General features: G+C 39.3%; 1 protein-coding gene and 1 long non-coding RNA gene across 2 annotated transcripts; one reads left to right on the top strand and one right to left on the bottom strand.

Moving 5' to 3' along the window:
• Window positions 1-3,214: 3,214 nt before the first annotated feature.
• ccbe1 (collagen and calcium binding EGF domains 1) lies at window positions 3,215-78,478 on the bottom strand. Its single transcript, XM_053648381.1, has 11 exons — window positions 78,253-78,478; window positions 78,046-78,126; window positions 27,054-27,106; window positions 24,727-24,861; window positions 24,251-24,388; window positions 18,549-18,655; window positions 13,997-14,105; window positions 13,019-13,158; window positions 9,827-9,862; window positions 5,252-5,287; window positions 3,215-3,611 (listed from the first exon to the last, which is right to left on the bottom strand). The coding sequence occupies exons 1-11, from the start codon at window positions 78,357-78,359 to the stop codon at window positions 3,384-3,386; spliced, it is 1,170 nt and encodes a 389-aa protein (XP_053504356.1). The 5' UTR covers window positions 78,360-78,478; the 3' UTR covers window positions 3,215-3,383.
• LOC128622134 (uncharacterized) lies at window positions 54,082-60,498 on the top strand. The gene is made up of 3 exons (XR_008388354.1): window positions 54,082-54,638; window positions 54,721-56,849; window positions 56,959-60,498. It is a non-coding gene; the product is annotated as an uncharacterized LOC128622134 (long non-coding RNA).
• Window positions 78,479-110,914: the final 32,436 nt, after the last annotated feature.

The following is a 110,914-nucleotide window of genomic DNA, read 5'->3' as shown; positions in this document are numbered from 1 at the left end:
CGCACGTGCCTGTCCACATGATGTAAAAGAAAACATGACTCATCAGATCAGACCACCATCTTCCATTGCTCCATGGTCCAGTTCTGATGCTCATGTTCCCATTGTAGGAGGTTTCAGTGGTGTACAGGGAGTCAGCGTGGGCACTCTGACCGGTCTACAGTTACACAGCTCCATACGCAGCAAGCTGTGATGCTGTGTATTCTGACTCCTTTTTCAGCAGTTTGTGTTATAGCAGATCTTCTGTGGGATCGGACTGGACAAGCTAGCATTCGCTCCCCATGCACATCAATGAGTCTTGAGCGCCCATGACCCTGTCGCCGGGTCACCGGTTCTCCTTCCTTGGACCACTTTTGGTAGGTACTAACCGCTGCATACTGGGAACACCCCACAAGTCCTGCTGTTTTGGAGATGCTCTGACCCAGTCATCTAGACATCACAATTTGGTCCTTGCCAAAGTCGCTCAGATCCTTACACTTGGCCATTCCTGCTTCCACATCGAGAACTTCAAGAACTGACTGTTCACCTGCTGCCTAATAAATATATCCCACCCCTTTACAGGTGCCACTGTAACGAGATAATCAATGTTATTCACTTCACCTGTCAGTGGCTTTAATGTTATGGCTAATCGGTGTATCGCAATTTTATCATTAATGTTATTAATTATTATAATTAACGTTATAATATTATTATTATTAGTAGAAGTATTAGTATTAGTAGTAGAAGTAAAAATAGTAGTAGTAGTAGTAGTAGTAGCAGTAGTAGTATTAGTAGTAGCAGTAGTAGTAGTATTAGTAGTATTAGTAGCAGCAGTAGTAGTAGTAGTAGGAGTAGTTGTAGTATTAGTAGTATTAGTAGTAGTAGTTGTAGTAGTAGTAGTAGTAGTAGTAATAGCAGTAGATGTATTAGTAGTAGTAGTTGTAGTGTTAGTATTATTATTCGTAGTAGTAGTAGTATTAGTAATAGCAGTAGTAGTAGTATTAGTAGTAGTATTAGTAGTAGTAGTTGTATTATTATTATTAGTAGTAGTAGCAGTAGTAGTATTAGTAGTAGTAGTTGTAGTATTAGTATTATTATTATTAGTAGTAGTAGTATTAGTAGTAGCAGTAGTAGTAGTAGTAGTAGCAGTAGTAGTATTAGTAGGTGTAGTTGTATTATTATTATTGGTAGTAGTCGTAGTAGTGGTAGCAGTAGCAGTAGTAGTAGTAGTAGTAGTATTAGTAGTAGTAGTTGTATTATTATTATTAGTAGTAGTCGTAGTAGTGGTAGTAGTAGCAGTAGTAGTAGTATTAGTAGTAGTAGTAATAGTAGCAGTAGTAGTAGTAGTGGTAGTAGTAGTGGTAGTAGTAGTAATGGTAATAATATTAGTAGTAGTAGTGGTAGTAGTAGTAGTAATAGTAGTAATATTAGTAGTAAGATTAGTAGTAGTAGTGGTAGTAGTAGTAGTAATAGTAGTAATATTAGTAGTAGTAGTGGTAGTAGTAGTATTATTATTAGTAGTAGCAATAGTAATAGTAGCAGTAGTATTAGTTGTTGTAGTATTAGTAGTAGCAGTAGTAGTAGTAGTAATAGTAGTAATATTAGTAGTAGTAGTGGTAGTAGTAATATTAGTAGTAGTAGTAGTAATAGTAGTAATATTAGTAGTTGTAGTAGTAGTAGTAGTAGTAGTAGTAGCAGTAGTAGTATTAGTAGTAGTAGTAGTATTATTATTAGTAGTAGTAGTAGTAGTATTAGTAGTAGTATTAGTAGTAGTAGTTGTATTATTATTATTATTAGTAGTAGTAGTAATAGTAGCAGTAGTAGTATTAGTAGTAGTAGTTGTATTATTATTATTATTATTAGTAGTAGTAGTGGTAGTAGTAGTAGTACTAGCAGCAACAGTACTAGCAGCAACAGTAGTAGTAGTAATAGTAGTAGTAGTACTACTAGTAGTAGTAGTAATATTAGTAGTAGTAGTGGTAGTATTAGTATTATTAGTAGTAGTATTAGTATTATTATTAGTAGTAGCAGTAGTAGTAGTAGTAGTAGTAGTATTATTATTATTAGTAGTAGTAGTAGTAATAGTAGTAATATTAGTAGTAGTAGTGGTAGTAGTAATATTAGTAGTAGTAGTAGTGGTAGTAATAGTAGTAATATTAGTAGTAGTAGTGGTAGTAGTAGTAGTAGTATTAGTAGAGGAGTAGTAGTAGTATTAGTAGTAGTATAGGAAAGTGTTACTCTGATGCTCATGACTCTTCTCTTGTTTTTTTGGTGTGTATAATTTTCACACGTTTTGCATTTTTCGAAACTCATAAGTCATGTAGTGTAAACACTGAAGGTCAGCGTGGAACTGCAGCAGGTCAAACACATATCATAGCCTCAAGACGAACACACTGGATAGGAAAGTGAGAACAGTGCAGGTGATGAAAACAGCAAAAAAAATGTACAGGACCAGCGAGAGAATTATAGGACAGTGGGAATGTGTGTGTGTGATGGATGGAGAGAGAAGAAAGGTATATGAGACCACCATCACACTCTATACTCGGACCACTGGAATATTACGTCTTTCATATTATATTCAAAATCTGAAATAACTCTTAATTAAAGTGTCGTAGATTTAATGGTTCGTAGATGAATAGGTGTGAAAGTGTGTGTGTGATTGTGCCCTGCGATGGATCAGCACCCTGTCCAGGGTGTACCACGCCTTGTGCCCAATGCTCCCTGGGATAGGCTCCAGGTTTCCCATGACCCGTTAGGATAAGCGGTATAGAAAATGGATGGCTGAAGAATCTATCAAGAATTTTATTTAGGAATCGGAATGATGAAAAACGTTATTCACGTATTATTAAGGATTAGCACAAAAAGACAGTTGCTGCTGTCAGTTAAACTAACACCTTTTTTTACATAGGTAACGAGTAAATATCACCGCTGTGGGTGTGTAAATGAGCGAATCGTCCATAAACCACGATGAATCGTGAATCAAACACCAAGTGTTCACTTATTGTTATGTTATTTGTAGCCTAGCGAATGATTCATTCAGACTCTTAGCCATCTGTCGTGGCTAACAAACTGATGTAGATTTTAGAAATAACCGCCATGGGAATCATATTGATGAATCATGAATCGCATCCCAATTGTTCACCCTCAGAATCCCACAGAATTGTTCACGATGAATCATGAATCATTCACCATCCATTGTGCTATCCGTATTACAAAGGATTAATTCAGACTACGAGAATGATAAATATGTACATCTTTTATGTTAAAAAAATAGAATTTCATACAAAGAAATACATTCAGGGCTTCATTTAAAAGAGTATGTCGTTAAATAAAACATCATTTACACCGTTCTCTCTTCTTACGAATCAGTTTTTGACTTCTTTTTTTTTTTTTTTAATAAAAACTTATCAGATATTCCAGTCAGGATCAGCAGAAGCGCCGGGCGATTTCCGCTTCCTTCTTAAAGGTCCATTGGATTTGAGGTCCTCTCCGGAGCCGAGGTCCACGCCGTCCTTCCAAAAATCCTCGGCAGGGGACGGAATCTGCTTGCCGAACACTTTCTGCTGCAGCTCTGCGATGTCGTTACGGATGTCGGCCATGAGCAGTAAGAGGAAGTCGAAGGATCCTGGAGGTCCCTGAATAACACACCCGATACGACACGAGGTTACTGCAGTGCATCATGGGATTTAATCAGAGCAGTGAATATTCTCCATTTTGGAAAATCATGGAAGCGATATTAGCTGATATTAGCTAACATTAACCTAACTGTTCAGCTGTTAGTTTAGCTTTTTTTTTTTTAACAGAAATACACACATGCATCATATTTCTGCCAACAATAAACTTATGTGTTGTTCGTTCTTGCCAAAATCTAGCTAACTAAGTGACTTCTTATTTTGGTTTGTTAGCTGAGTGATGTCTGGGTCACATTCTAAGAGTGTCACGGATGGTGTCTTCTAGCTACTTAGTTCATGATTTACTTATATCCCAAACACTGTGCACGAATTTACCCACTCTGATGTCTCTAATGTCTAATCTGAGCTAGTTTGCTAGGAGTTAACAAGCCAGCTAGCAAAGTTAGTTAATAGTGATATTAATTAAGTGATTAGTGGTTCGTGACATTAAAGTAATAAAATGAAAAATGTCTAAAATATTAAAAAATGTACTATAAAGAACAATAAAACATTTTTTTTAACAAAATGTGTCTTCTAATTACTTAGGTTCTGATTAACTAATATCCCAAACAAAAGCTAATTTGTGTGAAAATTTGCAATTAAAATTATTTAATGCACTATTAACTTGCTCAGACTGTAAACATAAAGATTGTATAATGCTGAATCATTTCCAAAACTCCAAGATATCGCAAAATCCCATCTGTTCTCAATTCTTTATAATGAAATTATAATTAAATATGTTTCATGCAACAAAGGCTATATTTTATAAAGTCACCGTTAAAACCAGTGTAGTTGTATAAATGCTCCCTAAGCCATATTTCTTTGCGCTCTATAAAAAAAACGCTGTATAGTAGTCAGGGAAATGTCCATTGACCTTTGACCTCTTGAATGAACACTGTTAGAAATCATTTCCGCTTCTTACTTCTGCGCTGGTAACACATGACTCCATTCCGGGGGGGTATTGACTAATGTTCTAAAACAGCAGTTCTATAACTACCTGTTCAGTAGTGCAGGTTTATATTAATACGTTATCGTTTCTATAGTAACGACAACAGAGTAAATCCTGCGCTACGTACAGTGAAAGGATGTTCTCGACAGTCCACGGCCGTGCTTACTTCACGCGCTTTCGATGACATCATCGTGTCAGAATAACGTAACGGTAGCTGGTACTCAACGTCTACTTTTGTTGAGAAATTCACTTCAAAAACTGCCGTGATGTTTGGCAGCGTAGCTAACGACTGCTTGAGGAGTTCATCTAGAACTTTCCCTGGTGCTCAGTACAGCAGTAGCTCACAATCTAACGGCTCGTTGATGGAAGGTTTGAGCCTGACGACTCCCAGCAGAGCCTTTTACCCTCATCCTGACGGGGTCACACTGAGTCCTAACCTGCTCGGTTCCCACAATCCTTTTCAATCCACGTACAATCCTACAGTCAACATGAGGAAAAAGCACCAAATACGAAAACACGAGGGCTTGAATTTCGGAAACAGGAAGTAGGGATCTGACATGGTGTGTGTGTTCCAGAGGTCAAAGGTCAATGGTACTAGAGACGGATATATATCTATAACAAGGTGAGAAGAAGTGGCATAACGGGAGGTTCTTACCGGAGGTCCGGAAGGTCCAGGAGCCCCTTTCTCCCCCTGGAGGATCCAAAAAAAATATTTACGTTAGTAGGATTACAGTGAAGAAGTCGTACAGCATGGCTTGTTGTTAGACCAACACGCGGGAAATAAAAACAAGCTTTAAACCGGACACCTTAAATTCCCTCTGTATTTGCTTCCTCGGTATCGTGTTATATTTGTTTTTATCTCAATCACCAAACGCCGAGGACGAAGCCAACGAGTGTGTGTAAATGTGAGTAAACATGAGTAAATGTAATCCCAGAGCTGGTTACTTGCTCCATTTGGAGACGGGCTCTAGCTCGTTTGGGTAGAGGTATGATGACGTGAATGGTAGGAACGGTCGACCTCGGTGAAGGGATTAGCGAAGGTTGTGAGGTCACGCAGGGGCAGTCAGCACGGCCAGATGTTCTCTATTCAGCTCTGGGGAGCTGAAAAAGATAAAAGCAACCTTCTGCCTACAAACATCGTCTGAATAGTGAGTGTGTGTGCACCCACACTAACACACACACACACACACACACACACATTGCAAAGTTGACCTTGAAGTGCCGTTTGTCTTTTGGCATTCTTGGCAAAAGTCTAATTAGTGGTCAAAGAGCTTACGTCGTGCTGAAAATATGAGACATGAAATGCCTTTAAAAAGCAAATTTATTCAAAGAAATGTTGAAAAAATCCTAAGAAAAAGTTTTAAACAAAGCCAGGGTGCCAATAGTTTTGGAACTGACTCTAAATATATATATATATATATATATATATATATATATGTATTTATAGACATTTATGTATTTAGAGTCAGTGCAAAAACTATTGGCACCCTGGCATTGTTTAAAACTTTTTCTATGTATATATATATATATATATATATATATATATATATATATATATATATATATGTAGAGAGAGAGAGAGAAAGAGAGAGCTGTAACAATTAATCGATAAAATAGATAATAATCGATTATGAAAATCGTTGTCAACGACTCTCATTATGGATTAGTTGGTCTGCGCGCGGCACGGGGGAGATTTACTCATTACGTTACTTCTGTTCAGAAAACACACTTCGAATAGTAAATACTAAAGTGTGTCCCAAATGAAGTACTGTACACTTACACTATGCACTCTGCACTAAGGTCTAGTGTGTGAATTTTAGAAAGGTAATATCAACTCAAATATAACACTAGTGGGTTTTTTCTACTAACCAGAAGTACAAGCCACGACGGTGCATGACGTCATACGCATGCTAGCATTAGCAAACACCCAGAGTCACCGATAATGACTTTCTTCAGTTTACTTTCTGTCAGCGTTACCTTTTGTTCTAAACATGAGGAAGAAAGTGTGTAACCTCCAAGTCTTCTAAGGCAGAAGAGCATTTTAAACACCGTGGAAATCAAACTGATGCACGAGCACAAACTTATGATTATATCCAAAATGCTCCACTGTGTGTAAGGGGCAGGGGAAACTGGTGCGAGCTGCTTAAAAGGTTTAGATTAATTTAAGTTTATTGTCATTATATGTTGTATTTGCACGCTTGCAGTGTAAATTCTGTTGTTTATTATAACGGAAGTGATGTGTTAGTAACGAGGCCGCGTTGCTCCTCACACGCTGTGTAGACGGCTGATACACAGTGGGAGCGCAAGTAAAACACTATGCTCACAAGTAAAGTAATATGTCTAAAGGCAGCGAGTAACAGAAACAAGGTGCAGTGAAAGTAAGTTTTTTTATTAATTTAGAACTGTAGTTTAATTCAGTGCTTTTTGTGCAGCCATAAAAAATTTTTATTAGAAGTTTATTTTATAGTATTTATGCATTATTTTTTATGGATGCACAAAAAGCACCAACTTAAACTACGGTCCTAAATTAATAATATATATTCTGGTGTGTGTGTATTGGGTTCTTTTCTCTTTTGGACAAACAGATGTGTAAAGTTTTAGTCTTAAGTTTATATTTGTAACACTCAGTTTGTGGATTTTATTTTAAATAAACAAAAAAAATGGTACTGAGAGTTTGCCCCGCCCCATCCAATTAATTGGAAAAATAATCGGCCAACTAGTCGTTAGTTGCAGCATATATATATATATATATATATATATATATATATATGTGTGTGTGTGTGTGTGTGTGTGTGTGTGTGTGTATATATATATATATATATATATATATATATATATATATATATATATATATATAGATAGATAGACAGATATATAGATAGATAGATAGATAGATAGATATACAGTGCATCCGGAAAGTATTCACAGCGTTTCACTTTTTCCACATTTTGTTATGTTCCAGCCTTATTCCAAAACGGATTAAATTCATTATTTTCCTCAAAATTCTACAAACAATACCCCATAATGACAACGTGAAAGAAGTTTGTTTGAAAGCTTTGCAAATTTATTAAAAATAAAAAACAAAAAAGCACATGTACATAAGTATTCACAGTCTTTGCCATGACACTCAAAATTGAGCTCAGGTGCATCCTGTTTCCACTGATCATCCTTGAGATGTTTCTACAACTTGATTGGAGTCCACCTGTGGTAAATTCAGTTGATTGGACATGATTTTGAAAGGCACACACCTGTCTATATAAGGTCCCACAGTTAACAATGTATGTCAGAGCACAAACCAAGCCATGAAGTCCAAGGAATTGTCTGTAGATCTTAGAGACAGGATTGTATCGAGGCACAGATCTGGGGAAGGGTACAGAAACATTTCTGCAGCATTGAAGGCAATGAGCACAGTGGCCTCCATCATCCGTAAATGGAAGAAGTTTGGAATCAGCAGGACTCTTCCTAGAGCTGGCTGCCCGGCCAGACTGAGCGATCGGTGGAGAGGGGCCTTACTCAGGGAGGTGACCAAAAACCCGATGGTCCCTCTGACAGAGCTCCAGTGTGTCTCTGTGGAGAGAGGAGAAACTTCCAGAAGAACAATCATCTCTGCAGAACTCCACCAATCAGGCCTGTATGGTAGAGTGGCCAGACAGAAGCCACTGCTCAGTAAAAGGCACATGACAGCCCACCTGGAGTTTGCCAAAAGGCACCTAAAGGACTCTCAGACCATGAGAAACAAAATTCTCTGTTCTCATGGCCTGAATGGCAAGCATCATGTTTGGAGGAAACCAGGCACCAGTCATCACTTGGCCAATACCATCCCTACAGTGAAGCATGGTGGTGGAAGCATCATGCTGTGTGGATGTTTTTCAGCAGCAGGAACTGGAAGACTAGTCAGGATCGAGGGAAAAATGAATGCAGCAATGTACAGAGACATCCTGATGAAAACCTGCTCCAGAGAGCTCTGAACCTCAGACTGGAGTGAAGGTTCATCTTCCAACAGGACAACGACCCTAAGCACACAGCCAAGATAACAAAGGAGTGACTACAGGACAACTCTGTGAATGTCCTTGAGTGGCCCAGCCAGAGCCCAGACTTGAACCCGATTGAACATCTCTGGAGAGATCTGAAAATGGCTGTGCACTGACGCTCCCCATCCAACCTGATGGAGCTTGAGAGGTCCTGCAAAGAAGAAAGGGAGAAACTGCCCAAAAATAGGTGTGCCAAGCTTGTAGCATCATACTCAAAAAGACTTGAGGCTGTAATTGGTGCCAAAGGTGCTTCAACAAAGTATTGACACTTTTTTGTTGTATCAACAAAGTGCTTTTTTGTTTTTTATTTTTAATAAATTTGCAAAGATTTCAAACAAACTTCTTTGACGTTGTCATTATGGGGTATTGTTTGTAGAATTTTGAGGAAAATAATGAATTTAATCCATTTTGGAATAAGGCTGTAACATAACAAAATGTGGAAAAAGTGAAGCGCTGTGAGTACTTTCCGGATGCACTGTGTATATATATATATATATATATATATATATATATATATATATATATATATATATAGATACATATACACACACACACACACACACACACGAGTAAATTCAGGTTCCTTTCAGTAAAAAACCCACTGAAGAAAACTACTTATGGATCACTTATTAGCATAGTGAATAAAGCTGCAAGCAGTGATCTGTGGGGCCCAAGCACCCTTCTCAAAATTACAGATCATGAGAAACAGTTAAATGAATTTAAATGCATGCGTATTTCTCCATTTTGTCCTTGCAATCATGAAAAAAAAACAATGTAAAAACGGGCTTTTTAAATCATCGTGTGTGTGGAAAAATACTTGTCTTCTGAGATTTTGTGATATTGTGCATGTTGTGTTTGCAGGCTTCGTTGATTTTCTTGACACTTCTGAGTATTTTACAGCAGATTGTGAGTTGAGGTAATAAAATCTGCACTGCATTAGCATTGTTTAGTGTGTGAGCAGTGACTCATTCGAATAAAACTCGACAAATATTTGGCTTGCAAATGAAACAACGTTCTGTTTCAGCTGCTGGAATCTCACAGTTTAATCACACACACATACACACACACACACGCACACACACAGTATTTTTCTCTCATTGTGTGTGTAAGATTTTTTTCATTATTGATAGGACTCTAGGGGAGCACGCACACATGCACACACACACACACACACACACACACACACACATACATAGTACCTTCATGCCATCTCTGCCTGGAGCACCGGGAGGACCCTGCACACACACATACACACACACACACACACAACATTAAAACACACTTCTAAGAAACATCCAGTATACAATGACAGGAATAACATTACTACTGCTAATAGTAATAAATAATAAATGCTTGTTTTTAATGAGCACCGCCTGAGGGCCCGAAGATCACGGCACGCGATATTGATTTTCACACAGAGATTTCTCTGAATCTTTTGATGATATTATGTACAGTAGATGATGAGATATTCATAGTTTTTGAGATTTTATGCTGAGAAATATTATTCTGGAACTGTTCCACAAATTATAGACGTGGTTCTTCGCAGATCGTTGAACCTCTGCCCATCTTTACCTCTGAAAGGCTCCACCTCTCTAAGATCCTCTTTTTATACCCAATCATCTTACTGACCTGTTCCCAATTAACCTCCAGTTGTTTCTTTTTACTAATACTTACTTTTCCAGCTTTTTGTTGCCCCCATCCCAACTTTTTTGAGACGTGTTGCGGCCATCGAATTCAAAATGACCTTATTTTTTTCCCTTAAAACGGTACGCTTCCTCAGCTTAAACATTTGATATGTTTACTACGTTCTATTGTGAATAACGTACGGGTTTATGCGATTTGCAAATCGTTGCGTTCTGTTTTTATTTACAATTTACACAGCATCCCAACTTTTTTGAACTTGGGGTTGTAATAATAATAATAATAATAATAATAATAATAAGCAGAATCCATAGGAAAACAATACAATAGGTGCCTTGTACCGTTAGTGCTTGGCCCCTCATTATGTAGCTAGCTAGCTGTTCTGTTTGCTAATGCTTTGTTCTGGTGCTCTTGTGTTGCTACTTCCTGTGTGATTGTTTTCTGAAAGTTTGTCATGCTGTACGTTACTGCAATCATGATTTATCAGCTCTGTGCTGCTCAGCTATGATGGTTTTTATTATGCCATTTCACATTCACGACGAAATCCAGAACATTATGAGCTCGTATCGGATCAAAGGACCGAGGAGGGAAAGTGGTGGGTTGTGCTCGAGTTTTTCATCTGCAGCTGCAGTGGTTTTCCCCGCGGAGGCTCAGTGAAGGTCAGAGATCTAAACTCGACCTGATGGTGAGCTGGACACCTACAGCTCTCACAAACCCGGCTTCGGTTTCAGAACTCACAAAGACTCTTCAGTACTGCTGAGATAATAACTCCACTTGTGTCATTAGTGTTTACTGTGATGTCTCCAAATAAAAAGAGATATAAAACATTTCACACCACAGAGTTGTAGAATTCTTGATTCGGATTGGTTGATCACAGTCTTGTATGGCAGACCCTCACATAAACTAACACTAATAATAAACAGGTTAATAAAAGACTGACGTTTAACAAAGATAAACATATTTGTTGATACGGATGTAAGGAAACATCTTGGTTTTAGGTAAGGAGACATTTATAAACATTTATGGAAGGAGTCTCCAGTGTCAGAGCTTCATCGGAAGGTATTTGCGCTAAGATAAGGGACTGCTCCTAGTATGAAGTTGAAGTATAATGTTTTAAAGCTTATGACTCACATTTTGACTCCGACTTTAAAGATTTTGATTCAAAGCTTATGACTCACATTTTGACTCCGACTTTAAAGATTTTGATTCAAAGCTTATGACTCGCATTTTGACTCTGACTTTAAAGATTTTGATTCAAAGCTTATGACTCACATTTTGACTCCAACTTTAAAGATTTTGATTCAAAGCTTATGACTCGCATTTTGACTCCGACTTTAAAGATTTTGATTCAAAGCTTATAACTCACATTTTGACTCCTATGTTAAAGATTTTGATTCAAAGCTTATGACTCACATTTTGACTCCTACTTTAAAGATTTTGATTCAAAGCTTATTACTCGCATTTTGACTCCTACTTTAAAGATTTTGATTCAAAGCTTATGACTCACATTTTGACTCCTACGTTAAAAATTTTGATTCAAATCTTATGAATCGCATTTTGAATCCTACTTTAAAGATTTTGATTCAAAGCTTATGACTCGCATTTTGACTCCTACGTTAAAAATTTTGATTCAAATCTTATGAATTGCATTTTGAATCCTACTTTAAAGATTTTGATTCAAAGCTTATGACTCACATTTTGACTCCTACGTTAAAGATTTTGATTCAAATCTTATGACTCGCATTTTGACTCCGACTTTAAAGATTTTGATTCAAAGCTTATGACTCGCATTTTGACTCCAACTTTAAAGATTTTGATTCAAAGCTTATGACTCGCATTTTGACTCCAACTGTAAAGATTTTGATTAAAAGCTTATGACTCGCATTTTGACTCCTACTTTAAAGATTTTGGTTCAAAGCTTATGACTCACATTTTGACTCCTACGTTAAAAATTTTGATTCAAATCTTATGAATCGCATTTTGAATCCTACTTTAAAGATTTTTATTCAAAGATTATGACTGACATTTTGACTCCTACTTCAAAGATTTTGATTCAAATCTTATGACTCGCAACTCGACTCAGACTTTAAAGCTTCAGATTCGTTTGAATCTAGTTTGAATCGTACTTCCATGGTTTTGACTCACAACTCAACTTTGACTTCAAAACGTATGACTCACACTTTTACTTTAAAGCTTTTGAAGTTTAAGTCAAAAATGCGTCATACACTCTGAAGTGTTGGAGTTATGAATCAAGAGCTTTGAAGACTGAGTCAAGTCGTGGGCCACAAAATTCGAGGTTACGAAGTTATAATTCCACTTGAACTTTAATTAATACGTTTGATTCAAGGGTTATGACTCTTAAACTAACTCAAACTTCAAAACATATGACCTACATGGCTTATAAAGTGAATTTTAGCTTTATTTAATCATTTAATGTAATTTTTTTTACATGAAATATTTGTATATAATAACTATTTTATAATTAAATGTATTTTATTATTATTCGAATGTTATAATGATACTTTTGGACTACATTTTTCTTGAATCCAATGTATTAACTAATGATTATATTACTTCTTCTTATTCATCAGTGTTTCCCTGTTCAGTGCCGTTTGAAAGTATTTTCTATATCACATCTCTGAAAAGTATTTTAAAATTAAAACAACACATGACCAAACTGTATGACCAGGTCATGTGACGGTACATCGTGCAATCAGTTTTTGTGTACGTTGCGGTGCATAGAGTCTCACCACTGGTCCGCGTCGGCCCTGTTTGATGTGCGTGAGGTCCGGAGAAGGACCCATCGGCCCCATCGGGCCCCGAGGTCCAGGCAGACCTGGAGCACCAGCTCTCCCTGGGGGTCCAGGAGAACCTTTAGGACCAGGAACTCCTAAGAGAGAGAGAGAGAGTGTGTCAGAGAGTGAGCTATGGCATAACGAATATGACAAGTGAAACAAGTCCTCGAAATAACGCACTGTAAGATTATACAACTGGCATAACCGTAGCATTTACGCAAACCGAGCTGGAAAATCTGTAACGACATGAGCTAATAACATCGTTCAACATAATCTCAATGTCAAAACACGACGGACGTTTAATGGCGGCATAAATGGTAATAAAATCATTTCCAGAAGTTTGCGAGGTCAAGAACTACAGCCGTAATCGTTATGCCCTGAATTGTAATTCTTGGTTTCTATGAAATTATACACCGTTTTCGAGGTCTGACGTCTGCACACAGGACACAGATTCCGTGGATTTCCCTTCTTATAAGAGGAAACAGGAGAAAACATTGCTAAGGAGAAAGGCTCGAATCATCAGGTAACTAGAGAAGTGCAGTGTGCTACAGCGCTGATTTACAGTACATTAACATGAAACTTGCGAATTTGAGCTTTCGACAGGGGAAGGAGAACACACAATTTACTTGATGTACAAGCGGTTGAGCTCAGGAGAACTTTTATTTGGCAAACGGCTGATACGGATGCTCAAAAACTCCTTGTTCGTATTGTAAATGTAGCCAACAATGTGTTTAGCTAGCAATGTGAGCTAGCAACGTTTCCCTCATTTGTGTTGGTAAAACTAGCTTCCGTGTGTTCCACCATTTTGTATGTTCAACAAAGTTAATCTCATTAATTATCAATATCTCACGTTAGGATCAACGTAACCATACGTACGATGTAGAATAATAAAATGTAAAGACGTGTAGAGTGTATCAGCAGGCTAAAGCTCACCAGGAGGTCCAGGTTGTCCTGGAGGTCCAGGCAGGAAGGAATGTGCCGTCAACATCTTCTCACTGGTCATCTGCTTGTTGACCTCAGTGTTGCTCACCAGCATGGCCATCTACATAGACAACAGAGGGCTCATTCGTTTTAGATCCAAGTCTGGAGTCTCTAACGTGTCAAGGTAGAAACATTTGCCAGAATATACCATTATTTTGTCCTTTAGCTTGTCAGATCTTGAAAATGTGTGTATGTGCTATTTCATTTGAATTCATTTGCTGCCCCTTGAGGTGACTCATCACTACCGTTAGCCTAGCCTCAGCCTCACACGTTCTACCTGCGGCTCACGCAGTGTCCGGTATGCAGTGTAGCTACAAGTACCGACGCTACTAGCGTAACTACAGTTTAGTAGCGTCGCAGTAGCTGTTTTCAAAGCGTAGCTTTTCCGAAAAAACTAGCTAGCTATTTCAGTACTAGCCGAAATTACCGTCATTGCTGCAAACGAAAGTAACCTATCAAGTGATTGCCTATGAAAGAACTAGAAGTTTTATATCTTTTCAAATGCCCTCTGCAGAGGCACCAAAACAAAGACGTCGAAACAACCCCGAAGAGAGACGTCAAAAGTAAGGTAAAATCGACAAGGAAATCTAAAATGCTGCGATCTCACATGGCACAGTCCTGACAGGATGGCATGACTAATACAGTACAGCGAGCGTCACGGAGGGAAAGAAAGCAAGTCTGTGCTAACCTTTAGCATGTAATCAGATCCATAAGCTGTAACATGTGCGAGCACCGAGCCCCGAGTAAATGCACGTCCATGTCTACACGTCAGTACGCTCGTTTTACGAGCGGTGTGTTCCACTGAGCTGCACTTCAAAGCCTCACTCTCAGTGTGTGAGGGAAGTATCCGTTACCTGCTGAACCCCTGAGCCTCAGACAGCGCGACACACACGCACACACATGACCTCGAGAGCACGTCGGCTAGCGAATACACGGCACGCGTAGCCTCGGGCTTCACACATAAATCTGCGAGCGTCTGGATTCGTGAGCAATTTAAAAGCCATTTGGAATTTGCTTTGTTTTTTTTTTAAAACAGATTTGCAGAAATGAAGTCTGGTGAACGTATTTCAGTTCCTGTATTTCCCATGATTCGCGTGTCAAACATGCAACGTGTTATCTGTGCAAAAACGCTCACGACTAATGAAAAACACAAGACGAGGAGTTTCCCGTCAAGCTGAAGTAATCACACAGCGTGTCGACTTTACAGCAAATGCAGACAATCAACCCGGACATGTTTGTTGTGTAAAGCGTGCTTCTTTAGTTTCGCACTGATGCTATGAGGCTAATATACTGTTATGCTAACACATCAGGGAGGGGTGTGGCCTCCAGTTTCACCTCAAGCTACCTGCCTGATGATTTTCTTGGTGAAAACATGTTTTAAAAAAACAACAACAACAAAAAAACAACTCACAATCTTTGTCTTTCTGTCCCTCAGGCTGTTTTTACACTTCGACTGTTTGCTGAAGGCCACACCCCAGTTTCATCTTCTGTAATTTTATCTTCATTTAGTTCAGCAGTGTATACATGGTAATGATTTTCAATCTCTCTGTCTGTCTCTCAGTCTCTATCTCTCTCTCTATCTGTCTGTTTCTCTATCCATCTGTCTGTCTCCTCTCTGTCTCATTGTCTCTGTCTGTCTCTCTGCTTCTCTGTCTGTCTCTCTGCTTCTCTTTCTGTCTCTCTGCTTCTCTATTTCTCTGTCTGTCTCTCTATTTCTCTGCCTCTCTCTCTATCTGTCTGTTTCTCTCTACCTGTCTGTTTCTCTGTCCATCTGTCCGTCTCCTCTCTTTCTCATTGACTACTTGTACATGGACAGCAGTAATCTAATTATTGACCTTACTCTGAATAGCTGCGTTTACATGGACAACAATAATCCACTCTTAATCCGATTAAGACCATACTCTAATTAAGAAACTACCATGTAAACAGCAATTTTTACTTACCTTAATCTAATTAAGGTCATAATCGAAGTAAGCAATAATCTAATTAAGACAGGTGGAGTACTCCTGTTTTAGTCGCATTATGGACGTGTAGTAGTGACATGTAAACACCTTAATCACATTATGAACGTCGTGTGGGAGTTTTCATTGCATTTTGCGACAGGACACGTACACACACGGCAGTTTTACGTTTTACGGCGAACAAGAGAGTTCGGCTGTGTCCCAAATCGCATACTTTCCTACTATAGGCCTGTAGTGGGGAAAAATACATGTATCTCGGCTACTATATAGACGGTAACTACGCGATTTGGGACACACCCACCACTTCAAGCAGTTGTCTATTAGCACGTATAGCATGACAAATAATTAACTGCACTTAAAGCGTTCGTAAAAAATAAATAAATAAAAACACCCAAAACTGTATACGGTACCATAACGAAGACGAACTGTATGTTGATACGTGAAATTCTGGAGGGACGTCGGACGGCGGTGACGTAATGACGCGGGCTGTTAATCTAATTATGTTCTAAAACATGTAAAACGGGAACATGACAGGAGTATTCTAAAAGCGACTCATGTAAACACCTTAATCACATTATTATCTTAATCAGATTAAGGTCAATAATTAGATTACTGCTGTCCATGTGAACGTAGTCATTAAGATAATATTGTGATTAAGGTGTTTATAAGAGTCGCTTTTAGAATACTCCTGTCATGTTCCCGTTTTACATGTTTTAGAACATAATTAGATTAACAGCCCACATCATTACGTCACCGCGCCACGCCGTCCGACGTCCCTCCAGAATTTCACGTATCAACATACAGTTCGTCTTCGTTATGGTACCGTATACAGTTTTGTGTTTTTTTTTTTTTTTTTTTTTTTACGAACGCTTTAAGTGCAGTTAATTATTTGTCATGCGTACATGCTAATAGTCAACTGCTTGAAGCCGTGGGCTGCGTCTCAAACCAAGTAATTACCGTCTATATAGTAGCCGAGATACATGTATTTTTCCCCACTACAGGCCTATAGTAGGAAAGTATGCGATTTGGGACGCGGCCGAACTCTCTTGTTCGCCGTAAAACTGCCGTGTGTGATCGTGTCCTGTCGCAAAATGCGATGAAAACTCTCACACGACGTTCATAAAGTGATTAAGGTGTTTACATGTCTGTAATACATGTCCATAATGTGACTAAAACAGGAGTACTCCACCTGTCTTAATTCGATTAGAGCTCAGTTCGAGTATGACCTTAATTAGATTAAGGTAAGTTGCTGTTTACATGGTTGTTTCTTATCAAAGTATGGTCTTAATCAGATTAAAAGTGGATTATTGTTGTCCATGTAAATGCAGCTAGTGTCTCTGCCTGCTCCTCTGTCTGTCTCTCAGTCTCTCTATTTCTCTGTCTGTCTCTCTGCTTCCCTGTTTGTCTCTCTGCTTCTGTCTATATCTCTGCTTCTCTATTTCTTTGTCTGTCTCTCTATTTCTCTGTTTGTCTCTCTGCTTCTCTGTCTGTCTCTGTCTCTCTATCTGTCTCTCCATTTCTCGGTTCATACACATCTCTCTCATCTATTTCTTTCTGTCTCTCAGTCTCTCTATTTCTCTGTCTGTCTCCCTGCTTCTCTGTCTGTCTCTCAGTCTCTCAATTTCTCTTTCTGTCTCCCTGCGTCTCTGTCTGTCACTCTGCTTCTCTGTCTGTCTCTCAGTCTCTCTGTTTCTTGGTTCATACACATTTCTCTCATCTATGACTGTCTGTCTCTCAGACTATCCATTTCCCTTTCTTTCTGTCTCTCCGTTTCTCTAATTGTCTCATTGTCTTTCTGACTCTCTGTCTCAGTGTTTTGGTTCATATGTCTCTCGCTATCCGTCTCTCTGCCTTTCAACATCTCTGCTTCTTGGTCCTTCAGGTTCTCTGTTTCAGTCTCTCTCTTTTTTTAGTCTTTCAGTCTTTTGATTTTCTGTCTTAGTTTTGCTGTTTTTGTGTCTCTCCTCATCTTGCACTTTCTGATGGTCGTGCTCTTGGTCACCATCTCTCTCCTTTGATTTCTCTCTGTCTCCCCCACAGCATGTATCTCTCTCTCTCTCTCAGCAGAATCACATTAATAATCCATCCATCATGCTGCTGCCGTCTGAGAGCTGCTGAATGACGATGGAGTTGGCTGCTGCTGCTGCTGCTGACTGAGGAAAGGGCACGTAGAGGGCACGTAAAGGTCACGTGGAGGGCAGGGTGCACATATACAGGTCACTTCAATCATGTTTTATTAACCTATAAACTCACCGTTCCTCCCTGAGGTCCTGTACAGGGTCTATAACGTACCTGTTCACGAAACCCTATAACACCTTTACCGAGCTTTAAACAGCCACGTATTAATAACGTAAAACAAACCGCGGAGTTTCACTTAAACGTATAGAATTTAACACACAACAAAACTTGATCTCAACGTTTAAACCGTTTGTGCTGGGATTTCCCTCTTTTCTAAATACACAATGCACAGTACATTTACAAAAAAAATTCTCACCATGTGAGAAGATTGAGAACCGTACGGACGAGCGTGATGTATTAAATACCTTCTGTTTGAGCTGAAAAACGTTTATTTTGATCTGATGGAAGTCTTCACACGTGGCTGAGCAGGTTCCTGCCTTCATCACGTTATCAGACTTCTCGAAGAGAGGATCTGCCAAAAAAAAAAGAAAAACAGACAAAATACATTGGAAAAAATTAAATAAAATAATAGAGATTGTAAGAAAAATACGGGAAAAACAACAAACTATTAAACATGCTCATAAACACAAACAGTGAAATTCTGCGGCAAAGTTCCTGGTATTCAGAGTCAGGTTACACATACGCTAAAATCCATTTTCTGGACTCGTTGGTCAGATTATTCAAACATCGCAGAGATTTTTCTTGCATCGGAGACGAGGTTTTTCATTCCAGCCCTTCACCTTTAAACACACACACGCTCCTCTAAATCCGAGAAAAAATCAGGGATTGAAAATGTGAACTAAAACACGGAAACCGTTTATTTCTTTGCTCCCTTGCTATCAAATATAAAATTACGTAACATAAAAGCAAAAAACTATTGAAAAAATCGTTAGTATATGACTAGAATTATTCAGAGAATTGAACAACATGGCTTCCACACTCATTCAGCAGCGCATAGAATAGCACTTGATCCAGCATGCCCACATTGTTGTGCATTTGAATGTATTTTTATATCTCGCGTCCACTGTCGATTTTACGCGCCGCTTAACGAAGCCACAAGATTTTAATCGAGGTCGTTAAATTGTAACGTGTGTGCGGGATGTACTAATTTTATTACAAATTTAATGATTTCACGAATTACTAAAATAATCACAACTCTGTGTTTTCCATCATTCGATACGTTTTTTCATCAGGTCACGAGTAACGCTAACTACAAATTCCTAATTCGGCGCTTGGGACCGTAACTCCAAATCAACATGGCCGCTCAGAGAATCAACAGTAAACACTTCTTACCTTTAAAATGAATTTACATCACTCATCAGTTAGGTTGCTAGCTTGTTGGTAACAAAAGACACACATGGAGGCGTTCATGAGGTTTCCCCGGCCCCACTTAACGCACATAGGTCGAAATTGACATCATTTCCAGAACGTAAGACACACAAAGCAAAGAGTTTTTCCGGTATACCAACAACATTATTCTCCAGCAGTTATGGAAGTACTCTTACGGAGTTCTTCATACTGTATGTCGATACAAAATTTAAAAACATAACAAAGTAGCGACAATTAACATTAAAAGTATTAAAAGCTAAGGAAAACAAATAGGTTTTCAGAAGAGATTTAAAGACTGATAAAGTTGGTGCTACTCTAAGTCGCACTGGCAAGCTATTCCACAATCCAGGCCCCACCACCGAAAAAGCTCTAGGCTATCTCCTCGGCGTTTTAGCCTTGAACAAGGGACCGTCAGTACATTAAGGTTAGCAGATCTTAAACATCTGGGACGGTTGTAGGGACACAAAAGATCAAACGGGTAGTTAGGAGTAAGCTTATGTAAGCGTTTATACACAAATAGAAGAATTTTGAAGTCGATCCTAAATTGGATTGGAAGCCAATGGAGAGCTTGCAAAGTGGGTGTGGCTTGATCATATTTGCGACCATTCTTAAGAAATTTGTGGGACTTCGCAGAACAGAGAACTGCAGTAATCCAAACGGGAGGTTATAAAGGTTATGAATGGCTCTCTCAAGTGACTTTTCAGACAGAATTTTTTTTTATTTTAGATAATAAGCGAAGCTGGAAAAAAGCTAGAGGCGACAACAGAGGACACGTGTTTGTCATAAACAATTAGAATGAAAAACATATCAGTTTCCCAGAGCGCTATTATTAAATTCAAATTTGTCAGATGAACCAAAAACTATAACCTCCGTCTTGGAGCGGTTTAAAGTGAAAAAGTTACTGACTGACCAGCGTTTAAGAAAGTGAATTAAACTCCTCAGTGACTCGTTGTCAGTAAAGGAAAAAAAAACAAATTATAATTAGGAGCAAGTACATCCTCCATCCTCCCATCCATTCACAGGAAACATGACCAAGCTGATAACCCCCCAACCCCAACCCCAACCCACAGACACACATACACACACATCCGTTCACTCCCTGATAAACTTTGGAATGGTCCGGAATGTCATGTTGCACACATCTGGAATTCAAAAGCTAGCTGATGATGGCACTTGCACATCATCATCATCATCGTGTGTGTCCCTAACTGACCCAGAAAAGAGGAAGCGGCCGGATGGAGTAACACGAGAAGCTGGTTAATGTTCATGCTAATGCAGCACTGCTCTGAGTCATTAGCCCGAGTAATGGATCAGTGAGCGTCTCGAAAGGAAACAGGAAGCTCAAGACCACACGAGCTTTTCATTCATTTCAGTCATGATAAAAATTTTACAGAACCTTTTAGGCTCCATCCATCCTTCATATCCATTTAGATCGAATTTTATATAGAATAAAATTAAACCGGGTGCACTGTTATAGGAAAATTATTTGTTATATTTACTAACACTATTCTTTTTTTAATCCGTTTATAGTTACGTTAAAGTAAATGGCTACAAATGGTCATTCCTTTACCAGCCCTTACTTTCTTCTTCCTCTCTTTTGTAGAAACACGGCTAGTGGTGTTACCGGAAAAAAAAAAAAAAGCAAAGCGTAAACGCAAAGCGTAAATGCTTCTGTCCTGAAGATTTCAGAAAACTTTACCTCAGACTGTTACAAAGCACTGACACTGGAGACTCCTTCCATACACATTAAATGAACACAATCGATGTTCTTTTAATCTGTTTATTATTAGCGGAGCGTCCACTGTACACGTCCCGGTGAACGAGCTGTTGCTATAGAAATGATAGCGTGTTACTGTTGAACGAGCGCGTTAATGTAAACCTGCGATTCGCAGCTGCGCTATTGTCAGAGCTGCTGTTCTAGAAAACTAATCGATTCATTCTGACCAATCAGGATTGAGAATTCAACAGCATTATGTATAAATATAGTTCAAATGCACTGAAAGGAATGTAAATGAGTAAGATTCATCTTTGTTTACTATTATCCCCTAAAACAATTCCCCTAAAATAACACGCACGTATATTAATGTAGTAAAATCACTGAAATATTTTTTCTGTCTCTCTGTGTCTCTCTGCTTCTCTGTCTGTCTCTCTATTGCTTTGTCTGTCTATCTTCTTCTATGTCTCTCAGTCTCTCTGTGTCTCTGTCTGTCTCTCAGCTTCTCTGTCGGTCTCTCTGCTTCTCTGTCTGTCTCTCAGCTTCTCTGTCTGACTCAGTCTCTCTGCTTCTTTGTCTGTCTCTCAGTCTCTCTGCTTCTCTGTCTGTCTCTCTGCCTCTCTGTCTGTCTCTCAGTCTCTCTGCTTGTCTGTCTGTATCTCTGCTTCTCTGTCTGTCTCTCTTTTTCTCTGTCTGTCTCAGTGTCTCTATTTCTCTGTCTGTCTCTCTGCTTTTCTGTCTGTCTCTGTCCGTCTCTCTGCTTCTTTGTCTGTCTCTCTGCTTCTCTGTCTGTCTCTCTGCTTCTCTGTCTGTCTCTCAGTCTCTTCGTTAAAAGGAAATGAATGGTGTATGAACAGGACGTTCAGTTAGACTTCATCTTGTATGAAAGCCCTGAACCGCAAGTTTTAATAAAGACGATGAAGTGCTAAGTGATTATTTTCGACATAATATCTCATTATTTTGAAGTCATCTCGTTGGTTCATCTTCGTCATCGTATATTTTTTGTACTATTTCGACTTAATATTTAACATAAGACGTACATCTCGAATAAATTTCACTGAAGCAGCATCTGGATTATGTACTGTACTCACAGACGCAGAACGGCGTATGGAATAAAGACGACAATAATAAGAAGCTCGAATGAGAACTTAACACGCCTTAATAGCGTGACCTTGAGTTTTAAATAATGAATAATTCATCTTAACTGATGTAAAGATGAAAAATGTCATTCGCTTTTGATAGTTGATGAAATGTAGACGGTTTTCGGGAGTGGACATGCGGTGTCCTTAAAGACGCATTAAGGGGTCATTATGGAGATTCCTAAAGGATTGCATAAAAAAAGAATGATGTGCAAAACCATTTCCTTTAAAAAAAAAGAAGGAAAAAAGTGATTAATCATCTTCAGTCCCGTATCAGAGCGTGAAAGAGTTTCACTGCTCCCACAGAGACGCAGACCAGAGAGAAGAACAGATGATAAACTCCAGAGAGCGTTTCAGCAACTCACCGCTTCATTAAAAAGCCCAAACCTTGCTGTGTCTCGTGTATGTGTATGTGTGTGTGTGTGTGTGTGTGTGTGCGTGTGTGGGAATCAGACCGTACGGTAGAGGAAAGGGGGGTTTATTTAAACAGGCAGTGAAAGGAGAGGGTTAATGATTACCAGGTGACTCGACTCAGCACTTGATGCTCTATTAATGTGATGGTGTACACAGTGATGGCCGTGTTTGTGCACCAGTGGAAATGTAGCAGAAAACCAAGAGAGAGAGAAAAATGGAGCGAGAGCATGAGAAAAGAGAGAAAGAGAGGGGAAATGAATAGATGGATGGAGAGAGTGGTAAGGTTTCCCTACTCCACCTGTTTTCTGAGAAGGGGGGTGGGTGGATAGTGTGAAAAGAAATGATTTTTAAAATCATTATAAATTATATAAACTTGTACCACGGTGCTGCTGAATTCTCAATTCTGATTGGCTGACAGACATTTTGAGGTAAACTCACAGATAAAGTAGTTGCGGTCAGGCCTGGACCGCATTAAAGATGCATACACAACCATGATTTCGTGCAGCTAGGTTAGCATACATGTCCTGTGGATAAACATTTCCATTACCGTAAGATCTCCATATCGGACGTGATTGGTTAAAAGTAATTTAGTGATATTTGCTTGAATTCTCCCATTTGTAAGTCGCTTTGAATAAAAGCGCCTGCTAAATGAATAAATGTAAATAATATCACAAACCAAACTCCTTTGAAGCTCTGCCCCCCTATTCGGTTTCATACAAAAGTGCTGAGAAAGTCTTTTTAAAATTTTTATTTTTTAATTAGTATCACATGACTTTTACCTTAAAAAATCCTCCAGTTCAAAATGAGTTATATTTACTCTTTTACTCTTCACCGAACTATCCATCAGTGCATCACAGCACTAGGCCACGAGCGGTAGGTATGAAAAATCAAGCTGGCATACGACTCCGACACTCGCTTTAGTGCAGTAGCGTGTGGTTTGGGATGCAGCCCACGACCGTACATTTGGCTGCAGCACTTCAGAACGATGTCATCTTATTGTTCCTCTTAAAAATATTCAGCGGAAGAGCCGTTGATGAAAACACGCAGACAAAGTTTGATTGGGAATGTACCAACTGAGCTGGAACTGTCGGGGGACAACAGGTTTATAATAGTACAGATTAATTTGATGAATTTACAGATAAATATTAGCTAATGGAAACCTATAGAATCAAGTTTATTGGCTGTCAAGAAATTTGTTGCATAGTGAGTGGAAAATCCTTAACCCCGCCCCTAAGCGAAATGTAAACCTCTGGCGGTTTTTACGCAAACTGTTACGACTTTGCAGGAGTGCCTTCCTGGTTTTCTTTATGTTACTAAACAATAACACTAATAAAATGGAGGACCTCCTTTCTGTAAGTCATGGAAATCCCACTATTACAGACAGAGAGAGGTCAGGAAGTGTGTAAGTTGTGTGTGCGTATGTGTGTGTGTGTGTGTGTGTGTGTGTGTGTGTATATGTGTATAAGTGTACCTCTTTGGCCTTTGCTGCATGTCTTGCCGTCCTCCTCCAGGTAGAAACCTGTCTCACAGTCGCACCTGTAGCTGCCCGGAGTGTTGATGCAGATCTGAGAGCAAACCGTCTCATTTTTACTGTTGCACTCGTTGATGTCTGGAGGGAAGAAGAGAAGATGCAGAAGCACACAGGAAGGAATCATTTCTCACTTAGGTTTTTATTTGTTTATTTGAGACATTATTTATACTGCATAAAAACATAAAGACCTACATAGTTGTCAGTTTTATTTTAGCACTAATGCCTAAAACACCTTTCCGTAGCTCTACCGTAATTTTTGGATTACCGTAAATAAACTAAAACAAACACAACGCAACGATGTGATACGTATCTGGTGCTTTGCTAGATAAGTCGCAGCTCCTGCACCTGCACGAAGGCAAAAAAAGGAACTCGTACTCTAGAAAATACGGTAACGTACTTGTGTTTCCATGACTCACCTAAGCAGTAGGGTTTCTGCCGGTTTCTATGGCGATCTCGGTCGTATCGGTAACCGGGGTAACACGTGCAGACGACACGGCCAAAATGATCCGTGCACTGCTGCTCGCAGGGGGCATCGGCGCACACGTCGTAATCTGCGCGCACACACAAACAAACACATGAATACAAAATGCATGATAAAATAACGCTGCGAAAATGCTTGATTGTTTTCAATCAGACAGAATTGAATATTAATTTTAAAATTACTTATTAATATTAATATTAATAACATTCTACAGTACAGTATAGTACAGTATATAAATGCTTGATGGTGTTGCGGCTTTTTTAAAAATATGCGATGCAACTTTTTTGCGGAAAACTCGAATCGGCGAAATCGCAGTCGCACAAAATAGTTTTGCACGCTCTTTCCAAGCGATGTTTGTCGGTAAACGAGACCTTTTAGCTGTACAAACTTTTGAAGAGAGCTTTGGCTGAACGCGTGTCGTGTTGACGTCACGTGACCCGTCTCGGCCCGAATCTGCGGAAAATCTGCGCTAATTTTTAAAAAGAGTTTCCTTGATTTCGTGTTTATTTATGCGATCGCAAAAACCTTGGAGGGACCGGAATGATAAACTAGAACAACTCTTTCTCTGAAAACATGTTACGTTAGTTTTTAATTGCAATTTATCCCCTTTCATGCGCAAATTAGCGCTCGTTATTTGGGATTTTGAAGATTGTATGATTATTACGAGATGATCTCAATAAAATAAAATCTAGGTCGAATTCTATAACAGATGGCGTGATAACGTGCGTTCTACCATACGTGTCAATCATACCATGAAGATCCTCTAACAGTAGATCTATGATTAAAGAAAATTACTACTTTTTGTTTACGTCATCAATCGGCATGACAAAGCAGAAAACAGAGCTTGGATTAACAAAAAAAATCATAAAGTAATAAAGAGATTTTGGTTTTCTATCTATTTCTATCCATTCTATCTATTTATATCTATTCTACCTAGTTATATCTATTCTATCTATTTTGCCAATGCTACTACCAGATTTGTATTAGATCCTGTGAGTTCGCCGTCCTCCTACTGGTGGATTTTAGAAGAGAGTCGTAGCGGAGAGGTTTGTAGTCAGCCATCTTTGTCGTCTGTGGTTGCAATGAAAATAAATCGAGGGTCACGTTGCGCATTCTAATAAAGCTGATATCAACTAAAGAAATGAATATGCGCAGTTTGTTCCAAGACGGCAAATAAACCGCACAGCCTATTAAGACGGCTTTAGCCTGTTATCTGCTTTACCTTTTACTGCAGCTGACTTTAATACATCATGATTTAGACTCCTACAAGTCCTTGGAGGAACACTTCTTTAATATTTAATTGCTGTTCTGTGTGTATTTGTTTGACATATGAAACCGTGTATTAATGTGAATTTGTGTATGAGGTGTCAGGGCGAGTCAAATGAAAACCTTCACTTTAAAATTTATCTTGCATTGTTGTTGTTTTTTTGCAAATGATCTCCATTAATTATTTTTTTATTAATGGTTTGTAAATAATCTCATAATCTCATTTTATTCCGTGCTCCAGCACTTCGTGAATGAACTCAAATCAGATGTCACACTTATACTGTTTTCAATCTGGCCCATGTTGTTATATCAAAACACAGACAGCTGTTGGTAAAAAAAATTAAAAATAAAGAATACAATTACTTAAATGTTAAACAGATATCTATTTTCTTTTTCTTTTAATAAGCTGTGTTTTCAGTTACTGTGGAGATCTTTATTGATTTATTGCGCAAAGACAAAAAAGGGGAAAAGGGGAAAATTGAGACGTTTATATCCGATGAGACATTCCTGAAGTTCCTGTGTTTCTCATCAGGAAGAGCGGGTGAGGAAACATCATCTTGCCTTAATCCCATGGAAAATAACCGCTAAACTACCTCATACAGACGCATAAAACACACACACACACACACACACACATACACACATACACACACGGTAAAACTGTTCATCGTGCGGCTCGGCATCCCAGAAGACAAGGTTTTCCTCTGACATTTACAACTAAAATCCTGTTAGCGGTTTCAACCGCGAAAACCTCCGGACGGGATCTAGAAAGTTCCTCTGCATGTCCCGTCGTTTATAGACCTTTTATTACTGAACAAAACCTGACGTTAATTATACATAAAGAAAGAAAGAAAGAAAGAAATAGACAAGACAGAGAGGAAAAAAAGATGGAGAGACAGACAGAGAAAAAGGTTGAAGGAGGAAATAAACCTGAAGGAAAGCACAAGTGTGAGAGAGAGAGAGAAAGTGTGTGAGAGAGAGAGACAGAGCTCGTACCTTCAGGAATACACTGTCCCAGAACGAACTTAAATCCTCCGCAGCATTTCTTCCTACAACACATTAAAAAAATAAAGAAATAAAAATTCTGTTGTGTTCCACCAAATACAGCCGTAACATTTACTTTAATATCGTCTCTCCTCCTTATCTCTTTTGTCATGGCAAACAAAACCTACACCACTGCAAAGACCTGACTACAGGCAAGAGTGACAAGAAGGATGGAATAAAACATTCCATGTCCTGCCGTTATAGGAAAATAATCAACAGTGGCGTGGCGTGGTGTGACGAGGCCGAGCTGCTGATTAAGATTCATTCCTCTTATTCCACTGCAATTCCTTTGATCAACTTTTATCACTTTGTATTTATTTTATATCAGTGAGCTCAGTCTAATAATAATAATAATAATAATAATAATACGTTATCGTTTCTATAGCAACAGCTCGTGAAACGCATCGACGGATCCAAACGGGCGTGTGTAATTGCCAGTTGTGTGAGGAGGTGTTTGTTTAACGTTTACGGAAGGAGTCTCCAGTGTCAGAGGTTAAAACTGTGACTTTAAGTTGTCTGACATCTTCAGGACAGAGAGAAGTTTACGTTTCTTGGCGGTTTCTCTGTAATACGACAAGCTGTGATTATTTTTTTGTCTAATTAACTTTAAGAGAGAGAAAAAAGAGAGACTGGTGAAAGAACGACTGTTTATAGATTCTGTAACGTAAGTGAGAACAGGAACTCATTTGTTTCACGGACGTTCCAGAAGATTAATGTAACTATAAAGGGATAAAAATGATGATGTGTCCTTGTTTAATAAATATAGCATTATAAATGGGACGTGCTGCTATAGGAAAATAATCAGTAACAGTAACCCCCGTCGTTGATTATTTTCCTATCACAGCATGCCACGGAGTGTTTCATGCCTGACTTATAACACTTGTTACTCTCAGGCTGTTGAGCTGAACATCGTTTGTGTAATAGAAAGATCATTTTTAAACTCGAGTGTTCACATTTTAACCTGAAGTGAGCACAAGTATTCTTATGTTTCTTTCCCAAGCCACGTTAATGTGTGTGTGTGTCTGTCTTGGCCAGAGCCTGTACTGACTCACCTTTATACAATGCGACACTGATCCAACATTTTATAACACTCCACTGGGCTTTTAAAAAAAATTTCATAACAAAATTATCTCCTAAATTCAATCTGCTTAGAAAAACAATCATATACATGAACTATATTTGTTCTAGAATTATTATATAAGGAATAAAACACTCGGTGTCATGCTGTCGTGGTAAAATAATCAACAACAGAGTGGTGTGATGACTTTTCCCATAAGAGCATGTCCTGTAGTGGGTTCTTCCTCTTATACCACCAATTTATTTGATTAAAAAACAATACTTTGTACTATTTTTGTTTTATCTGTTTACGGTTACATTTAATGTAGTGGAATGTCCACAAAACATGTTCCTGTTCTCCCTGACATTAAAGCAGCTATAAACAGTCGTGAGCAGAATAAAACCTTATAGTAGTGGCCATTTTATTTCCCGTGCTTACTTACTGTAGTCTACTGAACGTGTGTATTTAATCTATGTTTTATATTATAGTATTTCATATGACTTCTAATACATTTCACACTAATCTGCATGGCGTAATGTTCATGTGTAGTAAATGTGATGTAAATATAATAACAGTAATATTTAAACAGATAAACAGTTCATGACTTCCTCTGAGTTTAAGGACGCAAATGTATTATATATAGGACATAGTACTGTGTGTGTATATATACATATATATATATATATATATATATATATATATATATAAATATATATATATATAGTCATGTATCAAGGAAGGAACTCTGGACTTCATTTCCCAGCAGCCACTGCACCGTACTACATCAGTGTCACATGACCACCTGCACCTGTATCACGGTTCTGTTAACGAGCACTCCTATATATAGCCACTGTTTGTACTGCTTCCTTGTCTCTTGTCATACTATGCTTTTGTCTACGCTGCCGTGTTTAGTTTTTGCCACAGTGTTTTGTATGTTTGTTGTAGAGTCTTTTGTATTTTGTTTATTTGTTATTAAATGTTTGAAAATCTGCGCTTGCATCCATACTCAACTTCGTCTTGTGACATATATAGGACACAGTAATGTGTAATATATACACACACATATATATACATAAAATACATTACTGCACAAATCTCTTTAAATATCACTTCTGCTATATAAAGAAATTCTTATATACATTGCACTGGAATACATTTCTGCTATTTGTTTATTTTTGTACACAACATATTTTTTGTATTAAGTTTATATTGTCCTCTGACCTATGACTATTTACAGTGGAGGTCATAAGTTTACATACGTTTACATACATTTTTCATAATTAAAAAAACTATAATAATACAAATAAGAGGGATCATAAAAATTGCATTTAGTTGTTTGTCCCGCCCTGAATAAGCGCTTTCGCATAACAGATGCTTACGTATAGTTCACAAGACACAATAGTAACTGAGTTTACACAAATGAACCAGTTCCAAAGTTTACACATGCTCAATGATTAATACCATGCGTCGTTACCTGGATGATCAACGACATGACGTGTTTATGTTTTGTGACAGTCGTTCATGAGTCCCTTGTTAATCCTGAACAGTTAAACTGCCCACTGTTCTTCAGAAAAATCCTCCAGGTCCTGCAAATTCTCTATTTTTCCAGCATCTTGTGCATATCTGACCCCCTTTCCAACAGTCGATATATGATGCTATGTGATGTTGAGATCCATCTTTTCGCTCTGAGGACAACTGAGGGACTCGTACACGACTATTACAAAAGTTGCAAATGTTCACTGATGCTCAATAAGGCAACACGATACATTAAGGTGTGTGTGTGTGTGTAAACTTTTGAACAGGTGTAAATTATTATTTTTTTGCCTTCTGGGAAACATGTAAATATCTTATGTAGCTTCTGAAGGGCAGTACTTAATGAAAAAATAAGATCTTTAAACAAAATAATAACCATTTATACAGATCATCCTGTTTAAAAGTTTACACCCCCCTGGTTCTTAATGTATCCACTATAACCCGGTCAGATATGCAGAAGATGATGGAAAAGTAAAGAATGTGTAGGACCTGGAGTTTATAGTTTAACACACAAAAATGTGTGTAACTGGGGAGGCAGGAGGCATGAGAGAATGGGCCCAAGAGCAGACTCAGCTTAAGGGGTTAGCAAAGTTCTCAACCAAACTCAGTAGGTTATGTTTTAATCAATCAACCAGTGAATATATTTTTAATCAGCTTCCTATTTCCACCTGCCTAAAGCAGGACTCAAAGACAAGATCTCAGCACTCATAACCTAACATGCTACCTACTGCACCACTAAAGCGCCGGAAGCACAAGAGGACAGAGAACTTGGTGAAACTGAAGACAATAAACTAGAAAAAAAGACAGAACAAAAGATGCTGAAGGGAAAGAATGAACTCAAAAGTAGAACGTTTCCTTTATTTTTGTTTCTCAAGAGAAGGAACTCTCTTGAGAAAACTTGAGAGCGTGACTAGGTTGACAAGGTGAGACCATCATGGCACAGAGGAAAGGCTAGAGTACCGTGCTAGCTTTAAAAATTAGCAATACCAACAAAGTCAGCTAAGGCTCTCAGAAATTGACCTCAAGTCTGAGCACTGAGTGAGTTATTCTTCCCTTAAATAGAGCCAGGGACAGGTGAGACTGATTGAGAGTAATTAGTTGACAGACTGCTCACGTCGCCTTCTTGTGGACAAAGTCGTCCTAGCAGGAAGCTGGCTTTGGTCATTACAAAATGAAAGAAATTTTTTTTTTTAAGCTAGTACAGTTAGTACAGTGTCTAGTTTTTTTAGCTTTGCTAATCTTCTAACAAAGCTAGTACAAAGCAGATCATGCAACATGTAAGTGTTATTTAATCTGTCTTGAACTAGTTGGCAACAGATTTTTGTTACTATCAGTACTAGCATGCAGCATGACAGTGCTAGCATGTCTAAACCGAGGGTAAAATCACCGACAGACTTCTGTAAACCGAACATAGTGTACAGTTGAGAGGATTCTCACGCTATAGCCTGAGGAATTCCCCCAAACCGTAATGATCATAACAGACTGGAATAAACAGTTCTGCCAATCTGGCCCGCTGTTTTATAATAAATCAACCTGGATAAATCTCCACTGTGCCGAAATCTGGGCTTCCCACGCAACTAGGATTAGAACAAAATGGGATTAAAAATAAACAAAGAGTCAGAGAAATGTAGATAAAAAACACATGGTTGTGTTCATCGATTGAGTTTTCAACTTTACAAAAACACTTAGATATTTGAAACTCATTTGATAGCTGAGGTTTTTTTTTCTTTTCTTCTATTTGACCAAAATCACGTGACCCGGAAACTCTGTTAAACCTCAGACTGTCTTCTCAGACAGCGTGTACCATAAACGCACTAACTAATAGGCATGTTAAAATAAATCTGACACAAAAATTTAAGCATGCCCATCGCTTTGCTTTCTATGGAAATAAATGAGGTCACTGCAGCTTTATTTCTCGCAACGACGAGTTCATATCGCGCAACTTTGACATTATTTCCTGCAATTACGAGTTTACGTCTCGCAGTTCAGACTTTTTCCCAGCAATTTAGACGTCCACTTGATATTTAGCGAGTTACAAAGAACGCACCGACTATATACAGTAAGTTATATACAGTAAGTTATATACAGTAAGAACAACACTCATCAGCTAGTCAGGACAAGGAAAACCAGACGCTAGCGTGCGCTTGTAACCTGAAGTTAGACACATTTCATTAGACGTTATGCAACTGTAACGCACGTGGGGGCGGAGTTTTGAATAAAGCACCAGGGGTTGGCGTGTCTCCGTTATTCTGACACATAAACAGGACTGAATTTTTATCCTTCAACCAGTGGGCTGTTTTCTTTAGCATTGAATTAACAAAAACATCTGAATTATAAGAACTGGTGTCTGTTATTATGTTTGTTTTGAGCTGAAGTCACATTTGTTCAGGAGAAATTTTTTGTGATCTCATGATTGTGAGAGTAATTAAAATGCATGTGACGTGTTGAAGTGTGCAGATTTTATAGTGTGTGTGATTATGTCTGTTATGTTTTTTTCATTGGTTACGATTGTACAAACCTTGTAGATTGAAGCCTGACTCAGATTCTTAAAAACAAACAAACAAACAAACAAAGCACTGAAAAATATCCCAGCGTGTATGTGTGTGTGTGCATGCGTGGATTCATTTCTAAAAGTGTATTATGAGATGATGTAAAGTGTAACTGCTTTGGTGGTCTGATACTTAGGGGGGAAATTATGGGACTGTTTTATGTGTCCTGACATTCCTACAAGTCAGAAAATCATAAATCACACAAAGGGTGTGTCACATGACGTTATAAATGTGTGTTTCACCTGATCCTCCTGTTCAGAAGCCTGTCAGACTGACAGTGTGAGAAATTAAAGTGTGTGTCATGCTGGTCTAACTTTAGCCGTCAGAGTGTGTGTGTGTGTGTGTGTGTGTGTGACCTTCGAACCTTCAACACATCCTCTGAGTCTTGTGGTGAAATAAATCAATCATGGTCATGTGACTAGTCACAGGATACCACACAGTGCACACACACACATACACACACACACTATAATGTACAACACCTGTGAGGTCTCATTAAATCTGGCAATAATCATATAAACTAAGGCTAATCATTAATATACAACTGTTTTATAATTATATATATAAAATTAGAAAATATAAATATTTCTGTAAAATAAAAACACGTAAACACCCGAGAACGCAGCAAACATGACCACACAGCGCGATTTTATTACTTTGCTACATTTTTTTTACTACGCATTTTTTGGTTAACATGTAGAGCAATAATAGTAATAGGGCATACAGACTGGGTCACAGACGTTCTCACACACACACACAGACACACACACACACACACACACACACACAGAAAAAACAGACTTGGGTTTAATAATCCAGAACAGAGCAGCTGGAGGAAATGAAAGCGCACTGATCATTACTTAATGATGTCGTTTTAAGGCCAAGCTTTTAATCTGAATCCATATAATAAATCAGTAAGCAGGTGGGACTCGCCTTTAATTACGCACATTGCACCTCTTTCACACTGAAGCATCTGTAAACGCTAATGAAGAACAAATGCATGTGTGCGTGCCTGTGTGTCTAAAAAAGAGGAAGGTTTTATTAAAATCCGCCATACGACATCACTGAAGCACGGGACTGACCCACCACTCGTCTACTTCCCTTCCTCATTAAACACAGCATACTGACAACGTACTGCGTTTTATTGCAGACATATGGAGATACATGACATCATAACGAAGGCTTTATGAGACACATCAGAGGAAAAACGGTTGTCGTTAGCAACCCTGAGTTGTATTGTTTCCTCACGGCTTTCCCCTGAAGTGTTTGTAAATTATTAACAGGAACAAAGAATGATATCTGAAACAATTTCCTTGTTCCCTTCACACACTGTATAGAGTTCTGTCAGCTAGCAAACCACCTAGCGTGCTAACTAGCTACCGTACCCACCAGCCAGCAGAAATCATGTTTTTGATAGTGCTGATTAACATATAGCAGAGCTCATTGAAGTTTGGTTTTACAGTCAATGCTAAGTGTAATCACAGTTTTTTTTAATCAAACTGACCCTTTTCTTATAGATTTACCAACATATCTGAGGGAAAAGTTGATATTCCTGACAGTTTTGTGTCATTTGTGCTGTCGTTCTGCATTTTTTTTGTCCACAATTAAGTATCTGCATGTTAGCTAGCTAGTAAGATGACGCGTTAGCCTCCATCATAGCCTAAACAAATCCAAGGCAAAAGTGCAGCAAGTCACTTTTGAACTGAGATTTTCTTAATTCTACACAAAGTGACAAATCCTAAACAAATGATTCCTCGGACCAATCCTACAGCATTTCTTTAGTTTCCCGCTCACAACTTTACTTCCTGTCTGCAATTAGTTCCTATTTATTATTATAATGCTGCATCTTATCCTGTCATATAAAATGTGTATAGTATAAAGACATTATGAAGAAAAGTAGAGCTTGGAGGGAGTAGCAGAGATTCATGACATGATGGCTCTGGTGAATATCCAGTATGTAATTAGCTAGTGAAATTACGGGATTACGTTAGGCTAATCTGAGAATGAAGCTAGTGCAAAGCTGAGCACATAACAAGTAAACCAAACATTTTTTTTTTTACTTTCACACGGCTTAGTTGTATCTTAATTTGTGTTTAAATAGCTAGGTTTAGAAGCTATACTGTATATATCTACTCAGGAGAACTAAAAACTAAAAACAGGCCACGCCCCCAAACGGCGATCATAGCACTTGCTATACATCCACAAGACAAAACTACAAGCGACAGTTCACAAAGGGTCTTTATTTGTGCATAATTGTAGCTGGGGTCAAAAACACCAGGGACACAGGTTCATCTGAGGTAAATCTGAGGTAAAATAAATAAATAAATAAATACAGAACACATGCGAAAGTCAAAACAAAGAAACAAAAAACAGCAAGACTAGAATTTCTCAGGTCCCATAAGAAAAACAAGCTTTTGTTTTGCTTAAAGAGCAGCGGTTGTCATTGTCAGCTCTTCTGCGACTGCTGAGACGTTCACTCCTACGTTTGTTTATTTCTTTCTTCCTGTCGCGTGCTTTTGCTGTCCAAATAATGACAAGCAGAATAAACCTCAGCCTAAGAAATGTGCTCTGGATAAAATGGAAACTACACCTTGATGTTCTGTAACTGCTAATCTGCATTAGCGCAACGCTGCTTAACGCTACCATACACTGAGCTGGATTTATATACTGATTTATAGCCGTAGTGTCCATCTTGTCTCTTCGTTATGGTGTGTATCTGCATTACGGAGCGATTGCATGAGTGTTTTTGATAAATAAACGTGTCACCAAGGGGCTGACTCATGTCTCCTGACACACATACACACACGCTACACACTCCTGCTGATCCAAAGCATCTCTGGAAATTGATCAAAGGCTGTTAATCACAATCACATCACATACACGCAGCGTCTGTGACACGTGTTTCTGTCTTTGTTTTAGCTACGAGATAAATGTGTGGTTATTGAGGCATTTACAAAAAAAAGACACAAAAAATGTTGCAAAGATGCGACAAACTAAGAAAAAATATATACGTTCTCTATCAAACACTACATTTAAATTTGTGTGTTTTTATCGTTATCTCCTGAGATAACATTAGCTAGCAGTAATCTACAGCTACATTTACTGACTTTTATCTTGCTAGCATTAACTAACAACAAACACTAGCCAGTGTTAGACTGAGTGAGATTTATTTCGAAATGTGTAACATTAGCTCGAAAAAGATCGCCATAAATCTAGCAGTAATCTCCTGAGGTAACTTTAGCTAAGTAGCAGTAAACTACTGAGGTGATTTTAGCTACGTTTACTGACTTTGATCTTGCTACTGATAACTAGTAACAAACAATGACTACCATTAACCTTGCTAGCAAGATTTAATCTTTCTGCCCGTTTCACTCACTGATTGATTTAAAAGTTTTAAAAACAATAAGAAAATCTATAATTGCTTTTCGACTAGCAAACTCCTACTGAAAAATAAAACAAAAAAACCCTCATAGAATGGTTTTAATAGAAACTTTAATGGTCCCTGTGGGCCTCTACTGGTCATTTGTTGCCTTCTGTTGGTGGCATGTTCTGTCTAGTGGATACAATTAAGGACCAATAGAACAACTTTGACATTTGGTACTGGTTTTAATGGTTAACTGATGGTTTGTATTTGTATTTGTAGTGGAAACCATTTCTGTGATGGATTCTACTGTTATTTTCAGCAGGGACCTAAGCACAGATTTTGTGTAACATTAGCTATCAAAAAAAAATAATTCTCCAAAAATCACCTAAAAGCTAGCAGTAACTTCCTAAGGTAAGATTAGCTATTTAGCAGTAACTTTTTTTTTGGTAAAAGTTAGCTAGCAGTAATCACCTGAGGAAGTTTTAGCTATTTGGGAGTAACTCTCTCCGTAACATTACCTAGCAATAACCTCCTGAGGTAACATTAGCTATTTAGCAATAAACAACTATAGTAACTTTAGCTATTTAGCAGTAGCTTTCTTTGGTAACATTACCTAGTAGCAATCTTCTGAAGAAGCTTTAGCTATTTAGGAATAAACCCCTGTGGTAATTTTAGCTAATACTAATTCCCAGAGGTGATTTTAGCTACATTTACTGACTTTTATCTTGCTAATGCAAACTAGCAACAAACACTAGCTAGTGTTAACCTTGCTAACAAGATTTCTGCCTGTTCTAGTAACATTCTAAACATATTTTAATACACATTTTCTCTTAGATTTTTATTGGATGTCTTCTCGTTCATTATTGCATAGTTAAAAAAAAGGCAGTTTTTCCATTTACGAATTTTCCAAAATAAATAAATAAATAAAAAGTCAGTAAAGAAAGTAACTACAAAATAGACCATTTTCCAGACAAAGAATATCTTAATTCATCCACATTGGCACTCTCTCTCATTTCACACAGTCTAATCTGGAGCCATTTTGTTTGTGTGAAAACACCTGCATTTTCCTCCTTTCACACTTTATTAGCCACGATGACAGGGATCAGGTTTCCCTAAGATTTAGCATGACCACAGTTATCCATGTTTGTCTTTGACTGCACCAGTTACACGCGAGCACACACACACACACACACACACACACATACACACACAAGTTGATGTAAACACACCGCAGTAAAAATAACACTCTAAACACAGATTTAGCAAGAGAATCAAGCAGGGATTTAAAAAAAAAAAATCCACAAATAATGCTAACTCTAGGTATATGTACCACAGGTTACTGCTATCAAACATGGCTAACAGCAGTCTCCTACTTACCATTTTACTTCTAAATTTAACACTAAATTTAAATCGTAGCAGAAAGACACCTATCTTGTTAGCAAGGGGAATGCTAGCCTGTTTTTGCATCTGTTTAACATTAGCAAGACTGAAGTCCATAAATGTAGCCACAAAGTTACCACAGTATAATACTGCTAGCTAGTTAGCTGAAGTTAGCACAGGATAATACTGCTAGCTAGTTAGCTGAAGTTACAATAAGATAATACTGCTAGCTAGCTAGCTAGCTGAAGTTACCATAAAATAATACTGCTAAAGCTCAAGTTAGCACAATAGGTAAATGCTAGCTTTTTTGTGATTTTTTCCCCCTAAATAAATCTGTGCTAGTAAAACAGATATTTAAAAAAGATTAATAAATTAGCCAATGAGTGATTACTAGCTTAAGCTTGTTAGCAAGATTAATGCTAGCTTGTTCTGCATGTATTTAATGTTAGCAAGATGAAAGTTAGCAAGAGCTAAAGTTAGCAAAGAAAATTATTGCTAGCTAGATACATTTACCACAGGAAATTACTGCCAGCTAAACTAAATTTAGCACATGACGTTACTGCAAGCATTTCTGCCATTTACTTATAAATAAATCTGTGCTAAACAAACAAACAAACAAAATTTTTTTTTTAAAAAAACAAAAGAAAACAATGAGTGTTTCATTCCTTACATATTTAACATTTATATGTTTCATCAAAAGCTGCGTAACTACTACCTGACTGGGACAAATAAAATACTTTTAGTAGTTAGCATTAGTTATGCTAATTAGTGTATTTACATTACGGTTCTGTGGTAAAATTAATGCTAACAAAGTGGTGACTGATTCAAAGCATCAAATTTGATTGACAGGTCATTGCAGTTTACCACAAAATGATAATTCTTGCTTGGGTTGTCGTATACATGTTACGCAAGTGTGCTATTTTGTTATTTTGAATGCAGCCCATGAAAAAAAAAAACAGAAAAGAAAAAATGACTCGGTTAGCCAGAAGGTTATTTCTCTTTGAGACACGTGACCTCAGCTAATCTGTTTCAGCAGTGTCAAGTCCCCAGAGAGTACAGTGTTCACATCTGGACCTCCTCCCTGCCTCTCAACACCACACACACACACACACACACACACACACACACACACACACCATTACGTATTACACTTTACATACACTGTCACATCAGCTGCTCCTGTTCATGTGCATACTGCTACTTTAATGAGGAGGTCTGTATCGTGCTACTGTTATTTTTTATTTTTTTTATTTTTGGGAAAGTGAATCAATAAGCATAGACATGAAAATGTGTGTGTGTGTGTGTGTGTGCGCATGTGTTTAGATGAGGCACCTATAATAAAAGGATGAATGAGGTGCTGATGAAATTCATGCTTCTCAGCAAACTTTGTGTAGTATTCTAGGTCTTGATAACCTCAGTGTGTGTGTGTGTGTGTGTAAATGGTGACGTTCTGTATTAACACACCATTTATCATGGCTATATGCAGTTTGGGAAGCAGGCACACCATACAATAACAACACTGTATACTGAACCATCATTATGCTGTCTCTGAGTGTGTGTGTGTGTGTTCACACACTGCTGTCAGACAGACGTTGGATGGCCAACAACCATGCATGAGCTAAACGCTACAGGACTCTCTCTCTCTCTCTCTGTGTTCAGGGCGGTCTTCAATAAAGCTCATTAGAGGCACGTCTGTTCTTTCTGTGCTTCTGAGGGAGGTTCTTGATAATGCATTTCAGATCAGAACACAAACACAAACACACACACACACACACACACACACATTACATTCCTGCATGCTGAGCACAGATGTATTCTCCCCCCGCATACACACACTCTTTCACTCTCTCTCTCTGTATCATAACACCCCTGAGCAGTCTTTTATGAGTGCTGTAAATGTGTGTGTGTGTGGGGGGGGTATGTGTGTGTGTGTGTGTGTGTGTGTGTGTGTGAGCTGACAGTCTCACCAGTTTCTCTGCCAAGGTAAAGACACACCTGTCAACACTTCCATATGCAGGTTATATTAAATACATAATTGGCTTCAAATGGATGTTTAATGTAGTGTAGAGCCTGAGGGTTCAGGTTCGATCTGACGCGGTCATAATATCGCTTTCAGAGAATTCAGACAAAAATGAAATACACACAACGTCCTCTTCCGACCATCCGACCGTTCTCTCCACCGAGGACGATCTTGTGCTCGTTTGGTCCTGTGTTATCTCGAGGTCGGAGTACTCCAGCTCCTTCTCCTTCCTGGCAGGTCTTCCCCTGCATGCCTTCAGACCCCCCCATCTGCTCGACTTGTTTTAAATCTCCCTATTGCTACGTTCCCTTCTCTCACTTCCTGTAACTGCTGCATCGCATTTAAAACCCTGACGTTTGCCTACAAAGCCAAAAACACTTCTCAAAACCCTCATCAATCCCCGCTCTACACCATGTTCCCGTCAAGCATCTAGTGCGACCCGCCCTTCATCAAAACACATGCGAGGCGCTCCACGTAAACGGATTGAAAACGTGTACAATCGCTGATATATGTAGTGAAGGAGACGTTTATTTAACGTTTATGGAAGGAGTCTCCAGAGTCAGTGCTTTGTAAATAGCAGAGGCAAAGCTGTAAATTTAAGATTTCTTAGTAACTTAAAAAAAGAGAAAAAAGAATGGCTGGTGAGGGAACGACAGTTTATAGCTGATTTTAATGTGCATTTCGTGGATGTTCCACAACAAAAAATGCACATAACTATAAACAGACGGAAAGTAAAACCTGGCATTCTTTAATAAATAAAAAAAATCATCCTTGACCAATCTATGTGGTATAAGAGGAATAAAACACTTCATGACATGCTGTTTTTAATTTAATACTTGCCCATCGGTCGTAGTGATTTACACAATACAACCGCAGGAGTGCAGCAAATCATTTCACGTTCTAAACGAACTGATTTCCATAAACCTCACCCCTTTAATTTGCATATACATTAAGGCAACCCCCAAAAAATGTGTTCTGTGCAGATGAAAGATGCAACCCTCCGAAGGACCGGTCAACAAATACAGCGCGCACGTTCATTTGCAGGTGTTTCATTTCTTTATCGGCTCCTTGATATGGATTTGTGTTTAAACGTCAGTTTGTGTGACAATCTACAGAACACGGGGTTGCGGGTCAGGGCTGCGGGGTCACCCGAGGAAAACTCATTAACGTCCTTCGCTCGGTTCTGATTGGCCGAGTTCCACCTAGTTTTCACTCCCTAAACATGAGCTTCTGCAGCTGGAAAATATAATACACACACACTCTCTCTCTCTCTCTCTCTAACTCACATACAATCATACTAAACAGTAAGCCAGGGTGGTGTAATCCGTAAGTGTGACCTTGGGGTCGGAGGGCAGCTTGGACTCATGACTCATCGGAGATTCAGAAAGCCTAACTGCTTTTATTTTGCATGTTTATTTTGCGTATTGTTTCATTCTCTGCGCTCTCTATTCCTGTAAACAATTAAAGATCCAAAAGCAATAAAAACAGCAGCAGGAGCAGCAGCAGCAGTCGAGCTGCGATCTTCAGTTCCACGTGGTAACCCGTCCCATCTGTAGTGTTTTTCTACAGCGCGAAGAGACAATGAATCGTGCAACATTCCTGTTTTTATTGGCTTAAAGATATAAACACAACCCCAAAAGAAAACAACTCGGGGAATAAAGAGGTGAAGCTCTATTCAGCGGTTAAAGATCAGTGCCTTCAACCTGAAGGTTGTGAGTTCAAATCCAAGAACCTGCTACAAACAAGATTCTCTTCACCCTAAATCATTCAAGACACGTTTGTGCGGCTAATATTAATTCTATTGATGTGGATTAGTATCGACCAAGCTATTTTTACCTCCCAACCAATCGCATTGCAGCGAAAGCGAGAAAAACTAAATGGAGGACAAAATCCCGGTTAAACTACTTGTCATGTTAGTGAGCGAATATGATGAGATTTACAAAAAATAGATATATATACATTACTGTTAATTGTTCAAGTTTCTGTCTCCAAAGCTATAGCGAAGACAAACGACCTCCTCATGGCCAGACTTAGCCCGAGCTGTAATTCATCAAAATAACAAATCTAATCTAGAGATCAGAGGGCTAGGCTGGTTAGTTCACCAATATTAGCTAGTCTGGTAAGGTACGCAACTTAAGATGCCGGTTTCCACTAAAATGTTCGATTTTTTTGCCCACTTAGCATCTCAGCAGAGGTATTTTTAGCCATGACGGAGAGTCTGTCCAAAAACAAACATAAAAAAAAGATTAGGAAGAAAAGGTATCCAAGCGTTCTATTGAGAAAACTCTCGGTCCATGATTTATGCCTTCCTCCAGCATTATTCCCAGAATGCTTTGTTTTTTGGAGACAGAGTGTTTCCTCTGCTGGCTTCTGGCCTGTTCTCTGACAGATTCCTGATCATCCTCACACACACACACACTCACACACACACGCACACACACACAAACACACACACACAAACACTCACACACACACATACACACATTAACACACACACACACACACACACACACACACAGGTCTTGACATGTAGCTGTCATGGTTTGGCTGTAAATTCTCTCAGTGAGAGGTTTGTTTAGATAAAGCAGGATTTACATGAACGTCTTCTTATCTCGTCTGTTAGATGGAGTGTGTTAGCAGTGTAAAGTGCGCGTGTCTTAAAATGCCCGGGAGAAATGGATTACGTCCAATGGATGGAGGTGGAGGTGGAGATGGAGTTGGAGATGGAGTTGGAGATGGAGGTGGAGATGGAGATCTAGGTAGAGGTGGAGTTGGAGGTGGAGTTGGAGGTGGAGATGGAGTTAGAGATGGAGTTGGAGATGGAGTTGGAGATGGAGGTGGAGATGGAGATCTAGGTAGAGGTGGGGTTGGAGGTGGAGATGGAGTTAGTGATGGAGGTGGAGATGGAGTTGGAGATCTAGGTAGAGGTGGAGTTGGAGGTGGAGGTGGGGATGGAGTTGGAGTTAGAGACGGAGGTGGAGATGGAGTTGGAGATGGAGGTGGAGATGGAGGTGGACATGGAGATGGAGTTGGAGATCTAGGTAGAGTTGGAGGTGGAGGTGGAGATGGAGTTAGAGACGGAGGTGGAGATGGAGTTGGAGATCTAGGTGGAGGTGGAGATGGAGGTGGAGTTGGAGGTGGAGATGGAGGTGGACATGGGGATGGAGTTGGAGATCTAGGTAGAGGTGGAGTTGGAGGTGGAGGTGGAGATGGAGATGGAGTTGGAGACGGAGGTGGAGATGGAGTTGGAGATCTAGGTGGAGGTGGAGATGGAGGTGGAGTTGGAGGTGGAGATGGAGGTGGACATGGAGATGGAGTTGGAGATCTAGGTAGAGGTGGAGTTGGAGGTGGAGTTGGAGGTGGAGATGGAGTTAGAGATGGAGTTGGAGATGGAGTTGGAGATGGAGGTGGAGATGGAGATCTAGGTAGAGGTGGGGTTGGAGGTGGAGATGGAGTTAGTGATGGAGGTGGAGATGGAGTTGGAGATCTAGGTAGAGGTGGAGTTGGAGGTGGAGGTGGGGATGGAGTTGGAGTTAGAGACGGAGGTGGAGATGGAGTTGGAGATGGAGGTGGAGATGGAGGTGGACATGGAGATGGAGTTGGAGATCTAGGTAGAGTTGGAGGTGGAGGTGGAGATGGAGTTAGAGACGGAGGTGGAGATGGAGTTGGAGATCTAGGTGGAGGTGGAGATGGAGGTGGAGTTGGAGGTGGAGATGGAGGTGGACATGGGGATGGAGTTGGAGATCTAGGTAGAGGTGGAGTTGGAGGTGGAGGTGGAGATGGAGATGGAGTTGGAGACGGAGGTGGAGATGGAGTTGGAGATCTAGGTGGAGGTGGAGATGGAGGTGGAGTTGGAGGTGGAGATGGAGGTGGACATGGAGATGGAGTTGGAGATCTAGGTAGAGGTGGAGTTGGAGGTGGAGATGGAGATGGAGTTAGAGACGGAGGTGGAGATGGAGTTGGAGATCTAGGTGGAGGTGGAGTTGGAGGTGGAGATGGAGGTGGATGTGGAGATGGAGTTGGAGATCTAGGTGGAGGTGGAGTTGGAGGTGGAGATGGAGGTGGACGTGGAGATGGAGTTGGAGATCTAGGTAGAGGTGGAGTTGGAGGTGGAGGTGGAGATGGAGATGGAGATAGAGACGGAGGTGGAGATGGAGTTGGAGATCTAGGTGGAGGTGAAGATGGAGTTGGAGATCTAGGTGGAGGTGGAGATGGAGGTGGACATGGAGATGGAGTTGGAGATCTAGGTAGAGGTGGAGGTGGAGGTAGAGTTGGAGGTGGAGGTGGAGATGGAGTTAGAGACGGAGGTGGAGATGGAGCGGGAATCGTATCACGCATGCATGAAAAAACAATAACTTTTTGCCAGAATTACGTTGAGTTCTGGTATAAATGTTTTCCTTACTGCTAGAAATGATTTGATTTGCTCGCATCTGTTGTGCATGAGGCTGGTTGAGAAATCGTCACAACCAGGATGAAGAGTTTTTCCTCAGCTCCTCGTTGTCAGTAAATATTTTGGTTTACAAGGCAGCCTAAGTTAACTGACGTTACATGATAACACACCATCAGTCCGACAGTTAATAATGCACTTATTATCATCGTGTTCATAGCGTGTTATTACCGAGTAACGCGACACAATACAAACACCGACGGAGCGCGTAGCCTAACCTGATTAGCTAACAATTCTCCTAGTGTTGTTACAAATCGTATAAATATGTCAACAAAAAAAGAGGTTTGCATTTTACAAAACGCTGATTATTCTTATGAACATTCACATTTATATATATATATTTATATCACAAAACAGTTCTCAAATCTGACCGGTCTGAAGGTGTGCACTTCCTCTTTATTGTTAGTCTTTTCTTTCTTTCTTCCTTTCTTTTTCTTTCTTTCTGTCTGCCTTTTCTTAGTCTCCTCTTTCTTTCTTCCTCTTTTTTGTTAGTCTTTTCTTTCTTTCTTACTTACTTTCTTTTTCTTTCTTTCTATCTGTCTTTTCTTAGTCTCTTCTTTCTTTCTTTTGTTAGTCTTTTCTTTCTTTCTTTCTTTGTCTTTTCTTAGTTCCCTCTTTCTTTCATTCTTTCTTCTTCTTTTTTGTTAGTATTTTCTTTATTTCTTTCTTTCTTTTTCTTTCTTTCTGTCTTTTCTTAGACTCCTCTTTCTTCCTCATTTTTGTTAGTCTTTATTTCCTTATTTTTTTCTTTCTTTCTTTCTGTCTGTCTTTTCTTAGTCTCCTCTTTCTTCCTTCCTTCCTATTTTTTGTTAGTCTTTTCTTTCTTTCTGTCTGTATTTTCTTAGTGTCCTCTTTCTTTCTTCCTCTTTTTTGTTAGTCTTTTCTTTCTTACTTACTTTCTTTTTTTCTTTCTGGCTGTCTTCTCTTAGTCTCTTCTTTCTTTCTTTCTTCCTCTTCTACTTACTTTTTATTTATTTATATAGCCCTGTCTCCGTATTCCCTCTGTGTGATTTTTGAGATTATGTCACTGTACATCTGAAAAACGAATGAAAAGATTTCACCAGGACATTTTCAGCCCTAAATTTTTTTGGTTCATTCAATGTATATGGTGTGTCAACCCCCCCAACCAATCAGCAAGTAAACCGAAAGCATCTAATTCTCTCTGATTCAGACGCAAAGATCGGACTAATACCGTGAAAGCTTTGTTTTTACAATTTGGAGCGATTTTTCAGTTTAATGACACTAAGAAGATTTGAGACCGTTACAGAGTGAAGCTGTAGCGTAAAAAAAAAGGTGTCTAGACCTAACACATGCGTCAGTCATTTGTCCTTTAGGTTACGCGACTAGATCCCTTTTTCCTCGAAGCCCTTTCCCAGTCAGGTCTCAAGTTTCCTCAGTAAAATTCAGCCTTGGTGTATTTTTCTTGCCAATTATAACCTAATTGCGCTCAAATGGTTTTTTTTGGACCAAACCCAGGACCATTTGTCTTGAAAGAGGACAATAAAGACTCACGGTCCACACCGTGAGCCGTTTCTGTATAGACGCTGAATATTCCATGTGAAAATGTGGAGCTGAGCTGTGTGATTATAAATCACCGAGGTGTAAATCGAATCGCACGTAACGGAATTACTCCGGGATGGAGACGTCACATTCCTGAGTCCTACACGTCACCCGAAAAAGCACCCAGAAACCATTCAGAGTCGTTTACAATCGCGTAAACCGAGCCTCGGCATAATTGTAAAATAAATACTTTTGAAGGGATTTAAAGTAATGAGGTTAGACTTTGAGTCTTATTAACACGTGAAGACATGAGCGTGTGTTATTAATATTTTCTCCAGCGTGATCCGGTTTCCGTGCCAACTGCATTAACGATGTATTTCCTACAGAACACAACAGTGTAAAAACAACACCTGTGCTAAACTATGATTGATTCTTTATTTCTTAATTGTTTGGATTTTTGGATTCTGGATTGTGATTGGTTAGGAGGTGTTGATTAGTTTTCTGTAAGAGCAGCTCTAAGAGTAGTGCAGCTGCACATCACAGGTTTATATTAATGCTCTCATTCTAATACATTATCGTTTCTATAGCAGCAGCTCGTTCACGGGTTTTAGTCTTTTCTTTCTTTTTCCTTTTCTTAGTCTCTTCTTTCTTTCTTTCTTTTTCTTTCTTGTTAGTCTTTTCTTTATTTCTTCCTTTTTTCTTTCTTTTATGTTAGTGTTTTCTTTCTTTCTTTCTTCCTTTCTCTTTCTTTTTTGTTAGTCATTTCTTTCTTTCTTCCTTTTGTTAGTCTTTTCTTTCTTTCTTTCTTTCTTCCTATTTTTCTTTCTTTTGTTAGTAGTTCTTTCTTTCTTCCTTCCTTTTTTCTTTCATGTTACTATTTTCTTTCTTTCTTTTTTGTTAGTCCTGTATTTGTTTCTTTTTTGTTATTCTTTTCTTTCTTTTTTCTTTTCTTAGTCTCTTCTTTCTTCTTTCCTTTTTCTTTCATTTGTTAGTCTTTTATTTGTTCTTTTTTGTCATTCTTTTCTTTCTTTTTTTACTCTCTTCTTTCTTCTTTCCTTTTTCTTTCTTTTCTGTCTTTTCTTTCATTCTGTCTGTCTATTCTTTTTCTCTTCTTTCTTCCTTTTGTTAGTCTTTTTTTCTTTATTTTGTCTGTCTTTTCTTAGTCCCCTCTTTCTTTCAGGCTTTCTTTTTCTTGCACTTTTGTGTTCTGAATGTTGTCGTGTCTTGGCCAGTTTTTTCATGTTTTTACATTTTATATGGGTGATCTGTCGGTGTAACATGTTTATATTAGTGAAAAATCAATACAAAAACATGTGTAAAATGTGTTTACAGGCCTAATAAATATGTAATAAGGCTGTAAAAATCTGTAATTAATCTGTAATTAATCACTTCATTCCTCACCTTTTGGATTTTTCTACAAGGTCTATGTGAAAAAAACAATCAAAATAAAACCGTGCTAATCAGCTCAGGAGTGTGGCATAACACTGCGTTAAAGCTAACACACACACACACACGTACAAGGACACCCAGAAATATCAAAGGACCACCCTGTGTTTCACGACTGAGTCTCACACATGCACGCACACAGACACACAGACACACACACACACACACACACACACACACACACACACACCAAATCAAAATGTTATTGCAACCAGAGAGTCTATGTTTCTGTGCTGTAACTAATGACTGTTATTTTTACATGGAAATAAAAATCTCACATGATTATTTTTTGGTCAGATTCGATCCAAATGCTGTGTTCTGGAGTCTGCCCCGACATCACAGTGAGAAAAAAAAAAAGAGGTGCCACGGCTGATGGGAAAGTGCTCGGCCCGTACGTAATTTTACCTTATACCTCGCTTTTGGCGAAAGCACTTATAATAAATTAGACCACTTGGGCTCCAGGACACGAGGGACTTTGAAAAAGCTCACTTCCACTGTCAGCTGTTTTTTATGTGAAATGAAAAAAAAAATTGTGAGTGATGTCCAGCTTTGGCTCCGTGACCTGTTCAACCAAACACCTCTGCGTTCTGACGGTGGAATAAAATTCCCCACGGTCCACACAGAGACCCGGTCCGGTCCAAATCAAACACACGGCTCAATCCAGGAAGAGAAATAGCACCCGAGCGCTCAGCTCTGGTTTAACACGGCATGTCCCTGTACGCTAGCTTCCAGTGCCTTTTATTGGATGTGAATTCTTCTCGGCCATAACGTTAAAAAAAATGTTAAAAAACAATACGACCTTGATCATCACGTGCTTCTCTCGGAATATCTCTGAAACATTAACTGCTTTTTGGCTCAGGAATATGAACGTGTTTCAGTGATTTCCTCGTCATTTCCAGACATTTATTAGCGGAGATTTGATTTGTGATGGAGTTTGATTGATCTGTGTGGAGGGTCAGCGTAGGATTTTCTTCCAGAAAAGTTCAACGCCGAGGCCGTGTCGTATCGGAAATGTTCTTGTTTTGATTCGGTAATAAAAGTAGTAATAACAATGACATTCCCATTTGTGTTTCATTTCGCTAAAGTTTACTCGGAGCCAGGTCCTTCCTGTTAGCTGAATTTCAAACGATTTTTTTTTCAAATTGTAAGTTTAAATCATAACGTGTTGATCTAAAAAGACCGCTTACTTACCTAGCTAAACTGCTAGCATGATAGACTAATCGATGCAAAAAATTTGATTCCCCCTTAATATAATGCCTATTTTTAAACGTTTAAATGTTTAAATGAGACTTTCGCTCAAAATTCTTATTACGTGGACAATTTCTTAAGTAAATTTAGCAAAAATATCAAAAACTTGCCTCGTTACATTAGAATTCTGTCAGTTATTGAACAAGTTGTGCAATATCCTAATGAATGCAAAATAGCATAGTTTAAATATTTAAACGATCCCCATACACCATTTGCATATTTAAATTGGCTGGCCCTTTTTTTACTGGACGTCCACAAACCTTTTAGACATCAGTTTGCACTGTTCACATATGATTACCGCACAGCAATGGTGCTGAATTCTGAATTGTGATTGGTCTGAAGGTGTTGATTATTTTTCTAGAACAGCGGCTCTGACAGCAGTGCAACTCAATGTGCTCGTACAAAGCGTGTTGTTATTTAACAAAGAAAAAACGCGTATTTGTTGATACGTCGAGGACGCTTTTCCATTACATTTATGGAAGGAGTCTCCAGTGTCAGAGGTAAAGCTGTAACTTTTAAGTTACACGATAACTGTTAGCTGTTTATAGCTGCTATAACGTCAGTTAGAACAGACTGTATGTATATAGTATGTAACTATAAACAGATAAAAAGCGTGACGTTAAATTAAAAATTGTTGTTGGCAAGATGCTGTCGTATAAGAGGAATAAAACATTTCAGAAAATGCTGTTTTTGTAACAGTAAGACTAAGGTGATGTTACTTTCCTATGACACCACAACACAGAGTGGTTTAGATCAAATGCTGTAGTTTTTTTGTAGTCAATTTGTAGTCAATATCGAAGGTTTGAATTAATCCAATCTGGCAACCCGGATCTCAGGAGGTACTTGTAATTTACACAGATTCAACTTGACGCTTTTTGATGTAAAACAGATGAGAGTGGTGTTATATAAAGCCACACCTATCGCACAATAGCTATTAGGAAAAACAGGGGGCGGAGCTTTAAGGGAGTCCATATGAACAGGACCCATCATGGAACCCATTTCAACCGATCTGAATGACGCTAGATCCTCAAAACAAAAATCAAAATGTATGATTGCAGTGAAGGTTCGGTGTCAGCCGAGCCAGAGAGTCCTGAAAGCTGAGATCCTGTGCGCTAATAAAAGACATATCATCACTTCTGACCTCTAACAAAACCCCAAATTCACATCGATACACCAAAAGTTTCTTACTTGATCAGTCACCTGAGCCCACAACCCTGACAAAAGCACACACAATGTGCTCTTGTTTTTCCCTCAACGCTCCAACCTCGGACCTGTGGGACAAACCATCATCTCTGGCCTTCAGTAAAAACCCTGAGAGCACATCGTCATCAGGAGAACATGCCAAAAAAACTTTTACTCGACTCATATTTGACAGCAGAGTGAGAATATCTATGAGCATGTGCTGTGTCTGGTTTTTTTTTTTTTTTTTAAATTTCTTCAAAGGTCCCAAATCCCAACCTGGGACACGTACAGAAATCTTCCTGCCATTATAACGCATCGAACTTTTGAATTTCGAGTTATATGCAGTTGCTCTAACGTCTAGAAGTTTCCATATCAATCCCGGATGAGCATCTGGTTGTGGTTTGGAGCAGCAAAAAAACAAATCCAATATCACTCTCTCTGTTTATCGGAGCATCTAAATACAGAGCGCTATCTCGTTTGAGGCTACATGTTAATTAGGCCAAATTCGGAAAAGATGTGTACGAAAAAATACAAGACCATGAAAGAGACAGAGATACAAACCGATAAGCCAGACGGTGCTCTGGCGATGTCTGGGTCCAATAAACAAGCACGAGGAGGAAGTTCAGGTCATCTGCAGATTACAACACGGATCGCACGAAGCCTGTCATCCTGACAAATCCCGGAAATTACACGCAACATGCCTGTCCATAAGTTGTTATATAGAAGCCGAGTGTTATTCTCCTCTCTGAGCCTAACTTGAACCACATTCCCGTCCGGCCTCGGGCCAAAAAAACCATGGCAGAATTACTACAAGCAGCCCTGACAAGCAGGAAACACGTTTGTTGATGTGGAATCTTTCCTGAAAGGCATAAAGAAAGCGACTTGTCGGCTATTTACAAACCGTTATGTTCATGTTTGGACAGATTATATATAGCGCATTATATCGATATTTCTTTATGGAAAGTGAGAGTTCTGAATCTGGATGAATGATGACTAGCTAAATCAGCATGGCTCCAGGATATCCCCTTTCCACCTTCTGAAGATATACACCGACCAGCCATGACATTAAAACCACTTGTCTAATATCGTGTAGGTCCTCCTCTCCTTGTGCCGCCAAAACAGCTTGGACCCGTCAAGGCATGGACTCCACAAGACCTCTGAAGGTGTGCTGTGGTATCTGGCACCAAGACGTTAGCAGCAGATCCATTAAGTCCTGTAAGTTGCGAGGCAAGGGCTCCATGGATCGGACTTGTTTGTCCCACAGACACTCGATCGGATTGAGATCTGGGGAATTCGGAGACCGAGTCAACACTTCGAGCTCTTCGTCATGCTCCTCAAACCGTTCCTGAACAGTTTTTGCAGTGTGTCAGGGAGCATTATCCTGCTGAAAGAGGCCACTGGCACTGGGAGCTTTGAGAGCCCGTGACCCTGTCGCCGGGCCACAGGTTCTAATTCCTTGGACCACTTTTAGCAGGTACTAACTGCTGCATACCAGGAACACCCCACAAATCCTGCTGTTTTGGAGATGCTCTGACCCAGTCCACTAGACGTCACAATTTGGTCCTTGTCAAAGATGCTCAGATCCTTACGCTTGCCCATTTTTCCTGCTTCCACATCGAGAACTGACTGTTTCAATTTTGCAAAGGACATGTGGTAATGATAAACTATTTCATTTCATAAATATTCATAAATATTCACCCCCTTGGGCCATACTTATGTGAACCAACTGTGGCAGCATAACAGCTTGTTGTCTCTTTATATAACTCTATTTAACCTGTCCAGGTAGTTGTGGATTAGCGATGAAGAAATCTGAAGAACTGCCACAGTTTCAAAAGGTTAGGACTCCGACTGGTTCAGTCAAGGACATCTATTTTCCGTTTCCCCTGCAGTGCTGCTTTAGCCGTGTTCTCAGGATAATTGTTCTGTTGAAAGGCAAACCTCTTTCCCAGTTTGAGATTTTTGGCAGAAGCTCACTGTTTTTTTTTTTTTGTATTTCTCTGTAATGTGTAGTGTTCGTTTTTCCCGTCATTCCTAAACAGTTTGCCAGTCCCTGGTGTTGAAAAGCATCCGTATAACTTGATACCTCTGATGACATACCTAATCCAGTCCAGTTAAGGAAGTTCAATCAAGAACCCAACAGCGGTTCTCCATCAGTTCTCCAGCACAGAAGCTTGACCACAAAATTTCCAATGTTCTCATGAAACATCTTTTCCTCAAGGAAACTTCCAAACCTTTTCTCCAAGACTTCTCTGGAAACTTTTGTTTGTTTTATTTTCTTCAAATTTTCTGCTAATTCTGATAATTAAGGTCATGAACCATGAAATGAAAAGAAAAAAACAAAACAATTATGGAATAATGTTTTAGTGCTGAAAATGGATTCAGAACGTTAGGATGTTTGTCCAAACCTACATAAGAACCCTGATATAATATAATCACTGGTTATATTGCGAATGGTAGGATCAGCTATCGTATCATTGAGGGTTAATGGTCTTGGAAAATGGGCCAGCAGTGGCATTCCAGAAAAATATGGGATTTAAACTCACACCGTTCCAGTCACTGGTGCATATATTATAAAATAAAGGCCCTGGAAATGTTCGCTTCATGTTTTATCATTCTGACTTGTTGCAAATGTTATTTATTATTCTTTTTGATCTGTTTTTTTGGAACGTTTTCACCAATCTGTTTCAACACAGCTGGAAATTTACTGAATTTACTGCAGTTAAATAAAATAAATGACGAGTCACCTAACCGATCTTTACCTGCTTGATCTGGTTATATGTCGTTCAATGTTGCATGAAAGGAGACAGCAAGTAAGAAAATTAAAAAGTACGAACATTAACACCGCCCCTTACCTATCTGGAGCTGTTATCGCATTAAAGACAATGCTGAATCCACAAATGTTCTGCTCTGGACATTTTATCACCAATTCCATTGGTTTATGCTTGATATAAAACCAATATCAGAACGGAAACCTCCAAATTTAGTAATTTAGCCAATTCCCAGCTAGTTACTGGCTATCTTTCTTGAATCTACAACATATACAGTAGAAGCCTCAGAGTGAGAAAGAACTGGAAGAATTATGCAAGTTTTGCAAATCCCACAACTGTTTATTTGTAGCTAAGGGCTGCTGCTGTAATCAGAAAGACTGTCCTGTCGATCATCTCAGGATTCTTATTCACAATCTGCTCGTGCTGAACATCCTATTTGTTAAAATCGCACTGTTCTTCACCCAGAAGAGGATGGGTTCCATTCTGAATATTGTTCCTCAAGAGGTGTGTTAAGTTTTTTCTCGGCCCTGTCGCCTCTGTCTTGTTCAGTAGGGATCTGAATCTACATCCGGATCTACATCCAGAAATAGAATTTAACTGAAAGATCTCTAGGAACCAGGAACCAATCAGTGAGTCAGAAGGTACTCCATTTTCCTGAGACATCAACAAAAACTGGGATGCGCTGACTTGGTACAAATCGGTAGGTTGTGAGGTCTAATCCCAGCACCATTAAGCTGCCACGGCTGGGTTCTTAACCATATTGAACTGGTTAGGTGTATCCCTTAACAGTGTCAGCTGTACATCACTTAATTGTCAATTAAGCAGAAACTCTATAAAATAATATAAAAATAATAATAATAAAGTGAGCAAAGTATCAGTATAAAAAAAAAAACAATTGCAGGTTGAAATCTAGTTCTGAAATTTCACACCACAAAACCGCAGGTGTGATGTCACACCCTGAACAAGCACGTCTATACAATGCTGCGCTCCGATGGTGGCGCGTCCTGCAGGGGCCGACCTTCTGACCTCCAGAAACACAACGCTACCCGAACACGAGAGTTTGTTGTTCTGGGTGAACTTATACAGTGGAGAGAAGAAGTTTCGTCAACATGTACAGTAAGAACGCATTTTCCCTTCGATTGTGATTCAGCTTGACTCAAAGCGACGGTTCCGACTAAGCGTGTTCAACAGGAGCTTATATTTTTCTACTACTATTCCCAGAAAGTTTACGACTCGCAGTGTGCCAGACTGCCAACTTTTTCCTGGCCATTTCTAGTGAAAACAAAATAAAACAATATGTAGGGGTCACTCCGAGATCAGGCCTTCGGGACAGATCAGCGCAGCAAGGTACGATTTTGCCAAACCAAATCTGACAGGCAAAAATATTCAAATTAAAAGAGAAAAAAAAGCGCCCGCAGGATCGCAGCTCTGGCTTTGTGTCAACCCCCCCCCGAAAACAGAACTCAAATCCAGAAGATCCGAAAGTAACCGAAGGCGTTTCGGTGGTGTAGACCTGTTTTTATGGTGAGGCAGAACATTTCCTCTGGCTGTAGTTTAGGGCCCTCAGGACTGATGAATTACCGAGCGTTTTCCTAATGGAGGAATAAATTAGCACTTAAAGTGAGCATGAAGTATGTAACACGGCGAGGTGAAAACAGATCTGGACTCGAGAGGTATATAATTATGTAAGAAATCACACACATTTTGGAGCTCTTTAGAAGTTTTGTGGTACAATATGGAAAATCAGATGTTCATACTGGTGATAGAAAATGTGGATCATGATATTTAGGTTTGCTCGACAAATCTGTAGCGCTTCTAAAAGCTTCCTAAATGAGACAACTGGCAGAATTTTTTTATGTGCAACTATTTAATTGTTTAATTCTGTAAAATAAAAAGGGAGAAAAAAGTTCCCTTGATAAAACTGCAATAATATCACAGAGTAAATGTTATTTATTTAATGTAATGTTAAACATTTAGGCTTAAACATCAGGCATAAAGGGTTAAAAACATGTCTATAGTGCTGCAGTGTTTACCAACAAATTACACATGACTTCATAATCCTATAAACATCAGTCAGTAAGAATTCTGAATCAAAAACCCAACGTTAAATTTAACGAGATGGAAATTTCAGCCATCTAAGAATAAAATAAATAAGAAAGAAAATTCATTGTGGTAATCAGTTTAACAACAAAGAAAGAAAGGAAAGAAAAAAAAATACTCTGGCAAATCTTTATCGTCGTATCTTTGGACCAAACGGCAAATTTGCGGTTTCCTTGGTAACAAGGAAGACAAGCTGCATTTTTGCTTCTTTTTGTTTTGTCTTAACAACATCAGGTGAAAAAAAGAGAGGCTGGTGAGGAAATAAAAGTTAATAGCTGCTAAGGCAAGTGAGAACACGCGTATACAAATGTAACCGTAAGCAGATAAAAAGTACAACATGCTATTCTTTAATAATAAAAAAAATCGTAATCGTTGACTGCTTGTTGTGGTACTGTACAAGAGGAATAAAACACGTGTGGAATGTGCTGTTTTAGGGAAATCATCGACTTTGTCATGGTAACAGTAACCATGGTAACCACTCTAACACAACATGATAAACGGTGTTTTATTCCTCTGATACTACAGCAATCTGCTAACGATTACAATCATTTTTATTTGTTTCTAGTTACATTCGATGTTGCGCAACGGCTGACGAAGACGCTCTAATCTTTTCTTCACCTTCATTGTCGATTAGGAATCCAGGAATAGATGGATTAAAAACAACACCACGGTACAAGGACTCGAAATCCGAACACACGTGCGCTGAACGCGGTCCAAATGGAAATAACTGAAAAGCAACATTTCGGTAATTTGCTCTTTGACTTTATGCCACTCTTCAGAATGCCAAAGACATGGAAAAAAAAAATCGACATGTGGAAACAGTGAAATGGCAACGCGACGACGGAGAACCGTTAAAAGCATTTTATGTTTGTCAGGCTTTTGTGCAGGGAAGCATGAAATCTGGAGCCGTCTCTGACAGAACTCCAGAAATCGGTGTTCTGGGGTCAGTTCAAAACCCTTCACACAAACTTAAAAAAAAAATTTCCCTTCGACCCCACTGTTCATCACTCACCCTTCTGTTACAGCTGTGTTATGACACACTGGACGTAGTGGACCCGGAGACACGGTGCATGAGACTCGTCTGCAACCTGCGTCGAGATTCAGACCCGGCCAAGGCAGCAACATCTGCTTCTCTTCAGCGAGGCCCAGATTCCTCGGACTGCCACTGGCAGCAACTCAGCGCGAGACGCTTCGCCGAAAACACGCTCCAGGCGCGAGTTAGAAATTGTTCTATTTACCAAAAGTTAAAAATAGGAGCACATGGGGAGTGGGCGACAAGCATGTTTTTCAGGCGAAAAAAGAAAACAACTGGAGTTTGGTCTCACCGTAATGACAAGAGCGTGTTATTATACAACTTAATCGCAGGAGCTCTTTATTGGTGTCATTATTTTTAATCAGACTTGTATTTATTCGAGACCCAGAATGCTAATTTGTTGCTTTTGGCTGTCGTGTATATTTCAGGTTGATTACACACCGCATGCTAACCCTGCGTTGACGCTAACAAGCGACGTGTCCCAACGTGTTTCACTTGTAGTTTGTCTCTCGTGGGCGTAGACCGAGCCGTACTCTTGTCTCTCGTGGGCATGGTGTGTCCATCCAGCATTTTTAGTTCCATGCAACAACGGTAGTAGCTAAAACTTACAAGCAACAGAACACAATATATTTATTACGCTGTACGATTCGATTCGTTTGTCATAAAAAAAGTACTTAAACTGAATTCTAGTATTTTAATGAAGTGAATGAAAAAAGTGTGAAAATTGGTTATTGTATGTATGTTACGTGCCAGGCCTTTTTTGTTTTAGCCTTGTTAGCAGATTAGCAGCATGAGCTAACTCCACTGGCTACATACAGGGGAGCCGCCACATACCATATACACCTATTCTATATAACTTACTATAACTAGTTGAACACAATTTAACTAACAAACTAATCAACGTGAAAACTGGCTGTTTCATTTACATGCTGTGTGCCAGGCTTTGTATTAACTATTAACAGATTAGCAGCAGAAGCTAAGAAGCTAACTGTACTGTCTACAAACACTCTCCAGAGACACCAATGATCTCTGCTACTTCCTGTACATATTTGGAATATATATATACACACACACACACACACGCACATATACACACACACACACACACACATATATATATATATATATATATATATATATATATATATATATATATTTATACATATGTACAGAAAAACACAAAACCACAGTTATTAAGTTTTCCTCCATTTTCTTGAGTCAAGCAGGAAATGGAAACGAACTGCAGGTAGGAGAGCGGAAATGAAAAGACATGGTACCACACCTGCCATACAATTGGTCTGATTGGTCCAAGCGTGGCTTTATCGCAACGGTCACCTGTTGCTTTGTCGCCCGCTAGTGTGAACACACCTGAAGATGTCCCGAATAGCCCTACTTTTACGTTTTTTTAAAGTTTTTTTTACTTTTACATTTTTTTCATTTGTAAAACCGTGTGTGTTTCTATTATGATTCGAGTCTTGTCTCCACTCCTGTCTTGTCATTGGTCCACTCCATATTGCGTCATGATTTGACTCACCTGTTTCCTGCCATTAATTTGCTCCTGATTTGTTTGTGTAGTTCCGCTGCAATGCGCTGTACTGGGACCTCTGGGATAAAAACCCGACCTCTGACACAGAAAAGGGAAAAGGCAGGATTTAATGCAAAGATTTCCCTTTGCATTAAATCCTGCCTGATAAAGTTGATTTTACTTTTAACAGCATTGTGTCGATTCATAACCTTCTGCTGATTTCAACCCAGTTTTTATGAGTATTATGAGTTGACCTACATTACACGTCATTTCCCTCTGTCAATCACACAGAAATAATTTACATACGTAAATACTTATTAATATGTTTATCAAATTCAGAGACTAGGCATACAAACATGAGCTTGCTTTGGGCATCGATTTATTTTTTTGGATGGAAAATCTACTCGGAACTTTCAGAATTTTCCGAAACCCGCCTGATGATTTCAGGTTTCTCGATCGTTTCCTGGTTTCCTGCCCGTGCTTCGATCATATGATGATGACGATTTCTGACTTTGTCCGCAGAGTTTACGCATTTTCCTCCCGTCTTTCCTCACTGCACGTTACAACAACAGGAACTAACTGCAAACAGATAAAAAGTACGACATGCTGGACTTTTAATGAATGAAAACTGTCGTCAAATTGTTGTTGTATAAGAAGAATGAAACACTTTTGGACATGCGCAGATGACACGTTTTTTCCCCCCAGGTACTCGTTGCAATGAGCGAGCGTGTTATTATACAACGAAAAACTCCTGATCATTTTCCATCTCATGTCTGGAAATGTCGTTGCTGGAGCTGTTCACTGGTCTCATTATTTCGAATCAGACTTTGAAACCCGGAAAGATTTAGCTGTCGAGTATTTTTAAGGTAAAAACACTCGATTACATGCCAAACCACCTTTCAGTTGAACAGGAATCGAATGGCTGTTATCTATACAGTGCACGAAAGGTCACTGAAAACATGAAACAGTGCACTAACAGCTTCTAATATCCTGCGTCACTGCCAAGCTGAATGAGCAGACGGTCCCCAACTGCACCCTGATCTCATGATTAGCAACAACCAGGAACTCATGTTGTTGATGCTCAGATTTAAAACAAAGTGGTGGATTACAGTGCTCGTTATCCACAGCTAGAGACGTGTTCGTTCGTATCCTGACCTGCTGCTTGAACGCTTGGATTAAAACCGCAGCTCCGGCAGCCAAGCTAACAGGCCTAAACAGCTAGCGCTCGGTCTGGCATGAAACGAAGCAAAGTGCTGCTGAAAATTAACTCCTTAAGTGTGCTACTGGAATAACCACACCAGGCTGAGCTTAATTTACACAAAACATGCTTTAATGCTGTGCTTATTGGCAAATAAATACCTAGCTATAGCTCTAATTAGCTTGTATTATGTACTGATCTATCGATATACACATTAGAGCACGAATGAGCACAGACATAAGCATAATATAATGGTGTACATTTAATAAATGTATAAATGTATTTGGTAACAGTAGTCGCTGGTTGTTTTCCTATAACAGCACGTCACAGAGTGTTTTATTTCTCATTTGTCCTAAAGTACTTATGTGCTAGTCCATATACAAATTGTGAACTTAGATGCGAAGGAATGCACACGGTATGCAGGACTAACGAGAATTTACCTCACTTCCTGCCATGGCTTTCCAAAAGGCGATTATTTCTTGATTCGATTCTTTAAAAAAAAAAAAGTTAACATATATTGTTAGTTAGTGTATATTTTTAAATGTCTATCTACAGATATTTTTTATTTGATTTGTTCATTCAGATTTTTTTTATATATAGTTTACTACAGTTCTCAGAATTTCTTTCTTTTTTTTAGAATATAAATATTGTACATGTCACACTTTCCTACATTTGTTTTATTTTGTGAATTTTATTTTTTTTACTGTTTATTGTATTCAAGTAATGCAATTTAACAGAAAATATTACATAGTTATGAATCTTTACTACAATAAGATCACTTTAAGACACCTTGCACATGTTTGCAGGACATGAATTGTTAATTATTTGTCTTTTTATAAATTTTTTTTAATGTCACTAAGAATATTTTCACTCCTATGATTTGTACCGTTCCTTGCATTTAAGTTTTGAAAAAATCGAAATGGATTTAACGTGCTTTCTGCTTTCGTATAACGGTTTTTCATGAAATATATCAGCTTTCTCTGAGTAATCACGAACCGCTTTACCAAATAAACATATTAAAGTCCCTTAAGTGACCGCACAGTAACCGGTTGCCAGGTATTCACATGTAATTAAGTTTAAAAAGTATAAACGTTTAAGGAATATAAATGAACCGGTTTAAAAACGGGTCACCGAGTTTACATATATAAAGCGGGTGCAATTCGATCATGTAAAAAAATTTTTTTAAAAATTATATATTTAAATATACAAAGCACTTCCACTTCCTATACACACATATTTATCATGTTTTATCACGTTGCTTATAGTCTGCCAACTTTCTCCTGGCAGGAAGACAAAAAACAAAACAAAATGAAAGACCTGCAGACGAACTCTGTAAAAACATATGAGTTGTGGAAAATAACAAAAAGGTTTCATGCTAGCAATGGTTACCAAAAACAGCACGTTTGTGTGCCGTTACGTTGTTGTGCAATACGTCAATACAACGTTTAAGCCGTCAGCCTCGCGTCTTTCCCACATCGATATGACATAGAGACTGTCACGAAGCCCGTACTCCCATAAATACCAGTAAACCACAGAGTTATAGGAAATATAAAAATGGCTACACACCAGCCGGGTCGAGGAACTGTAAAGAAACCGCACTCTGTAAAGCTGCTTCTAATCATGTCATCTTGCTGTCATGTTCATGTCGAATTGCTTTACTTGGGCAACAGATACTTTTTTTAAAAGTGTGGAATGTAGAGTTGTTTTCACTTCATGGCATCATCAAACGCTCAGGAGGATTTACAGTAAAACCCCAGAGTGATCTATGTGACTAGGCAGATATTTACACACTTCTGTTATGTTCATTCGCCAGATATGTGGTGTACCACGAGTTCTCCCGCTATGTCATTACTAAACCAGCAGTTCTCATTAATTATATTTTCAACCTGGAATCACACACACACACACACTCACTTATAATCCTTAAAACGTTCATTCATCTGATTAGTTATAAGATTGCCATCTTATACAGCTTCTACAGCTTCAATTCAATTTAGTTTTATTTGTATAGCGCTTTTAACAGTGGACATGGTCTCAACGCAGCTTTACAGAAACATATAAACAAAGGATAGAGATTTTAAATGTGTGAATTTATCCCTATTGAGCAAGCCAGTGGCGATGGTGGCGAGGAAAAACTCCCTAAGATGATATGAGGAAGAAACGTTGAGAGGAACCGGACTCAGTAGGGAACCCGTCCTCATCTGGGTAACAACAGATAGTGTGAAAGTAAAGGAAAGTTCATTATGGTTTTTATATGAAGTTTATTTTGTTGAAATAGTCCACTGTTCACTAAAGGAGACCTGAGTGCAAAATTGTATGTAGTAATTGCAGTCCTAAGGCCATCGCAGCAACCGTAGACCCAGCAACCACAGCGAGAATGTCCATGTGGAATTGAGGTCCAAAACCATTTCCATGGTACTCCAAGCGGCACCGTCCTCAGCGATCTCCAGGCTGCACCGCTTGGGGTCGTCCTCCAACTACAGGAATTATTGTTACCACACTGATGTTTATTATCTGTACTGTAACACCACGTCCTGAAGTGTTCTCACTTCAGTCTCTCTAAGTTAACACAGCTTGCTGTCTTTCGTTACCAAGAAACCTCTTTCCTGAAGATTTCAGGAAAACCTACAGCTTTACCTTGGACTGTTTGAGACTCCTTCCATAAATGTTAAATAAATGTCTCCTTACTTTACAAAAACTTCACCATATAAGTCCTTGTGAACAGAAACGATAACAATATCAGATCGAGTGCATTAATATAAACCTGTGATTTGCAGGGCCGCTGTTCTAGAAAATTAATCAAAACCTTCGGACCAATCAGACCGAATGAATCTTCGAAACTGACACCAATCTTGCACTCTATGGCCAAAAGTACAGTCGTGGGAAAAAGAAAGTACACCCTCCTTCAATTCATTATTCAATGTTATTAATCAGGGCCTAAATAATAATTGTGTGGTCCATCTATAAATGTCTATAAACAAAAAATAATAATCTCAAGTAACAACAACAACAACAAAAGCACAACAGATTTCACTATGTAGTCTGCACCCCACAAAAAAAAAAGTTAACCAACAAAATAAACACACCCTATGGAAGAGTGGAGCTTATTATAACTGCAAAGCAGTAATAAATCTGGAATGAAATGTTAAACCAGGACATATGGGTGTGATGGACAGGTGTATACAGGTGTACTTTCGGCCTTATAGTGTATCTTAGAGCAAAATGCAAACTTCAGGCAACATTCTTCCCTGAGAACTGAAAGTAAAACCCAAACGATAAGAAGCAGAGATTATAAATCATACATTTAGCCTTAAGATTTTACTCCTGGTTATCTATATCTAACACAACTCTAAATTACACTAAAGTACATTTGTGCAACTTTTCTAATCGTGGTTATTTATATATATAAAATAAAACCTTGAGCAATCTGCATTTGATCAAATGGAGAAACGCATTTGGGTTTTAGACTCTGCAAGTCATTTGTGTTTCTGGATAATAAACGTCTCATTTTCTCTCTTTTAAAAAAAAAAAATCAGGGCTGTAAATAATACTGAAATCTTGCTCTGCATTTTATTGGATAGCGTTCAGGCCATAATTTGTTCTGAAATGGAAAACCATTTCATTTCTGTCCCTTGTTACATAAAACCGTTCATCATTTCTCTTTGACCCACTTTTTGCTGCGCTCTGCAAAATGAAAAAAAGAGGAAATGATTAAACTCTGACTTCACCCATAGAAACATAATTTCATGGGGGTTTTTTTTCAAATATTAAATGGTCTTATCTACGATCATTTTGTTTTCATGAAGAATTTCTCTGTGCATCTGGAGCCTTATTATTTGATTATTCGGCGCTGGTCCTTTAGGGAGGTTGAAATCACGATGATGGATGTTAAATGGTAAACCTTTATTTACCAGCCCAGCACCCCTGGAGACATCACTCTGGTTTACGGTGGAGACCTGGCCGTGATGGAGCACACACGTTCCAGATCCAACACATAAAAATCCACATCACGGCAACAGACAGTGAAAAATTACAGTACAACAATAATGTGGTTACGGAAAATGTGGCTCTGTCTCAGAAAAAAGATGGTGTGGGTTTGTGTTCTTCTTTTGAAAGAACCTGAAATTGAAAAGGGGCTGGTGGTGATGGTGTTGGTTTTGTGATGGTGTTGGTTTAACTCATCTAAATACAGGATGGTGTTGATGATGGTGATGGAGATGATGGTATTGGTTTGTGTGATGGTGTTGGTTGAACTGGTCTGAGAAGAGGATTGTGTTGAAGATGGTGTTGGTTTAACTCATCTAAAATAATATAGAGGATGGTGTTGATGATGGTGATGGAGATGATGGTATTGGTTTGTGTGATGGTGTTGGTTGAACTGGTCTGAGAAGAGGATTGTATTGATGATGGTGTTGGTTTAACTTATCTAAATAGAGGATGGTGTTGATGATGGTGATGGAGATGATGGTGTTGGTTTTGCTGGTCTGAGAAGAGGATTGTGTTGAAGATGGTGTTGGTTTAACTCATCTAAATAGAGGATGGTGTGGATGATGGTGATGGAGATGATGGTGTTGGTTTGTGTGATGGTGTTGGTTTAACTCATTTAAATAGAGGATGGTGTTGATGATCGTGATGGAGATGATGGTGTTGGTTTGTGGTGATGGTGTTGGATGGTGTTAATGGTGACGGTTTAACTTATCTGATGGTGTTGATGGTGTTAATAGTGTTGATAATGAGGTTGGTTTTTGTGATGGTGTTGGCGTTAAGCATCCAAGTGTTGCTTTGTTAAAGTGTTGGAAGATGGTGTTGGAAGAACTCATCGGATGAAGAGGCTCAGTGTTGAAGATGGTGCTGGTTTGTGTTCACCTCGCAGACGATGGTGTTGATGGTGGTGTCGGCTGCACAGGTTTATAACTAGCAGCTAACTTTTCAATTATTCACTCACAACTAACTAACATGGTACGCATCCACCACTGCAGAATTTGGCTCGAAGAAAACAAGATAACAACACTCAGGAAGTGAAAGAAATTCAACTTCAGCCTACTGCGACTGCTTCTACAATAATAACAACAACAACAACAACAACAACAACAACAAAGAGATAACCAGTGTGCTTGGCCTTTCCGTCAGTGCACTGACTTCCTCAATGTCAAGCTTTGAGGAGTTCTCTTCGTGGAACAGAGAGCAGTTTACTGCTTATCAACACCAGCTAATGATGATGAAGAAACACAACACCAAACGAGGGTCTGACCTTCTGTCGAGTTTATCGAGAAAGAAAGTGACAATATACAGAGACGTGAATAATCTGGTCTAGGACTCTGGGATGTTTGTTTTGGAAAGGATTTTTCTCCACAACTTCCCATACTGTGCGCTCCATGAATTCACACAGGCCGTCGCGTACGAGTCCTCCAGTGCTGCAGGTGGCACTGTGCAAAATGCGTCCATGACTTTCATACAGGAGGAAGATTTCCCAACAGCATAAACTATGGCGAGATATCGGAAAGACACGAACAAGTGATAGAACATGAGGGAAAGGAAGAAATTCTTATTATGTTTTAAGAATCATGGTGGAACGTAAGACTTTTAAATACATCAAGGGACAAGGACCAATCAGAGGTCGAGTGCACGACACCACGAGCACATAGTACTGTAAATAAAAAAACTTCAATTATAAAGCACCTTTTATAACTTCAAATGCAGCTCAAAGTGTTTTACAAATGTAAAAAAGCAAAAAACATCAAAGAGAAAATACTAAATTCTAAGAAGACATTATTGTAAAAAATAAATAAATAAATAAATAATTCAAATAAATGAATAATAATACGGAATTAATATTTTGTCATTTTCATTATCATTTTCTGCCACTTCCCTTCTTTTTCTCTATAAAACACTTTGATTTTGCTGCATTTTAATGTATGATCAGTGCTATATAAACAGCGGAAATAAAAACATAAAAAATATAATTCCGAAAAGAAATTATTCAAGATAAATAACCATTAGTAACCATAAAAATATATAGTCAATATTTTTCATCTTTATCTTACTGTTACATATTAAATAGAATTATCATTATTATTTAACTCAATTTAGATTTTTGTTTGGGTTTTTTTTTGGGGGGGGGGGTGTTTTACATTTTTTAAATATTATTATTTATTTATTTATTTTACTGTTGCTGCTGTTATACTGGCAGTTTGTTAGCGAAGCTGTATACTGTGATACATATCATAAATCGCAGAAACATTCTTAAGTATCACAATATGATATTTTTGTCATATCGTCTGCCCGTAGTAGCGAAATTAAAATATCGTGTTAACTTTAGATAAAATCCAGTAACAGAAAGACACAAGAAGGTGTCCATTTTTTTAGCTTTTCAACTGGTCTTGCTTTACTATAAGATTAAATTCAGTCTTCCAAACTCTCATGCTCGCTGTCTTGTCACAGTGCTGCTGTTTTAAACCAAACAAAATACATTTTTTTAAAAACCATCAGGAGTTTATTAAGTGTAATTTAAGTGTAATATGTTGCAACGATCTGCTACAAATTAAAGAAAGCTGGGTTTGATTTTTTTCATTCCTGACCTTTACGCTTTTATGCTTCGTCCTTTTGTTTCCTAATAACTCACCACACAATACACTGCGGTTTCTGACTCCCTCTTCTGTCCTTAGGGTAAAAATAAAATAAAATAAAAAAACATTTATATAAATATATATATATCATGCTTTTTTTGTGTCTCGAAGCCAGGCTGTTTGTGTGTGTGTGTGTGTGTGTGTGTGTGTGTGTGTGATTTCATTGTAACTAAAGGCCGCTCAGTACAAGACTACTGAAGGATGTTCCACAACATCCGAGTAAATGTAAACGTATAAAAAAGCAATGTAATGTTAAAAAGAAAATCATAATTGTTGGTAAATTGCTGTGGTATAAAAGGAATAAAACACTTCAGAGTGCACAGTTATAGGAAAATAATCAACTTCAGGGTGGTAACAGTAAATCTGTTTCATCACACTCTGTTGCATCGTTGATTATTTTCCAACAACATGACACGTAGTGTTTTACCCCTTACATTTACTTTTTTTCTCCTTTACTGTATTTAAATAGATTTCAAAATGCCAGAACTTTGGCTTTCAGTTGAAAAAAATCTAAGAATTTTTAAAAAATTATTATTATTATTGTTATTATTATTATTTTAGAATTTCATTTACATCAGAATATCCCAATGTGAAGGATTTCCATCAGTCCTAAACACTCGGGAGTGCAGTGTGGTGTTTATCTGCGTCCAAACTGGAGCTAAACAGTAACACAGTGCTCTGAACTCTTTGAGCTGTTGACCTTTGACCTCTGAACAGTGCTGCGCAGGCAGGCATTAAAGCGAGGCTGAGAAAGAACAGACTGCTGTTTCCTGATCACACCAATTACTGTGTTCATTAACAGCTGTTCAGAGGGTTTTTTGGGGGAGAAAACAGACTTCCAGCACCGAGTGGTCAAGCCTTTACAGGGGCAAGGAGCTCAAGTGTGCTCAAACACCATGATGTCAGAGACTAATTTGCATATTCATTGATCTGAATTATCATTTGCATATTAAAACATGTTACATACTGCCTGTCTCTCTAGCCTGTCTGATAATTCTCTCTCTGTCTGTCTGTATGATAATTATCTTTGCCCGTCTTTTTGTATGAAAACTGTCTGTCTCTCTGTCTGTATGATAACTGTGTATCTCTCTGCCTGTCTCTCTGTATGATAACTGTCTATCTCTCTGCTTGTCTCTCTGTATGATAACTGTCTGTCTCTCTGTATGATAACTGCCTGTCTCTCTCTCTGTATGATAGCAGGCTGTCTCTCTGTATGATAACTGCCTGTCTCTCTCTCTCTGTATGATAACAGGCTGTCTCTCTGTATGATAACTGTCTATCTCTCTCTCTGTATGATAACTGCCTGTCTCTCTGCCTGCTCCCTGTATGATAACTGGCTGTCTCTCACTCTGTATGATAACAGGCTGTCTCTCTATATGATAACTGTCTATCTGTTTGCCTGTCTCTCTGTATAGTAACTGTCTATCTCTCTTCCTGTCTCTCTGTATAATAACTGTCTATCTCTCTGTCTTTCTCTCTGTATGAAAACTGTCTATCTCTCTGCCTGTCTCTCTGTATAATAACTGTCTATCTCACTGTCTGATAACTGTCTGTCTGTATGACAAGTGTCTCTGTCTGTCTTCACAGTTAACTGTCCTCCATCATGTTCTATAACTTTCTGTCTGTCTACCTGTCTGTCTGCTTATATTCCAGTCTTTCCCCACTATGACTTTTGACCGCTGTGCCCCAGAATTTCTTGGTGTCTTTCCTTCAGCTCTGTACAGAAAAGGGTTAAAAGTTTTTTTCAGCTCTCCGTGTCCCCACTGAGGCCCTGCAACTGCACTCCTCTCAGCAGCAGCTCGGAGTTCTAGCATATTCCTCTAGGAACGTTCTGACAGGAATGTGCTGAAACACAAGGTGTGTTTTATCACTGGCACCGTTTTCATCGTTTCTTATCAGCCGAGTCATCTGCACTCTCCATACGCACCATTTCAGCTCCACCAGAGGTTGTGAAATTATTTCAGAGTTTGCTCCATGCTTCTGATTCCTCTGAGATGGTTTCTTGCTCACATGGTCATTCACACTCTCTCTCTCTCTCTCTCTCTCTAACCCTGAGCGGAGGAGTGCAGGAGGGTTTTTTTGGTGGATATCTATAAACTCCGGGGTAAACAGAACGAAAAAGGGAGGCATTCGATTACGCAACGACGTAATAAATACCAGCAAGATGAGAAGACTCTAAACTCGACTCGGTGCTGCTGACTCAGAGACAACGAATGCATTAGCTTTAGCGTGAAATTCAGGAACATTTTTTTTTTTCCAACAGCTATGTGCCTGGATTTATCAAACAGGAAGTATAAACCTGGTGATCACCATACTTAAAAATTTAGACACTAACATGCTAGCAAAAAAGTCCAAGCAAAGTTTAATAACAAGAAAAGCAAGCAGATTATAATCTCACCCTGAAGTTGTGAGAACACTGTTGCTTGGCAACTTGGAAATGTGGACACTAGCTAATGCCTGAGTCTAACAATGTAGCTCATATTTTTCTGTTTTACAAAAAATGTACAGACACAATGATCGTGGAAACAAGACAGACTCGTCAGAAACATCAACATTTACCTCAGATGTGTTGGTTAATTACTAAAGAAAAGACACCATATGGCTATAATTATACTGTAATTACTATTAGCATTAAATCCTAACTGATTGTGGACTTAGCCGGATATGAGAACTGGTGAGCTTTTAGACAACAGTAAACAGACAGACAGTTGTCAGACACAAATTTACAGACAGTTATGAGATAGATAGAGTCAGACAGGTATCAGGGAGAGTCACACAGACAGATATCAGACGGGGAGACAGACCGTTATCAAGCAAATAGAGAGATATCAGACAGGGAAACACATCGACAGACAGACAGTTTTCAGACAGACAGTTATCAGACAGACAGGTATCAGACAGAGAAACACAGACAGTGATTAGTCAGATAAAGAGGCAGACAGTTATCAGAAAGACTTTCAGAGACAGTTATAAGACTCTCTGATAACTCTATATATCTCTCCATCTGTTTGTCTGATAAATGTCTGTTTCTCTATCTGTCTATTAACTGGTGAAAATATAGTCTGATACCTGTCTCTCTCTGATCATTATTATAGTCTGATAACTGTCTCTCTCTGATCATTATTATAATCTGATAATTGTCTCTCTCTGGTCAGATAATTATCAGACAGACAGAGAGACAGACAGTTATCAGACGAATAGAGACACAGATGGTTATCAGAGAGAGCGACAGGTATCAGACTATATTTTTCACCAGTTAATAGACAGATAGTGAAACAGACATTTATCGGACAGACAGTTATTAGAAAGAGAGATACACAGAGTTATCAGAGAGACAGAAAGGCAGTGATCATGCAGGGAGACAAGCAGACAGTTATCAAACAGACAGGCTTATACAGATACACATTTTTTACACAAGTAAAAAATAGACAGTTAAATAAATAGACAGAGAGACACACAGAGAGACAGACAGTTATCAGACAGAGATACAGGCTGACAGACAAAGAGACAGTTATGAGACAAAGAGACAAGCAGACAGTTATGAGAGAGACAGACTGGGAGTGATCATACAGGCAAACAGAAAGACAGACAGACAGTTGTTATACAGACACTTGTGAGAGACAGACAGACAGTTATTAGACAAAGACACAGACAGACAGACAGAGAGACACAAAAACAGTTATGAGAGATACAGACAGTTATGAGAGCGACAGACAGACAGACAGTTACGAGAGACAGATAGACAGTTATCAGACAGAAATGCAGACAGACAGACACAAACAGTTATGAGAGATACAGACAGTTATGAGAGACACAGACAGTTATAAGAGACAGACAGACAGACCTTTATCAGACAGAGACGGAGACAGACAGACACACAAACAGTTATGTGAGATACACACAGTAACAGACAGACAGACAGACAGTTACGGGACAGACAGATAGACAGTTATTAGACAGAGACACAGACAGACAGAGAGCCAGAGAGACACACATACAGTTATGACAGCAACGGACAAAGCTGCTTTGAGACAATGTCTATTGTAAAAAGCGCTATACAAATAAAATTGAATTGAATTGAATTGAACGGACAGACAGACAGACAAATACAAGAGACAAACAGTTATCAGACAGAGATGCAGACAGACTTAAGTGCTAATGTGAAGCTGTAGTGCAATAATAAATCCAGTCTCAGTAAACATGTCTAATCAAAGAGGAATCAAACTGTATAAACGTATGTATTTAATTTATTGTGTTCTCCGTGGAGAGGACAAGATAATCACGGACTGGAACTTGAGCTGCAGTTAAAGGACGCCTGTCTATTTCCACATCAGCGTATACCAGTCACGCCACGCTCCCCATTAGCATGATGACACAAATCCCAAACGGAATTCTTATAAACAAAACCAAACCCACAGCAACAACTGCACGGATGAAGAGCAGACGCGTCACGCATCTTCAAAAGCTCATACGGTGGCGTCCGATCGGCGAGCATTTCCTGTCGTGCACCGTGATGCAGCTGTGCAGACAACAGCTCCAACACTCAACTCTCGGCTTCTGCAGAATTCCACAGCAGTGTAGCAACAAACCCTTCGGTTAACAAAGAACACCTGGAACATCTGACTTAGGACTTAAGAATGTTAATCATTATTAAATTGTCTAATATTTCCGTGTGTCTATTGAAGAGTAATAAACTGAGTTCCCTCAGGACTGACGCGCAGTAAATATCACAACTCCTTAACCGAGCGATCTGCAACGCTCACTCCGATCCCGACCTTCCGAGCGTGGTTTGAGGAAAATAAACACTTTTCTGATCACAGCAGGAATATTTTTCTCAATTAGGTGATTGCATTGTGTCGAGTTTTTTTTCTATCATGCTGTTACAAATAGTCATTTACTCCACCGTTGCCTCTGAGACGTTACTGTACGTGACATGTGGTTCGCCGGTGGCTGCCCGTACTCTATGCATCCTTATTTAAACGTTCATCATCTCATGAAATAAATAATAAATCAATGAAATCGGGACTTGTTAAAAAAAAGAAAAACAAAACAAAACAAAAAAAAGCTACGTACGTTTACAATCTGTCTGCGTCACGTTCGCTGATTTTTCGTTTTGAAATGAAGAGTAACATTTTTTTTGGTTTTAAAATAATAAATATTACAAAAAAAGCTCTTCAACTGCTTACTCCTTTTCAGGGTCACAGGGGAACCTGGAGCCTATCCCAGGGAGCATCGGGCACAAGGCAGGGTACACCCTGGACAGGGTGCCAGTCCATCGCAGGGCACAATCACATACACATTCACACACCCATTCACACACCCATTCATACACTACGGACACTTTAGACACGCCAATCAGCCTATCATACATGTCTTTGGACTGGGGGTAGGAAACCAGAGCACCCAGAGGAAACCCCCGCAGCACAGGGAGAACATGCAAACTCCGCACACACAGAGCCGCGGGAATCAAACCCCGACCCTGGCGGTGTGAGGCGAACGTGCTAACCACTAAGCCACCGGACAAAATTAGCTAGTAAAAAGACAGAAGACAGTACAACACGTGTATTTTCTTGTAGTGTTTTATTCCTCTTATACCAAAACGATTTGCCAATGATTACAATTTTTTTTCATATATTAAAGAACGATACATCATACTTTTTATCCATTTATAGTCACGTTTAACGTTAAACAAGTTAGTTCCTGTTCTCACTTATAGCAGCAATAAACAGTCGCTCAACCACCAGCCTCTCTTTATCCGCTCTCTTAAATTTAAAGTGCACCTATTAGGCTTTTTCAAATATTACCTTTCACGTAGTGTGTCATAGAGCTGTTTGTGAATGTATGGGAGTTATTGACTCCCAAAAGAAGGAATCGATTCCAAACAGCTGAAACGAATCATTAGTAATTCCAGACTTATTCCTGTACAAACCTACGTACGTTCGTAACAAAAAGCCTCACCTCTGGTCTTCGTCAACCGCTCGTTGACTTAGACTGGGACGTCTGACCAATCAGAGCAGAGAATGCTCTCTGTAAGGAGGAGTTTAGAATGAATCCTTTAGAACGGATCATTTAACGAGTCGTTTGTGACACTGGGGGGAAAAAAGGTAATGCTACAGTTTCAATTATGAGCACGTTAAAGTGTTTTTTGACCTCGGATGCACGTAAATCTATTGTACAAGTCCTTTAAAACAAAATTAGGCACATATCAAATCTGTAATAGGTGCACTTTATTAAGAAAAAAACACACAAAATGAACACTCTATCATGAAGTCTCTGAGACTGGAGACTGCTTCCATAACTGTTAAAGAACATCTCACAGAATCAGAGATTGCATGCATTTTTAATCTGTTTGCATGCAGCATTTGTCATACAGGACCTGCCCTGTGAAGGAGCTGTTGCTACAGAAATGATAACGTATTACTGTAGAACGTATGCATTAATATAAACCTGTGAGTTGTACGATTGCGTGACCTGTTCACAGCATGATTAGACTGAGGAATGATGAAGCTTCTACATAGAAATCGGACTCTACAGGACAGAGGAGAACTTGGATAAAGTTTAAAGTCTGCGTGGATAACCAAACCTCTTCTCTGGGAGATAAATAAGTGGTCAGATGAAGTGCACATGCAGGTTCTTCTCTCCTCAGGGAGGATCCAGGGCAGAAATGTTGAAGATTCATGAAGCTGCTGTTGCTGCTGATGTCTCTCTGGGTGTTCTTGTCTTTCTGGTGGAATTCTTCAGCTCTAAGACAGCTCAATGTGTGTGTGTGTGTGTGTGTGTGCATGTGGGGAGCATAACATACTGCGAGAGGCCTTCAGAAATATTTGGAAATACAACAAAGCAACAACTGCATGTGCCACGTATCGATTACGACTGACTGATCCGGAACGCTGCTGACGGTCCTACAAGATTTCGACAAACGTTTTTGCGAATGTGATCACGTGACCACGTGTAGTCAATCAGCAAGGCTAATATTAGCTTTTAGCTGTCAGATTAGTATTATGCAAACTTGGGCACCTTGTACGAACTGTATCTAAATCGTCTGACGCTCACCTTGCGTCTCAAAAACATGTTCCACTAGCGCAATGCCACGAAACAACCGCTTTTATTCCCCTAAAGAACTTTAAAATGGATGGTTCCTCATCCGTTTTTACTTCCGTCTTCCATTTAATTGAAATTTTTATGGTTGAAACGACTCTTCAACTGCTTCTGGCACCAACAACAGTGTTGGTGTCATGATATTAGAGGAAAATAATCCGTTTTAGCGTGGTAAAAGTAACTTCACTTCATCACATGATTATTTTCCTATAACAGCATGTCCACAAGCATTTTATTCCTCTTATACCACAGCGATTTATCCATTTTTCTCTATCTTGAAGTTAATGAGAAAAAAAAAGAGTAGAGTAGCCGAGAAACCACGAAGAGGCGTAAACTCCTCCATCCTGAACGTGTCGGAAAACTTCAAATTACAGCTTTAACCTCTGACTGTTACAACGCACCGACACGGGAGACTCCTTCCGTACACATCAAATTTGTTTTTTAAAAATCTGTTTATGCGCAATCAAGTCCCTGTAAATGAGCTGTTGTTATAGAAACCATAACGTATTAGAAGGGACCCGTTAATAAAAACCTAAAGAGCACGACGGTTGTGAAATCAACCTTACAATTTTGTAAATATCCGATTACAGAGAAATGTAGTAACGTGTGAAAACAGTTGTAGAGTACAACGCAGATATTTGCATTTTAAAACGTAGGAAGTAATGTATTTTACTGAAAGCATTCAATAAAACTCAAATACTTAAAAAACAAGGTCATGCATCGGACGTTTGGTTTCACGGTCACGCTGTGAGTATGTCAATATGACATGATGATCGGATTGGTATCAGATCGTTATGGGGTACTGACTGATACTCAGCACTCTAAACGCTTTCTTCAAGGTTGCTTTCACACATGCAGGGTTTCCTTTCTTTGAAATAAACCATCGCACCTTTGTCTGTGAACCAAAACAATGGTTCTGGTCCAACTATTCCAGCGAGGTCCGTTTGCAGTGAGAACGTGATTCAGATCTGATCAACGAATAAAATAGTTTGGCGAGGACTGTTTCAGCCCTACACACCCTCAGCTGACTTTTTTGGGGTCAAATATATTACATGCAGTGAGAAAACAAATCAAATCAAATCGCGAATATAAAAAGTATTCAAGATCACGCTCTGATTCGGACTCGACAATCTGGACTGACGGGTGTGAAAGTGCCCCAAAGAAGATAAATAAATCCCTTTCCTGCATCACAACATCCTGAGCTCAGTGTTCATTCAGAGAAACTTCGTCCACTGATAAAAATAAAAAAACTCAGCACATGGTAATCTTTAGGTCTTACTACAATACACGAAACGTAAATGCTCTGAGCGCTGAAGAAGCCAAAATAGAGCCTCATAAATAACATACTTCAAGGAGAAAAGCTGGGAAAAGTGTTCCGTGCTCTCACACACACACTCACACACACACATGCCTGAGGCTTTTCTGAGGCAGACAGTCAGGGTCAGAGTCAGGCCGCGTTCTAGCCTGCTTTCTTACGGCTTTTAGCGAGAGTTATAACAGCACGTCTCAGAAATCCAGCTGTTTAAAAACTGCAGCGTGATGTAGTCCATCTGAACACAATATTACTTTATAATTCAGCTCGTCCTGTAGATTCCGCTCTTTCCATCTATCCAAAGCTCGCGTCTCATCCAAAGTATGACGCGGTATGAGAGTGTGATAACATCGAGACTCCTGTTGCTTAACTTTCCTGTAGTGTTTACCACTTAGCAACGTAGCACACTGCCTCTCTTCAATTTTATATACTCCAAATGCACTCCAGAGGGAAAAAACACGGGGCCGAGCAGAAACAAGTAAATACTGAAGCAACATGCAACATAAGTTAAGCACTAAGCTGTTTGGCGTACGCTCCACGACATTAAACGTAACTACGAATGGATGAGAAGTGTTTGTATTTTTATAGTCTGAAAGGTAAACAGTTAAATATGCTGTTAAACGTGTTGATAAATGGCTGTAAAGGATAATTACACAGAAGGACAATAAAATTACTATTATTATTGTTATTATTATGGTGACAGGACAGGCCCGGTTGTGTTATGAATTTGAAAGCGTCACAGTCTGTTGTTCGGTGAATCAAATCCTTTTACGGTCCAGAAAAGTGAAGGTTATGGGAGGTTAAGGATCTGTAATGATGGTGATAATATTGAAGAGCAGACGGCGACGACAGCTTCAGCGCCGGAGAGAGCTTATAAACAAGCATGTGTGTGCATGCAGGAGAGCGTTCAGCCCACACACTTGACCCGGGTTTATGACTGCACACTTTGTTGAGATTATCTCAACTTCCCCGTTATCACTCGGCATCCCGGAGACTCCACTGCTTTACATAGAGCAATCCTAGTAATAGTAGTAGTAGTAGTAGTAGTAGTAGTAGAGCAATCTACTACTACTGCTACTACTGCTACTACTACTACTGTTACTACTACTACCACTACTACTACTACTACTATTACTACTACTGCTACTACTACTGCTGCTATTACTACTACTACTACAATTACTGCTACTACTACTATTACTACTACTACTACTACTACTACTACTAGTACTACTACTGCTACTAATACTACTATTACTACTACTGCTACTACTACTACTAGTACTACTATTGCTACTACTACTACTGCTACTACTACTACTATTACTACTACTACTGCTACTACTGCTACTATTACTACTACTACTAGTAGTAGTACTGCTACTACTGCTACTACTACTACTATTACTACTACTACTGCTACTACTACTACTACTAGTACTACTACTGCTACCACTACTGCTACTACTACTACTACTAGTACTACTACTACTGCTACTACTACTACTACTACTAGTACTACTACTGCTCCTATTACTACTACTACTACTACTGCTACTACTACTACTACTAGTACTACTACTGTTACTACTACTACTACTACTGCTACTACTTCTACTATAATACGTCATAAAGTTTCAAAATTAACCTATTTTTTTAAATAACATTTTTAATTTCAATAAATAACATGACAACTACACCGCATAATGAAATATTTCATAGCTTCAATCTTGCAAATGTTTGCCTGAAGGAAATTTCCAGAAGCAAGATAGGAACACTGCTGAAAAAAGCAATAAAACAAACCCAAATAGACGCTAAATCTTTGGAAAACGTGTCTGAAGTCAAAAACTTGCGCACACTTGTAAATTAAGGAAATTCATTCAACGAAAAGCTGATAAAACAATGCTACGTTCACCGCTATAAAATATGCAGACATACAGAAAGTAAAAAAATAAAGTCGAAAGACGGCATTTATCATTCACATTTTTTAAAAAAAATCTATGTTAGTGAGATAACAAAGTGAATGAGGGTTGTAGATGTAAGGTGGTTAAAAGGACATCCACAGACTTAGAAAAAACATCATAATAGTTGTAGCGAACACTAAGAAGATTCTGGGCTAAGACAATCTCAAAAAAGAAGAAAGAAAAAAGATAAGGCAACACTACAGGAGACAATTTCCTTTTTTTTCTTCTTAGTTTTACCCCAGCTAACAAAAATATGCTCTAAGAACGTTTCGCTAACGTTCCCATTTTCGGTAACGTTCCCATTTTCGCTAACTTTTTTTTCTTGGTTATTTGTGGTTTTTTGTTGTTATTTGTTTTTTTTTCTTGGTTGTTTGTTTGTTTGGTTTGTTTGCTTGGTTGTTGTTTGTTCTTATGCATGTGTCTTGTGACTTCATGCTGTAAATTTGCTTATGACCGTAATGATCGTTTAAAAAACGTTAGAAGAACGTCCAACTAAAACATTCCAGAAAAAAAACATGCTCCACAAACGATGTATAGATAAAATTTTAGTGCTAACATTATGAGAATGCATTTAAAGACTAGATAACTTTGAATGAACGTTCTATTAATATTACTGTAAGAATGTCTGTTCACAACTTTGATAGAATTTTGTCAGGACTCTAGCCAAAGATCTGAGAACGTTCCCTGTTAGCTGGGACATAATTGACCGATAACTAAAGTCAGAAAACCGACATTAAAAGATCCTTGTTTCACCCAAAGATGATCCAGAAATTATGCTCGCTAATGAATCAGTCCCTCCAGCAGGATTTTGGGTTCGCAAAAATGAAAAGAAAACTCAAAATTTCTAAATTACCGATCCGGCAGATTTTCTGCAGATTTGGGCCAAGACGCATCATGTGACATCATCAGAACGCGCCGTGTGACGTCATCACGACAACATTAACACAACACCGCATTAAAAACAACAGTCCACATCTGTCTGGATCTCTGCAGAATTCAGACTTTGCTCTCTTTAAAAAGTCCAGATTACTTCAGACCGGCGCTAATCATTGAACCGTGTGTGTAACAATACATGCAGCTGTCGGAGGTGGCTTAACTTCCTGTGGCGTCTGGATGCGCTTTGTCCCTTAGATTACACTTTCAGGCCCTTAATCCTTAACCTTCAACGAGTCACATTTCTCCACCAATTTGTGGGGTTTAGTCACTTTCAGAGCTACAGCTGAGGTTTAAAAAAAGACCTGCTGAGAGAGTGCTTTGACTGACATTCGGTCATCAAGTTTTTTTTTTAACCACAGTTCATATCTCTATGGCAGATTATTCAGCAGGCTGTTTTTGACACCTCAAATGTTTAATATAGTAAATAATTTTTCTTCACGCTTGCGTTTTTTCCAGACTCTGGGACGTCTGTTCTGAGAGGTCGAAGCTATTTTAAAGGCCCAGAGCAATCCAGAGAACCAATCCCCGTTCCTGAAAATGGGAACATTGTGGTCTGGGGCTCACTTCCACCGAACCCTGGTGCGGTCCGCATCGTGTGTGGAAGCAAAACGATCTCGTTGCTGCCTGCCAAGTAACGTGATTGATCCATCTTGTCCAATTGCTTCCTGTTTCAAGTTTGGTGATGGTTTGGAAAGGGTTGTTACGGTCAGCAGAAGAGACGGAACGCCGTATCGATATATAAAACCAGACTTTCACAGAACTAGAGCGAAAAAAACGCGTGTCTCGAGAACATGGCTCTGTATCTGCATAGACTCTGACACTCTCTCTCTCTCTCACTCCTGATTGGCTGTCAGTCACCGTGTAGCTGGACCTCCTTCATGCCTGAAGTTGGAGTGTGATGACGTTTGATATTTCCAAGCAATTCTCAAGTAATAAAGAATCGCATTTTCTTTAGCTAGTTACATGTTTAAACAATGAAAATTTTTTTATAACATTATTAAATTCTAAAAAAAAAAAACACTTTAGTAAAATACTTTAGTAAAATGCCTGGTATTACTACTGAGTATTACGACTTTTTGTTTTAAACGAAGGTTTTTTTTGTGTGTGAATGTGTGCGTATTTATTATAGTATTAAGATACAATTAAGATGTTTTTACTACACGAATATTGGTAGTAATAATTTAACAATAACATGAAATAATAAAGTAATAATAAACATTGTACTTTTACATCATTTCATATACTTACACTTATAAACATATTCGTTTTTGTAGAGTGTGAATTATGCAAAGAAGCGATATATCTAATATATAATGTTCCAGATAAATAAACACCCATAAATAGGAAATTACACAATAATTTTTCGTCACAGAGTCCGACGTGAGTCACGGTGCGTTCCCCGAGGGTTCTGATGGATGTCGTGTTGATGCTGGCTGCCATGCTCCGCTAGTGACCGGTTAATCATTTGATCCCATATGTGTCTCGACACATTACAGCTTTTCAGAACAGAAACCACAAGAACCTTCTTTAACCCACACACACACACACACACACACACACACACACACACAGACACAAGCTGTTCAGCCACACAGGACCTGCCTTTCATCGCAAATTAATTTTACTGCATGATGCGTGTATGAACAAATGAGTCAGATCAACTTAAACCGGTTTTACCCCGTGGGATTTCAGCACTCTTGGGTTCTTCAGGCCAGACTATTGTATACGATGAAGATTCTCTAACGGTAGACCTGCGATTGAAGTAAATCACTACGTAATAATGTCTGGAAATCAGCTCGGGTAGCCTGTGCATAAAAACAAACACGCTTCAAAGTGAGTTTGCGGAAATAAGGAGAGTTTTTTTTCTTCTGTCTGTTAGAAAGTTTTGTTTATATTTCAGCTGCCCTGTCAGTTTGCCGTCGTCCTATCGATGGATTTTAGATGAGCGCCGTAGACGAGCGCTTGTACAACTCTGAGATTTTCATCAGAAATTTTGCGTCTTTTGGTCTACGGCCTCCGATCTCAAATCACAACCAAAGAGCAAAACTGGGACCAAAATCGTACAGAGTAAAGCTGGCTTTACTTCCTTAAGGAACTTTTGTACAAAATGACATCTACATCGTCTTAAATGCACTAACCCACAAATAAATACATACAAATTTCACAAACGCACATCTCAAACAAACAAACAAAAAACGTTTTTCTGTGACTTTCATTATATGTTAGCTAGATCTGCTGAAAATCCTACAGCGCAAACTGACCGATTTTAGAGACCTGGATGGGTTTTGTTTTGTATTTTTGGAATATCATGTCATAAAAAAGCTACACAGAAGTATGTATTTGTTTCCTTAATATATAAATAGATGTATACACAATGGCTATGTATCAGCAAAGTGGTCCTTAAGGTCCAATTATACACCTTATATGAGGTTAAAATGGACCTCCTAGTTCCTCTATGTAAAAGTGTAGGCTGGTGCATGAATGAACAGAGAAACACCTAGACGAATAATAATTAAAAAAAGATGTCTGCAATAGTTTCTGCATTTCAGACTGCATTAAAAACACGTTGGGATGATGAGATCATTCAAAAGAGAGCTGCGTTTGTGCGTAACTGAACGGTAAGACGCGCCTTTGCGCATGCGGGGGTCTGTTCCTCACCTGTAGCATGTGGTCACCTCTCCTGTGGACTTCACACAGGGATACTTGGTGGTGACGATGTTGTTCTCTGAGCACACTTCTCTGCCAGGAATAAAAATAAATAAATAAATAAAACAGGCTGGAGAGAAAACGCAACTGTGGTTTTGCGCAATTTCCAAATGGTCTTGTGGAGAGAAAAAAAAAAAGAAAAGCCCAAGGTTACTTTACCTGCTTGCATCTTCTTGCTCTTGGCGAAAAGTCCACTGAGATCCGTGTGAGATGAACCCAAACACCAGCAGCAGTGTGACGGCACCGAATCTGCTCGGGGGCATCATTTCTTTAAGCTCCGATACCGCTTTAATTTGCGTTAATAACGAGAGAAGTTCCGCTCGTGACCTCCCGCAAAGCGCCTCTCTGCTGATGCGCGACTCGTCTCGCGAATGACTCTTTTTAAACGACTCATCTTTGTGAGCCGAACAGCCGAATCGATTCGCGAGCAGCGGATCTGAAAAAAAATACACAAAATGCGCTATAAACACGTTAATGATAATAACCTAAAAGAAAACCCGCGATGATTTCTGTCGTGGTTAACTTGTAAGAGCTTAAATCAAAACAAATTTTTTTTTTTAAATCTTGTTTGTTCATATTTCCTGCTCATATTGCTCAAATTGATTCATTAGCGTCCATCGCTAAGACAGAATCATTTCCCCCCTAATCTTGTATTAATATTTTATGACTTTTGGTCATGTATAAATGTCACAATACAATGAAATAGTATTAAAGAATAATATAACGTCGTGTTTGACAGAAATCCTTCGCTTTAGGAGAGGTTTTGGTACATTTTAGCTATGTGTGTTCGACTCCTTCATTTTTTTTTCTTAGTTCTATGAAAGTGTGTCAGGAATTTGAGTCAACTTTCTGAGTAAATCACCATCAATAAACGTGTGAATACGAATAAATCAACAAAAGCATAATTTTGCTATAATATGTTTTTCAGTAGGCTATTTTATGTTATCTGGATTAGCACAACACAGGCTACTTTAATGGTTTTTCTTTCATTTTCTGAAATGTTTTAGTCCCTGGAAATGCTTCCAAGATCAATAAAATCTTTCTCAAAGCTACACTAATGTGTCATTATATTTGCAGAGGCTAATTCACACATATAGCACTCAGAATGCTAACCATGCTAATCTCTCTCTGGCTGAACAGAGGAAACAAAATCATGTTAATCCACTAAAACAGGTAGTGTCCAACAGGTGTAAAGGCTAATACTGACACCATTAAAAAAACAACAAACAAACAAAAAAACATGGCAGATAAGTAGTTTAAAACACACTTCTTTAAATGGTGAACACGTTTGAGACATTAAGTCTGCAGTTTGTTTTTTTTGCTGATGACACAAACACCAGGTTTATTTCTCAGTGGTTTAGCGGTTAATGACTTTCTCTGGGAATGAAAATTCTGGCCATGTTTACGTTCTTACGCTTTTAAAATTGTCAAGGATTTCCAAGTACGCAAATCGCTTTGCATCATACTTAATGCTCAGAATTGTTTGGAACACACTCAGCAATGGCAGCCATGATTTTACAATCTAAACACTCTAGTTTGCCTTGAAACAAAGCAGGAGCACCTGATACAACTCGTCAGTCATTTAAACACAATCAATTACACACACACACACACACACACACACACACACACAGACACACACACACAGACACACACACACACACACCCCTGTATTAATGAGTCAGCCGAATCCAAACTTGGCTTTGATTCATGTTTTGAGACATCTCAGACTGAGAGGAATTTGAGGATTGTTTGTTTGGTGACCTTAGGGATTCCTCAAGAGCTTTATTTTTCTAAAAGTACAGTAAAATTTCGAGACTTTGCAGTCCTTTACCATGCAAAAAAGGACAAATCATACAGGATTGTATTTATTTTAAGAAAAAGTAAACAAGCGCATACATCTAGACATTTTCTTCTTCTTCTTCCTCTTCTTCTTCTTCTTCTTTATGATGACGGATCCAAATGGCTCATAGTCATCTATTGACACATACTTTGTTTTTTATTACGTTATTAATATACTATCTAGTACTATTCAGCAAATAACTGAGTTCGATTTCTCTTTCTTATCTTTTTTTTTTTTTAGCTCACTCTTTCCTTTCTCTAATAATAAAAGCAATAAACCACCAAGATAATGTTCCCTAAGGACACTTGTCCCTGGCTTCAGACCTTGACCTCTGGCCATCATTTAAGTAGTTAAGCTTGTCCATTTGACCCCTGACCTTATAGGACAGAGGTGTAATCAAACTGACAGGTTTACTTAGCGTCCAGCCTCTTTACCTCTGATTTATTTTCTCTTCACATGTTTTTTTGGGAATACATGACATTCTGCTTTGGCTTGATGGAGATCCCAGAGCCGTTTACATTCCCATCGTCTCCGTTTTAATGCCATCAGGTGGCCAGAAATGAAATGGCAGTCTTTTATATATTTTTTTAAAGTCATGTGTATTAACATGTATTAAGGCCATAATAACAGACTGATTACCAAAAAGAAGAGTACCTCTGACATGTCTAATTTGCGTCCGTCTTTGTCATCATATTGTTTAGGCAAAAAGTAAAAAGTTTCTGCCAAAACCTCAGAGTGTAATCCTGTGTCTAATCCTGTACTTGGTCTCCTTTCGTATTTGTGTTAACCTTCTTTGGAATTTTAGACATCGTCCTGTTGCATTTTGGGGAAACAGCCAAGTCTATCATCAAGCTTTTTATGTTGTACAGATGTAGAATAAATTACACTCAGTATGTTTCTCTCTCTGTTCAAACTGTACAATATCAAAGCTTACTTTCAGGCGAATGATTTCCTCATGTCTTTATACGTGCATCAGGATCAGTTTGAGAAAAACTTCTGGAACCCATCAGTTTTCTTTTTTTCTGGAAGAAAAGTCACGTGGACACTGATGTTTCTGAAAATGTTGCCGTAACAGCGTGAACTTGCACATGCCCATTGTGCGTGTTTTGCGTGTGTTATAAATGTACTAGGACTCTGTTTATCACGGCTGCTGACCAGGTTGTTATTTCTGGTTTGATAACTTCTTAGTGGTTAGCCCATTCCTCCAGGGTCGGGGGTTCGATTCCTATTGTTGCCCTGTGTGTGTGGAGTTTGCATGTTCTCCCCGTGCTGCAGGGGTTTCCTCCGGGTTCTCCGGTTTCCTCCCCTAGTCCAAAGACATACATGGTAGGCCGGGTGTGTGAGTGTGTATGTGAGTGTGCCTGTGATGGATCAGCACCCTGTCCAGGGTGTACCCTGCCTTGTGCCCCATGCTCCCTGGGATAGACTCCAGGTTCCCCACAACCCAATAGGATACGCGGTATAGAAAATGGATGGATGGATGGATGATTGGCGTTGTCCTGCTCCTGAATCCACCGCTCCGGTGCTACAAACCGCTCTGTGAACTGAGATTTTGTTTCAGTTGGAATAATTTAGCTTTTTCTACCGCTTAATGTGCAGCTCTTAACGTCATTCTTGAGAGTTTTAGTTTATGATCCTAACCCTAACCCTACTACCACCGTCTACTGGGCTGGTGTGCTCATGCGAGCGTTTCCCCCCCCCTAATTGTTCTGTGTTTTTGAAAACAGAACGAGGTTTTCGAATATATCTCTATACACATAGACAGGATTAACTGCATTCATTCAATTTAATTTTATTTGTATATCATTTTTTACACTGCTGTACCTTGTCAGAAATACACTCCACAGAAAGGCGGATGTAGATTTATTGTAGATTTCTGAGGTGACATTGGTGAAGGAAGAAATCTTTAGCATGGACATGAGGTAAAAAGCAGGTGTGTGTTTGTTTAGATGTAAATGTGTGACCACTTCAGCCAGGACAAACATTTACTCCTGACTCAAATGGACCACAAGGCCCCAGTTTCATTACTACAGCTCATCATTAACGGGTTGAGATTATATACAACACAGTGTTGACCTGAGGTGGACCTCCGAGTGACTCGTGATCGCTCGAGTGTATCAGACTCGTGGTGTTTCTTTAGTTTAAATTCGTGAAGTACCAAGACTCTTGAAGCCTCATGAATTCAAATAATGATTCTCTGTGTATATTTTTGTATATCTCGGTCTGCTTTGTGCCAGAATTACTTTTTGTTAAACTTAAATGGAAGAAAGGTTTTGAGCTTGTCTCAAAGGACAGGTGTTGGAGTAACAAAAGTCATTGATTTTTTTCCTATAACAGCATGTCCTGAAGTGTTTTCTTCCACTTATATCACAACTATTTGCCCTCACTACCACTTATTATTTATTAAAGAACAACATGTCATATATTTATTCATTTATAGTTACATTTATCATTGCAGAGCGGCCGCCAAAACAAGGTATCTCCTGAGCTCTCTGATGTTAGACAGTCCCTCCTGGAGAAATGAACGCAAAATCAAGCAAATTTTCAAAATTCACGCAGATTTGGAGTGAGACGTGTCATGTGACATAATCACAACACGAGTTCAGATAAAGCCCTCTTCGAATCACAGCGCTGTGGTATAATAAAGCAATATATATCTTATATATATATATATATATATATATATATATATATATATATATATATATATATATCTTATGTATAAGTTATCGAGTCTGTATGTTCTTGGTGTATTGGCTTCTTTCTAAAAATAAATGCTAGAAATTAGCAAAAATAATAGAGTAATTTGAAAGCTTAAAATAAAAAAAATGGCTAAAAATAGGCTGAATCATCTTAATTTTGGTTTAAGGAAATCTTATAATGAGAAATTATAGCTACGTTTGGCTATATTTTAACTCTTTTCTGTATTATATATCTTTATTTTTTGTGAATGGAGCTCAGTGTTTAAATAAAATATATTATTTATTCATGATGGACAATTCAGCAGCAACTCTGATGCAGTGGTGTGTGTGTGTGTGTGTGTGTGTGTGTGTGTACTAGTGGATCAGCTGCAGCACCTCTATAAATATGTTCCACATTTTCTACATTCCATATTTTTTTCTATACAGCTCATTTTGTAAATGACTCCTGAGCCCCGGTGCACAAAAGAAAAAGACAGATATGATTAATTTGCTCCGTATAAATCCCTGCGAGTTGGAAAATAAACCCTTCGGTTGACTTGGCTGAGGAAACCCAAACTGTTGTAGTGGAAATGCAACGTGATCAAGTTTGGAACGCTTCACGTCGCTTAATTGAAGTATTTGGGTTTTTTTCTTTGTGAGAAATGTCTATTCGCTCAGGGACGGCTTGGAGGAACACACAGAGCTGAGCGTGCTGAAGATCTGACCTCTACTGAAGGAGAACTACACAGTTCCTGAATGAGTTCCTGTTCTGTGTTTCCAGCGCACTGCAGGAACCGGGAGCGTTTCTCCTTCAGGGTTCAACAGAACCATATCAGAACACAGAAAAGCAGTCGCTCAGGTAAAGGAACCAAAAATGTTCTTGCAGCTAACGAACAGGAACTAAACCGGGCCTCCAATTACATTCCTCTATCTGTCTGTCTGTCTATTCACACGTCTGTCTGTCTGTCTATTCACATGTCTGTCTGTCTGGCTGTCTGTCTATCACATGTCTGTCTGCCTCTGTCTGTCTATTTGTCTGACTGTACATCCAAATGTTTATCTTTCTATCTGTCTGTCTGTGTTTCTTTATCTGTCTATCTGTCTGCCAGCTTACATCTATATGTCTGTGTTTCTATTTGTCTACCATTCTATCTATCATCTTTTCTTATCTATCTATTTGTCTATTCATATGTCTGTCTATGCCTATGTATATGTCTGTCTCTCTGTATCTTTCTGTCTGTGCATGTTTATCTATATGTCTGTTTCTCTCTGTCTATCTGTCTCATATGTGACCTGAATCACAACATGAACTATTTGTAAGCAGCTGCAGCTCTGAATGTATTACAGCCCTGACTTTAAGGCCATGGCAAATAAAAATTAATTAATGATATGACCGCGCGCGCGTGTGTGTGTGCGCGTGTGTGTTTCACAGTCACGACTGCTTTAATGCCTGATGGCGTGTCACATTTCCTTTAATGTCACATTTTAATGTTACAGAGAAAGTGATTAGCCTCGGGGGCTACAAGATGTGGAGATCTCTCTCTCTCTCTCTCTCTGTGTGTGTGTGTGTGTGTGTGTGTGTGCGTAAAAGCTCACCAATCCAAATTAAAATGTCAGTCAGAGCTTGTTTGGTGATGATGGATTCTCTGTAATGACTAAGAGAAAAGACTGATGTAAAATTGTAAAAATTTTAGGAAAGTGACTTGTTTTTTTATTGCATTAAGAAACTAAAATGTAGAAATTCTGTCTGCTTGGAGAAATAATTCATATTCACACCGTTTTGTTGTGTAAATTACATGAAAGCAGCAGACTTTATGTTGCATGACTTGTTATGCACCTAAAACCTCAGTGCCCTTTACCCCCTCTACTGGTGCTGTGGTGCAGTTTCATTTTTGTATCATTAGTAATACTGTAGTTCGTTGATATAATATATTTGTAAATATGCTAACGTTCTAGTGTTTCATTTATGTTTATAAATATATAAATTCATGGCTGATCCTAGCTTTGACTACACTGAGGTCTGGTCCTCTGTAGTCTCAGAAGGTTTTGGACAGTATGCTTTTTTTGTGTTTGTGAATATACGGGGTTTTACGGTAACTGGCAGGAACTAATCTGTTTTTAGCTCAAGTGTAAATACTAGAATAGTTTCCATACCATACAAAATAATGAACACATAAATAGGTAAAATAAATGGTTTATTGAAGGTCGCTCTTTAATGTGACAACAATTCACTGACAGTTGCTAGGAAAAATAAAGAATACTAAGTAAACAAAATCAATGGTTTGTTCTTGAAAAGGATTATACTATGATTATACAATATGTACCTTTAAGAAATATGAACACATACATTTCAGAAAAAGTTGAAATGGATTGTTCTCCTCATAGTGCATTTCTAGAAGAAGAAAAAAACTTGCTATGCAATGTTCTTCCTGTCCACCAGAGGGCTCCCTAAGCCAAAATCTCTCTCTCTCTCTCTCTCTCTCTCTCTCTCTCTCTCTCTCTCTCTCTCTCTCTCTCTCTCACTCACACACACACACACACACACACACACACACACACCTGCAGCTCATCTTACCTGCTCTATTTAACAACACAATGAATCATCAGCAGAACCAGGCCCGGACTGGCCATTGGGAGCACCAGGAGAATTCCCGGTGGCCTGACAACTGATTTGGCCCGCTGCCCTGCTGTTTTGTTGTTGTTGTTGTTGTTGTTGTTGTTGTTGATTTTAGCGGGTGAAATAAGTATTGGAAGTGCCAACATTTTTTTCAGTAAATATATTTCCAATGAGGTTATTCACATGAAATTTTCACCAGACATCAGTATTACCCCAAGAAATCTGGAAATATAAAGAATTCACAACATTAACGTCCATAAATAAAGTTCTGTGTAATAAAGTGGAATGACACGGGAAAAAAAGTATTGAACACGCTAAGAAAAAGCAGTTCTCCAAGGCAAGGTAAGGCAAGGAACCAGCTGCAATCCGTAAGTAATTACACCCCCTATCTGTGCAAATTAATATCAGCTGGGTTAGTAAATTGATGGCCTATAAAAAGGCTTTTCCTTACCAAGGTGTCACACAAGACACATGTACAATGATGTAGGTCAGTTGTGTTGTTGTGCAAAGATACAACAAAAACTTGTTACCAAGGAAATAGTACTGTAAGTAAGTATCTGGAACTACTTTTAACTCTATTGTATGAATTTATTTGAGTTATTTGTAAGCTTATTTTACAGTTTTACGTTCAACAGTTGCCCGTAACTTCCATTATACGTGAATTATTTTTCCCTCGGTGCAGAGAAACCTGAGAAATTTTTTCGTTGGTGAGAATCACACATACACTAGATATATGCTAGATGGAGATTAGGTTTAAAACAAAACCTGGATTAGGTTTCATGTTATATTTACTTGCTCAAATCTATGAACTATATGTATATGATTTAACCAATTGCTGATTGATCTGAAGTAAATACTAGTATAAATGTAGTAGTATAAAGTAGTGAAGTGATGAGGTTACATGCTGAATTTGATGTCGCAAGCTGTAAATTAGATTATAGGAGACCTTCCTGATGTTCCGAGTAAATATTCCCAACCTTGTTTCTAGGTTTTTCTAGTTGGGAAGTGAAAAATTCGGAATTACAAGCTTTATTCGAATGCAGTTTTCTCATCGCGAGCTGCTCTGTTTATCTTTCGAGTTTAAAAAAACAAACAAAAACACGTCAAACATTTTGTTGCACTTTTTTCTAGTATTGTAGCTGGATCCTCGGATTTGCCGAGCTGTCAGGAACATTTTAAGTCAGTAAGTTTTCACACCGCTTTCTCTCAGTGTGGTTATTGCTTCGGGGTTAAAAGTCATTAAGAAACAGACATTTGTTTTTAAGTGCATGGGGCATGAGAGTGATTTCCGAGTGACGTGTCGAGAGGTTTGACACGTCACTCACCCATAAAACTCCACAACACCCACAGGTCTGAATTATTAACCACACCGTGAGAGCTGAACATGTCTTATTGATCCAAAGCCTGTACTGAGATGTTTAGCGCATCTTTAATTAATCATTCAAGTCATGGAACATCTACATCTGATCGATTATCTGTACCGTAAACACAGATGTAGAAAAAAAAAGCAGGGGATAAACATAACACATAACATAACAGAACACACATGAACATCCCAGCATGACCATCCATTATTATAATCTTTACTACACACACACACACACACACACACACACACACACACACACACACACTCTTGCTTTGCGTATTGGACACACTCCACACTTTCTCCATATTAACCATATAACATGGCTGCAAGTGTTTCTTGCTTATGCTCACTTCATTGCTGGCATAAATAATTACACACAACGTTAGCTAAGCTAGCACTGTGCAAATATTAGCCAGCTAACTATTGAATTATTTAACAATTTAAACTGTTTAACTATTTTATTCTCCAGCAGTTAAGTTGCTAGTTACTGTTACCAAATGGAATCCTTCATTAATCTGATATCAAGCCATTAGAGATTTTCTTGTTGGATTGTCTTATTTATTTATTTTTTTTAAAGCAGGGTTCATAAACTCCAGATGTTCAAAACTCCTTCATCTAATCATCTGTGATTAAATGAAAGTAGCCAAAACCCGACTGGATTTAATGTCGGCTTTACTGCATCTGAGCCAAACAGAAATAAATAAATAAATAAATAAATAAACTATCTCTTTTAAAATAATGATACTGAAATCCGGATTTATTTTTGCATTCTTAGTAATAATGAACATCTGGTCACTTCCAGCTGCCCTCCTGTGTGTGTTTGACCTGCGGATTATACATTTCATCCCAATTATCCTTCATATTAAACGTATCGTATTAAAGGTAGCGGTGTGCTTGGAGTGTTGTTTAATGTGGGAAGGTCAAACGCACTCACGTGTTTGTTTTAAGATCCTGTGAGGACTCTCACTGACGTCATTATTAACGATAACTAATTAACGCTGTGCTGCACCTAGAAGTCTGACCCCAAACCAGTAAAGGAAATTTGTTTAAATGAAATTTAAAAAATACTTCTTTATAAGATGCAGTATTTCTCCTGGAGTACTAATTAGAACCTTTACACATTTTGTGTAGCAGCTCCGCGTTTTAACATCGGAGTATGTTACACTTATGTTATAAATATGCCAAAAGCGCAGTCTTTTTCTATTTTCCCTTTAATAAAAATTCCAGATGAGCCAATCGATAGGTGACTCTAGAATGATTGACAGCTGTGTAGGTGTTTTGAACTCTCCAGTTATAAATGGACACTCTCGAAGCCCCGCCCACTTTCTCTATTTAACATTAGTAATATCTCGTTGGATGCAGAGTTCTCGATTTTTAAATGGAGTGTTAAATGGAGAACGTTTTGAGTTTGTTCACATGAAATCAAATCTATTAAGGAGTTATAAGAAGAAGTAAAGAATGAAAACAAGTCAACAAATGAAACGAATTAAACATCAAAAGCACACGTCCAAAGACGGAAATTACGAAGCTCGTCGTATTCATTTGGAAAGCAGCGGGTTAATCACCAGAGTTGGGTGTAATCTAATGACTTTTTCTGATAACGCAGTAATGTAACGTGTTACATTTTAAATTTATTGTAATTTGATTAGAGTTTCGGATGTCAGTAAAATGAATGTACTTGCGTACACTTGCGTACTTGCGAATAATTCTCCACTTTGAGCAGTTAGTCGCTACGTAACTGAATGTCACTAAAATAAGATGGCGGTGTTGTAATTTTATATCTTCAGTGAATGGAGGTGAGACCGATCAGACAGCGTTTACATGAAAATACACCCGTGGAAACACCCGTGTCTTATTGGCTGATGGCTCTCAATTCTGCCAAACGCTAGCTCATACAGTCAGTGTGAGGAAAAATTAATATATGCTGATTTATTTTTTAATGAGTAAATGGGTTGAAACTGAAACAGTAACATCATGTCATGCTGAGGTGTGTAAATGTCTGTATGAGTTCCAGTTTATGTGAACATGATATGAGCAGAGCAGAAGGAAAGATAATGTACTTTGCATGGCACTGTAGCAGGTAAACCCATACAATGATAGCTTAGCTGTGTCACTCCTTGGCTAGCGACAACAAACTAGCCTATTTAGAAAAGTTTTATATTTTATCGGTCTGGTAGTCCTATAAACTGTGACAACACCCAAAGCATGTTTTATGATAAATCCGACATTATTAGCTTTTTTTGCATTACAGTACATAAATAAGTCAATATAATAAAGCTCCGCCCCTCACTCACACTGGGATTCATCACATTGCATCGCTTTTCCTTTGCATGAAGTTCAACTTCACTCAAACTTCCTGTCACTTGTTCCTGTCACTTGTCACTTGTGTAACTTCCATCTCTGAGCGTGAGAGAGCGAGAGAGAGAGAGGAAATCTGTAATTAGAAAAACAACAGAAATCTCTCTCTCTCTCTCTCTCTCTCTCTCTCTCTGTGCTTCTGATTTTCGGCTTAATGCGCACGTTTACTGTAACTTTCTCTCACAGAAACAGGTCGAACTCTTTCTTTTCTTCTCCTTCTGTCTCCCACTCTCTCTTTCTCTCGCTCTCTTTCTCTCTCTCGTTCTGTCTCTTTCTCCCTGCACTTCTGCTCCACTTTACACAGCCAGAGACAGAAAGAGGAAGGGAGGAGGAGCAAAACAGAGACAGAGAGAGACATACTGTATGGACAGAGATGAACAATGAAGAGCGAGAGAGAGAGTGGGGAAGAATGAAAAAAGAGATGCATAGAGATGCATAGGGAGGCCGAAATAGAAAGGCAGAGACAGAATGAGAGACAGTGAGGAAGAATGAAGATAGAGAGACAGATTGAGAGATAGAGAGAGGCAGATCAAGAGAGAGAGGAAGACAGACAGAAAGAAAGAGAGAGAGAGAACAATCGTGTACAGAATTAAAATAGCACACTAGTACAAACACCTTTGACTCAGAAGTCTATTATTGTTTGACAATTTTTGTTTGCTTTGTGAATCACATTTCCATGTAAAGTGGGCGGGGCTTATTTTGCTCATCAAGGTTTTATCAGCAACGGTGTGTACCGGACTTAACGGCGTCTTCCAGAAATTTTCAGACACTGCTGATCAGTGAGTTCTGCCGGGATTTGAGCAGAAAATATTTCTTTGCGTCACAGAAACATCTGGAATATTTAACAGCTGTCATTCCCGGGACTAAACAGACTAACTCGGACACTTATGAGCTGCATTGTCCTCCATCGCTGTGATGTCACGATGACTTATGGAGCTGATGGTTTGCTCTCGTTAGCAAGTTTCCATCCAAAGTGTCCTAAATATTTAAAAGAAGATGACAAGAACAAACACAGAGACGCAGTGAGAAACACAGAAATCTCATCCACACCGCAGACGTCATAGTTCCACAAGTTTCTCGCACATTTTTCATATCATTTGTATCTGACAACCTATATATTTTTTTCCCATTTCATTAATAATATATCTCCGCTCCGGGGGCCACACTGCAGTGATGGATCTACCGCCGCTTCGCTAACGGCATCATTAATCACGTGATGTCACTGTCTCGCATGTGCGTAATCGCTAAATCTGCAAACTCAACAAAACAAACTTAGCTACACACACACACACACACACACACACACACGCTATGTCCTAATTCCATTCAGTCTTTCCTGGCAACACACAGATACACATACACATACACACTCTCTCTCTCTCTGTTACTATCCCTGTCCCCTCCTTCATCAGACTCTAAGGATTTCATCCCTGTCTCCATGGTAACAATGTGTGTCATAATTATGACGATAGCTGATTTGTTTGATTTAGACGTGTCTGTGTGTGTGTGTGTGTGTGTGCTTCTTAATTGGTGAGACGGTCTCACGTAATCAAAGCTTATTACTGGTCATTGGGTGTTTCTCACATAAACACACACACACACACACACACACACACATACACATGCAAAGGGAGAGAGAGAGAGAGAGAGAGAGAGAGAGAGAGAGTAATATTTATCTTCTTTGATTGCTGCGTGTGTCATTTAGCAAAATTTCAATTAGATCTTCAAAGTCGAGAATGGCGTTGGTTAAAGTGGCAAATTCCCATGTGTGGAAATATGCAGGTGATGCTGTGTGATTGCAGGATGTTGATGTTGATGTTTTATTCTGGAGATTCATTCAGAAAATATACTGTATGCTATGTATTATATATATTTATAACATTTATAAATAGAAGAAAAAGCTTTTATTTGTCACGTATACATTACAGAACAGTGAAATTCTTTTCTTCACATATCCCAACATTTTAGGAAGTTTGGGTCAGAGTGCGGGGTCAGCCATGATACAGCACCCCTGGAGCAGAGAGGGTTAAGGGCCTTGCTCAAGGGCCCAATAGTGGCAGCTTGGCAGTACTGACCTACCGATCAGTAACCTAGAGCCTTAACCGTTGATATTTATAGATATGCGGATATGAATCGATCAACCAATGGGAAACTGGAGACATCATGACACTTTGATTGATGTTGTGACTTTCCTAGTCGACGATAAATAAATAAAGCTTTAAAGAAAACATCCATTTTCAAACTATTTATTCAAAAATTATTCGGATTTATTTTTTGACGAAATAATTTTACACAGAAAATTATTTGGAAAATTATTTCATTAATGAAGTGTTTTGAATGTTCCATTTGAGTTATAGCAACTCAAGTGTGTGTGTGTGTGTGTGTGTGTGTGTGTGTAATGTACAATATGAAGTCACATGTGTGTTTCTGAGAGATGTGCACATGGTGTGTGTTGTATTTCAGTGGAGTGTCAGGTGCCAAGCCGAGTGTAACTCGACCAGCATGTAAGCTTACTTACATTCCACTTCAACACACACACACACACACACACACACACACACACACGCACACACACACACACGCACACACACACATATTATTACAGTTTTTGTCGCTTGCTTAAACACATTTCCTGAAATTTTCTCAAAACTCTAAACACAAACCCATAACTTCTCACCCAATTCCCCAAACTTCTTATTTTCAGGTCAAAATGAAGCTCTCCACTCAAAACCATTCAGTCTTGCTGAAAAACCAAAACTTTGGCTTCAGACATGACACACAAGCCCTCAAACACACACACACACACACACACTACAACATAGTCTTCCACACTGGTGAAATAAATTCAAAACAGTACTACAAAAACCGATAATATAAGTTATGTTGCTTGCTGTTCTCCCCCTCAAAAACCTTTTCACATGATGAACACAACAAAAGACACAACAAATATATACATTTGCACATTTTTATTCCTTACACCAAACAAAACAAAAAAAAAGATTCTGCCCCAGCATACCATCTTTGGTCTGGGACAGGCCAGAGAATCTCATCACAGGCTGTATTGGTCCTAGCCAGGCAGCGGGGGTAAAATCCTCTTGCATGCCTGATCCACCCCTGGCACGCATCAACTGAAATGTCTAGCCAGGCTTCTTCCATCGCCTGGAGGAGGTGAACATGGATGTGAGGTTGTCGGTCCTACACTTTCCACCACCATGTTGAATAAACCTCCTCCATCGGGTTTAGAAAAGGAGAGTATGTCTTCAGAACGATGTTGGAAAACCTTGCGTTATTGGTAAACCAGTCACGAACCAACCGCTGCTCTGGCTGTTCTGGCTCCATCTGCTCAAGCTGGAACTCACACTTGAACTTATTCCAGACGTTGGTCTTTCAGTCTGTTGGAGTTTTGCTCGAAAGTGACGAGGTAGGCCCGTTTCATCTCGAGGCATTTATCCCCTGAAATTGGTGATTGTCTTCAATCACGCTCCTTTCAATCTCTCGCAGGCAGATTATTGGATTGTTGGCGATTACCATATTTACCAGCTCCCTCTCTTGCTCCTCTGACAAAAGCCTTAGCCTTCCTCCACCAGGTGGTTGTCTCGGTGTCCTACAAAAATAGAAGTACTGATTACTGTAACTGTAACACATCCTTTTTACAAAATGGAAGCATACAGAAACTCTATCTGTATGTGAGGAAATTTCATGCATTTCTTTGTACGCAACAGTTGCAGTAAAGAGCAGTCTGAAGTACACCTACCTGTTTTCCTTCCTGAAGGTTCTTATGATCGAGGAGACGGTGAAGTGACTCAAATTTGGCTGTGCTCGTTGCCCAGCCTCCCTCATAGTCATACTGCGGACAAGGACATGGTCAACTAGAGTGGCATGAATTTCACCTGAGACTGCGTGTGTCCTTGCCCTTGCCTTTCCCCTTCCACTTCCTTGTCATCGTCATCCTTCTCCTCCTCTTCCTCCTCCCCCTACTCCTCCACCTCCTCCTCCTCTTCCTCCTCTCCCTACTCCTTCACCTCCTCTTCCTCCTCTCCCTACTCCTTCACCTAATCCTACTCCTCTTCCTCCTCTACCTACTCCTTCACCTCCTCTTCCTCCTCTCCCTACTCCTTCACCTAATCCTCCTCCTCTTCCTCCTCTACCTACTCCTTCACCTCCTCTTCCTCCTCTCCCTACTCCTTCACCTAATCCTCCTCCTCTTCCTCCTCTCCCTACTCCTTCACCTAATCCTCCTCTTCTTCTTCCTCCCCCTACTCCTCCACCTCCCTCCCCTCTTCCTCCTCTACCTACTCCTTCACCTCCTCTTCCTCCTCTCCCTACTCCTTCACCTCCTCCTCCTCTTCCTCCTCTACCTACTCCTTCACCTCCTCTTCCTCCTCTACCTACTCCTTCACCTAATCCTCCTCCTCTTCCTCCACTCCCTACTCCTTCACCTAATCCTCCTCCTCTTCCTCCTCTCACTACTCCTTCACCTAATCCTACTTCTCTTCCTCCTCTCCCTACTCCTTTACCTCCTCTTCCTCCTCTTCCTACTCCTTCACCTAATCCTTCTCCTCTTCCTCCTCCCCCTACTCCTCCTCCATCTCCTCCCAGTATTCCTCCTACTCCTCTTCCTCGTCCCCTCCTCCTCCACCTCCTCCTCCTTTTCCTCCTCCCCCTACTCCTCCACCTCCTACTTTCCCTCTTCCTTCATCTCTTCCTCCACTCCCTACTGCTCTTCCTCCTCCTCATCTCCGGTGTCCTCGACCTCTTCCTTCACGTCTCTCTGGATCCATTGTTCCAAAACTGAATGAACTGACTCGGGCCCTTTATCTATCTATTGTAGGTTCCGATCGGTGTGTGTGATCAATTTTGACTCTTAGTGTTTCCACCTGGGTAACTGTGTGCTAATTGAGCTGAAGCTGTGCTGCCTTCAGTGAACAACATTGAATGCTAGTGCTTTCTAAATGACCACGTGGTGAAGGCAATGAGAAATTAAGGGATTTGTGTGTAGAGTTTTGCAGTGAAAGTTCAACAAATCTGACTCGTGTCAAAACGGGGGAATAGTGTTTATAGTTTAGGGAAATGGGTGTCTTTTTTTTGACAAATGCCGTTATGGTTTCGAAATTTTAGTTCAAAAGCCTAGTTATAGTGTTTAAGCAATCGAGAGAAATACTGTAAAAATGTGCTTAGTTATAGTTCAAGAAGGAATGATCGTATTTTAATGGGCATCATCTGTAAACCAACATACATGTACGTGTTGAATTTTACCTACAGAAGATACAGTACCCCTGGCTCGAGCTACACAGAAACTGAGTGTTTATTTCACCTCCTTTTCTATATGTGCAACGTGTCGAGTTGAACCAGCGCTGAGACGTGAAATTCAATGTGTAATCAATGTCACACACAAAGGAACTAATTATCGCACAAAATGCCAGACATCTCACTACGGCTTCCCAGGCCAGATTTTTTTTAAAGCCATGGAGATTTGTGTGTGTGTGTGTGTGTGTGTGTGTGTGTGTGTGTGTGTGTGTGTGTGTGTGTGTGTGTGTGTGTGTGTGTGTTTGACATTTCTGCTCATTAGATTATTCAAGAAAACATGTAGGGAAGCTGTATCTTTTGAGCTGTACAACACAGGGTGCTTAAGAGAGTTGTAATTACACACAGATACTGTAATCAGGGGTAAATCCCTAATCCCTGGGGTCAAAATCCGAAAACATAGAAACCAGCAACAAGAAAAGAAAAAACCCAAGGATTCATAAATATTAGGTTCTTGAAGATTGGAGACAGGAAGTAGGATTTCATGTGAACAAAACTGGCAGAAAAGATGACATATGATGAATATCGCTTACATTAGCAGCTGTAAACAGAAACTTCAGACATTCCACAACATTAAAAACAACTATAAATTATATATATATAAAAAGGTCATTGTTTTAATAAATAAAAAATTGCTACTGTTGGCAAATTGTTACGATATATGGTAAAAAAAAAAAAAAGCCCAGGATTAGACCACACCTTTTTTAGGTTTAGATCCGAATATGAATAATTGGGGTATTATAAATATAAATGCACTGATACTGTGATTATATTATACCATAAAAAAATCGGTTTTTCACATTTTTTATTGCTATAAAATCTAAAGAGACTCAAATTACAGGATGTCACTACGTCAATAAGACCGTTCACACCTGGTATTATGAACGCGTATCCAGTGACCATGCACGATTGGACTTCATACATCATTTCCGTTAGAGGAAGGCTGGCGTGCAGGTTTATTACATCAGTCTTCTGCTTCTTTTATTTTCAGGCAGGAACAAATTACACCTCATGCACCTTTAAAGATGTTTCAGATGTTTTAACCGTGTAGTCTGCCAACTTATTAATGAATGAGAGATTAGCTGATGAAAACTCAGCTACGAAAAGCAGCTGCTTTCACCTCTGCAATTATAGTGTTGTCTTTATCCGTTAGCCTCGTGGCAGAAAGTGCTACCGTTTGGTGCAGTTTCCAGTCTTGCAACGATTCTCTGACTAGGACAATGACACAGCCAATTACTTGGTTCTTTGTCGCTGTACTTAGCGCTGACAACTTACGATCCGATCACCTACAGCAGTACGCATGTTAATACCAGGTGTGAAGAGAAGAAATGGAAGAAGAGGTTATTAGAGGTCATCTCTCAATCTTCTAACACTGCAGGAGACCACCATACTGTGACAAGGATACAGAAGTGAATGTCATCCATCCATCCTTCCATCCATTTATCCATCCAACCCTCATTTCTAGCCTTTGTCCCACACTGCAGATAGAAAGAGGGAGAGAGTGAGAGAGAGAGAAGCTTGTATCTGTCAGACCTCCCAGGGAGAGAGATGTGGCGTGAAGGGACAGCCGATAAAGAGCTTGTCAGAGTTATATAATGTGAAAGATGTCAGGCCTGCATTTCCCTCGGGATATAAGAAACCGCAGGTATGAAAAAGAGGGAGTGAAGAGGATGGAAAAGGCCAAGACGGTACATAAAAGGACCTCATATGTTTTGTTTGGGTGTGAACTAAATCTGCTGCTGATAACGTCAGCACATCATATTATGCGTTGTAAGCCCACTGATCTCAACTCGTGACTAAAGAAAATTGCAAATTATACAGTGTAAAGCCAGCTTTAGAGAAAGTCTGATTCATCCCTGGCTGCCGCTGGGTAATCTTCCTTGACTACTTCCTCCAATTCTGTATGTCAACAATAAACATGGTGACATTACAAAAGGTGACTTTATTGTTTATCTTGCAAAGATGCCAGAAATGATGGCAGGTCTCCAACGTACATTGTGTCAGGCCATTAAATCAATCTTGTAGTGAAAACGGAGAAAATGTTGCTCTCGGTCTAGCAGTGTGATTTCTGTGACTGTTCTTGTCTCTGTTAAAGTGGCAGAGGGACTTTGTGCCAATATGGGCAACCGTGGACAAGCTCTACTAGCCCCCCTTCAAAACTTTCCACCTTTGACCTCGGTATTTGTGCAGCAGTCATCTTTTGTACTTGTAGACAGAATTAGAAGCAAATTTTATCCACGTCTTTGCTTAGAGCTGTAAAGACCATCATTGTCGAGTCTAGGACTAGAGCCGAGATCGAGTCCAGACTGGGTCTTAAGGGGGTCAGGGACAAAGTTAAGATAGAGTCCATATGAAAACAAGATCAAGATAGAGTCAAAATAAATACCAAAACCCATCAAATCCTTCGTCTTTACTTCAGCGAGTTGGCTTCATTTGTGCAATGCACCAATGATTAGTCCAATACCCTGGAACAGGGGTTCCCAAACTGTTCCAGGGCAAGGCCCCCCAAATGGCATTAACATTTGACCGAGCCCCCCCTTTTGCAAGATATCTTTAAAACACATTAAAAATACAGACTTCTGAATATATCCCCCTTTTTTTTTTATTTTTTTTATTAATAATTACATCTTACATCTTCACATTACATTACATTAGGAATTGATTGTGTGTGTGTGTGTGTGGTTGTCTGAGAGTGAGAATTTATTTTTCACACCAAATTGTTGCAGCCCCCCGGGCGCCCCCTGGCGGCCCCCACTTTAAAAACCACTGCCCTAGAGCAAGGCAAGTCCAAGTACAAAAGTCAATATGGAATCCAAGAACAGATTCGAGTCCCACATCCCTACTTTAGCCCTTAAGTTCCCAGGGAATGTAACTACAACCTACAATTCCTCCTGGAAGAAAATGAACCAAGTCCAAAGGTATGTTTGAAGTGTTTGGAGTTGCCACTGTGAAGGTGAATCCCAGAGAGGAGAGGAGATGTCACCCCCCCCCCCCCCCCCCAAACAATTACCCATAGATAATTACAGACAATTACAGTCATGTATGATGAATAAAGTGAGGCTCGCTACACTCCAGGGCCTCCGTCACACTATCAAACCCTGCCTACGCAGAAAGAAATGGGCTTCCGACTGTAATTGCACTGCACTAATGAATTAAATGCTGATGAGCTCTCATTATTTAAAGTGCTTTCAGTGTGTGTGTGTGTGTGTGTGTGTGTGTTTGTGTGAGACAGAGACAGAATGGAGAGGGACTGGCCTCCCCCCCACCCCGAGTTTGTCCTTCAGCATCAGCGCATAACGGTGTGAGAATTAACATTACCTGTGAGGCGGGATTCTCTCGAGTCAGCCATGATAGTTGCATTGACAGAGATTCATGTGTATCATTACTGTCTCGTGTTTATAATATGCAATTTCACTGAGGATCTCAGGAAAAGCGCCTGCAGGAGAGCCGAATTAAGAAAAATGTACAGCATTACTGCGTTTCCCAGGGAGATAACTACATATCCATCTCTCATGCTGGGCTTGTGGCTGGCGCATTAGCAAAGACTTAGAGTCAATGTGGAAGTAGGAAAAGGACTAAACTACTATACGTTTAAACAAAACACTCAGATTCCATCAGTAACATTTGGAAAACTTTGACCCTCGTTTATTGCTATGGATACATACAGATTTATTCCTAAATCATTCACAGGAGAATTTAACGCTTCAAATTGTATAATCGGTGATGAGTTACTGCGATTTTTTTTTTTATGAGATCGTTCGATATGAATTTCACGTTTCATAACAATGGCTTGAAAGAACGCGATCCAAAACACATCAATCATTTCCGACAAATAAGACTAGACCTTCGATTTGAAAAAAAAAAAAAGTCATGGCGCCCCATAAAAGGAAAAAGGAGGAGGAGTTAGTGTGTGTTTATGTAAAATTCCAACTCTAGCAATGGTCACTATGGTAGAGTTAGCAACATCGTCAGTGGACATGGCGAACCGTGCTGAATATCGGCACGGCTGTGATTAGCTACAGTGAATATATAGTAGATATATTCAGGTGGTAGAGCGGGTTCTACACTAATCGTAGGGTTGGCGGTTCAATTCCCAGCCCACGTGATTCCACATGCCTTGGGCAAGACACTGAACCCCAAGTTGCTCCTAATGGCATGCTAGCACCTTGCATGGCATCTGCTACCATTGGTGTGTGAGTATGTGTGTGTAAAGCACTTTGTAGAAAGTTAAGGTTAAGAAAGGACTATATAGAATATATCGAATATATTGTGCAGACCATTTACTATTACTGTATATAGTATAGGATACTGTATATAGTAGAACCACACTCTTGCTCTTGTAATATTGCTTAAATAAATAAATAAATAAATAAATAAATAAATAATAAAGAAAACTTGTGGAGAATCTTGGAACAAGAGAAAAAGTTTATAATATTAACAGTGATATTCATGAACAAATAACTAGTGAATAGCAGAATTGTGTAAGCAAGTTTGGTGAATAAAGAAAATTTTAGAAATCAGTGGTGATGATGATGATGGTGGTGATGATGATGATGACAGTGGTGATGATGATGATGATGATGATGATGACAGTGGTGATGGTGATGATGATGATGATGACAGTGGTGATGATGATGATGATGATGATGATGACAGTGGTGATGATGATGATGATGATGATGACAGTGGTGATGATGATGATGATGATGATGACAATGTTGATGATGATGATGATGATGATGATAATGACAGTGGTGATGATGATGATGGTGATGATGATGATGGTGATGATGATGATGATGACAGTGGTGATGATGATGGTGACAGTGGTGATGATGATGATGATGATGACAGTGGTGATGATGATAATGATGATGATGATGATGATGGTGGTGATGATGGTGATTCCACAATTTATTGAGCACTGTTAATTGTAGGATTTTGATAAAACAGCAACAGTAATTCAGTATATTACACACGTGTTATTGGCTGCCATTGAGACTGTGTAGAAGAGGAATGGCTAATAGCAATGTGTATTGGTTAAAGCTTTATCCCGTTCAGGGTTCTGTTTGATCCGGAGAACACTCGGATCACCTGTGACGGGACGCTAGTCTACTGCAGGGCATGACGCATGCTTATTTATAGCTAGCGGCAATTTAGAGTTCACCTGAGCTCTCCTGAGCGAACCTCATCATGATGTCAGCGTAGCTCCACTGACAGGTGAGTGTGTAATCGTGTGCCAGAGTTTCTCCCAACTTCAATTTACGAGGACACGAAGAGGACACCTCTGTACGTCTCACTGCACTTAAACCGGAGATAAGCAGCGTTACGTTACACACACTATGAATGAGTAATAGGGTTGAGATTTCGCTGCTCCAAGTTCACGCATTCGATTCCGACACATTCAGTGTTTTAGGTTAAATAAAAAGAAGAAGAATTTATCTAAAATTTAAAAATGAAAAATAATAATAAATACCAGAATATGGGGAACCAGGTGGAAGAATTGACTGTAAATAAGAGCACACTTCCTGGTGGGTGTTCTTATTCATTTTAATAATAATAATAATAAGAACAATAAATAAATAAATAAATAAATAAATAAATAAACCCTTAAAAGCAGCATCTCAAACTTTTTTTGATGGAATCATTAAAAGAAATAAAGCAGAATCATCACAAGTCCTGACACTAGCCAATCCAAATTATCACTAGCAAATATTCCAGATCTACCAGCATTTTATCCGACCGTTTCTTCGTGCTTTACACAGCTCCAGGTGAAACCAGACAGCTACTGATCAACTTCAGTACTTGTGTTTCACTGCTTGCCCATTTCATTACTCCAGCTCTTTGGTGTCAAGATCATGCCATCCCCTTTGGTGTCAAGATCATGCCATCCCCTTTGGTGTCAAGATCATGCCATACACAATACGAGGAAATAACTATTCGGACACTTTTGTTTTTGCCTTCTGACTTTAAAAACACGGAAAAAAATATATGTATTCATAAGCATAAACAAAGATATGTTTAAAAAAAATCGAAAGGGGAAAATGCAGAAAATATTCTGTAAACGTTGCAAAGAAAAGGTTATTGTGCAAAATGCAGTTTTCCTTATTGTAACCTGTAATGTCAAATGATATGTTTGTGTGAAATTTAAAGAGCTGTGGCACGTACAAATCAAAGAAAAACAGCTGGGGGAAAATTGTTTACATTTATTATATACACCACAAAGAATTGTATTTGATATGATTTGTTTATTAGTCAGATACACATCATGAATATTCTCTGTCAGCTTCCGAGCTCAGTAGTAATGTAGGCAAGCGTCAGTACTTAAGAATTGCACCTGAACCAATCACCAAGCCAAATGCAATATTTATCAGGTGTCAATGCCGAGAGACCGAGCGAGAGAAAAGATTAGACTCTCCATGTCAGTTACTAAAAATTTCAGCGACGTGTTGGAATCCTGGTTTTGGATTGGAGCGTATCTCAGAAGACGATCTCAATGACGGTTTGCCTGAAGCCTCACATCAAGTATTTGCTACTGATTTGATCAGACGTCAAGTAAAACACCAGCTTAAGACAAGAAGCAGAAAAGAGGGGGAAATAAACACGAATCTGAAGTTCCACAAACAAATAAAAATGTATTATTTATTTATTTATTTATTTATTTATTTGTAGAATTTCAATCCAAAACACTAACAATAATAAAGAAATATGAATAATGGATTACAATTAATTGTTCCTGACACACACATATATATATGTATGACACACACACACACACACACACACACACACACACACACACACATATATATATATATATATATATATATATATAAACAAAATTAGTTAATTATTATTTTATAAAAACGAATACAAATAAAACAAAGAAAATAAAGAATTGTTCATAAATGTTTACATCAAAAAATTTTTAAGTGACATTCTAAAGTAAAATGTGATTCTCTCCTGCTTATGTACAAATACGAATTAAAATAAGAATGATCCGTAGTCACGCTAACTGAAACATAATTAGACTCATATTAATTACATAATTAATGAATTAGCTGATTAATGAAATATAAATAAATAAACAAACAAACAAACACTCTTTGTGGTGATGTTTTAGGGAAATAATCAATGAAGCAGAGTTCCTGCTATTAGACAGTGAATACATTTTGTAAACATAAACGTTTTATATATTCGTACTTATATTTAATTGTTGTGGAACATATATGAAGTTCTCACTTATGTTATGAAGCTGTATAAAGTTACAGCTTTAACCTCCGACTGACACTGGAGACTCCTTCCGTAACTAAATGAATTAATTAAAGCTGTCCTTACAGAAAACGTCACTATATCGACAATTACATACATTTACAAAAAAAAGTTCGCCGTACATTCCCTGTTCGTATTAATATTGATAGACGAGTACATTGTGATTTTGCAGCTGCACCAATCAGACTGGAGAATTACTGCATATGGTTGAAAAATGTGAGTATTTGTATAGTGATAGCTAAATGAACGTGCTAATTAAATCGGAGTTCAGCTGATTCCTGTGTCCTACAGACTCAAAACAAGTGTACAGTTAGATAAATAATTGCTTGGCAATTAAAAGTAATGACCGATATTGTCTTACGGAGGTCAGGAGGCAGAGCTGAAAAATTTAGTACGTTTGAGGGCTGAGTTTAGAAGGTGAGTGTCCGAGTCAGCCACAGACCGGATCAGATTTAAATAACAAGCGGAGGGGGCGGGGCTCCCGACTTTTTGTCCAAAATAATCCTCATGACATTGTGTGATGTCATTACGATTGTTTTTCTGCTCTGGATCGAGTCGTAGCCTCCCCCATCCCAAATCCACTCCGATCCACTCTTGATCGGGCAGCCAGAGGCGGGATACCCACAATATCCAATGAGAGCGTCACCAACTGGTTGTTGTGTGCTTTTATACCAGAAACATGGCTGCCACAAACATGCCACGAAAGTGGAGTATCCAAAAAGAAGCTTGACTCGTACAACTACGGCAACAGTACAAGTGCCTTTATAATGTGTCATGCAAGAACTATCACAACACATTCTCTTCCTCCTTGTTTGTTTTTCACTGCAAAATATAACACACGCCAGGCGAGCGAGCTGACCATGTCGATCAGCCTCCATATTTGTTTTTCTTCTGAAGTCACACTTGATAAAAACACGAGTTTCTGTGAAATCGTTACTACAATCAACGGGAGATTGGTCTTGCGTGCGTCCCTGGCATTACAGAGTTAGGTCCAGACAGCATTAAGAACAGGAACTATATTTATTCAGTCATTTACATTTGAACACAGAAGGACGCCGATCGTAGCGGCATCACCGTCGGAAAATAAATAAACAGAATATTTCCATTTTAGATTGTAGATTTTAACCAGAATTTTTATGTGATGTCGAGTTGGACTTTTGATTTGCGGATTGTTCTGTAATTTAATCTTTTTAACATCTTTGAGGATTCTTGGAAATTTATTAAAAAAAAAACAAAAACAAAAAACAACAAACAAAACAAAACAAAAAAAACCCTAAAACTTGTTAAGAAAACAAAAAAAAAAACCAAGGAGCGAGTGAAAGAGAAACTACGTGCTGGGAGAACTCGTGAAAGCACTTGGAACCGTTTCTGTTCTAGGTTCTGGGAAGAATCTTTAAGAATTCTTCAGAGGAATACATCTAGATTTAGTTTTTTTGGCTTATTTTCTGAAAATGTACAATCTGGTAAAGAAGGAAACTTAAAACAAAGAACCATGAAATAAGACAGTATAGGAGGATTATAGGGTTATAATTCCTTATTACAGGATTCTACGGAGAACCTTTAATGGTTCCCCCTTGCGGGAAAAACCAAGAAAGATGAACCAAAGAACTGTTTGCATTAGCCTAAATTCTAATAAGACTATTGATCAATTACCAGTAATAAACTAATAACCTAGCTTTTAATTATTTAGTTAGTTCCGTCCGCGCAGCGGGGCGCATCGGGCAACAAGCATTCGCCAGCGGGCTCGGTCGGCAGCGTCGATTTCCACATCTTCCCACTTGACGTCGAGCGTTCGTAGATCTTCCATGAATGTTCGTCGCCATGTATTATGCGGCCGCCCTACTTTTCTCTTCCCCCGTGGCGGCGTCCAGCGCAGCGCGATCTTTGCATGGCGGTGGTCAGACATCCGTAGAATGTGTCCTGCAAAGCGCATTCTTCACTCTACGACCATTTCTGCCAGGCTGCGGGAGTTTGTTCTTCTTAGAATTTCTTCATTTGAAATACGATCACGGTATGATACACTGAGTATTCTTCTCAGGCATCGTTGCTGAAACACATTCAGCTTGTGGATGACTGCCCTCGAGCTCGTCCAAGTTTCAGATGCATAGATGGCGGTTGGGATGATGATGCTATTAAACAGGCGAAGTTTGTTGTTGGTGTGGATAGTTCGCCTAGCCCAAATCGGCTGTAGCTGTTGGAAGACTGCAAATGCTCTGCCGATTCTGCGATTGACATCCGCGTTAGTCCCACCATCCGCAGCCACAATGCTGCCAAGTTAGGTAAACTGTTTGACTTCTTCGATCAGCTGATTGCTCACCGTGATCCGCACCGGCGTCATCCGGCCAACCGCCATGACGTTGGTCTTGTCAGTGCTGATCCGTAATCCAACTTTGGCTGCTTCGTGCTCCAGGCTAGTGGTCATCTCCTGTAAAACTTTCCCATTCTGCGCCAATAGCACAATATCGTCGGCGAATTCCAGGTCGGTCAGGCGTCCCTGGCCTGTCCACGGAATTCCAGACGCTGGCTGTGTTAGTGCTCGTCGCATGACGAAGTCCATCATCATGAGGAAAAAGAATGGTGAAAGAATGCAGCCCTGTCTAACTCCGGTCTCGATGGTGAAAAAGGCAGTATGACCTGTGTCCGTCCGGATGCAACAGCTAGAATCCTGATATAAGTTCTGGAAAATGGCGATAAACCGCTGTGGAATGCCATATAGCCGTGCGATGTTCCAAAGCGATTTCCGGTGGACACTGTCAAACGCCTTCTTAAAGTCTATAAAGTTGACCAAGAGCGGTTTCTGATATTCGGAGCTTTGTTCAATGATGTTTCGAAGAGCAAAGATTTGTTCAGTGCACGACCGACCGCTTCTAAACCCGGCCTGTTCGTCCCGTAGAGCCTGATCGACTGCTCGCAGTATCCGTTTGAGGAGGACGAGACAAAAAACCTTGCCTGGGACAGACAGAAGGGTGATGCCTCTCCAATTGCTACAGTCTGCGAGATTACCTTTCTTAGATAATTTGACGATGACACCCTGTCTCCAGTCATTTGGGACACGTTCCATGTGCCAGCAGTCATTGAGCAGCGTAGTGAGCACCCGTACAACTTCATCACCACCCGCTTTCAGCATTTCTGCCGAGATTTGGTCAAGACCAGGTGCTTTGTTGTTTTTCAGATGACGAATCGCTGCAGCGACCTCAGCATCCATGATGTCGCTCATGTCCACTTCCAGCTCATAGGTAGGAGGAAAGACTGTAAAGTCGTGCGTGGCTACGGGAGCCGGCTGGTTTAGGGTGTTTTTGAAATGTTCCACCCAACGCGCGTCCTGCTCTTCTTTGCTAACTAGCATCCTGCCGGTTGTATCCCTTATCAGCCCAGTGGAACCGCTTCGGGCCCGAGTGAGGTCTCTAACCACACGAAACAGAGTCCTGCTGTCACCCTGGTCCGCAGCCACTTGTGCTTCAGTGCCCTTCCGGTCCAGCCAGTCCTTCTTGTCTGCTCGGCAACTCCTCTTGACCCTGCGGTCGAGTTCTCGGTATGCCTGCGATGCTTCATTTCGCTCCTCTTCGGTCTTTGCTTGATCGCGCTGACGTTTCTTGACCCGTCTTTCATCGAGCAACGACCATGTCCGGTCCTGAATCCACCGTTCTCGCTGCGTTCCACGCTGTCGACCAATCGTTCTCTCTGCCGTCTCGATGGCAGCATCCTTGATCTGTGCCCATTGTTCTTCAATGCTGGCCGAGTTGTCAAGAATCTGGAATCGGTTAGCGAGTTCAATGTGGAAGCGCTCGGCGTTCACGCGGTCCTTCAATTTCTCGGAGGCAAATGACCGAACGGTGTTGTGTCCGGCCACTGTTTTCAATTTTAGTCGGATTGAGGTCACAAGCAAGTGGTGATCAGATCCGACGTCGGCGCCGCGAAAAACCCGTATGTCACGTAAAGCCGAGCGCCACCGTCGATGGATGCATACATAGTCGATTTCATTGTGAGTGGCCCCATCTGGTGACCGCCACGTCTTTTTGTGAATCCGTTTGTGAATGAAATATGTATTCCCGATGCAAAGGTTGTTAAGATTGCATAGGGATAGGAGACGCTCTCCATTATCATTCGTTACTGCTGCCGATCCATGAGGTCCGATCACGTTTTCCCAGCCCTGAAGGTCGCTGCTGAGTTGCGCATTCATGTCGCCAAGGAGGATCTTTATGTCATGGTTGGGGACAACTGCGATTGTGTCTTGCAGCTGGTCGTAGAAGGCGTCCTTCTCTTCATCATCTGCCTCATTTGTCGGTGCGTAGACTTGAATAACAGTAATTTTAGCATGGCGAGACTGAAATCGGGCGGTAAGGATCCGATCACTGATCGGTTTCCATCCAACGAGTGCCTGTGCCGCGGTTTTACTCAGGACCATCCCGACGCCGTGCACATGATGTTCTTTGGCTCCCGAATACAGGACGATCTTCCCGTCGCTTGTCATTTTTCCATTACCTGTCCACCTCATTTCGCTGACACCAAGAATGTCAAGCCGGTAATTGTCGAATTCGTGCAGAAGCTGCTCCAGTCTCCCACACTGGTACAACGTTCGCACGTTCCAGGGTCCAATTCGTGTGATCGTATTGGCGTCGAGTATCCCGTTTTGCATCGGGCGCTGGACGACATTTCGGCTTTGCTCCAGCACTGTCATCAAGGGAGAAACAGGGTCATCGCGCCGGTATTGTTTAGACCGCTGATTTTTGCTTGTTGTTTCCGTAGCAAGATCAATTTTACGGGATCAGGATGCTAGCCTGATGCCCAACCCTCCTCCTTTTTCACCCGGGCTTGGGACCGGCGTCGGCGGAGATTTTAATTATTTACTAATTATTTAATTATTTTTAATTATTTACTTATTATTAATAAAGATAATTTAATTCTGATTCTGTAAACAGAGCGTTTTCTATTATTCAGTTTTATTTGATTTAATGGATTTATTTGTTTAGTAACTGTGTACTGCTGCTACAGCGACTGAGCCACACTGCCTGAGACACGTAATCAACCTCTCAGCAGTCTGTCTGAGATCTGTGTGAAACTTATGATCAAGTGCAATGTGTGTGTGTGTGTGTGTGTGTGTGTAAAAGTAAAAGGGCAACTCATGTGATAGCGAGCGCTACAGTAGCAAGTGTCCTGATTTATTCTCATATGCAACCTTTCAGCTGTGCTGAGGCAGCACTCCATCGCCCCGGGAGAGAGAGAGAGAGAGAGAGAGAGAGAGAAGGCAAAAATAGAAAGGAAAATAAATAGAAGGTAAAAGTGAGGGAGAGAGAAGAAGGCATGACATGACTTTGTAATTTTAAGACCACATTATGCATAAAGACTATAGTGAACTGTTTAAAATCACACACACACACACACACACACACACACACACACACCTTTTTATTGTCCTGAAACGACATGTGCCCTTGTGAGGGGAAACATGCTTCAGATCAACATCTGGCTGGATTTTAGTTTCAGATCTGCGTAATCAGCACCGGAGAGAACATCTGGCTGAAGGAGGATTACACCACGCCACAGTTACACTATAATACACCACCGATTGGTCAGAAGGTGTTGATTCATTTTCTAAAATGGCAGCTCGGACTGTAGTTCCGGCTGCAAGGTGAATCACAGTGAATTAATACGCCCATGTATTAATACATGATCATTTCTATAGCAACAGCTTATTCACAGGGATGTGCTACATAAACAGATCAAAAAGGTTTTCTTTAAGGAGATGTTTATGTAACATGTTTATAAGGAGTCTCCAGTGTCAGCGCTGTGTAACAGTCAGAGGATAAAGATGTAACTTTTCAGGACAACATCTTCAGGACAGAGGACATCTTCTTTGCGGTTTCTCAGACACTCGACAAGCGGCGATTTTTTCCGTGTTATTAACTTCAAGAGAGAGAATAAAGAGAGATAAAGAGAGATAATAAAGAGAGAGAATAAAGAGAGAATAAAGAGAGAGATAAAGAGAGATAATAAAGAGAGAGATAAAGAGAGATATTAAAGAGAGAGAATAAAGAGAATAAAGAGAGAGAGAGAGAATAAAGAGAGATAACAAAGAGAGAATAAAGAGAGAAAAAGAGAGAGAATAAAGAGAGAATAAAGAGAGAATAAAGAGAGAATAAAGAGAGATAATAAAGAGAGTGAATAAAGAGATAGAATAAAGAGAGAGAATAAAGAGAGATAATAAAGAGAGAGAATAAAGAGAGAGAGAATAAAGAGAGAGAGAATAAAGAGTGGCTGGTGAGGGAAGGAATGTTTACAGCTGCTATAACGTAAGTGAAAACAGGAACTCACTAACATGTAATGTAGCTCTAAATGGATAAAAAGGTCTAATAAAAAATGAATGGTTGACAAATTGTAATTGTAATGCAACACTTCTGCTTGTGCTGTTTTAGATAAATAATACACTTCATCACACCATCCTGTCGTTGATTATTTTCCCGTAACAGCACGACACGCTGTCTTTTATTTCTTACACGGAGCACATGAACTCTGAGAGAACTGGAGACTCATTCAGGGAAAGAGAGCGTAACAATGTTTCCTTAAACTTTACATCTGCGGCCTTCCCAGAAGAATATCCTCTCTCTCTCTCTCTCTCTCTCTCTCTCTCTCTCTCTCTCTATATATATATATATATATATCTTTTTTCTCTCTCTCTCACTCACTCTCTCTGTCTCACTCTCTCTCTCTCTCTCTCTCTCTCTCTCTCTCTCTCTTTCTCCATGTCTGTGTTTCTATAGTTGACCTATTGCTCAAAGGGGAACGTCTGGCACTGAGCGGTTTAAAGCAACACAGCAGTAAAAATAAATTGCTCTCTGGTCTACTGTGTAGTTGCAGTAGATCCATAAATTCTTATTTTTATCTAAAATATAGACTTTTTAACTTAACTGCTGCATGGCTGCTGGATAGACGTGTAACACAATATTACTATCTGTATCTGGATTCAGTTTAAATCTGTAGTAGGTGTGGCCTAATGTGTACATGGGTTATTGATTTCCGGAAAACCCCCAGATGTAGAGATGTCAGCATGGTTTGTGCATCATGGCTCTTACCCTACCCATGATATTTTCTAACCAATTTATTTCCCAAACTATTTATTAGCTAGGAGCCTGATTTAAACCCCAGTGACCCTGACCAGGCAGATACTAAGGCTGAATGATGGAATACTGTAAATCACAGCGTTCACACAGCACCATACATTAATGTTAATGTTAATGTTAATGAATGCGGTCTCAGTTTGTCCTGCGAGCTTCATATCTCACCGCTCACTCACGCTCAAGCTAATTTTTCTTGCGTCACACAGATTCCTAGTCCTGATACAGGTACCTCGTACCTTTATTCTCAAATGGTTTTCTGGAAAACTTTCTAAGAAAAAAAAAAGAGTCCTCATCATTTTCATATCTGTATTTGTGTCAACCTAGAACATATTAAATAAAAATGTATAAATGTATGGTATAATCGTTATAAATGTATAAATGTTTTTTCCAAGTGTTCCTCACAGAAGGACATTTTCACTGCTGTGTCGTCACGGCTACCTGCTCTTCTTCCTCCAGACGTTGAAACCTCCCACGAATCACAAAACGTTCAAAATCGCTTCATTTCCTGTAGATATGATGTCTTTTTCTTTTCTTTTTTAAATGGAAGAAGAAGTGTGTGTTTGTCATTCACATCACAAGCTCCAGGAATTCAGGATAGAAAAACGTCTTTGTTATCTGTCTGAGAGCTGAGCTTTATCTTTTATTGATTTTCCCCCAAATTATGTGATTCATTCTTTCTCTGTTTCCATCTCTCTGTCTCTCCCTCTGTCTCTGTGTCTGTCTGTCTCCCTCTCTCTCTGTCTATGTGTCTGTCTGTCTGTCTCTCTCTCTCTGTGTCTTTCTCTGTCTCCCTGTCTCTCTCTCTGTCTCTGTGTCTTTCTCTGTCTCCTTCTCTCTCTGTCTCCCCCCCCCTCTCTGTGTCTGTCTGTATGTCTCTCTCTCTCTCGGTCTTTCTCTGTCTCCCTTTCTCTGCATCTCTCTCTGTCTCTGTGTCTGTCTGTATGTGTCTTTCTCTCTCTGTCTTTCTGTCTCCCTCTCTCTCTGTCTCTCTGCATCTCTCTTTCTGTCTCTGTGTCTGTCTGTATGTCTGTCTCTCTCTGTCGTTCTCTGTCTGCCTCTCTCTCTGTCTTTTTCTGTCTCTCTCGTTCTCTCTGTCTCCCTCTCTCTCTCACTGTCTTTCTTTCTCTCTCGCTCACACTCTCTCTCTGTTTCTGTCTGTATGTCTGTCTGTCTCTCTCTCTCTCTCGCTCTCTCTGCATCTCTCTCTGTCTCTGTCTGTATGTCTGTCTCCCTCTCTCTCTCTCTCTCTCTCTCTCTCTGCATCTCTCTCTGTCTGTATGTCTGTCTCCTTCTCTCTCTCTCTCTCTCTCTCTCTCTCTCTGCATCTCTCTCTGTCTCTGTATGTCTGTCTCTCTCTCTCTCTCTCTCTCTCTGCATCTCTCTCTGTCTCTGTCACTTTATATCTCTGTTTTTCATTCTGTCTCTCTCGCTCATTAATTATCCTGGTGCATTAGCATTTATCGTAACATGACAGTTTGACATCTTGACGTGTCAATGTCAATCTTATGATAAATATATCTAAAACACGTTACACATATTATTTCGCACTCTGTTGTGTTTCTGAAACAGCGTGTGTGTGTGTGCATATTTTTTTACATAAATTGTTGGTAAATGGATCAGAAGTTGATTGAGATGTTGAGTGACTTTGCAGAAAGACGATGCTTTTATTCCGCACTGATTCTATTTGTGGCTTAACAGCGGTGTACACGTCCATGCGATATTTCATACTGAGCTGAAGAGTCCGGTGAAAGAAGAGCTTCTCCACCGTAACATGATCTTTTCTCTCAGGCTCACCTGATTGTCACAAAGAAAGACCGGATTTTACGGCAGATGTTGTTCTAAATCATGTTATTACACTGTAGATAGACATTTCTTATGATTTTTGATGAAAAGAATGAAAAACGTGCCTCAGTTGAACAGTTTAACAACCAAGAAATGCTATTGCGACATGTTCCAAATGAAATGTGGGCGTGTCCTGTACCAAAATGATTAAATAACCAAGAAAAAAGATGATCAGAGGCAGTTCTACGAGTAAAACACGGTCCTGTACCTTATTAGAGATTGTTTATTGTTTATTAGAAGCAGTTACACGACTAAAACACGGTCCTGTACGTTATTAGAGATTGTTTATTGTTTATTATAACACAATAACACTATATCTATGTCACACACTATATCTATGCGCTTCAAATATCCATATCTGTATCCGGATTTGGAATTGAAGTGGGTGTGGCCTAAGCAGGGAGTTGTTTTTCTTGCCAC

The sequence above is a fragment of the Ictalurus furcatus genome, chromosome 18 (genome assembly GCF_023375685.1).
Source record: "Ictalurus furcatus strain D&B chromosome 18, Billie_1.0, whole genome shotgun sequence".
NCBI classification, from domain to species: domain Eukaryota; kingdom Metazoa; phylum Chordata; class Actinopteri; order Siluriformes; family Ictaluridae; genus Ictalurus; species Ictalurus furcatus.
Note: the sequence above shows the minus strand (reverse complement) of the source record. Positions and strands in the feature narration are given on the sequence as shown.

Excerpts from the sequence above, each read along its gene's own strand:
- ccbe1 (XM_053648381.1), bottom strand. The coding sequence starts at position 78,359 with ATGATGCCCCCGAGCAGATTCGGTGCCGTCACACTGCTGCTGGTGTTT. Across the intron at positions 78,127-78,252 it reads GAGCAAGAAGATGCAAGCAG|AGAAGTGTGCTCAGAGAACA; the intron begins GTAAAGTAACCT and ends TATTCCTGGCAG. Across the intron at positions 13,159-13,996 it reads AGGACAACCTGGACCTCCTG|GAGTTCCTGGTCCTAAAGGT; the intron begins GTGAGCTTTAGC and ends TCTCTCTCTTAG.